Source organism: Gambusia affinis, linkage group LG08 (assembly GCF_019740435.1).
Source record: "Gambusia affinis linkage group LG08, SWU_Gaff_1.0, whole genome shotgun sequence".
NCBI lineage: Eukaryota > Metazoa > Chordata > Actinopteri > Cyprinodontiformes > Poeciliidae > Gambusia > Gambusia affinis.
Genome location: NC_057875.1, coordinates 7,756,380 through 7,900,558, shown reverse-complemented (window position 1 = coordinate 7,900,558; position 144,179 = coordinate 7,756,380). Strand labels below are relative to the sequence as shown.

The window sequence follows — 144,179 nt, the reverse complement described above, 5'->3', positions numbered from 1 at the left end:
TAAATGTATTTTCTTTTTGCAAACATAGAAAAATCCACATAAAGTTTTCTTCCCAAGTTTCAAAATCTTGTAGTTACTCAGAGGGTGTGAAGTGTTTGTTCACCTGCTGAGAACCTGGCAGCCAAACATAAGCCCCTGGTGACATCATGTCATTTGACTTCTTTTATACCAGCATACCCCTGATGTGAACCCTGACCTTGCGACACGGCTAATGCTAATTCTCCATCTAACGCATGCAGGAAAAAAGTTCTCATATTCTGTCTCACATCAAATCAGTGTCAAGACAGGGTTCTGTGTTTAGAAAACCACGTAACAGCACGGTTTATGGTACTGCTGTTGTAATGACTTGGCACACCAAAATCCGTTAATGCAGCTCTCAGACCAGAGGTGACAGGAGTTGGTCGTACATCAGGATTTGATTTAGTGTTTGCGGTTTTGTAGCAGTAATTTATTCTGATTCATTTTAGAGAAAATATGACTGTGCATCAGTGGCGCAGTTGGTAGAGCTGTTGCCTTGAAGGAAGCAGGTCCTGGGTTCGATTTCTGGCCTGGGGTCTTTCTGCATGGAGTTTGCATGTTCTCCCTGTGCATGCGTGGGTTCTCTGTGGGCACTCCGGCTTCCTCCCACAATCCAAAAACATGACTGGTAGGTAAATTGGCCTTTCTAAATTCTCCCTAGGTGTGTGTGTGTGTGTGAGTGTGTGCAGGGTTGTGTGTCCTGTCTGTGTCTGTGTTGTCCCGCGACAGACTGGCGACCTGTCCAGGATGTACCCCGCCTCTCGCCTGGAACGTTAGCTGGAGATAGGCACCCCTTCTGACCCCTCTAGGGGACAAGGGTGTACAGAAAACGGATGGATGGATGACTGTGCATGAATTCAGATTTTCTTTCTTGGGTGTGTTTTCACTCAAATTCAAAATCACACACTGACCTACTGTAGGTTTATTTCTGCAGAAAAATTTAATTGATCTTAATGAAAACACACAATGGATTGGACCATGGTTCAGCTTCTTCTTTGAGCTGGGCATGTATGTTTCCCCATGACCTGGTTTTCAACAAGCCTGCAGCCTGACGGTTCTCTTCTATTCCCTGCATAATCTGTGCATATAGCTCCCATATTTATATTTATATTTATATTTAGTCTTGTACACCGGTAAATAAATATTTATATTCTGTATAGCACTTCTGGATAGATGAAAACTACATTTCGTTGCTTGTACTTGTGACAGTGCAATGACAATAAAGTTGAATTCTATTCTATTCTTTTCTATAAATGTTAACTTAACCCTCTGATGTGTTAAAAACATTTTTATGTGAGTATTTATTGTCTCCCTGAAAACTACTTATAAATATGTTTTCCTAAATCTATCACATCATACATAACACATAAAAGACAAATGTTGCTTATTACATATATATTTACCTAATTAAAAAGGAAGCATGTGTTGGTTTTAGGGTATGACTGTATTATAACTTTGAGTGTCAATACTACAATTTGACTCATCACAGTATTAACACAAGTTGATAAAATTGCTTATATTTAAGATATGAGATACAATTTCTAATTAGAACCCTCATAACAATTTCTTCTATAACATTTATTTTCTGCTGTTCTGTGAAAGAAACCAGTGTTGAGCTGCTTTAACTTTGTATTAAAACAACCTTATTGCATATGTTTAGTTTTGCATTTTTTGTCACTTTAAAGCTGAACATGATTTTACTTTATTTCTATTTTAGTTTTCGTTTCTGTATTTGATTGGCTAGAACAGTGCCCTATAATTTCTTCCAATCCATCATCATCCCAGCATAAGTGTGTGTTTCTGTGTGTGTTTCTAAAACAGAGGCCCTTGTGTTTGGACAAAGCAAACACGCTATCATTACAGACATGATTATGGGGCACAGAAAGTTTAAAGTTTAAGAAAAATATTCAAAGGAATTTTTTTTTCCTCTGAATTTGCTTAAGTGCAGAGAGGACCCGGCCATGCTTAGTTTTGCTCCCACCTCTGACAGTCAAGTCTTGGAATGGATGTTTAATCATGCATTCTGACATTATGGTTGGCCACTGAAAAGCTTCCTTATGTCAGACAGGAATGCACTTTAACTACTACTGACAGTATTACAGTTCTTCATGCTAAGCTGGGGATTGTTTGCTGAGTAAACATTTTTCTCTGTTGCACAATTCACTTCATTTTGCCACTCTTCCAGCTGCTTTGAGCAAATTTTTAAACCTTTTTATTATGCCTCCACCACTGCATACATACAGACCCATTCTATAAAGTTGAATTTTACTAAAAAAGTCAATTTATTTCAGGAACTTTATCACAAAGTTTCTAACAAAGTGAGATGGGGTGATTACACAAAGATCCATGGATGTTTAAAAGTGTTTATTTCTGTTAACTCATGAAAACATGAGTTACCATTTTTCAATAATTTTTGAAAACATAACTGGGGACTTGATGAAAATTGTTTAATACCTGCTTCAAAGTTGTCATTTTCAAATGATGCTTTTTAAATTGACAAACTGGACTCATCTGGATGTATATTCTAACTTACTGAAAATGACTGTATTTGTTTCATAAGTCTAATGACACACTTCCTCCTATGAATGGAGTCCAGAACCATTACCACAGCATTGACTCAATGGTTAGAATCACTGGCACATATTAGGGTTTTTGTACAGTTTGTACAAATTGTCAAATTTACATTGAATTAAAAGATTTCCAATCCAATTTAAAAGTTAAAATAACGTTCTGGAAATAATCATCCAATTAGAGTCTGAGCGGTATTTCCTTGCTGAGACAGGGATCAGGTTTCAAGGACTTCAAACCAGCCAGACAGACAACTGTTAATGCTTGAGTTTGCGTGCTGCTTCTTAGAAAATCCTTCTTGTGTTTCTGCTTTATGCAGCGCTGTCATGCTATCACAAATTAGGTGAAGGACATTGCGATTCATGCATTCGTTGTAATTATTTTTGCTTGACTATGTTTTGTTGCACTATGGGATTACTTTGGAGCTTTGAGTAAAAAGATACACATGTATGAAAATAATGTATTTAATTTTGTAAAGGGTACAACATAAATAATATTTTGCTGATTAATGGTCAAGGGCAGCTTTATTTCATCATCCGATGGAAACACTACAAGCTGCACAGCACTTCTCTATATCTTTTTTTTTTTAAAAGGATGTTTGATCTTCTTTTTCTGTGTGAATTTTGTACGACAAAGAGGAGAGACATCCTGCCACTGACACGTTTACAGGATTCTAGGTCTGCAGAATGGGAGAGGTGTGGCCTGATGGCAGCCGTGCTTTTTGAGTAATTACAGGTTTCCTGGTGGATTTTACTAAAGTTTCAGTTCTCGAATCTCCACACAAGGCCACTCTCCCACTGTACTTTGGGCAGACAGGTGGGTTGGTTGGGGGTGGAGTGGAGTTTGAGAACCTTGACCAAATAAAAGTTGGGGAATGAAAAAAAAAATCCTTTCACCTCTTTTGAGTCTGTAACTCAACAAACACAGCTCTGTGTTCTGGGCACAGAAGTGTTTGGCTTCTCCTAGAAATATGTACACCAGTGTAGACATATTTTATTATCCAGTAGGGCTTCTGGTATTTTGGAAATGAGGTAGTCTCAATTACCAACAAAGGGCTAGTCTGTCATCAGGGCAGGCTAGGAGGCAACAGGGTTGAAGGGGAGACCCCTCTGCCTGTGATTTTGCTATGTGCGATTATGGAGCCAGTGGCATGAACTGTGAGCATATTTCAACCTGAATGGTGTAGGTAACAAGATGTTAAAATGAATGATTCTTTCTTTAGTTTTTTGTAGTTTGTTCTGGGTTGCAGAAAGCAAAGGAATGTGGTGCTATATTGTTCTAGCCCCTGCAACAGTAGAAACCCACACATCTCAAAATGGTCACATTTTTGGTGTGAACTATTTTTTTAAGCAGCTGTCTATTTTTTTATTTTATTTTGTTGTGTAGGATGGTTATCTATGATGATGATCTATATGGTTCAAATGAAAAGAAATTATGTGCATTTAATGAAGCATCAAGGTCCATTACATCTATGAAGTACATTATGTGTCCATTGCTCTTCTTGTGTTACTGTGCAATAACGTTTGTTTATAGGCACGTGGTGACAAAAGCAAGTGTATTTGTCCTAAATTATGTGTGCTGAGAAAATTTGTGAAGTAATTGCGCTGCAGTTTTGGAAATTTTCTTCCGTTTTTTCTGCTTCGATAGTCAGGTTGCGTACAGACATGTCCCTGCAAAGCTTCCGTGCCTGCATGGTCTCCTGCTCACAGCTGCACCTTGAAATAGATGCATTCAACATGTGTGCATTAAAGATGCACCCAAAGAGAAATACGATTGGTCCTGCAAATAAGCTGGTTAGATTCCACTGATTACAGAAAGATCAGGCTGTTCTCTTCATGTCTACCCACACTTTTAACCTAAAGCAGATGAATAAAACTTTGTATAATCCCTTAAGAATATTATCTCTTGGGAATTAAGATTCCAGCAGCAGCATAAAACAATTTGTTATGCAATTCTACTAGAAGAGATGGCATTTCTATGTTGTCTATAACGTTGTGTGTTTGAATCTAGCTACCTGCTGTGCTACACATTGATGAACTCAAACATAAATGACCTCTGACAACTGTGCTAATTTGTCTTTACTATAAAGAGCTTTGGGCAGTTTGACTGAAAAATCAAAATAATATTTATGACTATGGCTGCACTGTATTAGTAGTACTTTTGTAAATTCTTCATCAAGCGAGGACCTTTGTGCAGCAGCATGCTTAATTTACTAAGCTCATACCAAAAGTTTTTACATCAAATTGCAACCCTATAGTACCAGATATGCAGGTCAGCAATGCCAAAAAATATTTACACAAAGCCCCACATTTTTGTACATCTTTGAAATGTAAGGCAGATACAGTTTTCAAAAGTGTGACAGAAAAACCTGAGACAAAGTGAGGAGCACAAAATGGTTTCAGTTGGTTTTAGAGTTGGGTAAGAAAACCTCCAGGTTGCCTTTAAAAAGATGAGTTGTGGATATGTTGCTCTCGGAAGATGCATCTGGGTGGATTCAGGCACGACTGCAGAGATTATATCTCATGGCTTACTTAGAAATGCCTCAGGAGGTCTGAGGATTTGTTGTCAGGCTTTTCCTCCCATGACTTGATCGTAAATAGGACAAATGATAGGGGAGAAAATGGACATTAATGGCAAGAATTGCAGCTAATTATCAACAATATTTAATATTTAAGATGTCCTGCAATAAGATACAGAGGTGTCTGTCAAAAGAAATGGAATATTGATTTTTGAATGGGAGTATTTCAGATCTGATACCAGTAGTCCCTTGAGTAACCTGCGTATAAGAAAATAGTTGTTTGCAGCAACTAAAGGTTTTTTATTTTTTTATTTTTCTTTTAGATAAAATATTGAATTTTCCATCAAACTTTCCCAGTGGATAAGTTCACTGGTTGAACAACTGCTCCATAAAATAATCCAACGATATGAAAAATGTATCAGTTCACCACTCGATATAACTGTATTTAGTAGAATTTGTAATGGAGATTTCTATATTTCTGTTTCATATAAATACAGCTTCATGCAATCTTGACAGACATCAATGTTAACTGAGGTTAGACATTTGTAAAAGGAAAATAGTCAGAAAGGTTTAAAATAATAATATTTATGAAATATAATGATTGTGATTGTGTAAGTTTTTGGGGGCAGACGGCCTCCTGCTGTGATGACGCAGCAGGCACCAGAGATGTTTGGGTTCCAATCTGTCTTAGCAGCCGCCTGACGTCTCCTTGCTTCCTTATCTTAATGAGTGTTTAACCATTTCTGCTCTCTGTCAGCTCAAGGAAGGGACAGAAAGGGAGCAAAAAACAAAACAAAACAAAAAAAAAAACCAAGGGGGAGTCCAAATGAGAGCAGAGGAGACAGTAAAGGAGAGAGGCAGAAAGAGGGCCTCTGATAGAAAAATTCCTGACAGCTGATAAGGAGGAGAAGGAGATCCAGTTTGCTGCACAGATAGGGTAGGAATGTGTGGCCAGAAGATGATGACTGGGTCCATGACTTCACTGCCCCTATCTGTGCCTGCCAAGACACATCACCACTACTTGCCTGCATGCTATACAGTCTAATTTTTTCCTAAAAAAAATAAAAAAAAACAAGATTTGATGAAGACTGCGCCCTCACCGCCTCTCATGTTTTTACTCAGCAATATTATGAACCCATAATTATGACACTGCAATAAAGCTGAACAGTTTGTCCAAAATTCCTATTTTCACTGTTGTGTACTTAGTCTCTATAGTATTGTGGTTTAAAAAAGTGATCTAATTTCATCTTGATTGGCATGGGCCGCAGAGTTCAGGGTTAACTAAACTTTTCCTTGGAAACAGGGAATATTCTTTGAATTATTGGTCTTGCAACAATAGCAACAAAGTGTACATGAGAGGATATAAAATCCTGCTCAGACACCGTGGAGCTCAACCAGGCAGCCAGAGAGGGCGTTTTAGCCATGTAGCCGATCTCCCAGCGTTGTAATTTAAGGTAGGCAGAAGTGCATAGATGCACCCTAAAAAGGCCTCAGGAGACGCCGTCTCTTGGTGTGAGACAGAGAGAAGTAGTAGATTGTGTTAGTGGGAGCCAGAGATGCGTGTGGATCAGACTCTGGCTTGGCTGGCTCCAGAGGTAATCAAACAAGCCTGCATGGTTCTTTTGTCAGTCAGCTCAGTACAAAGAAGACAGGTAACTTCGCCATTCACAAGGAGCCTCCACTGATCATGCTTAGCCAGAAAAGCATTGGATGCTGTGCTATTTACTGGTCTTGGCAATCTGAACAAATCCATCTTATACTATATTCTCTTACTTGTAAATACAATGAAGAAGAAACCATCTCCACCCTCCAATCATTAAGCGTGACATTGGATCTAAACAATAGTCTGTCCTCCGTCACTGTCTGTTCTCTGCCTCAAAGTATTGGGCATGTTTCTTAATCTTTTGCAGTTTCTGGAAGCAGTTCATAGAATTTACGTGAACATTGGCTGCTTTTTCACTCCTTTTCAGTATAAAAATCATCCACCCGTGGATCTATGTTCAATTCAACTCAATTCAATTCAAGTTTATTTAATCAGAGGCAGCACAGTAAATAATGTTTAATGATAAAAACAAAGGCACAGCTGTTTTGTATGAAGGTTTTCTAAACGCAGGACAATTTGCAAACCTGGTTCTTAGTTGGATCTTTTTAATTGTTTTTAATTTCTCCACAACTTTACTCCTGACGTGTCTGATGTGTTCCTTGGTCTCCAAGATGCTGTTTGTGAACAAATGTTCCCTAACAAACCTCTCAGGCTTTCCCAGCATTTTTGTTTTTATACTGTGATTAAATTAGCTTGCATGGTCATGACATCCCTTTTTATTTGGGGTGTCAGAGTGGAGAGAGGCTGTCTGTCCCTGAAAATTCCAACAAAATATATTAAAGTGTGTGGTTGTAAAGTGAGGAAAATGTAACAAAAACATTCAAGGGGTATGAATACCTTAGTAAGCCAAAGTAAATCTAAAATCTTTTCTAAAGTCCTTGGAATTTTTCTCAACAACCTGCATATAACATTTTTATGTTCTTATAAATGGACCCTCCTTTTCTTTTTTTAATTTTGTCTATTTAGCACTTTTTTTTAAGCAGACAGTTTATAGCAAACTGTTATGGTTTGGTGCAAGGACTGGAGTGCAAATGACTGAAGAAATTGAAGGTGCAGGGAAAATATATATATAAAAAAGACCCTGAAGCACAAAAGAGATGAATAATGGTCTGTTCAATTTGTACTGGCAAGTTTGAATTTTTAAGTTCCAACTTAGAGAAATCAAAGGGATGAACACAAAATATGGAAAATAGACATTAAACTTTGGAAGTCCCCAAAACACCTTGAATTTTAAGAACCAATATATTTAAAATATGAAATATAGTCAAAATAAATCAGAGCAGCTCATATTCCTTTTGTTTGTAATTCATGGATGCACCACAGTAATAAAAGCAACAACTAAATTTAGTTGGATTTCTAAAATCCAATTAGTTCTGACCTCTGAGATAATACAGCATAATACAGCAAAAGTTTGACTACTTGGAGGCAAATATTAAATTTTTTCCATTATATGTACATTTTGAGTTGTTATTACTGAACATATTAAGTAGTTGAGGAAATTCTGCGGGTTCGAGACATATCTTGTGTTTTTGCGTCTGATTAAATAAAGAGTCCTGTGTTTTGACCTCATCTCCAAACTACTTGCAGCCTTACAGTCAGGAGGAAATAGCAGCACAAGGACACAGCAAACCCACACTTCACCTTTCAACTGAAAAGAAAAGTCAGGAAGAGGAGACATGTAGTGAAGCACGTCCTCCTGCGCATTACATTTTTCATACAACTCAACACTGCCGCGCGATAAAGTTCAGGCGGTTTTTTTTTATTTCCTGTCCGACACAAAACAAAGAAGAACAAAGAAATAATCCATGAGTCAAACCAGGGCTGCGTGTGCGTATGTGTGTGTTAATTTGATGGCGCTACCACAGTATTAGAGGTAGAAAGGATAGACACTCAGGTCATAAATATGTTTTTTTTCCATTCTCTCAAATCTTCTTTTCTAAAGCAGAACACGCCTGACAGCAATCTGCCAGCTCAGACGCCAGTCTCCACACTATCATCAGGGTGTGATGAGGCAGATAGCTCTCGGAGCGCTCACTTCTTCGCAGCGTGCAGTCGAGTGTGAAGGCATGGGTGGAGTTGTGGGTGTATGAGGGAGGACGTGGATGGGATGAAGTGGTATTCAAAGATGGCTAGACAGTTTGCAATCTGCTATGAGAAACAGACAAGAAACATCCAATTGGCTGGTGTGGGGAAGACACAATGGCACCAGCAGAGCGCCAGCAAAGCAAGTTCGCCTCAGGCATAGGTCAGAAATGTTATCACTCAGCCTCTGGTGACATGCAAAAGCCTATCTCCATCAAGTCATTGTTTTCTTTGTCCAGTGGTGAATAGTGAGCCCTGGCGCCCACTCGTTTGTAGTGGACAAACAGGTCTAGGTGGAGAATTAAGCTGGCGGCTTCTGTCAGATTTAGTCCACAGGAAAAGGCAAGCATGTGTAAAAAAAATTAAATAAAAATGCCTTAATGTTTGGATATTTGTTTTTCAGAACTGGTACGACCAGGTAAAAAAGCACTCATTCATGAATGTTTAATCATGTATTTATTTAAGTACATGCACTGCAAGTTTTAGAAATATTTTCAACAAAAAAGACAGCATATCTAGAAGTCATGGTAATTTGTTAATTTTTGAAAAGGCATGAGTAGTTATTTTATCAACTGGATCGGCTAACACTTCTCTGTCTTCATAAGTATGAATCCAGTTTAGTTTATCGTTGAGGCTGAAGCTAACTAAGTAGATCAAAGCCTCTACTAAAACAACTTCTATGGCAAAAACATCAGAGTGGTCTATGAAAAAGCTATTTTAGGAACCCATAAAGCCTTGTTAGATTTTCATTGGGTTGTTATTTTCAACAGAAGCTAATAATCATTTGCACTGGAAACAGTGGAATGAGGTGATGTGACCAAAGATCTTCCATGTGAAACATGTACTGACATGATGACATGTCATATAAAGATCACTGGTATTCAAATCAGACTCAAGTTGCAATCTTTAATTACTGAATCACTCTATAGATGTTGACTCATCTTTTTTTATATATTATTACGTGAATTTGCTTCCTTTTTGTACCTTTACCTACTTGTTTTCATGCTTCTCCGGTTTCTGGGTTTTCCTTGTCTCCTTTTGGTTTTATATTTTGAGTCTCTTGTAAGTTTGTGTTCAGTTTGCCAGTTTTTGCATGTTTTCTTCAGTTTACCCAATCATCCAGAGTAGATTCCTTCAGCTGAGATGTCATCAGTTTTCTCAAGTGCCTATGTTCATTCTAGTAATCATCCTCTTCAGAGTAGAAGCCTTATCATTTCAACCATGTTCTTGTCAGATCCTTCTCTTCTCTCCTGCTTCTGTGTCGGTTTTTTGATGTTGGCAGTGGCCCTGGTGCTCTTCTTGCTCACTTGTGTGATTCTGGAGTGCAACTTTCCAGATTTCTGTAATTTCTGCTTCCTTTTATGTTAGCAAACTTTTGTCTTATTTACTGGTTCATAAAGTAGTAACTGTATAAGCCACAGTGGTATGTTGCAAATTGTTGTTCATTTAAGACAGTACAAGTCTGCTCTGGTTGTAGCCCCTCTCTGGCTAGCCATTGTGTTTATCCCCCAGAATAAACTGCAGATAAGATATTAACTGCTAAAAGCTTTTTAATAGAACCCCACTTGAAACATTCTCTACTATCGCTCTAATTTCATAAATTATAAAACTGTATTTTTTTTTTTTTTACAGCATGAAGCTTCTTCCAAAGGGTCAAAGGTCTTTAGAATTGGATTTGCGAAGTGTCTAAGTTTATGTGTGGTAATAAAATGCTGCTAATTTCAAAGGTAATTATAACTTAGAAGACTGAAAGGATGCCAGGATACAACCATACTGAAGCCAGTCTGAACTGGCTCACAGGAGCCATGAAGAAAGAAAACTCAACTGTAATTTTTTTCATTGCAACAGTTTGTCAGAAGAGCAGCCATAAACCTCCTTGGATAAGAATAGATGGATGTGCATATGCATAAATAATTGTGTCTGTGTTGTATAATTTTACTTGAGCTTTCATATTAGACTGACCTGCTGTGAAACAAGCCTCATCTCAAATTTTAGACTAGTAGTTATCTTGACTAAGCCATTCCCCAGGAGTTAGGCATGCAGGTTATTGAAAAATTCCTCAGACATCATAACTTGACATCTGAATGTAACTACAGGAATCCCGGAGCCAGTCGGGAAGTGTAAGTTGATCTGGAGTCATACCAGCTGTCATGCTGGAGAGTCTGGAGCTGGAACCAACCAGGCAGCGAGCATCTTTCCAGGTTGATTTTTACTTCAGGGATTTCCCAGTAAGAAATTTGTCCTAACCACAGCTTGGAGACACCGTTGCATAAAACAAAGATAGGATGGAGACAGTTGTTTTTAGACCAGTGTAATGTATAACAAAGAGAATCACTGTGACTTCTCTTACCAAAGATTGCACTTTGACTCATTTCAATACATATAGAAATTTGATACAGACAGCACCGTCCACATTTTTGGCATCTCTGGTTAACAAAATACAGTACAAAAAATGTCACTTTCAAACTGGCTAAAATATTCAATCGTAAAAATCAGCATTATACACTTAATGGCTCTAAAAAGAATCTAAAATACATATAAAGGAAGTATTTTTCTCATTTATTCTTTCCTTTTTTTAGTTGATCAGAGTTTTAATTGAATTTTTACAGTAATTCATGACTTCCTCTTTCTCAATCAGGATATGACTCATATGACAGAGTTTTGTATCTATTCATTAAAACAGGATAGACAAGCGATAACTGATGTACTTTGTTATTTGCAGTAGATTAACATGTCTAGGAATGTTTGATTACTAATCTGCATTATTTTACCCTAAGGTGTAATTATGAAAATAACAACTTCTCTTAAATGGTCTTCAATGTTGGAAAAGCAAGAGTGCCCAATCTGAATCATTTTTGTGAGGGTTTTCAGCTGTTGATAAGTCACCTTTGACTTTCTTTTTCTCTGAGATTCACCACTAAGCAAAAAGGGACAGACAAGTGAACATCCCTTACTTTACAGGTTTGAATGTTGCATTTTTCTACTGTGTCAAACACACTGCCATGTTAATTTAGCTGCTATACTATAATGTGAGATTGTATGAAAGGATGCAGGTTTTTACAGAAGATAATCAGTTTTTAGTATATTTTTTACACATATTAAGTAAAAGGACAGCTTTCAGACAGAACCAACATCAGCCCCCCACCAACATTATTTTGGACCTGATCACCACAGGTTTAGGTAGTTTGTGGCCCAGTGTAAACAAACTTGGAAGATAATACATTTAGACTACCCACATTGACTATCCTTTCATGTACTGTATATCTAAAACTCTTTCAACCAAAAAGTTGGGAAGTACCTTCTGCATCAAAACTATGTAGCTAAAATCATTTTCCATCATTTCTGGGACTCATCAAAATTATTTACACTTACTTTGCCAGACAAGCTTGGGACAGCAGTTGAAGTTTGTTGCATGTTGACATCGCGAGATCTTGTCACAACCCTAGGTCGTACAGATATTATACTGTTGGGAGAACCCAGATAGCTACAGTTCCAACATCAGTTTAATGGCCAAGAAGTTTTTCCGAATGTTATAAAAAAAATACCATAAATAGACCTGAGAAAATGTCAAACCCATCTTCCCGGTATAAACATTGGTTCATATTTTTCCTAACTATTTTATTAGCAGTTGGTCGTAAAAGGTTTACTCTCGTTGGTGTCACAATATCCTTCAGGCTACATGTTATTCAAACATGTTCACTAAGTCCAGGGATCACAGTAACATCTTGTTCTTCATTCCTTTGGTGTGCCATAAAAGGTGCAGTGTATGTTTGTGTTGGTGTTGGCACGAGGCCCTGTCTGTATTTGTGAGTGTTTCTGCCTTCCGGAAAGCACATTTGATCATGATTGTGTAACTCTGCAGCACGGAGGCAAGGAAACCAAAAACAGATGTGGTCTCTTAAGTTAGGATGGAGGGTGTTTGGGAGGGTCGGGTGGTCTCCGAGCATGGGGGATGTGCATGGGCAAAGCATGACCCCCACCCCACATTATTGATTGCTGATCCTTTGGTATGTTTGAGCTAACAGCAGGGGTCTAAAGGATAAGATGACAAACCGAAATGAAAGGGGAAAGTTGGAGATGAGCAGAGGAGTTCATCCAGTTTGTGTGTCTAACTCACAATCTCCTCCAACTTTCCGTCAGTTAGCTGGAATTCATTAATTCTCTGAGGATTTTTAAGTTACTGTTCTGCTCCTGATAATCACACACACATAGGCTGGTTGTCTCAGTGGCACAATGGAAACAACAGTGTTCCAGACATGTTTTATCTTTGGCAAGTTACACTGTGAGGGAGGGAAAGTTTTCTTGTGAAAGAAGGAATGCAAAGTATTCCCCACAATGCCACACTGCTGCAATTACTGCAGCGCCTGGTGATGGGCCAAGACAATGAGACGACAGCTTGTGGTGTTGGGGGGAAGGAGGGGCATTTTAACTCCCATCTCTCTTCTCTATAATGCAGACGCGTTGTTAAACTATCTGTGCAGTAGTTTCGCTTCCAGACGCCTAAACCGAGGTCTGATTTGATTGTTTTTTTATGCTGTAAAAGATTATTGTTTAGACTTAGAAAGAAGTATTTTTCACTAAAGCTTTTGGGTGTCCACTTTTTCTGCTGTCATTTTGGTTTCCGTGTAATACTGACATAGTTTTTGGCATCCTCGGTAATTAACAGCGCAATCCTGTTCTGTATAAAAAACACAAACTAAAGAGGTGAGATTAGGCATGTTGGGGCAGAGCGTGGGATGTGGGAAAAGAGCTCGCTGTTGCCAGAGTGTCTGTCTCCCGGCGGCCTTGTCCGCTGCCGCCAAGGGCCGTCTGCCCTCCCGCCCGCTGTTATCAGCTGGCTCAGCAGTGGCAAAGAAACAGCCAAACAAGGCCCTGTTTATCTGCACAGATTGTGTTCACTGCACATCCCAGCCTTTGGTCTGCGGCACCGCTCAAATCTGTCTGGCTTCACAGAGAAAAGACCAGTGCGCCTCCTCTCAACAACAGTCTGTGCGGAGGAGACGGGTTCAGATCAATAGGTGGCAACGTCCCAAATCTGTCCAACACCACAGAGACAACAAAGAAAACTCCCCACCCCAGAATCCGCACTAACATTCCCTCATCCACTTTGTGTTGGATTTAATATATCAAGCGCTGACAAACTTAAACTAATACAAATTCAACTATTCATTGGGTCTGCACATATAAACTCACACTACGCTTGGCTATAAATGTGACGAACCACAACAAGGGTTTTCGAATGCCTGACCCATCACCTGATATAGTTAACATCATCAACAGAAAATACAGTTTGACAGTTATCAACTGGTGGGATAAGCAAACAAAGGTAGGATTTAATCTCTGCCTCTTTCACTGTAGTTGTAGACTAGTTATCACTTCTCAAGAAATGTTCTGTGCTTATACACATAGTTAGTATTTATGTTGACTATGAGTATGAACATGTTTTATTTTTACAGGAGTGAACACTAAGCCACATAAGAACTTCAACATCAGGGCTTTAATGACGGAAGTAATTGCATGTGATTTTTCTTCAGGTTGGTAAGGGATATCTGTTCAACTGTTAGTGGTGATGTTTGCATGTATTTGAATCTGTATGTGTAATTTTGTTAAACTTATGGAACAAATGTTTGTAATGAAAAACAACCAAACTGCAGTATGAAGTACACATCTTGTATACTTATAAACTGGATTCCAACTGTTTCCAGCCACTGGAAACAGTTGAATCATTAAAGAAACTACATTTCTATAACATTAATGTCAAATGTGAGTGAGTAAGTATAGACATTTACTTAAACAAATCTACATTTTTAGTATTTAATTTACAATTAAATAACTGCAATAATAGACTGTTGTGCTTGAAGGAAAACATTAAAAGCATTATGTGGGACAACATTTGTGCAATTTGGAATTGCTCTGAAATCCTCCTCCCTAATTCTTGTGATCTAATTAGGATATGCTGAGATATGCAGTATCTATAAGCTCTGTCCCCTCTCAGACACAGAAACATTCATGCACAAAGTCATGTTTCCCTTATCTTAAAGGCAGGGGAACCCTGGCTCCAGCATCTGCAGACAGTGGCCTCTTATGGGGCAATGTTTCCAGATAGAAAAGGAAGCCACCCACCCATGATGAAGAAATAAAATCTCTTTCAGACATCTTGACCCTGGGGACCTCCTGTTGAGATCATTTTAGATGAAGCTTTGATGAATGATATATGTATCAACTAAAGACCTGCATGGAGTTCTGTTTCAGCTTTTCAGCATATGAATTACACAATGGTCATCTTACTAAAAGTACTTCTTAAGGATCAACTAGGGATGGCACTTTTTTTTGGATTTTTTAAACAGTCCAATTTCAGAAATCAATGCAGATGATGCTCAGGTACATTTGTTGTGCTATGATAATACAATTTTACTTTATTCTTTCAGTGATGAATATTTCTGTCATGATGAGTGCTGAGATTCATGATGTTGACACAGAATTACACGGGGCCTTGATGGACATCAGGGGTCAGAGGTCAAATGGAAGTGAGGACAGCCTACCTCTCTGTAAGCTAAACTGTTCATTGGTGTTGACTTGAAACTGCCCAGACCCTTGAAGTGGTTCTCACTGGCCGTTTCAGCTGACCTATCCCGAGTACACACTACGGGAGGCATCAGCTAGATCCCTCGCAATAACCCAGCGCAGTGGGAGTGCTTGAACATGTATAGTCCCAGGACCCATAGTGGTAGAATGTGCTGCTTTATCAACACCACATGAAGAAGAACTTTTTTCTGTTGTTGTTTTTGCAGTCCAGCATCTTTGTTGTGGGAGATGTCACACCTCCATGATTAGCTGGAATTAAAAGCTGTGCCTGAGCCCAAGAGAAAAGTCAAGGATAACCCTAATTTTCTTTTTCTAATGATGATGATTGCAATACATAAACTTCAGAAACATTAGGAATAGCAGACAGAGATTTATGTCACCAACTCAAAGCTGTGCTATTTGGTCAGTTATTAAAATGTTTAGTAGTAAATGTTTCAGCACACACACCTAAATGTGTGTGTGCTGAAACACACACACATTAAGTCATTTAGTCAAATCTCAACCCAAATGTCCACATATTTCAATTTAATTTAAATGATAAACACAAAATAATGAAAAATCCTGAACTAGAAGAAAAAATAAATGAAAAATTAAATCTGTAGTGAACTCAGACACTCCCTTCTGAGCTGAAGTCACATCAGTGACCAATTCCTAATTATGAATTAGAAATAGGTAATATGGATTTCGAGTGTTATTTTAAGATTTTGTAACATTTTTTGCTATGTCTATAAAAGCAGAAATAATATATTTTATACAGTCAGGACCATATGAAGATGGAGCGTCTTTAAAATCCATTTTCTAAAATCTGTTACAGTAAGTTGTACAGGTGTCCTGCAAACTAGTTGAAAATAAATGAATTCAGTCATATTGTTAAATGTAAACACAAGTTTTAAGTTCTCCTCAAAACAACAATAAAGTTTATTATTGCTTTTTTTAATCCCAGTTATTAATTCTTATCAAGATCATTCTAAAATTTTAATTTCCTTCCATCTCACAATTTTGTTCAACTCTGTATTTATGTATCACATAAAATCTCCTTGAAATACACAGTTTTTATAGTTTGACGCAATGAGGAAAATATCAAAGAATTTAAAGTTATGATTTAAACTGAGATGATGTGTGCATTTCAGATATTTTCAATGGAATCAGTCTGGGTATAACAGGGCATCATAAAATGGCAGATGTCCCAGTAAAAGTACACATCTTGTATACTTATAAACTGGATTCCACACTTTCTGTTCTGTGATATTTCTTCAGCATCATGCTGAGCCGTGTTCCTTTCAACCTTGCCCCCTTATATCTCCGGCCTTTCTCACTTCCCAGAAGTTTAATATTGCCAGGGCATTTAATCATTTCTGTCTGGATGTGGCCTGAGTGACACAGCGGGTGTCTCTGGATCGGGGTAAAAAGAGAAAGAGGATGGCTTATTTTTACCACTGGTTTAGGAAAGACTGAGCTACGATCACTAGGAGAAAATATGGTTCTAATTAAAGATTTCTTCCTCCTCTTTCACTCAATGTCTGTGTTTCACCTCTAAATTCAACCAATTTATTTACTGCATTTTCATCACTCTAAAGTCGTCTTGTTTCACTTTCAATACCTGTGTGGAATATTTTGGGACTTAAAGACTATTTCAAAGAGCAATCTTCCCCTCTACTAGTTGGAGAAATACAGTTGAGAGATAAATAAAGATTTCTGCTCTCTGCTTTGAGCTATTCATGAAGGAACTTTTGAAACAGCATGTCATTCCAATAATAATATTGTTTTTAGGGGTTAGTTTCAAGATTAAAATGTGCTGGGAAATACTATTGTACGTTTGAAACCTTTGTAAAAGACTTCATGTAGAGGTCAAATTGTGTGGATCATCAAACATGACGACGTTTCCCTAAATGCATGTGCTCACATATCTCTTACAGCTGTCGCTATACAGTGAAAGTTACATTCAGAGAAAAAGATGGTAGATTAGACCTATTCCAGGTCCTGAAAAGAACTAGCAAAAAAGCTGTCCACCATGGAGGAGGATTGGAAAAGTGTGAAGGAAGGAAGAAGTCAGAGATCCCCTAGGAGAAATTGGAATAAGAGGAATAAAAAGACTGAATAGGAAGGATTGCTTGAGAGCACAAATGAACCAGAAGTTTGAGATTAAAAGCTAAAAGCAATGTGAAGAAAAGAATCAGAAGAAAGACGAGTGAAAGGAGACGGGGAAAGAGAGAGAGACAGAAGAGAAGAAGGAGTCTGCATCCATCCTGGCTGTGGCTGTCAGTGGCAGGGCCTCTCTCCCAGCACCAGGGGCTCTGGGGCTGTGGCCACATAATGAAGGCTTGTTTGAGTTCACATTCAAACATCACAGAGAGCGCCTAGAAAAACAGTGCCCCACGGGCTACTTTTATTAACCCAGCTAGCATTCCCAGCCTGAAAGTCTGTTCTCAAGCACCTTCATCACTTTTAATCCAAACTCCTCATACTATCCAGGCATAAATTATGGCTTTTGTTTCTTTATACGTGCAAATTTAATCAACAACGATACTGTTGTTCAAGAGAAAGTTTTTTTCTGTTTCACTTTTGATTGTTTCTGCCTTGTAGAAGCTCTGCTGCTTGTCTTTTCCCTCTCTGCCCCTCTGTCATAACATTCATAAGCTTTGCTGAAAGATGGCTGTGTGAGATTCACAAGGGAGGATATTTGACTCAGGATTTTCCGATAATAGGATCTGAAGCATGTTTGCAACAGATAGTGGTTTTGTGGTGATGGAAAGGAGTATGTGATCTTGCTACTGTTTGGAACAACAACAACTCCAATAAAACTTAATACATCATACATTCATCCATTTAAAAACAACACTTATGGACAGTCTCAAGTACACAGAATTACACCGTCACCTAAAAACAATGGCCATACTAACTGACCATGTGACATTCACAAATTGCATCTATTGACTGGTGGAAAACTAAACTTTACTGATGCACTGAGAAAGGCAGGAAACATGCACAAGAAGAGAAAGGGTGCAACAGAGTACACATAGGGTTTATTTAATATTTCTTTGTGTCTTTTAAGAAACACTTTGCAACAATTCTGAGAATGAAGCTATATCTTTCTGGGACAATTTCTGTATAATTTGGCATGTCAGCAATGAATAAATCTATTTTAAGAAATTGCGATGTCATTTTAACTTGTGTGTGACATGGAACAAATTACATAGGGAATTTGACCTTGCGAACGGAGGCTGATACCCCCTTTAAGAGTCAGGGAATAAAGAGGTTTGAATGCAAAACTTATGTTTCACAGCTTTTTATGTATTTAAATGAAGCTACTTAGATAAGTGTGGAAGAATCTTGTTCTGGTTTCAGACCTCTTAAAATGGATTGAGCCAACTCTGAACCTGTTGGTATTTTAATCACATCCCCAATGACAGAAAAAAATTAATCTGCCAAAAAATAAATAAGCCGTCCTGTCAGCAAGATCACCTGATCCAAAGCCAATAAATTATTTTTTGATAAAAAAAAGAGCTGAGATCTTTTTTCTAACATTTTCTAGTAAAATTGTTTCCCTTATAATAAATGTACATGCACATTATTTTGAGGATCATCTGCAAAGGTCATGTCTGACCAATCATTGTTGGCCACTTGGATCAAAAATACCTGGAATATTTTTTTATGTCTCAGTCCACTCCTGTTTATTACTGCTAAATGGAAAATATAGCAGCAAGATTTATAAAACTACTCAAAATATTAATTGATTGTAATTTTGACCTTTTTTTCTGTGATTATCATGTTATTTATTTGTTTGACAACAAACAAAAACTTTTGAAGCCATTCCACTTTCAGTGACAGTTTCTGGTTTACATTCAACGAGGAGCTGCAAAATTGCTTAAGACGGATGCTGCCAGCATTCCTGAAGATGTAAACTATCTAACCTGCTATCCTCTGAACAACATTAAGCTATTTTGGTAGGAAAAGCAGTGTTGTAGTTGTTCTGTGCAACAGGTTGTCTCAGGTAAACAGCTTTGTCATGCAGTAAAATTTGTTTAGAATTACTTAGTCTAGGGGTCTGCAAATCCAGGCCGCAAGAGCCACTGTCCTGCTACACACCTGAGTCAAATAATGAGGTACCTCAGTCATTTGATTCAGGTGTGTTGGATCTGTAACACATCCAAAAGTTATGGGACAGCAACCCTTGAGGCCTGGATTTGAAGATTTAATTTGAGTTTATGAGAGTACTGTTAAAGTCACTGCTTTGACATTCTGTGGCGTTTGCTTACATATAAGGCATTGTTTTATCCAAATGATTTAAAAAAATATATAATGAAGGAAATCAAGCATATAGCCATATCAAACATGACCTTCTCAACTTAATGCTGTCATGTTTTTTTTAATCAAAGTGCAGACAAGAATGTAGAAGTTACATGATGGTTTAATATAAATACCAGAGCACTTACATAACTACTCAGGACAACTGAGAACACGCGAACTCAAAGGGATAGAGCACGAATAGATGCAGAGGTAGATGCAAGACTTCAGTAGAGAACAACGACACAGGTAAGAATATATATACCCACAGGGATAAACAAGGTGGAAAAACATCTGGGACAAACTGTTGAGGAAGGAGGAAACACATAAAAATGTCTGAAGTAAATAACCTTCTATCCTAAATTATTACTCCTACAAAACTTCTCTTTGCAATCTTGACCACATGAAGCCCTTATCAGTATTTAACCTGAAATCTGTGTTCCAATCAATATACTGTTCTCTTTCTTTATTCACATCTTTAACTATATCCCTTTCATATTTTTGTTCCATTTTTTTATTTGATTCCATTGTCTTCTGTGGTAGAACGCTGCTCACAAGACATTGTGGTAATGTCAGAAAATATCTTTATGGTAAGAACTACACCCTCTTTAACCCTTTTGGTAATTATATTAATTTTAACCCGATATAGCAGGAGACAATGTGAAAGGAACTGATACGCTTTGTTCTTAATTAGTAACCTGGGAGTTAAGATGTAATTAAATTAAATTAGGAGAGCTGGTCAAAATCCAGTATGGGAAAAAACTCCCCTCATCCTTTTCCAGGCTTTTCATAGGGCCCCATCGGCCCTTTGGAGTCTCACAAATCCCCTTAAAACCCTTGGAGTCACTGATGGTGTATCAGGCCCCTGGATCTGCTGTGTGCAGGGCTCGGAGACTGGCTGTGGTTTGGATTCAGCCTGGGGGGGGGGGACAGCTACTGTGAGGGCGCCCAGAGAGCTGGGAGTCACTCAGCCACATAGGCCCTGTGTTTGTGTATGGAGCATTGCTCTCTTATCTCCCGCCTGTACTGACGCCACACTCTTCCTGTTTCAAATCTTTACTGCTGATTTTCTCTTCACTCTTGCCTCAGTCCCAGCCAGTTCTGTTGTTTTTCTGGCGCTCTTGTTCTTTTCAGGCCAGATTAGATAGAGTCTCAGTGGCGACAGAACCAGTGCTCCTTTTATTTTGGACAAGGGTGAGAAGCTCAATGCATCTGCTTGTTTAAGTCTAATAAAGCAAATATTCTTAGTACCCAAAATGTTTTTGATTAGTTAAGATGTTGAGATTTCACCATGAACTCACTGATCTTCCTGTAGCTCAGAGAAAAGACTTTAAAATACTTCATAAATCACTGACCTATTGTTGTATCAACCTTCCAAACTGCAAAGGTCTTCTGGTTCAAGTCCATTTTGCATCTCCAGAATCAGAACCAAAAGCATTCAGCATTCAACATTCAGTGTCTATGCACCACAAATCTGGAACAAACTTCCTGAAAACTACAATAGTCCTGAAACAACATAAATATATGGTACAGCCCCACCTGTTTACAGTTGCCTTTGAGTCATAATAACTGGAACATTGATTGATTTATGTGATGTATACTTATTTGATTATCTTGATGATGGCATTTATTTATTGTTTTACAATTGGTTACTGTATTATGCTTTCTTAGAGTGGACCAATCAGTCTTTTATTCAAGAGTTCTAAAAAAAGGCACATTATTGAGAAGGCATCTATTGGAAATCCAGTTAAAAGCTTGCCACAAGCCAGGTGGCAAGCAAACATGTCGAAGAATGTGCTCTGGTCCAATCTGGACAGATATATATGCAAAATGCTTTGTGGGGCAGAAAATTAATGTTGCACATAAACCAGAAGACACCATCACCACAATGAAACACAGTTGTCTCATCATGCTGTGGAGATGGTTTTATTCAGGACACGAAATCTGGAAAGAATTGATGGAAAGATGAATGAAGCTAAATACAGGGCAGTCATAAAATAAAACATGCTAAAAGATATCAAATACCTGAGACCTGAGTGAACATTCATGTTCCAGCAGAAAAAAAAATCAACCCTCAACACATCACTAGAACTAGCATGAAATTATTTAGATTAAAGCCTATTTACATTTTAGAAGTCAAAGTTTAGGTAAAATCTAACTGGGAAGGAGCATATGAAAGGTGATGTTAGTATACACTACTGAACTAGAGCTTCTTTGTAAAGAGAAAACAGCAAATATTTCAGTCTCTTGCTGTGCAAAGCTGCTATGCATATCCCAAAAACTTGCTTATGGGTATGAATACTTTTGCAAGACACTGCATAACAAAACAGATCAGTGTGTATGCCGTACAACTGTTGAAAACATGTTTATTGACTGTGGGAAGCGTACATCTTTCTTCTCCCGGTTCACTGAATCAAAAACAACTCTTAAAAACACATAAACACTGAAAAAGTTCCCGACAAGTCTTTTTCTTGGTATCTGCTAGCGTCACCACCAGTCTTCCTCTCCGCTGTCTGGCCAGCCGGCGGCCTGGGTGGCTGATTTTGATGGCGCCAAGCACTCTGAAACTCTGCCGTAATCAGGAACAGTGAGGGGCAGTCTCTATCACAGAGAGTTTCTTTCCTTTTCCTTTGTTTTCCACAGATTTCCTTCCTCGTTTTCTTAGATATTCTCTCCCCACTGATGTAAGTCCAAACAGAGGCCTATTTAGAAAGTAAACAGATGAATGAGGGGAGGTGCTGAGCCTGGCGTCCATAGAGTCGGGCTCAGAGCAGAGACGTCTCGCTCCACCCGCCCCGCACTGACACAGCCTGAAAATATACAGCATGACAAATGGAGTGGCTCTGGAGCAGCCCCCTAACCAATCTCTGGCAAGCAGGCCTGATGCCGGAGAGGCTAGCCGACAGGCTGCGTCTTATTCACTGTCACAAGAGACACATTGTTTATAGGACAGAGAGACACTGTAAGACAAACACTAATACCCCTTGAGTGGGTGACACACTGGGAAAACCCTCAGCTTGTGGCTCCAGTGTTGACTGGGAAAGCATGCATTGAAAGGTTTGCAGCAGCTCCTTATTATACTTTGCTCCCTTTTCTGCATAATTTTGATCAATCAACTGTGGCCAACATTCATTTTGGCAATGTGACGATCTTTTCAGATCCCCTGCTCTGGTTACATGGGTTCAGCTCTGCCTGTTTGGCTTCCACCGCATTTTTATGCATCTGATTACTGACTGAAGGCATATATTTTCACAATGGCAAATTTATTTTCATGCTTCTCTCAGAGGACATCCTCTAGGGGAAAATTCATCTTGGGAGAGCTCATAATAGCAGTTTTTCTTCCTGTTTGTCTCACTCTTGGCAAAAACATCAGCTTTCATGGTTGCCCTAGCAGTGTGATAATTGATTAAGTAGAAGATTAAAGAAAAAGAAACTTGACAGCTTAGAAGAAAATCACAGAGCAGTAGTTCAAATCCCCCCTTTTCCTAAAAATTCATTCATATATTATCCATTTACACAGATAACCTCCAACATTTTATCACAGTTTCCCAAAAAAATTTTGTTTCGTTTTAACAAGGTGGCTCACGATGTTCAGTATGATGCTTCTCGCAGTCTGTTTGAAGAGTTTGTATTTATTGTCACCAGAGTTTCTGATAGCATTTACTACAGTGGCAGATTGTACTAAATGCTAAATTGTACTATACTAGAATGTTTCAAATCTTATTTCAAAAACTGTTCACAGTCTAGATTGGTCTTTCTTATTTGGGGAAGAAAGATCTATCTATTTTAGCGATTACTGTACATCAAAACCTGACAATTTCTATTATTTTAGGTTCCCATCATTGTTTAGAAGTGTTAAAATGACTTCATTTTTGAACAAATAAAACATGTGATTTGTTCAATTTTGTGTAAGTAAATAAAAAAAGTAATAAATATTTATATTTTGTCCTTTAGCTGGACTGAAGATCTTTAAATTGACATTAGACTAGACCTCAGCAAACAAAGATTACATGTGAGGTTCCACAAGACTCCATTCTTAGGATACCATTTTTCAATAAATACATACATCCCTTGGCTCATATTATAGAAAAGTACAACATATCTGTCCAAATGTAGATTAGTGACATTCAGAATCACTCAGAATCTGAGCACGGTTTATAACAGCCCTCGGATACAAAATCTGTTAAAAAGGACCAGACATAAATCTCTAGCATACACTGGAATGAGCTTCCTTTGCTTTAATGTTGTTTTGATATTCCTGACTCATGCTTCCCTTTTCAGCAGCAAAAGGGATGCACTGGGTCTCTGTTCTTATAAGTACACATCTTAACATTTGTCTGAAAGACAGTGAATTGTTCAGGGCTTAAATACATTCTGGAATTGATTGGCAGTTATAAACAAGAGAGGCACGATATCAAATTACAATCATCATTGTTACACCATCGGCAATATCATAATCACAAATCAGACTGGTTGGGTGCAACATTTGGTAGGATACTGTATTTCAATTGCATTTTAAAACCCTCCATGTTTATCAGTGCTATATTTGACTGTATTTATTTTGCAGACATGATGCAGTCCTGCGATGAACTGGGTAGACACTTAATGTCAAAGCCAAACTGTTCACTCAATGTTGCTAAACAAGAAGTGAACAAGCAAAGTATTTAGTTTCTTTTTTCCTTTGCTTTGAAATTGACCCCAGAAAAACCTGAAATGTGCAGAAACCATTTGCTTCATCAGATCAAGACTGAAAACACAAATGGAAACATAATTTACATACAAATCAAATTCTGCTTTATCAGTTCTTTTCTGAACATGTCTTAGATCAGAATTTACTTAAATTTTTGCTATGCAATAATTGTATTATTCTTTTGACATACTTCTACTGTCCTTTATTTCTTATGTAAAATCTTTTTAAGTATACCGTGTGTAAACTGTGCTGTACAAATAAACTTACCCTGTCTTTCCTTCATGGGAACATAGTTTTTGAAGCTACTATATCTATATGTCGAGTCAAACTAAATCGCTCATTCTTTGAAAATTGTACGCTTTTCTGTTATTTCTTCTCAGGTTTTCCTTTCTGAAAAATAAATTCAGATGATAAAGTAATGGCATTGAAGTAAGCTTATACTATTTAATCTCCATGATTTCATTGCTGAGACTGTCAATTTGACAGTTTTTCCTACATCTGTTGCTCTGGTTTAATTCAGTTCAGGACCTTGCATCAAGTTGATGATCTCATTACAGTGAGTTAATGTGTCCACAAGGTGAGGTGTTTTAATCTAAAACACATTAGTCTGCTTTCCGTCATACAGACGATGATGCTTACATGCCCTTCTTTTGGACAAACTTTTAATATTTCCAATATTTTTATGTCGTAATCTTATTCAGCATGTGCAAATATAATTTAAAGAATCCCACAATCTGAGTGCATGCAAAGCCTCACACACCCCCAGGTTATTAACCATGGGCTAAGAGAAAGGAATGTCTTTGAGGAGGAGAATGGGGGAAACAGAAAGAATATGGGGGCTCTCTAGGGAAACAGTTGTTTGACCTCTAAAGATAGACCTGCAAACTGAAAGGACCATACTCTTTCCGGCCTTGCTCTCCACCAGGATTTCCTTCCCATGTCAAAGCACACATGAAGCGCCAGAGACATTGGGCATACTGGGCGACCTATTGTGAGCTTTGAACAAGTTCGCTCACTGAGGTCACACAAGGAGCCAGGGAGCGCCAGACTGGCAGGCGATCCAGGGTTTCCTCCAAGATAGGAGATCAAGTAAATCAGAGTTAGGAGTCGTTACCCTTTAAGAGTCCTAATGACCACTGCTCCCCCCTCCTTCCCCAATGGCACACAACTATGTCTGAGAAATGAAGCATTATGAAGACAGTGTTTGGGGTTATCATCCATTTTTCATCAATTGGCTCTTCTTTCATTAAACCTGATATCATCTTGGTGTCCCAGTATCACAGCTAACTTAATGCAACAGCATTTATGTTATTTAGCATTAGCATATGGGCTGGACATCCATTAGTCATGTCCTGTGCTCCTCTCCCACCCCCCCACATGAATACTATGTTACCTCATGAGAGCATTCATTTTTCACAATGTCCTGTGTGAGACTCAAACAAATTGATTTTAATTTATAGTTAATATCAGAGGAGCCTCGAAGATTAGATACACAGAGATTCATCCCACCAAACAACAGGAACGATAACATTGTATTGACAATTTACTGGTCAAGACAGATTTACTGCTGACGGTGCAATATAAATCTGTTGGACACAGACTGTGTTTCCTGCTATATTCATGTTGAAAGAATCCACACAAAGCTAATGACAGTTCACTAGTAACTTTAAAGTGCAACTTACAAGTACAAGCACTACATATTTCAATGGTTGTTGTGACAAATAAAGTATTATAAACAAAAGACAAACTTTGTGTGCTCAAGGCTAAGCTTTAATGATTACATGCTACAGTCTTTGCTTCTCCTCAGACTGTAGCCATAGAAAATGGACCTTCAGCTCTTCAGTCATACTGAATTGACAATAATCATTATCAGCTCTGTGGTAGGGACTGGCTCCATCTCTGTAGAGGCGGCTAAATGTCTAAACTGTCTAGGGTGTGACATGGCTCTGCTCAGTCAGAGAACTAAATGTTTTAGTTTGGCTTCACTCAGTGTCTGCCGCCTCTATCTGCCCACCATTAGCAGCATTGGCCCTGATGACATGTTCTTCCTGAACTGCTCTTTCTGAGCTCTCTTCTGCGGCTGTGGTCGCCCGTGGCCTGTCCGTATTGAGCCTTGTCTATTTTAGGAGGTCATTTAGAGCTGGACACTGTGTCTCCCCAAAGGAGTCTGTCTCCTGATACCGCTATCAACTGTTGGCTTTTTAACATGAGAGTCATGGCAATTTACAAGAGTGACGCCAAGCAAGAGAGTTATCAGGACCCCAACACCAGATTAGATGGTTGGTCTTCTAATGAGTATCCTTGAAAAGGGAAATGGAGGGGGGACTTATGAAGAACAATAATAACTCTACAATCTGCGGTGTTGACAGAACAGGAAATACTCCTCAAAGTGCTTCACATAAGAAAAATTTTTAGTCCTTTCTAAAGGACCAATATGACCAATATCATTTTGCTCAGACCAATACGATATCAGAGATATGCATAGGGTTTTAGGCATCCCTAGCTTCAGTGCTTTAGTAACTTTGAAGAGAAGTCTGTCTCATTTATGGGCAAAAAAAAAACTTTCTGGTTGGATCAAAAGTTATTTTTATTCAAAATCTACCAGGGTTTGCTACCTCTGTTTTAGTTCTTGAAATTATAATTTTGAGATTCCTGTTTCAGCACCACTCAAGTAACTGACAGCATTTTGGAACACATTCATTATGCAGTATTTCATTAAATTAACAGCAATCATCAAATGTTTAAAGTATGATGAGGAAGAAACAGCAACTCTGAGGAACTCCCTGGTTTTGACTCAGCTTTGCCAACTTCATTTCAGTTTTGTGACTTTGTGTTTTCCCCAGCCTACAGTCTGGGTAAAAATCATAAAATGAGTTTTTTCATGAGTGATGTCATATTTGGCATAATGTTTTACTGTACATTTTAGAAGGGAGAGAATTTACTAGCATTTGGGAAACATTAAAAATGTACAGCGGTTTAGACCAAGTGCCTTCACTGCCTGTAGTATTTCTTCGCCCCTGTCCTGCCTTCACAAAACCTTTTTATTCAGAGAGAATTGAAGTTTGTTCCACACTCGCTTTTGTCAAGCTTGAAAAAATAAATGAAATATAGAAGGAATGGAAGTAGATGAATGTCAGCTTTGAAGGGGAGTTGCATGCACTTTCAATGTCAATCTTCAGAAGGTGAATGATATCCGTCTGAAGTGTGAATATTCACTCTTTGCCAGTTTGTTTTGGCCTCAGTGCTTCTCTTCTGGAACAGTAGTTTCATTTTCACATTACGTGTATGAGCAGCCAAAAGCAGTCAAGACCAAATTTATGAATACATTTGGACCATTTAGACATTTCAAATGAACTGAGTGCAGATATACTGCCAGTTACTGTTTTGTTGAAGTCGCTACTTTATGTCTGCAGTCTGCTTCTATGAAGTAGAGAAATTAAAGAAAAATATTGAAAATATGTGACATCAGTTATATTTTAACACATTTCCATAAGTGTTCCGTTAAGTGTGGGCTTAATGAGGACAGCTTGTGACTTGGAAAGGCTTTTGTGGATCATTTGAACACCAAAGACAAGATCCTTTGATCCCACTTGGATATGGAAAATGGGAATTATAATGCATTTATTTAACAATGTTCATATTAAGGTGAAAGTTTGAAGTAAATAATAAGAGATCTAGTCAATGGGGCCAAGAAAAGGTAATACATTTGCACAGTTAGTTCTTTCCATGTGTTTTTAGGTGTGTTTTCATTTCAAAAATCTAAGAACAAAGTGGTGACTAAGATAGAAATCCATCCATCCATCCATTTTCTGAACACCCTTCGTCCCTAAAGGGCTCAGGACTGTTGCTGGTGTCTATCTCCAGCTGCGTCCCAGGCAAGAGGCGGGGTTCACCCTGGACAGGTCGCCAGTCTGTCGCAGTAAGATAGAAATACGATCAAAAGAAAGTATTTAAGCAAGCACAAAATTTCTAAAAACATACAAACATTAGTATATTTTTTTTTATACCAATGTAGTCACAGACTATTGATGGAACACTGGTCAGACCAATTTATCTTAAATTTTCTACATTTAGATCTGTTGAAACAGTTTTGTCTACGTTGGTTTGATTGGTGTGCTGCAACAAAGATTGCTTTTCATAATCCTGGATATCATTCTGCTCTAAAGAAATGACCAAGCATATGTAACATCCAAATGAGAATCCCAAATCTTTGATCCTTGTTAAACATATGGTCAGAATAACTGGAAACAGAAGCCTGTTAATGCATTGTTAGCAGCTAACAGTTTTAGAGCTACAGTGCTTACAAAGTAATCATATTTTGTTTGTCATTCTGTCACAAAATGTTGTCAGTTTAAAAGTAATGGAGTTATTTTCCACATTCTAATGCTATTGACCAGTGCCAAAAATTATTTATTAGTTTTCAACATAACAGGCAGCGCCTTAAGAGCTACTTCCTTTTACACTTCAAAATAAGAGTCTCAAAAAGAATCAGCGCCTCTAAATAGCAGATTCAACTTAATTCACTGGAGGAAGTCACATGCTAACAGGAGTTGGAGAACACAGACATCACACCTCAGTATGACAAGAAATATTATATGGTATGTTGTTATATTGTGAGATCTGGTGATGCTAGATTTTGTTATACTCTTACCAAGTAGTGATGATGAGGAAATTAGATGCACTTGAGTTAATTGCAGCATGGAAGAAGATCATCAACAGCAACAGGAGTGGTGAGAAAAAGGAAAACAAAAAAATTATACAAAGAAGAAATTAAAACCAAGTAATGAAATGTTTTAGAAACTGAATTCAATAATGAACAGATTAATGTTCTGATCTGATGATAGGTGTATGTGTGCGTGTGTGTTTGCATCACATAAATGTTCTGCTACTTTGTGGTGGAAACTTGTTATAAGTTTGCGTTTTTATTTTTTGAATTGTGGGTCAGTGGGACTGTTGAATCAGGCCTGTGTGAGTGCCCAGAAGGTCAGTGCAGAAAGAGGCCCTCATGAGCAGGCTTCAGTGCTGCTGAATGGGCCGATAATGGCCTCGATCAGAAGGAATGTGTTCATGGAGCCTTGCTACTGACAGCCAGCCCCTGAGGACAGGAATTACTCTGACTGATTTAAAAAGAAGATGACAAAAGCAGGGCCTCAGGCACAGTTTCTCTGGACTCCTTGTCTCCTCTGCATCTAAACGCATATGACTGTCTCCAATGACTGTGCTTCTTTTTATCTACCCAATCGCTTTTCTTCTGTAAGAAAAACAAATATGAGTAAAACCATTTTATATCTGTTTGACATCTTAAGTAGAAGTTACTTTTTAATAAGTAGAATGTTCTGTTTGTCTATTTCATAAAAGAAATTAGAACACATTGGCTCAAACTTATAAATACAAATTCAACAGAAAATAAAACATCTTAGCATTTCATATTATGAATTTCTGGGACGTATTATGAGTCATTTTAACAACACATCAATTTCTCATACTGAGAAAAGAGAGCCTCTGGTTCTCGTCAGCCAGTCATCTCAGGATCTTCTCTGTCACATCAAACCCTCTGCATCTTTCAATACATCTATGAATCTTCTCTGTGATTTTCCACTTCCTTAAAACTGGAAAATTGCCTGTGTGATACGTCCACTGTCACGCACTTCAAGTGACCAGGGCACATTCATATAGTTGTGTTCTCTGAATGATTTGTAGTTACTTACTTAATTTCCCTTTGGGATTAACAAAGTATTTTTTAAAATTAATTTTAATTTGAATTAGAAGCAGGACTTGTGATTTTTCTTATCCCTGGCCAGTCTGCTGCGTTCCTTGGTCTTTATGATGTGGCTTTTTTCTCTAATGTTTTCCAACAAACCACTGAGATCTTCAGAGCCACTGCCGTACAGACTGCTATATGAGAAGCTTTCCTCCCAAGGCCATCGGCTTCTGCAACAACTCTGAAGAATCTTTGATTCAGTGAGTTATAACATCTATTTTTCCATTGGAATAAGTGAAGCATTTTTGAATTGAACTGAATTGAATAGAGCAGCTAAATATATTTATAATGAAGCGGGACTCAAATTACTGTTCCTATTCAGATGACTTCTACACCTGCTTGACTTGGCTGCACAGATAAACTGGGCATCAATACATATGATAGACAATCTTTTCAGATTTATATTTGTAAAAATATTGAGAACATGGTGTTGGTGTTGATCAATAGCTTAAAAATTACCAATAAATATTCACTGAAGTTTGTGGTCATGGAGTAAGAAAGAAAGAGGAAAAGTTAAAGTTAAACTTTTTGAAGGAATTGCATGTTATCTTACTTTCATTCTGCCATATTTGTACTGTCCAGCCACTTTGTGAGCAATATCGGTAGCCCAAGCTTTGCCGGTTTGACCACTGCTGGAGATCCAGAGGTCTCCAGGGGTGGCTGGGCCTGGACCTTCACGGGGGAGACGGGAGGCCAGGAGACAGGCCTGTGTGAACAGCTGTGCCCTGTTTTAGATCGCTGTTCTCAGTTACCTCTTACTCTTTGAAGAAGTCTTTTCTTACACACTTTCACACATGCAGCTTGCATTAGTAAAGCAAGGTTTGGAAATGACTGCACAATGAAAGCTTAAAGTGCCTAAACTTTGATGTCTCAATTGCCCCCTCTGCCCTACCCCCACCAGAAAGCTCCTGCCTCCCTCTCCCCTCACCAAAAGTTTTGAATTCCATTTTTTTTAAAAACTGCTAATCTGCTGTGAATGAACCCAGTTGTGAATGCATCTGGAAGCTGAATGTTGAATTTAGAGCCAGTGCAAAAAGGGATTGCTCTTGATTTTATTCCTATGTATTTCATTGTATATGCATGTGGTTCTGCTGCAAAATATTTTAGTGAATCAGGCTATTTAGGTTACTAGTCATCTGAGTGGCATGTAATTAAAAAATTATATTTTTTCTGATAATTTTTGCCTGGACAATGCAGCATGAATTAATAAAATTTATAGTGACAGATATTAGTGTTAACTTTAAAGAAGATTAAGTACATAATTCAGTTTGAATCAAAAAGGGATATTGAAGTTTACCTTGTACTTAGATCTACTCCTTTATGAATTTCCCATTAATAAATTAATCTGCAATATGTAGAACATTTAAATCTTTTGTGAAATGCGTAACCCAATTTTTAAATACATCTTATTTGTTACAAATAATCATTTTATTTCTAAAAGATATTTAGATGCTATGGATATTGTCAGCCAGGAACTCAACAGCGGCATACCCATCAGTAATACACATGGGACTCTCAAACAGACGTGTGATACTTAAACAGACGACCTAATGAAGTTATTGATCCACAGCCATTACTGACAACAGCTCCAGCTGTCTGCCTTTGCACCAGTGTCTTTCTAATAATGAACGACCATAATGGGCCTTTGTGATCGTCAGCTGAAAGATGCATAAACAAACTGCATATTTAAACTGTTGAGTAAAATGGCCTTTGTCAGAATGTAGAAACTATTAAGAGTATATTTTATATACTCTTTCTCTATCTAAGAAAGAGAATTACCTTTTTTTCCATTACACAACCCACCTTTTTATTATGGGTTGTGACATTTATTTGAATCAATATTTTTCATCTTAGTCTTTAAAATATCAGAATTTATTTGTAAATCTAAATTTAAATTTTAAATCAGATTTCGTACTTGAGTAGCCTTTTTATAAAATACCTCTTTACTTTTTTGGATGGTTAATTTTTATTTTTACTTGAGTAGAAATATGTTGAAGTCAACTTTTTCTTGAGACACAGGTTTTGGCTACTCTGCTCACCTCTGGAGGCACTGATGGTAGCTATTCAACATGACCCTGACTGTTTTATTTAAAATTCTTAATTCTAAAAGTTTAAATAGTGAGATGAGACCACGTCAATAAATGTTGCAAAACAGTAGTATGAATGCAAACTCAATGACTTCACTGTAAAAAAAAAAGAAGCCATATGCAACTTATGTCGTACCAAATTCACAGCATCTAATACATGCGCATGCTGCTGATCATTTCTGACATTCGTTTCACCTGAATCAGCTCCAGCAGTAGAACAGATGGCAGCCTTTTTCCTTCAAGTTAATTGAAAATTGCATGATTTAAATGAAGCAATTCTCTGTAATAATCATTTCCTTTCCTTGTATGACATGTGACTGACTTACAAAGGAGAATGTATTTGCAACAGGTGCCTGTAACACAGTGCAGGCATTAGGGCATTTGTGTTCACCCTCAGTAACCTCCCTGTGCCCCAAAAGTCCTCTGCCTGCCAGGGAAACCCGATTCCAGTTCAGACACTGGCACCACTCTGCTACTGCAGCCGTTTCACTGATGCAAAGCCGAAAGCTGCAGAGATGTTCTTACAAAAGCTGCTTTTGTGTTATATAGGTTTGACGTGGTAGACTGTAGGGCCTATTTCAAAATTCATGTTTGAAAGTTTAATAAGAAGTCCTGTATTACTTCAGTGAACCAAATGTATAAAATAACAGTCAAGCTGGTTTTGGCATATGAAAGTGGTACATTTTGTGGAGAGTATGCAAAAATTTTGGTTTTAGCGTTTCCTTTACTTAGCATACTGAATTTATTCTGCTGGAGATGTCCACCTGTAGCATGAAAATACATTGAGGAGGGAACATATGTCCACGGCACCCAGGAGGAAGGACATGATGCAGAAATGTGGCGTTAACTTTTTGTTTGTTTGTTTGTTTGTTTTAGTATGTTGAGAATGGCTAAATTTAGATCATTTATGACTTTTATGTCAAGTTAATATGGCTTCAAATCTCCAATAAATTATTACACACAGGTCAACAAAAAACGGTTCAGTTAATACCAGCATGTACGATCCCATTCCGAAACTGGTTGAGATTATTTAATATATTTCCTCTTTATCTTAACTGCTTTGTGATTTTTCTTCACAGCTTGATGGAACATAGTAATTTCAAAAGATGTTTGAGTTCTCTAAAACATCTGAACTTTTCAGGAATGCAGTTCATTCATGAAATAGATGGAATGATATGGAAATGTAATGAAATTATACTTGTCATGTGAGTGGTAGCAAAAAACTGTAAAAATTATTTATTGACTGTGTGTGATATATTATATCTGATAATTGGATTTAAACCTGTGATAATAACTCCTCATTACATGGGCATATTTCTGGTGCAACCAGATCACTGAAAGGTAGGAAGAAGATGGATGGGTGATGATGAATGCTTTATAACTGGTCAAATCTGAGGCTGACAGGTAAGAAAGGAGTAAGGTTTTCTGCCTGTTGCTGTTGCTCCTCCAGTCTTCCTGGAGGGAAGCATGCAGAGGGCAGCCAAGCATGTTAGAGTTTTCTAGGAGAGTGGTGAGATGAGCATGACTTTGTCCAGGGAGACATGCTGAAGAAGAAGAGATCTGAAGGATCTGCAAGTTTGAAGACTGGCCGAAGAATGAAGAAGGAAACTCCTGGAAAAACATTAATGGATGGATGGATGGATAGATGGATGGATGGATGGGTTCAATGTTTCAAGATTTTTTATAGTAAAATTTATTGATTGTTTAGTAGGTGTTAACCTATTTTGTGCAAACTGTCACCTGAAGCACATACAGTATAAGAACTAAAATAGTTCATGAATCTATTTAAAGATAATTTTGGATATATTTTGAAAAGCTTGTGAGGGCCTAAACAGATTTTTTGTTGAGGCTAAGCACATGGAGCATTTCTTTTTTTAACTTCTGGTAATCAGTGGCTAAATGAAAACCCAACAGAAACAGCAGGTCCATGTTATTCATTATCTGCCTTGACCAGACAAGAAACTTGAGATAAGGTGGAGACACACATTGAGTTGTCAGTGAGCAAGAATTCACCTGCTGTGCATCCAGTCTGTGGGAAGACAGCTGCCTCTGAAAGTGGGAAAGCTCTCAAGCATCACTTCATTTTCCAAACAAAAATGTTTTAGATGCTTTAAATTAATTTAAAATATCACTTATTCATTGCAGTTGTCCCTCAGTATTGTGGTTGTCCTACTTTATTAGTTTGTTTATTTGTTAGTTTTTCCATTACTGATAACTGTTGAAACGATCCAATGACTAAAACATGTGTTGCACCTACTTCCATGCTTTTATAAGCCTCGCAGGAACTCAGGAAATTCCAGGGAAGAAACTATAATAGGATATTACATGTCCAATAAGTCCGGTCATTACATTGTCTTGCCACATTATATTTTACTGTCAAATGTTAGCTCTATTTTAGGAAGTGAAGGCAATCAGGAACAACTGCTACTAGTGGAGAATCATGCAAAATCACAAAGCGGTTGCAACCAATGCTGAGGTGCTTAGAGCACAATGGTCCCAAATAATAACTGCACAAAGTAAGGTCTGTTAAAACATGGTGGGTGAGTTTGGTGTGGAAAAATTTGTCTGGCACGCAGAATATGGAATAAGAGCAGAGACTGTTAGTCAGGCCTCATCCAACATCAGTGTCTAACCTCACAAATTGGGAAGGCTGATCAAAAATGTTCATAGACACAGTCCCAAACTTTGTAGAAAAAGCTGTAGAAGGGCTGTCGCTAATAAAACTGCGAAGGATGGACAAATATCAAATTAAGGTTGACATTGTGTGTCACTGTTATTTATATGTGTGAAGGCAGGTGAGTGAATACTTTTGGCAATGAAGCGCACAATAATGCCAGTCATACAGTTTGCTGCGAAGTTTTTAAATGAGTCTAAATGCTGAATGAATTGACTGTTAAAATTAAATAATCTTCTTAAATAGTCTTTCATTCAAAATGCGTGAGGTATTTAACAAATATATATGACAATCACATATTAAACAAATAAGTGAATAAATAAATAACAATTGGTTGTTGATATTCGCCCCAAAACACAGGGAAGAAAATCCAGTGAATGATATAAAAAAGTTCTTTAACTTTCTCTTTTTCCTCCTCATTTTATGACAGATAAAAAATTTAATGCGGCAGAAATATGAATGAGTTTCAGTAACTTTAACTTAAAAACGAGAGGTGAGTGTTTCGCCTTTAAGAGTTAAGAAACTTGAAACCTTGTTTGCGCAACAATCAGTGCAGCTCATAGCCGCCAAAGTGTCTAGACTAGCACATGATGGTAGTCAGCCAATGGCTCCACCGCTCTCCTCGGGGGCCCCGTGTGCGTGTGTGTGTGTGTGTGCGTGTGTGTTTGAGTGAGGAAGACGGGGGGAGAAAAAGAAAAAGAGCGAGAAACGGAGAAAGAAAAGGATCCAGGCTGCAGTTTGGTTTAGATCTGAGCAGAGACGCAGGAGAGCTGTTCAACCGCGGATCGAGCCTCTTCGCGTATAGTTTGAACTCTCGTGGATGTTTTCTTTCTAATTATTATTATTTTTGTTTTGTTGGGATTTAACGAAAAACATCTCAAGGATTGTGGACTTCTGGTGCATGGTTCCTGGGATTTTAATCGCACCGAAGTGGGCTACCTCACTCTGTACCGGTGTAGAAAGTCGATCCGAGGCTGTTAAAAGTGTTTCGGGCTGTGACTTTATACCGTCTCTGGTTGAAGGGTACAAGCTTGGATTATGTTGCTGATCGTGCTATGATGATTTATTCGTTCCTATCAAACACATAAACAGTCCATTCCTCAGCGATTTGCCGCAGTTTTTGGGTTATTTACTGTGAAATCCGCTGAATGCATGCATTTTAAACGGAATGCAGCAGTGCATTTGTTGCATGGTTTTCTTACTCTAGATGCAACAAAATAGCCGTCAGTCTAATGTTGCGGTTTTGCCACTTATGCTCTCCAGTTGGCTGTGCATGCGACTGCACGGCATTTCAGTGTCATTGATGTTTTGCAAAAACAGAAGTAGTATATCCGTTCAAGAATAAAGCCTCCCCTTCTAAATATTCAAGTTGTCGTATGTTCAGGACGAAACGCTCAGGTCTTGTGCGGCGACTCTGGAGAAGCCGTTTGATCCCAGATAAAGAAGGGGAGTATGGAAATGGCAGAAATAGTGAGGGCTGTAGGGACGATCTTTTTGGCAACAACCCAGAGAAAATTCCCAAAACGGAGTTCAGACCGATGACCCTCAGCGGGTCGTTTTTCGGGGACATAGGGAGCGTGTGCGCCGTGGAGAGCGGCGGCGGAGACGGCGGAGGTTTCGGCGGCTTGGGGGTCACGTCGGACCAAGATGCAGGCGCGGTGTGCGTCCCGGAGCAAGGGAGCCCCCGCTCCGTGCAGGACAGCGAGTGCAGGACGGTGACATGCTGCTTGTTTAAAGAGCGGGACCACACCGAGGCGGCTCAGGGCACCAGGGATCCGGGGTCGTGCCACTTCATGCTGAGGAGCCTCGGACCGGGAGACGGGGGCAGCTCTCCCGAGGCACAGGAGGCGATGCCACGCACTGTGTTGGAGCAGGAGCTGAAGACGGCAACGTACTCCTTGCTGAAACGACTAAAGGAAAAGGCGCTTGATACCTTGCTGGAGGCGGTGGAGTCCAGGGGAGGGGTGCCCAGCGACTGTGTTATGATTTCGAGGACAGAGTTAATCCTGGGTGGACATGTGGCATCCCCGCAGCTGCTTGTGTGCAAAGTGTACCGGTGGGCTGACCTGCAGCACACGGCCCAGCTCAAACCGCTCTGTGAGTGCAAGAGCTTTGGGGCCCAGGACAGTCCAAGCCTATGCTGCAACCCCTATCACTACAGCCGGCTCTGTGGGCCAGGTAAGGACACCTTTCCTCCAACCTGCTTGTCTGAAGCTGCTCTTTTCTTTCACTGGTCGTTGTTACCTCTTCTCAGTAAACACAAACTAACACCCAGGTGAACCAGAACCGAGCCAATGCATAACCTAAACAAGCGAATCTCTAAAGAAACAAATATTCTCACATAGTACACTCTAAAATGAGCTACGGGTCAGTTAGCTCTTTGTCAGGTCATAAACCTATATCACAGCTAAACATACCATTTTGTACCTTTGTACCTAAACACTTACAATTTCATGTCCATGTGCATCATTGCAAATTAGTTTATTTTTTTTACTGAACTAGAGGACTGATTCTCACTAAATTCCCAGCTATGGGATTATTTAATTGAGTTGTACATTAATCTCTAGAAACAACATTACATTCTATCACCATTTTTTTTGGCTCTAATCTTTTTTCATTTCTATAGATTCTTAGAAAATGTGACAAACAGCTTGTGAACATTCATTCTTAATACCGCTACAGTTTTAGTCACTTTTAGTCACTTGACTTTTTTGTATGAACTGGTAGTTGATATTGTTTTGTACTAATCACATGACATTCTAGAGAACTTTGCTTCTTATGTTAAAATTTCACCCCTTCCTGTCTAGTCCAATCCAGATTTATATTTGAAGCACTATTCAAAAGTACAAACGCTATTATTTACTTATGTTTACTTTGTTTCTGATCTTCCATTTGGGAATCAGAACTATACAATTTTATAAATTATTACGCTATGACCCTTAATTGAATCAAATTAATTATCAGTGACTTGGAGATGCCATTTACTGGAGTTACAAAAACACATTTTGTGACAACTGTTGTCAAATTAGGCATCCAGCATCTGCTTGGAGGGTCTGAATTGATGCATGGTCAGTGTGAAACATCGTGCTGTTGACATAAATATTTTGTACTAGACTGAGTACAAAATGACCAGTGCTGCAAGGTACAAAATGACAAAGGTCTGTAATGACCAGCACCCCTCAAAATGGGACATTTGTTGATCAGTAGGGCTCTAATGAGATCCCATGCCACAAGATCTCCTAAAAATGTTACATTGTATTCTGTCCTGTCCCACACTGTCCAGTTAGTTTCTCAGTATGAGTTTATCTGTTTAAGTTATTACATTGAGCCCTGGATATAAGGGCAAGTGTATTATGCTAGACACCCTCAATTTATGTTATTGACTTTTAATTTGAGCTAAGAAAGATCCTTAACTTTGCCAGCTGAGTTGACAAAGTCATCTAAAAATGACTTTTCTGTCTGGGATTAAGGAAGCTTTCATTACCTTCAAATTGTTAATAAGCTAGAATTTTGGGCACCTGGAAAAAAAAGCAAACAGTGGCAGATATACAGTCAAAACTTGAAACTCTGTAAAAATGCTACAACTGAGTCTAGTACCTCTAATCAAAGAGCTCTGTCAGTTTTCTTATGGAATCCAGATATGTTTTATAACTTAAAACCCTGAGTACTTAATAAAATCTTTGATTCTTAGTCTCTGGAAAACTTTGTTAAAGTCTTGTCCTGTTCTTATGGCAGCAATATTGTACTTTGTCTTGCCTTTTTTAGTTGAATTTATCATTACACAACTAAGTTCAGCAGTGCTTAAATAACACTATCAGAATTTCTAACTCAGTGTTATGCACTAGCAGAACAACTGCTGGGTGTTTTTTATGGTTTCTCTTAAACCTGGACCCTTCTTCCCAACTTCACCATGTTTTCAAAATGCTGACAGTGGTGGAAAATGTTTGATGTTAGGCAATTACAGGAAGTGATCTCCCAAATCAAATTCTGCTTGAGACCTCATTGAACTCTGAACTAGCTCTGAGGTGAACACTGACCAGCAAAGCATGTGTCAGCACAGTATGGTACGCTATTTTATGGTACAATGTATTCATGAGAGAATTACCGCCACCAGTTAACTCTCAGCGAGCAGGTAGAGTTAAACCCAAGCGTCTAATGTTGCATCATATCAGTGCATCGGAAACGCAACGTACTGCTATGCTTGCTTGTTGCAGGCAGTGATGTTTACACACAACACAGTCCATCCCACAATCAATGAACTGTGTTGTGTGATGCCAGTAGCTCCGGCGTAACCATTGTCCTGTGGTCCTACCACTGTTGAGGGCCCAGGAGTGGGGTGGTATTGGTTGGTTGTATGGGCCACTTTTATATCGGAAACAGACAAAACAGCATACTGAATCACACCAACCCATGTAATATTATTCAATGGAAAAAAGGCATAAGGGAAATTGAAATGTCACAACATAACTGTGAGGAGATTAGTCAATTTATTGCCTTCAGTATCTTCTCAGCTTTATCAAATTTTTCTATCAGCCATTTGTTTGGCCTACTTTGATACTCAGAGAAAAATGCAGAGATTCTTGTTTTTGATTAAATGGATTTTAATTACCAAAATTATCCACCCTTGCCACATGAGCAATTTAAAACTGTCTTTTAACAAGAAGTTGCAGTTTATAACTCTCATTTGAGACAATTTGGCTGTGCTAAAGAAAAATTTAGTATCTCTGACCTATTAGAGACTTAGATGCCAATATGTGATTATTCTCCATACCAGAGAACAATGCATCTATGGATTTTATTGAATATTTTGATCATTTTACTTTTGTGCTGTCATTAAAATACTTTTGATGAATAACTTAAAAATTGACAGTAACTCACTGCAACAGTGTTTAGACAGGATTTAATTGCTTTATATTATGAAAAGCAACAAATATCAATGGAGATGCACAAAATTAAAATACAAAAAACATCCAGTGAGTGGAAATGGATAGTTTCCCCTTAATTAGCTCTAAATAGTGATTGCATGCTGAAAAGTCAGAATGTTTCTTTTCTCTGAAACACACAGCAAAACTAAGGTCTCCTATCATTTTCATCTTGTAAACACATCAAGAAACAGCAAGTACTTTGATGCATTTCTTTAAGCTGTGTAAAATCTGTGTAAGTATAAAGATATGTTCTTTAATGTGTAACCTGTAATCCTTTATTTCCTATTGCACTTAAGCTTCTAACTCTATCAAATTACAAAGAGCACATTTTTTCCTGTTTCATGTTGTATTCTTTTGAAAAAATATCAGAGTTGTACTCTTCCGGGCAAACCTAGGAGAAAACTGCAAATCAGGGAAGTCAGTTTTATATTTATATTAATGTCAACTGTTAGATGTATTTATTATTAATTTGCGGTTGATGCAAAAATAAAAAATGTGCAAAATAGTATCCCATATTGCTATATTTCTCTTGGCAGAATAACACAAGTATAACAAGATGATAGTACTTTTTTTTCAGAGCCTGTAATTAGCTGAGTAACATATAAACCATTTATAGATTGCCAACTGAACTTTTAAACAGGACTACCTTCATATGAATAGGCACTTCTTTAAGCCTGCTGACCAACAGTGCACAGCAACAGGTGTAGGAGGAGCAGCATTGCATTATTGCGTGATTCATACAGTTGGTTAAAACACATTCCCTGGTTGCTCATTATCATGACTTTAAACTATAGGAATGGAATGATAGAACATTTTAGACAGTGTATCTTAATACCAGTAAAAATGTCCATGTATATAAGCCTGAATATGTCAGAGGCTTCAGTGTATCTGTTTTAAGATAAATTTCTGAAAGCCTGCCTCATGTGTGTTGGTGTTTAGCCTCACCCACAAATTTGGACCTGCTGCCCAACAGGTCACTTTCAGTTAGTGTGTGTGTGCGGGTGTGTGTGTGTGTGTGTGTGTGTTGTGAGCTCTCCACGGCAGATCCTCTCTGACCTATATTAAACAGATTAAGTTTTGGCAGGAGCAAGAGTGTGATTTGGAAAACCTTAAACGCTGGGCCACTCAACCCCAGTGACCTGATGACAAGGCCTGGTATCGTGTGTAGAGATGTGAGTGTCAGTATTTCTGTCTCCTCGCTGGCACATGGGGCGGATTTTCCATAACATCTACGTTTATTAGAGCCAGCTGGTTATGACAAGCACTTTTAATGTCACAAAGCCAACAATATCACAATCTGTATTGAAGCAAAGTTGAAAAACTGATGTAGCTTTTGTTTGCTTGCATATACTGTTTATTGTAATCAAGGTATGGTAACTTAAATGTCGGCTGATAAACTATAATTAAAACATTATTTTTGGGGAACATTTTACTCTTCTGGAAGTGTAGATTCGAAATCATGCCATGTGAGCTTCCTTCCCAGTAAAACATCCAAGATGAATTGGAAGCAGAGTGAGAGAGGCACGTACCCCATATTGGGACTAAAGCTCTTAGTAGACATAGCTCACATGCGCTCATGCATGGCCCAATAGAACTGGTATTTCTTTCACGCTATTCAAGAAGAGCTGCTTTGAATCCAGACTCTAATCGCTTCTTTTGACATTGTTTGTAAAAAGGGGGAAGATAGAAATAGAGTGGTACCAAATGTCGTTTAGTTAGAGGAGTAATTTTTGATTGAGTAATAGTTTAATCATAAGTGAAACTCTGAAACATGTCTAAAATAGTTTGAATTGCAGTCCTGGAACACACTAGTTCTTAAAGTGTTTAGATAACCTGTAGGTAGAGATATTATTTAACTCCAAGTGGACAGAAAGTTTTTCCCTTTTAATTCGCCAGGCATTATACTTTTGGAATGAGATCAGTTTCAAGTTGCACTTTAAAAGTCCTTTTTGTCCTGAGGAGGTCCCCTCATGCTATTTAGGTGAAGGAGTGGTGATAATATACAGTTTGCATACTGCTGGCGCCAGACTGACTAGCTGTGTATCTGAGTGACTGAGTTCAGATCCTGGCAATTACTGCCGCCACTCTTAAAGGACCCGCTGCTATTATGCTTTCCTCCTTCCCATTTTCCCTGTAGGCGAGGTCACAGCATGCTCACAAAGTTTTCTTTCCTTTGTGCTCTGCCTCTTGTGCAAGCTTCTCTCCATTTCTTTGCTTTTTATTAGATACAAGCGGGCTCTTTGGGCGGAGTGGCATTAAAAAGCAGAGTTTTGGTCATGTTTAATAAACTTCTAACTTCAGGTTATGGCCAGACAGTGGTCTGTATCAATTAAATAATACATGATTAAACAACAGCAACAAAAGTTTTCTGTTGAGTTTATTAGCATTTTAACTAGCTTGTGAAATAAAAGATTGGTTTTCATAATGTGCAGATGTAGCCTGCGCTGAATTTGATATGTTGTCTTGTATTAAAGCCCTTGTTGTGGCTTGAATTCAATTCTGCAACTGTGGCCTTTTTTTTCTTTGCTCCTTTGAAAGCTAAACAGAACTAATTTAATACTATTTGGTAATTACTTACATATAGCTAATTCTAGATATTTTATTTACCATTTTCATCAAAGCTTTTATTTTTCCAGAAACAATGTTATAGTACATGGTCTATTTTGTTCCCAGAAAAAGTTCTATCTTACTCTAAAAGTATATATAACAAAAAGATCACTCTTAGATTATTAACATCATGGTTTTGTGTTGCAGAGTCACCTCCTCCACCATATTCGAGGCTTTCCCCGAATGAAGAGCACAAGCCACTGGGTAAGAAACAAAATACTCGAATGAACATTTTAGCCATTGAATTTTTCAGAGCTTTCTGTAATACTTGAAGTAGTTATATTTGATTTTTCTCGTAATATAGTCAGATCATGTACAAACAGGCTCAGCTTTATTGGGCGACGCTGTGTGCACAAACAAGGAATTTAGCTTTTGTTCAAGCACTCACGCCATACAGACATTAATTATAAATATATAAAACTTGCAGGAAATAAAAGAAAGGGTAAAGGACAAGGTATGTATGTCCATGCGTCTGTGCAAAATCATAAATTAAAAATGTTAAGATTGCTCGGCATTCATTTCAAATTATCAAATCAAATTTTATTTGTATAGCACATTTCAGCAGCAAGGCATTTCAAAGTGCTTGACATCAAATAAAACACAAAAACACAATGCAACATAGAATCAACAATAAAAACACAACATCAAGCCAGATTCCGTCAATAAATTTGCAATTGATTACGTTTCAAATACAACTCTAAACAAGTGGGTTTTTAGTTGAGATTTAAAGGAAGTCAGTGTTTCAGCTGTTTTACAGTTTTCTGGAAGTTTGTTCCAGATTTTTGGTGCATAGATGCTAAATGCCGCTTCTCCTCGTTTGGTTCTGGTTCTGGGGGTGCAGAGCAGACCAAAACCAGAAGACCTGAGAGGTCTGGAAGGTTGATACAATAACGGCAAATCTTTAATGTATTGTGGTGCTAAACCATTCAGTGATTTATAAACTAGCACCAGTATTTTAAAATCTATTCTTTGAGATACAGGTAACCAGTGGAGGGACTTTAAGACTGGTGTTATGTGCTCTATCTTCCTGGTTTTAGTGAGAACGCTAGCATTTAGTATTTTTACATATTGGATATTATGTATTGATTTAATTATATTAGTTAAAGCAATATCATTTTAAAATTGGCTTTTAAAAAGTTAGCTTACACTACTCGTCAGACAACAACTGCGACTAGAAATAGAGGTGAAGGTGAACAAGCCCATTACACAGTCATTTAGTTTAGTGGGTAAGCTGCAAAGCAGATTGTTACCTAACAATCATAATATTCCAGTAGCAGTTGTACACTCTCTTATCTGACCTGTCACTCTGCCAAAATGTATTTTTGCTCAAGTATGCAAAATTCTGTTACACTAACCGTTTAAAAGTTAGTGAAGGCTTCTTCAAAACTAATTTGGCTGAGTGCTATTAGTCAGCTTAACAAGAAGTCTTTTTTTTCCAATTCTTCAAAGTAAGAGTCTTAAACATGGGCACAGAGTGCTATGCTTAAACAATCACCTTCTCATCATGAGCTCATAATAGCATAAAGAGCAACTAGTTAGTGTTTGCATCAAGACAGCCATCGCCATAAAGAAAAAGGTTGTGGTGTGTTCATATTGTTAGAGTCATTACACTGCTCTTGCTAACAGCATCAGTTGATGTAAATTTTTTGACTAGGAGTGGATCTGCATGGATTTTGAAGGGAATAAAAACTTGTTTCAGGGAGAATAAAATGACAATGGCAGGTACACAAATTAGACTTTTTTGTGTGATTGAAAGGAAGAAAAAGGAATCAGGGAAACCAGATCACTAGATCAAACTCAGTGTGGGTTTGAAAAAATTAAATACTGAAATAGTACCAGGATTTTTATGGAACATTGCACCTAAATTGGTACTTTTTAGACCACTGTTTCAACAGCATGTCCCTTGTAAGAGGGAATAACCAATAACCATACACCAAAGAACACAAACAGCCTAACTTGGGGACCCTGTTGTGGTGTTCTTTGTTGCTGCATGATCTGATAAACATATACAGCCATCATAAAAAAAAGATGTGACAAAGACACAGATATATCTTTACATCCGTAAAGTTATGTTTACTTTCCGTAAAGATAACGATTCCAGGAATATTACAAAATTAATTAAAATCAGGATTCTGTCCGGTTACATCTTATTGGAGAAAACCTCAGTCCTGGACTCAAATCACAGTGAGAGCCTTTGATGGGACTGTTTAGTAGGTCAAATATAGTTTATCTAATTCTTGACTTATCTTGTTATCCTAGGTTTTTTTTTTTATTAATCTTTGAGAAAAAGCTACAAAAAAATCAAGTCATCCAGATATGTAGGGATAGATTTAATGTGAGTGACTTTCATTTATTGCCCTGTCTTATTAATCATTTTGTTTGCAACTTTACATATTGTTTGATGGAAATGTGGAGCCTGATCACTTAGGAGAGCTGCAAATCTCATTCCAGTTCAAGTCACAAGCAGAATTTGAGAGAATATTAACACTAAATCCTGGCCAATGAATATACTAAGTTGTTGACGGTATGATGAAATCATGTGGAGCTTTTGGACAAACACCACATGCTGTGAAATTTGCACATGTTGAAATGATTTTTACAGAGTACTGACGAGCTGCTACCTCAGTACACTTTCTTGTTTCTATCTTGCAGATCTCTCAGACTCCACTTTGTCGTACACTGAAAGCGAGGCAGCCAGCTCACCAAACATCACCCCAGGCGAGTTTTCAGGTGGGTCTGTTTTTACAACTTTCATTGATCTCCAAACTGGGACTCCCAAAAAATGTTTTGTCCTTAAGGTCGTCATTAATGATTACATGGAGGCTGTCAACATAGAACAGCCAATACTGAAACTATGAATACTGAAGTAGCCTGTCAAACGACGACATCTTTTGAGAACTTTGAACATTGGAGAGAGGACATTTATTTATTCCAATTTTATGTGATAATAATCAAGGGAAAGGAAAAATTAATACACGGCTTTCAAACTTTTCTACAAATTCAAAAGTGTTTTATGCAACTGTATCCATCTCCCTGATCCCATACTTTGTAGAACATCACTGCAATAAAAGCTGCAAGTACTTCAGGGTATGTTTTTAGAAGCTTTAAACATATACAGATGGAAGTCTTTCCTAGTGTTCTTTACTTAATAGTTCTAGCGTCAGAATGGATGGAAAACTTCTATAAACATCCATTTTCAAGTCTTGCCATGAGTTCTCAATCAGTTTTAGGTCTGGAATTTGCCTGGGCCATTTCAACACATGAATAATGGTGTGATATAAACCACTATGTTATAGTCCTAGCAGTATGCTTACAGTTATTTACCTTCTGATACGTAAATCTTTACCTTTCATTCCACTTTTTTGCCGTCTCTAACAGGTTTTCCCTTCTGAATAGAAGTATATTTAGCACTATTCATCTCCACATCAACTTTAACATTAGTTTCTGTCCCTTGCTGAGGACAAGCATTCCCACTGCATGCTACTGTCACTGCCATGTTACAAAATGGGGATGTTGTTCTTAGGATGCGTTTTTTGTTTTTGTCTTTTCTGACCAGAGCAGCTTCATCCTTTCAAATTTAACTGTGTCGCCTGCATGACTCATGGCAAGCTGAAAATGTGACTTCTGATGTTTTTCTTTCTACAATAGCTTCTCACTAGCCTCTGTTTCAGAAATCTCACATTTATAGTGTACAACATCGAGAGATTCTCCCATCTGAACTGTGAATTTCTGCAGCTTCTTCAGAATGCTCCTCTAAGGAATGTTCTCCTTGCTTGGCCTGTTGACATGGTTTTGTAGGTTTGCCATACTCTTTTTATTTTTTATGTTACTAATTAAAAAGATATGCTTAAAGGATGGAATATTGTTTTTGAACATTAAACTAACAACTTCACTCCTCACTTGTTGACTGTGTTTCTAGGATTTTGTGATGCTGTTTGCCCTCTAATTGTCTCTAACTAACCTCTTAGATTATACTATGATTAAAGGTAGATTCTTAATCAGAGAACTGGCGAATTGTAAGGGCATCTGGTTGCACTGGATTATATTAAGAGGTACCAGAGTAAAGGTCAATGCGTGCAGTTACACACCACACTTTTTATGCATCACTCTCCTTCTCCTTCACAATTAAACTTGGTCTATCACACACCAGTCTGAGTAGGATAAATTGAAGCTTATGGTCGTAACATGGCAAAAAAAAGAGTAAAAAAGTAAAAGTATTTTTGCCATGTTAAATGCACTGTATGGTTTCAAATTTGTATTTGAAGTGTTTAATGGTAAGACAGAGTATATAAAAGTGAATGTAGGTTCTTATCATTTGATCGTTTTTATTATATTTTTATTATACTACCTAGTAGGTACTGGCAGTTGTGTTGTTTGACAGACTGTGTTGTTGGTGGTCAGTGTGCTGCTTATGCTTCATTTTCTGGTTAAATTGCAAATTCAATCCTAATTTATTTGTAAATCAGAGTTTTAGCTCAGTAATAAATTAATGTTTGAGGAACACTTTGATCACAGAGGTTGAGCTTTGGGTTTTAGTCTTCCTTCTTACCTGCAAAATAAAAGATTACTATTAAAGTTCAAGTTTCCTGAAGTTTTTATGTGCGTTGGAGAAGTTTAATTTTTGAGTTGTACTTTATCACATTAAGGGCCATTTAAAGAGAAAGGTTTCATTGTTAGCAGTGGAGGAGTTCAAAGGGGCGTGTGCGCTGGCTCCAGTGCTGGCCTTCCTTCTTCTGTTTTTCTTACAGAAATATTTGAGTGGGATCAAACCGTAATAAGATCCAAGATTGCGCTGAAACAGACACACACACTTAGTTTTCCATATGCATGTGGGCAGACCCACTTCCATGCATAGCTCTGTGTAACCTGACTGAGTGGGCTGAGAGGAGGGGGTTGGAAATGGAGTTCCCTCTGTGAATGTGACCACACCAAAGGAGAGGGTTGGAAATCCTCCTGTCCTCCTGATTTGAAATGAAACACTCCCTTCTCCTGGTACAGTAAGCATGCCTTTCATTCGCCCATTCATGAAAGGGTCACATCCAACATCCACAGGATCAAACGAACACTCAGTAAGAGCCCCGGGTCTGGAGCCAGCGAGGACCAGTGTTTTCTGTTAAAGGCTCTGCCGCGGTTCAGGGGCCCGGACTCTGAGACGTTGACATGGTTACCTTGCAGAGATGTATTAAGTCAGCAGAACACCCTCCTCCTTCGCAGCACGCACAGGCTGTCACCACCTCAGCATGGCCCGGCGACACTCCCTGAGTCAACAAATGAGGGGCTTGTCAGAGCGCGCACCACAATTCCTCAGAGGCTCTGGTGAGGGAGGATCAAGACATGCAGGGCTTTGGTTTCTTCCAGCTATATTGCTGTTTGCACAGGCCAGTTTAGATCACACTGCATCGGTATACTCACCTCTATGGGCTGAAGAAAGTGAATTGCCACTTTGATGTTGCACGTGATGTTCTTTTGTTTATAATATTAGCATTTGAATTAGATGTAAAGCCGTTTTTCAAAACGGCATCTACTGCATTTACTCAAAGTCATGGGATCAAAATGTGTCCACATAAGGCACAGACCATTTTTCTTGCAAAAATATTAATAATCCTTAAATCTTTTCCATTTTGCCAAACTATATCCCTTTAATGAATTAAATTTTTACACAAATTAAAGGCTTTTATTTTTCAAGTTAAAACCTTAAGAGTGTGTTCATTTGTTTTTAGGCTTCATAGTCAATTCCAAATGTTCCTGCAATTACAGCTGTAGTTACTTTGCTGTACAACTCACCCAGCTTTGCACATCTCTAGACTGGAATGTTTGCCCATTGATCCTTAAAAACTAGTTCAATTTCAGTCACCTTTAAGCCACAGTTTGTGGATGAATTAGTTTTCAAGTCTTTCTATAGATTTTGAAGAGAATTTAGGTCTGGACTTTGAGGAGAATACCAAAATAGCATGATTCATATTTCACATTTCATTGTGGGCATGAATTGTTCGGGGTTATATGTAATATTAGTTTTCCTGCATATATTAGATTTTTTAGGTAGGCCATCCCAACAAAACTGGATGAGTTGTGGTTGTTATGTGACGAAACGTTAAAAGGGATTAAGTGTTATGAATGACTTAGTGAAGGCACTGTTTCTTTGTTGCTCTTTTTTTTTTTTTTTACGGTATTCTGTATTGAACATCAAAGCTAACTACAGCATGTGGAGTGTTTGGGATCCACACTCCAACTGTCATGCAGAAACAAGTAAATCTCTTGAAACCTCAGTCTTGGGGCATTAGTAAGGTGAAGTGTTGTCAGATAATTAACTTCAGTTTGCAGCCCAGGGCTACAGAAATGTCTACAGAATGAGCATTCTTCTGCATCACACAATGGCAAAGAAACAGATCGGTTCTGGTTTGGTGTTCTAGATAAGCTTACTCTACCACTTTTCAGAGTATATTCAGTGGAATTTGAATAGCAATTCTCTCAACTCACTGCCATGTTGTGAAATGCCATAGTTATTAATTCCATGGTTCTCTGTGAGCATGTAACAGCCTTTTTATAATATTTCTTCCGCCACGATTTATAGGCATTTTGACTATTTCCAGTTCTCAAAAATGGATGTATTACTATATTAGCACCATCAGGCCGTCTGATTAGTGGATCATGTTCTCAGCTCTGTACCCTGGCTATAATACACCCCAGTGTATGAGAGAATGTGGTTTTCCTGGTCCTGCTCTCCTGCTCTGCCTGCACAAAGCTGGGGCTTCGTTTTGTTGGCATCAAAATTAAGCCTTTTGAAGCACGTCTCATTGCTTCCTGTATGACTGTCCGAGGGGAGGTTTACACACACACTGACGTTTTGTCCTGTCGCATTGTCTCTGACATCGGGAGCTCATTAGGTTTGTCACTACTCCTCACCAGCTGTTCCAGTGAAAATAGGAAGGCTAGGTACAATGTTTCTGTCTCTTGCAAAGGTGTTGATATACTTCAAACTTCTCTGCCTTTTGCATCAAATCGCATTCCTAACCTTCAGTTTATTTTATTAGCATTTCATCCAGTACATCGACAAAAAATTGATGTGAAGTGAAAGGAAAAAGTTTATATATATATATATATATATATATATGTATAAGCTATGAGTCTTTTTCCTTTCATATATATATGAAAGGAAATATATGTTTTAGAAATTTGAAAAGTGTATAGTGCATTTGTATTCACAAAAGGGTATATGCTTCACAAAACTTCTCTCCTGCTCGCAGATTCAAGATTTTTGGTGCATGTATATACCAGATGCACATAGAAACTGAAATTTGAGGCCATCCATCTTTGCCAAATAGCTCATACTTGCTTAGATAGGATGAATAACATTTTTGAACGTCAGCTTTCACTGATCCTTTATTTTTGTCTCGACTTTGACTGGGTCATTCTAACATGGCTATGCTTTGATGTTATTCACACTGTTGTAGTTCTAGCTGAATATTTGAGGTTATTTGGAGTGCATAGTAGTCCTGTCTACATATGCTCCTACATTGTGAATTTTTGTTGTATTCTTTGTATTATTGGATGATGTATTTTTCAGTTCTTTGCCAGATGTTTAAAATGTTTTATAATCCAACCTGATCACTACTTTATCCCTGTCCTGTCTGTCTGGTGTTACGACTACAACAACACGTTTATCATTTGGATTTAATCCCGCCTGCCCGATCAGAGTCCAGCTGGTGGTTGAAACGCTCCCCTGAATACTACTCACCACAAAATAACAAAAAAATTAGGAATGACTAAAGACTTTTTGCACAGCATTGTCTGTAGACATTGATCAAGTATTGACGCTGTGTTGTCAGCAAGCCTATTCCATCAACTTTGCAATGTACATTCACCAAAGAACATAGTCTACCTTCTGCCTTCCCTGTCCTTTGATCTACTGGAAGTTATAGCGGAGAAGCTGAAAGATTTAAAGTTTCTCGATGAGGATAATAAACTGTCGGAATTACCTTAGGCAAGAGCATAAGCAGATGGAAGAGAACCTATCACAAGAATCGTATATCAACATTATTCTAGTTGCAAAAGTGTCACTGACTCTCTGAGCATTCTTTCTGCAGAAGCCCCTCTGTCAAGTCCACTCAGGTATTGACTAATTCCTCCATGCAGAGCATTTCAGTTGTTGGCTAGATTAGACAGACCTCAGCTGAGTTATGGAGCAAATTGCACTTAAAATTTGTAGTGTGCGTCACACAGTGAGACTGAATAGGCATTTGCAGTCCTTTTGTTTATAAATCTGCAAGTCTATTTATCTTCCTCTGTGTCTTCATACGAATCCACATTCATACATTTTCACGCCAGAGCTAAACAAATTAAGCTATGCAATCAATACTAATCACACTTGCTTGTCTGTGTCAGGAAGAGACTATCACTCCCCATCAAATCATTCCCTCTGTCTGTGTCAGAGATGGGTGGAAATATGGCGAATAATTAGGCAGTCCAGTCAAGCCTTGTGATGCTTCTCTTGATTAATGCAGTTTAGACTTGGCCCATTCTTGCAGATCAGACTGTGAAAGCTGCTGAGGTGTGTCTGTGTTATTTGATTTATAATAGAATGAGTCTGAAAAATCTCCTTTCTGAACCCCTTCCTTGGACTACGGACCCCTGAGTGATATAGCACGAACCCGTCTTCCCCCTCAAACCTGGCACATGGCCTCAGGTTTCTACCGCAGCCCGAGCCTTCCCAGCGCCTGGCCGCCCACACTCCCTCAGGAGTCAGAATGCTGCAGGATACGGGATGTGGAAATAATGTGACTCGAGTGCTTCCACTCGGCCTCTTGAAATCAGGTTTTGCGGATTGTTTATTTGAGGGGAAGGAGGCCTCAGACAAACATCCTGTTTTAAAAAGCTGCCTGGGTTTTGTAGCAGTGTAAGGCGGTGAATTGCCTCTTTGACAGTGGGGGGAGAGTGAGGAATGTTAAAGAGAAGGCCAGTATCTCAGGGGACATCAAGGGGTTCTCCTCACCCGTTTGTCATGTCCAGTTTGCGGCGTCTGTTTTAAACTGTGGGTGGAGGGTTATAACTATACATCCTGAAGGGTCTTGAGCTGTGTTCGCTCTGTGGCGGTGCAGGGCTTGTACCCACAGTCCTCGTCTCAAGTATCCGTTCCTGTCCTGCGAGGCTAGCTTCCGTTTCCCCTTACGTAACGTGCACACACAGAAAAAAGAGCCATTGATAAAAGTGATAAGGCCATTTTTCATTTTCCCTTTCTCAGCATTGTTTTACTGTATTGTGTCAGATATCTGGCCTGTTTGTTTCTGGCTTTTGCTGGAACAGTGAGGATCCTCCATAGAGTTGCTCTGACCCACTGTTCTAGCATAATATGCTTTTTCAACTATTGTTGTCATGGATCATTAAAATAATGTTTGAAAAAATGTTCAGTTTTGCAGACTTCAATAAGTTATTAAAGGTAACTTATAAGACATAAGTCTCTGACAGGGGTGTAGGACGATAAAGAGGAATTTCATACCTATTGATTGTGTTTTTCTTCATGTGTGGCCTGTCATTCTGTAGAAATGTAACTTTAAAATAAACATTTTTATCATCATCTTTATCTGACTCAGACCTGGGGGAAGCGAGTTTAGTTGTCACTCTGTTTATAGTTTTTTAACACTAATTTGTTTTGAGAGGTGACTCGCAGTCAGAACTGCCAACACAGGTTCTCAATGTGGTGAGGTAACGTGACCTCTCCATGCAGAGTGAAAGCTGGGCTAATCTAAACCAGTCCTCAGAGCGAGCTTTGACTCCACTTGCATGTCAACAGAAGTATATTTCTGGGCTGTAAAGAAACAGCGTTTATCTGTTTCTGCTTGTGGAGATTTGTGGTGCCAGCGCTAGTGTGTGTTTAGCTTAACATCTCACAGGCTAACCGATAGAGAAATCATCACATATGACTGAAAATTGCAAATTTTCTGAGCTCAGTTAGGATTGTGTAGAGATTTTAGAACAGACTATTCGAAGCAAAAAGTGTGAATAGACAACATAAGGTGTGCTACCATTCTTCCACAGCAAATAAAGAAAGTCAGCTAATGTTGTGCTCTGAGAGGGCTCCTGCTGCCATCTTCACTCCCCTCACACCACAGAGCAGCACCCGCCTGCCTCCACCAAAAGGGCCATTCATTCAGCTCAGGGCACAGGGTTACAGCAACAAATAAAGAGCGTGCAGTGCCATTAAATATGTATGGAATGTCCAACTGTTAGTTTAGCATTTTCGTGTGCCTCCCCTCAAAGCGAGCAAGGGAACAATACTCCATTTGAGCAGGACTGTGCCAATGTGTTAGCCTTGCTATGTGAAGGTGGTTCCAGTAGTGGATGCAGTTTTTATTTTCTGACCATTTCACCCACAATTATAAATCCAGACACTGGCCTTGGTTGGCTATGATTTAGACCTGTGGCTTGATTGCAGGCAAAAATAGATTCAAGATTTTTTCCCTTCCTCCCCAGAGGAGCATTGACTGTTGTGCCTAAGTCTATGGCTGTCAGTATTTTTAAAACGAAGCATAGCCAGGGCATTCTTTGAGCCTGCTGAATGCTGTGTGTGGATTAACTGTTGAATCCAGTGTCATTCTACATCTCTTGCCAAGGCTCTTGCAGCTGGAGGATAGTGATAGTGGGTGACTGAAGGAACCCAGCATTGTGAAAGCATGGCAAAGTTTTGTAGATGTTAACTTCAAAATTAGGTGTAATTTTTTTATTATTTTTTTTAACGGTTTTTAAATTATAAAATTATAGCCACAATAAACCGGAACAATTTTATGTCATACAGTATGGTTAAAACCCTGTTAATGTGGTTCCAGATAAAATGCTTATTTTTCTGAAACTGGGGTTCCCAAAGTTAGGGTTGACAATGACCAAATATGAGCTCTTGGGATACTGTTCAGAAATTTAACCTAAATAATAAAAAATGATAATAGTAATATTAAAGATGACATTTATGCTGTGAATGTTAGCAGATATAACTAAATACCACCTACTAAAAGATAATAGCTTTAGATTAGTAGGCAATATGAGTTTATTTTACTACAGTTTCTTTTCTGTTTTAAATAATAGTAATAGCAAAATGTTAATTTTGTTACAAATACTGTGATACAGAGAAATATTGTGTTTTCTTCAGGTTATTGTTCTATCATACTCTTATACTAGCTTGTTTCTAATAGGAACTGTCTTCAGTTCAGTCTCTTGTCCTGAAATTTGGAAAAATGTGTCAGACATAATCTGGTCTTTTGGTGTGAGATACAGTTCCCTTCAAACTTGCTAGAAATACTTTTTAAACGATCAAGATGGCAAAACAATCTGTGTTCTGGAATTATGTTTTCACAAGCGGTTGTCATTACAGAATGAAAGCATGCATATTCTTTAGCTCACAATGATTGGGTTCCTCTGGGAAAACTATATCTACGTCTTCCATGTGTGCTTTGCTTATCTTTTATTTGTGTACATTTCTAAAGTCTTGCTGGCCTGACTTTATGCAGTCAGATTGTCGCGTTTCAGGGTACGGCTTAGATTAGAGTTCTCGTGAAAGCTCTCCCCCACTCTTGTCTGCGACTGCCAACACATAATTTACTTAATGAAATCCTGCCATTCCCTGTAAGTTCTGTATTTTTTTTCAGATGTTGACAGGGAAGGACTTTATGAATAATTGGAAATGTTCGCTCCTGCATTTTTAATGAATGTCTCTCTTGTTGTGAGCGCTCTGACTTGGGGGAAACAGTTGTCTTTGTTTGGGGAGCTAATGTTTGGATGCCCGTGGTGAAGTAGTGTGGGTTTCAGTCGAGCAAGTGTTGTGATTGAAACAGAAACTCTGGTGCCACATTATCCTGACAGAACACATTCTTCTCACAGACTTGATCCACTGGGCCAATCAATAGAAAGCCATTGTTTGAACAGTAGCTCTGTCCATCATAGCCACCTTCACTTCCCAGTTCAGTGGTAACAAAACACGTACCTTTCTCCTTAAATTAGTCAGACTAATATTATAAATTTCAATGTTATGGTCCATTTAGATCCAAACCTCTCAGGCTTATATAACAACATTGGTCAAAATCCTGATTTGGATCTGGACCCTAAACCCAATTCACACCTTATATTAAGAGAACACTTAGCTGAGGCTCAACAAATTACTGCATTGAAGAGATCTGATGGTAATGTAGCATTCTTCTATAAAACCCACTTAATAATAAAAACAATGTTTGTCAATGGCGTATCAAAGCAGCAGAAGAAAGTTTTTACACATGGTGAGCTGGAACCACGAAGAAAAGAAGGCAAATTAGCAACAAGTCATATTCAAGGAAGGAGGAAGCTTGATTATGTTAGCCAAAGTCTTGGCAAACATCTCCCTGTGCAAAAATCCTCAGTCACTGTAAACTAAAAAGTATTAATAATTCTTTTTTTTTTAATTCAGAAAATTAAAGAGTTGTCATTTCTATGTCCCATGACATATGCAACTTACCTAAGGCTGATTGTAATATTTTTACAGTAGGTTATTGAATATTATAACTGCTTCTGACTGTCTGCAGCCACTGCCAATTGTTGTTACCCTGTACAAGACCCTAAGTTGTTTTTTTAGCAATAGAGAAAAAAGTTTCTCAAGTCAAGACTCGTTTTTTAAAAAACCTTTAATCAGTGTACAATACATTAGTTCAGGAATAACTATTCAGCTTCTATTTAGATCAATATTCATGCTTATCTCAAACTAAGATAGTTATAATAGTTATAATGGCAAACAAAAGAAGTTCTTTATGTTCATTCACAAACAGAATAAAACTGTGGCACAATATTTTATATTTTAGATTAGAGATGATGTAAATGTAATACAATTTTTTAAACTGTAGTTCTGTAGTCATTTAATTTAATGCAGCATAAGAATCTGTGACTGACACAAACTCCAGTGTCACCAGGCTTTGTCGAGCCATATTTTCCCTCAGTGCTTGCACTGTAACAACACTGAGCTTGAAGACTATGCCATCAAGTAGCTTGTTTGTTTTAAGTGCTTCTGACACTCCCTGATTAAATGGCTCCCTGGGCAGTCAGCCATGTTGCTGTATTGACCATAATAAAAACTGTTATTTTTTGTAGGGCTCACAACATTTTTAGTGTCTTATTGCAATGTAAGCTTCGTTTATTTATCTTTGTTGTTTGTGGAGATAATGATTGGCACATATTTTTTATGACAGAAAAATTTATTAAGTTGATCAAGTTAACATTTTCTATAAAGTTAGAGTGCTCATTACACTTTTGTGTCAAAGACAACCTATCAGCTGCAAGCTATCAGCAAATTAAATTAAAGTAATTTGCTCATCACCAGTTGTTTTAAACATCTCACCTTATCAGAGGAAAGAATGCTTTGTCTTTGAGTTTCAGTCTGTTGTTGTATTGATGACTCAGTATGAGACTGACACATTTAAAACTTGATTACAAAAAGTTGTAAAAAATGAGAAACAAACCCTCCTTGGTGCCCACGAGACCTTAACCCGAGTAGGACATGAAGAGGTGCAGCAAGGGAGAGGTTCAGGAATGTGCTGGGTCTCCCCTATGCAAATCCTCCAGCCCACTTGGCTCAAACCTCCTTCACACACCAGCAAACAAACACGTTCACCCCTACACACAAAAACACACGCAGAAAGAAAGGTTGCACGAGGAGGTGAAAGAGCGCAGCCACCCAGCAGGCTGTTCCCTGACTGTTTTGCTTTTGATGCTCTGTCAGACTCCACGACTTGTAAGGCTGCCTGTAGATTTGACATATTCACAAACAACCCCCTGCAGTTTTCACAGAACTTTTACATGCCCTGGAAACGTCTCCCAAGCCTCTCTGGGATAACTTCACTTGTATATACAGGAGAGTTCCCTCTCAACCTCAGCGACTCCGCTATATTACCTTCCTTGGCTTCCTGTGCTTTTTACACCCTCTGTTGTTTATTGATTTAATTTATGGATTCTGTTAGTTATCTGCTATCTGGGGCACAGCACTTTTCCTCTCTCATGGGGTCATCCTCAAAACAGAAACAGAGGAAGTGGATGACAATGTAAAGCATTCCCATTGTGACCAGGAAGGTTTGGTGACTGGATTCTGTTTCTTGGGTTCCCACATTGTTTTCTCCCGGCATGTATCTCTGTTGCTGTATCTTTTGCTCTCCTTTCTCTCTCGGCAGAGAAAGACCTGACCTCAGGGAGAAAAATCCATAGACATGTAACAGCAGCTCTAGTTAGCATGACTGTCTGATAAAGCCGATTTTGATGGCAGTGATAGCCTAGACGCCAGCCTAAATGTGGCCTGCTCAGTAAAGCCTGTACTCGCCATCATCCACAAAATTAAAGCCATACCATACACTGCGGCAAGAGGCTTGGAGTCACTTGCTTTTATTTCACATTGTTGTTTATAGATTGAGGGTAAAAAAATTACACACAGGCATGCTTATTTTGTCAAAATAGAAAGATCAGAATGTTGAGACTGATTTCTTATCTGTAGGCTTGGTAAAGCTTGACCTGCTGATCTCATTGCTCTTTTAAAACTAGACTATGTGGTAAAAGAACATTACTGACAATCGCCTCTATGCTGTAAGCAGCCATCATTGTTAAGATATTAGTTATACATCCTTTTCACTTGAGTATAGCAAGTGTTGTAAGAGAATGTGTTTGTGAATTAATGATAAAACTTGTTAACTTGAGTGAATACATGGGTTGATTTATTGACTGATTGACTGAGAATGAAGATCGTTGTCTCTGAAATTTCAAAAGGCAGTCAACATATCCAAATCCAGTTGAATTTGAGAGCACAAGTAAGCAGATCACCTTAATTGTAGTCTGCTTCCCCTTCCAGTTTTTTATGAAAAGGACTTTTGGATCTTTGTCTCTTAACGACTGTTACAGCTGTAAAGAGTGTTGTTTGTAGGACAGCTGGTTAGCAAGAAGGTGTGGTGCTTTCACTGATTGGAAAAGGATTTTATTTCTGCAGTTTTTTGACCAGCCAATTGTTGTTCAGGTGAAACTATGACTGCTTACAGTCACAGCTGTTGGTTTCCTGACCTCCTCTCTGAGCCTCTAATCAGGTTGCTGGAACAAAACTGAAGTTATTATTTTTGGACCTAAAGAGGAACGATCTAGAGTCAGTGCACATCTTCAGTTATTACATCTAAAAACCAGTGATCAGGCCCGAAACCTGGGAGTAGTGATGGACTCTGACCTGAACATTCAGAGCCACATAAAGACAGTTACAAAGTCGGCCTTCTATCACCTGAAGAACATTTCCAGGATTAAAGGACTAATGTCTCAGCCAGATCTAGAGAAACTCATCCATGCGTTCATCTTCAGTCGCATTGATTATTGCAACAGCATCTTCACAGGTCTGTCCAACAAATCAATCAAATAGCTGCAGCTGATCCAGAACGCTGCTGCTCGCGTTCTCACTAAAACCAGGAAGATAGAACACATAACACCAGTTTTAAAGTCCCTCCACTGGCTACCTGTAGCTCAAAGAATAGACTTTAAAATACTGTTGCTAGTTTATAAATCACTGAATGGTTTAGCACCACAATACATTAAAGATCTACTGCTGTTGTATCGACCTTCTAGACCTCTCAGGTCTTCTGGTTCTGGTCTGCTCTGCATCCCCAGAACCAGAACCAAATGAGGAGAAGCAGCATTCGCATCTATGCACCACAAATCTGGAATAAACTTCCAGAAAACTGCAAAACAGCTGAAACACTGACTTCCTTTAAATCTCAACTAAAAACCCACTTGTTTAGAGTTGTATTTGAAACGTAATCAATTGCAAATTTATTGACGGAATCTGACTTAATGTTCTGTTTTGATTGTTGATTCTGTGTTGCATTGTGTTTTGGTGTTTGATTTGATGTAAAGCACTTTGAAATTCCTTGCTGCTGAAATGTGCTATACAAATAAAATTTGATTTGATTTGATTTGATTTGGAAGAGTCTTTTAGCTCAAGGAGGATCTAATCCCTGGCACAACATCAGACACTGATGCACTCCTCCCCTCAATGTAAAGAGCCTTGCATTCATTTTATGTTTTTCCCCCGTTTCACTCCTATTAAAAGTTTCTGAGGAATCAGTGCTTTTCTTATACCCACTCTTTTTACGGAGAGATAAAATCTAACAGAGGGTTGGGGGGTGGCCCCAGACCCTGATGGGAAAATGTTAGCACGGAGGGGAAGCTGTTGTTTGTCTGCCTGTCCCTGACACTCGGCCTCCCATTCATCTCACTCCAAGGCTCCCAATCCATGTTTACCCTAGGGCAGCTCTTCTCTGATTCTCCCTCTGTACTCACACATCTCCTCTTGCTTTTCATGCTTTCTTTAAAAGCATTACTGGATGATCATCAAGGATTGCCATTGAAACTCTCAGGCACTCATTTTTGTGTACTTAGCAGTAATTATCCAAACTCACCATTGAGTGCAAAGCAGCCGGGATGTTTTTTTTACGTGGTATTTCCAGTTGAAGAAGCTCCATTTATTTCCATTTGACAGGTTTGACAAGCAGGCTAGTAAATGACTTACCCAATTACATATACTGTGTAACTTCTTTGCAATGTCAGAGTATGTAGAAATGATATCAAAAAGTGTTGTTTGATGCATTTTAACCGTGGCACATTTTGAATGCCAATTAGATATTTTGATATCATTACAATATTTACCACCACAACTGTCCTCACATTATTTTGTTTTGTTCAAACAGCCCTATATAATGCTGTGAAATGGTTATGAAAGCTTCAAAACGCATTTATAATTTGCTTTAGACATTTTAGCAATTCTTTTAAGTGAGCTTCAACAAATGTTCTTCAAATTTTCTCAGGGTCTTTCAGCTTCTTGAAACAGATAATGCTCCAAACATATAGGTACAACACTGCTACCTGCTTAAACCATAATGTTTTTACTAATTAAAGAAAATTTTATGGACTAAACACTTTTTTTCCATCTATTTTGTCAATATAGACCTATAAGGCGTTAGTCTTCATAAACTCCAACTCCAATTGTTCAGATTGTTACCTCAGGCTGTACAAGGTAGGAAATGAAACATCCACGCCACAGTGGAGCCCAACAACCCTGAGACTGACACTAAGAGGAGAGGCTTTTGAGAATAAAATAACAATAATAACATGCGCTACAATTCTAATGGGTAAACTGAGCTGTTAAAAGGTGGCAGGGTTAAATGGATGCAGAGCGCCAGTAATTGCTCCCAGCCGTCATCGCTCCGCCCAGAGCAGACCCTCTTAAAAAGCAAGACGTGGAGTCTGAGAGAGTTGGGTGTCCATGTTGTGGTCAGGGAGAGGGAGGAGGACACGCCCTGACTTCGCCGCCTCGTGTCTGAACTTTGAGTTTTGCTCCCGGCTTCGCTTGGATCTGTGTCTGAGTCACTTTATGGTCCACCGCTACTAATCAGGGCTTCATACCCACTGAAATCTGTTTGTGAAAAATAGCTGAAAATGTGCAGTGTCCAAACATTGAAATTTAAAAGTGCAGGGGAAGATGTCTGTTTGTAAAAGCGATATGTTAGATTCAATATGATGAAATAAAAAGTCCTTGCATTCGGGAATGAGTGAAAACATTAAGTTTTGATTATTAAGATCCACAAAATAAAAAATAAAAAAACTTACATATATCAAAGATACATTGTTGCATGACTGATGTAAAACCATTTTAAAGAAGAAAAGCGTTGGCTGATGGAGTGCTAACATAAAATACATTTCCCCCTCTCGTTCTGCTTTCTGCTCCTCTCTTGCTTTCTTACTAATTCTGAAAACTAAATACAATTGTCAAAACTCTCTGAGACATTAGCCATTTACAGCTTTCACTTTATCTGTGCTACCTTGATGCGTGTTTGATTTGAGACAATAGAGGGCCATGAATGAGTCGGGGTTGAGTTCTTTGTGTGGCCGGGCCAGGCTGCAGTTAAAGCCGAGCTCAAGAGTGGAGGAGCTGGAGTGTGGAATTCACTAATGGCACATGCATGTTGGGGCCCCTGAAGAGAGGGGTCATTTCAGCCATCAGTGTGTGCGCAAACACACAGAGAGCCTGTCTACAGCTTCCCCCTACCACTCCGCTCCACCCGCTGCACGTCCACGCTCACTCCGTCACTCTCTTCCTCCCCCCAAACCGCTTCACAATAGAGCGCCTCAAACCAGCAGGCGTTTTTGTCTCTGCAAGTCTGGTCAACGTTTTTGCTAATCTTTGAATAAACTTTACTAGTGTGGGTCACTCAGCAGAAAGCTTTAGTTGGGTAGGAGGTGAGCGAGGCATTCTGGTGCTGTGTGGATCCACAATGCTCCACCTTAAAGGCGTTTGTTAATGGGGTGGGCGGTCATTAAGCCCTGAGAGCAGAAGGGCTGAAAGGAATGGGGCCACAGGCCCAGGCTTTAAATCCTCTGTGCCAATAGACTCTCTGAAGCAAAATAATGGCATCACTCTGTGTGTGAGTTAATGGGAGCTGATAGCATGAAGGCTGGGGGGTCAGCGGGTCACAGGCTTGTGCTAAGTTGTCAGGGAGCTGAATGCCGTCCCTGGGCCGCAGTAGGGGAAAGAGCCCGGTTAAGGGGGAGGGGGACCCCCTGCCTTGCCTACTCCCATCACCCTCCCACCCCACTCACACACACACTCCTGTGGAATGTGAGGAAGACAAGTGAAGAGGAGAAATGGGGTTCCTTTACTTTTTAGCAGAGGAGGGAGAAGGAACGGATGTGAGATCATGGAATTCTCTCTGAGTTTCATTCCTATTTCTTCCTTGTCCACTAGCCTCTCTCCCTCCGCTCATACCACAGATTTTATGAGCTATATAAATGTTGAGCAGCAACGAGCAGAGTGGACTGAAACGGTCTCTGGGAGCAGTCATCAGCGTGTGTGTGTGTCTATGGTAAAGATCGAAGTCTACCTTGGGAGCAGTAACTCACTGTGGAGTGCTGAGGGCTGTCACTGAAAAGAATTCACTGACTGCAGCCATGAAACTGAATTAAGAAGCTGATTTACTGGGCTGAGATGTTTAGGAGCGAGATGCCAGCTTTGTTCCACTGGAACAATGAAACACACTATGAAGTAAGCGTTGCCTTTAAATAAACTTTTCAAAAAGTTTTAACGTAGCTGGACTGTGCTAAACCCCTGTTTCATTCAAGTAAATATGATCTGCTTTAAAATTGCATGAGCAGAGAGCATTGAGCAGCTCTGCTAGGTGGTCAGTGATTAATTATTACAGTGCCCTCTTGAGACTGAGTGAGGAAGTGCATATTCTTAACTGAACTGACCTCACTACACCCTGAGGGTATGTATAGTAGCGTGTGAGTGTGATATGATATTTATGCCAGGGTTATATTTCAATAGGGTGCCTCCTTCAGTTGTTTTAATAGTGTGTCCATCTGCTGTGAACAATAAAAAAGAGATAGTTAACCTCTTAGATCTCAACCATTCCTTTCTAATAGCTCTGTTTACTTTTGTTTATGTTTTGTTTAATGACTGTTTCTCTGTCGCTTCCAGATGCCAGCATGTCGCCAGATGCCCCGAAGCAAAGCCACTGGTGTAACGTGGCATACTGGGAGCACCGCACGCGCGTGGGCCGCCTCTACACAGTATACGAGCAGTCCGTCAGTATCTTCTATGACCTACCTCAGGGAACAGGCTTTTGCCTGGGCCAACTCAACCTGGATCACCGCAGCAGCACCGTTCTACGCACGCGGGGTAAAATTGGCTACGGTATCCTCCTCAGCAAAGAGCCCGATGGCGTTTGGGCATACAATCGAAGCGAGCATCCCATATTTGTCAACTCGCCTACGCTAGACATGCCCAACAGCAGGACTCTGGTTGTGCGAAAAGTGATGCCAGGATACTCCATCAAAGTGTTTGACTATGAGCGCTCGTGCCTCCTGAGGCACTCCCAAGACTCAGACTTCCTGGATGGACCCTATGACCCCAACAGTGTGCGCATCAGCTTTGCTAAAGGCTGGGGCCCCTGTTACTCAAGACAGTTCATCACTTCCTGCCCTTGCTGGCTGGAGATTCTTCTCAACAACCATAGATAACACAAACGGACCCTACAAACTATCCCAAATATCATCTACCTAAATTTAATATAAAGTTTTATATATTATATGAAATATATATTATACATGTAAATACAAAGTCATTTTTACAATGTCATTATTTATGTATGTGCAATGTGTATATGGACAAGAGGAAAAACAGAAAATGCACTTTGGCAAGTTATATATACATATATATACATATATATATATGTATATATATATATATATATATATATATATATATATATATATATATATATATATATATATATATATATATATATATATATATATATATATATATAACTTGAGAATTTATACAGCAAAATTAGGATGAGCCTGGATTTGGTGTATAGTTTTCATATACTATTAATATCCAGACAAAAAGCTAACACCATTCACACATTGATAATAAAGTATTCGCATATTGATTCTGCTTTGTCTGCATTATTAGCTTGTTACAGCACATTCACTGCTTCTCAAGGTACCACTTTACAAACACTCATAAATCAATTATAAATATTTGGTAACCATCTTTTAATTAAGCTGTAAACTTTAAGAAACTTTTAGTTCAACTTTTAGAGTGAGAGCTTTAACAGGACTATTGTTTTGTTAAACAGTGATCCTTCTTCAGTGTTTGAAGTCTCATGTTACGGTCTTTTAACTGCCTATTAATGTTTTAGAAAGTGTTAAATCTTAATTATTAACTTCATTAATAATTATTTATTAGACCTTTAAAAGTGTAGTCTCATTTTCAGCATGATCATTCTTTACATTTGAATCAGCTTGCCAAAAAGTGAATATGCAGTACAATCTGAAAAGTATTTCCTATCCACTTTATAACTCTTATTAATGGTTTACAAAGTGTAAACATCTTAATTAATTACCCAAATAGTAACATGTGTATCAATTGTTTATTATCCCTTGTTGACAGCCATCTTCCTTAAAGTGGTATTCTCCTCTATGCATTCATTGTTTTTTGTTGTACAATTTCTTGCTAATTAGCAAATTTTAATCAGTGGTCAAAACCTGTCTTTAAGCTATCTTGGTGATTTACATAGTTCAATCAACTACATAGTTATTTTTATTAATTAAGTAGGGGTTGTCATATTTTAAGTGACATAATTCCCTGCAGTTTTATTGTTTTGTGTTTTACAGTACACCTTCATTATTTGAAAAGGCTCTTATAGCCGCTTTACAGTCTTTCATTTCTGGTTTATAAAGAGTTAATTTAATAACACATTTTAGAATGTGCTTTGAGGTGAAACTTTGCTCTTCTCTTAAATTGTATTGTTTCCTGGCATGTATTGTTATAGGAGTTTCCACTAATAAGACTATGGAACACTTTAGATGGTATGTAACTGTGAAATTTGCCTCAACGTCAAATGTGTAAGAACCTCAATGGTCATGGGAACTTTCCATCTTGTCCAAGAAAACAGAAAATTTCCACTGTGAAGAGTTACGTGATGTTTTTGTTTGCTGCAGCCATCGAAGAGTTAAAGAAAGGACTCTTGGGATGATGACATCTCCATTTCAGTAACATTTACAGCATTAAGTTTATAATTACATTTTAAGGATGAGCTAGCTCCACTGATCCAGATGTCCTTGAGGTCCTGAGGAACCCGAGTAATGACAACTGGGAAGAGCCGGAGCATTTGAGGACAATGATGTAGGAAATAATGGAATGACTCAGTCTCAGTAGTTAGCCCACGCTTCTGAAAGGTTCCCTTAATTCTTCAGTGTGTCTTTGATGATCGGTCATTTCTCACAAAGGAACTTGTTGTTACCTAGAAAGGGATATGGCAGCTCTCAAACCATCACAGCGGTATTGGAATGTCTGCAGAGAAACCAGGAAGTTTTACAAGCCTGCTGGAATCTTAAAAACCGGAGCCAAACTGGATGTGGTTTAGCTGACTTCCTTCATAATTGCTGGTGTTGGGTTGTCAGGTTGGCGGTGCTGGTGATGAGAGGAGGGGTGCAGAGCACTCTGCCAGCATTCAGCAATAGAGGCATTCAGTGACACTCTGATTCTAATGAGAGGCAGTTGCAAGAGTGTATTTGAATCTATGTGTGTTTTCGCAGATAGAGGAATATTTTTGAAGTTTCTTTAGAATAGAGTCCCTTTTATATGACAGCCCATCAAACTTTTTGTTGAAAACAGTTGTCTTTGATTTTGTGTGCTGCTCAATCCATGTCTCTGTCCCGCATCTCCTTCATAAAGGCTCCAACAGGCTCCGTTGGGCCTGCTGCCTGTCTGGAGCCAGGACTATGAAGAGTTCAAACAGCAGAGAGGAGTGGCTCCACTCCGCCTCTGTCTCTGCCTACACTCTCTTCCTTACAACCGGGGGCCATTATCCTGCTCCTTTGTGTCTCCGTTATGGGAAAAAGGGCCCACATCACTGCTGGAGAGGAACTGACATGCCATTATACTGGGTGGTGAGGAGTTAAGACACAGTGAGCCAATCTAACAAGCCACCGTAAGAGGTGGTCCAATTAGACAGGGCTGGGGAGAGGCCAATTGACAACACAACTTCCAGCCTGGCTGCGTCTCTTGTAAGGCGCCTTCCGTGCTCTGTTCCTGCGCTGCAATAGTTGTGGCAGGCAGACTGTAACTCTGGGCAAAATGGAGAGAAAGGGAAGAGCCATGTAAGCAACTCTGTGCACTTCATGAGCTCAGGAATGGTATTGATTACTGTTTTCTGGAAAAGAATGAGCTTCTATGAAGAAAACACAGCGCCATTTTGCTTCAGTGTTCACAAAAAATACCTGGGTTCATTTTGACTATATGAAGGCCATTAGTCAGATCCCTGTTCTAGCATGTGGCAGTACTTTGGCATCTGATTGCTATCAGATGCCAAAGTAACATAGGTAACATAGTAACATAGGTGCAACCAAAATCAACTCCATCCATCCCCTCCTGACACATAACAAATTTACATGAGTAATCAGAGATTGTGCTGCTATAGATGTTATTTTTTTACTTTGGAAATGAACTGTTTCTGGCAGCACAGAAAAATAAATCCTAGCCAAAGGGTGTCTTTCTTTTTCTGTTTGCAGATGATGTGGTTCTGTTGGCGCCATGAAGCCATAAGTTTCAATGTGTACTTTTGTTGTTATGAGCCCAGATAAGATTTAGCTCCTCGTAGCTTGAGGCAATGTTTATGCCAATCTCAGCCTCCAAAGTCAGAGTTGAAGTATTGTGATGCTTTGTTCATGAGTTCATGTTAGGAGAGAGTGGACAATTTATAGAGAGAGCAGGGCCTTCTGTGCCAAGACTCCAGTCTGAGGATATGAAGAAAGGACCGAGAACAGAACATTAAGAATTTCACTTAAGCAGAACCTTTCATAACAGATTTCAGAACAAGAAATCTGTTTCACAAAACCATATCTGCGTTTTGTAAAAGGACTGAGGCTTGAAACTCTTGCCAAGACTGGTGGTCAATGCTCCATATTACCTCTTTGCAATGCATATTTGATGTCACTACTTGCCATTAACACACACTAGATTGATAGCACAAACAGAACAGATTTCTTGACTTTTATAAAGAGAATTTGCTTTACAAGTAGCTACACCTGAAAATAGAACAAAATCAAACATCCAACTTTTACTTAAGAGATATCCAACCCACAGAGTTTGTGCAGCGACCCATATCGACCACTGATTTCTGTTCTGTGCCCCTTTTGATTCCAGGATGCTTGCTTGGTTTTTGAAGTCTCACACATTTGGGATGTTGCTCATTTTAAAGGTTGTAAGGAGTTTAGAATAAAGCTCTGAAATAAAATGCGGGAAGTAAGAGGCCAATCAATGTTTTGAATCACAAGCCTCTTTGAAGATGTACCATATGTCTTTTTAACCAGGGCTAGTTTGCTGTATAGATTTATACCTGATAGACTTATTTGGGTCTGGTGATTAATGCAGTCAAATTTCATGTGGGAGAATTTGACTGCATTATCCTGGTTCCTGGAAGCACACCTTCAGATGGTCCAGCCTTATAGCGACTATAAAGGAGAGAGCTATGTTGCAGCCACTTACACTTGAACGGCCAACTGTTTTTAAGGCACAACATTTTGAAACCCTGTTATTATGTCTAAGTTTCTTGCCAAAGCCTCGGTACATTCTTCTGGCTCTATATTCTTGTCTGTTAACTTCCTCTAGCCTCTCAATGACCAGGTTCACAATTTGCAGCAAAGGACATTACAGTCAAATCAACTTATTTACAATAGCAAACCTAACTTCAATTAGCAGGTCCACTTAGCCATGTAGATCTGGTCCTCTGTAAAAGCACTGTGAAGTAATAGCAACTGTAGAGGAGACGAGATTACACAGAGATGCCTGGAACGCTTCCTCCTCCTCTGTCTCTCATGAACAACGGCAGACCCCGGAAGTCCTCTCACCTCAGTTCAGGGTGTTAATTATGGCTCCTTGCAGCTGCCATGCTCACTGCTTACAGGGCATGCTAGCACATGCAAGCATGGAGGGGATCCACGCTCTCAGAGGGGGATTATGGGCTAATGTGGAGTGCAAGTTGGGGATACAGAGGCTTATTCTTTTAGGCACTTTTCCACTTCTGATGTGCTGAATTTAAGCCAGCAGATGATACCTGGTGTGACTGGTGAGTCAGTGCTTTGGTGTTGAACATGCTCCCAGGTGTGTGTTGTCTTTTTGCCAGCCATCAAACGTCATTTTTGGTACTTTGTTCCCAGTCTTATGCTATGTGTGGCTGCCAGAGTATTTTGCCTTTGCTTGCTGCATAAAAAACCTTTACTCTGCCTCTTTGCTCCGGGGCTCTAACCTGGACTAGGCCACTGAGTAAGCATTTGGGTGGCTTTTCAGAAGCCTAAAGCCGCCCCGTCCTGATGCTCCACTACGGATCCCACCCTCCCCTCTGTAATTACAGGGTGTACAGGGGCCTCTCTGACGTACGAAATGGATTTATTTTAGTGAGTTTCCATAGAGGTTAAAAGAATGCCACAGTGTGAGCACACACACACACAGTAACATACACCCTCTGGCTCAGTTGTTGCCACCTCCTACTCAAAGTAAAAGAGCTCTGGGGTTTTCAGGGTGGCAGATTTATTAAATAGTTTAAAACATGATTTAGCATGTTTACCTTAGTGACAGTTGAGTGTAACCTAAAAATGTTTACAGTATAGCCTGTTAGTTGTGGTAATGTACGTTAGAGTTTCACAATTTTTCCCCGTGTTTTGTGTAATTTTACTTGAGAAAATCCAAAATGTAAGCTTTATTGGACTTACTTCGACAGCGTAGCAATGGCTCAATAACCCAGTGTAGTTTAATGTCTGCTTTGTTTTGGTTTTGCCTGCCTATGGGTTTGTTAATTGTCTTTCTGCATAGTATGATGTCTTAATGCTGTGTCTCCTAGTCTATGTAATTTTACAGACTGAATCATCTCAATCTCATTAATATTTCCAAGGTTTCCACAACACTCCTTCATCAAACTTAGTTTGTCTAGTTAGAGGACTAACTGAATTTTTTTGTTGTGCCTCCTGAGTGGCTAAAAAATAGAGAAAGTCTAAGACTGTTGCGCCCCCTTTTTTCTGCAGAGCCTCCTAATATGTTCCATATTGTGAGTTTAAATGGGGTGGACTCAGGAAATGCAGTCACACTGCTTTACCTTCCAAGCTTCCAGCTTGAGGTTTGGCTTGCAGGGATGGTGGTTGCACAGACTGGGGCTGATTGGGTGGCGGGATCTGGCAAAAAAATTGGCTCTAGGGCCAGGCTAACTTTCTTTTCCAGTGGGTTTTCTTCTTCCTCCGTTCAGGAGCTAAGATGTTCATGTTAACGATCCTGTTTTGTGTTTCTTTGCTTGCAGAGGAGCCGAATCTCTTTTCAGGTTCAACAAAAAAACCTTGGTTGGCTCTTTTCAAAGCACCTCATAATCACAAGCACATTATATGATATGTTCTATGTTCAATTCAAATACCCAATGTGTAGAGATGGCACGTCATGAAAGCCAGCCACACTCTGTCTACCGTGACTTTCATTAAGCCGGTGTAGATCTCAACTCGCTGTAGCTGCTGAAGTCTGCTGGCCAGCGTGAGGCCAACTCGGAGAGTGTATATCTCTGAGAAGAGTAAAGATGAGTGAAGAGGCTCGAATTCCAGCCTACAGGTCAGGTTTCGCATTCCTGGGGCACACACCGCTGACTGTCTCCACACTGACATGCCTGCTGAGTGTATGAGTGCCAGCAAGGGGCCAGGAATGTGTGTACGCGCATGCGTGCGGGCGTGTGCATGTGTGTGTGAGACTGTTTTAGTTTATGTGTGTGCTTTCAAACTAATATGTGAACATGACCTGAACATCATTCAGAATACACACAGAGACTCATCAAAACATATGTAGTCAATAATCTTACAAAGGAAGATATCTGTAGTCTCACTAGTCGCAGTGAGCTTGGGAGAAAATGTAGAAAGCAGAGATCCTTCCAACCTCATTTGATGGTTCTGAAACACGGAGGAATCCAGAAGATGTAGCTATTAACTGCAAGCAGGCTTGGCTGGAACGATCGGAAGCTTTACAAAACAAATTTGGCTAATTTTTGTGATTGGTAAGTCCATTTTTTTGAGGAGACAACTGCAAGTCCAACTGCACACAGCTGCTGTTATCAGTTAACAATAGTGTTTATTTCATGGTTCTTATATAAGGGTGTGTAAACATACCATGGGAAAAAAGTCAATTGGATTTAAGGGATGCATTCTTTGAAGCAAATATAGACAGGCAAATTAAGGTAAACATTTGCTTGTTTACCTTAATTAAATGATATATATGTTATGACACAGTTTCAGGTTTTATTCTACTAAAGTATGATTGAACAAGGCAGCTGTTTTTGAAGAAAAAAGCTTCCATATTAACAATAAAGAAATTTTTACTTTTTAAAGAGTTCCTTTCCTTGTGCTTTCCATGACCTAATAACTGCACCTAAGTATCTGTGTGTACATGGTGCTGATGGGTGAGAGCTGGAGCAGGATTCTTTTAATGGTGCAAGGATGAGGTAGCTCCTTAAAAGAGGCTGGGAACCACTGCCCTAAAAGGCTTGCGGCAAACTTTAATTAAGACTTTTCATATGTTTCTTTCAACAATAGCTTTCTTTTTGCCCCTCCTCAATAAAAACTAAATTTGTGTTGTGAATAAAGTTGTCCTGGCGCTAAATTCTCCAACCTGAACTGTGGAACTCTGCAGCTTTTCCAGAGATACCATGAATCCCCAGTCTGCTTCTTTGATTAACGCTCTCCTTTTCTAGGTGGACCATGTCTTGGTAGGTTTGTGTTTTTGGCATAGTCTTTCAATTTTCAAATGATGGATTGAACTTCTCTGTGTGGTGTACATGAATTAGGTTTCATGTACACCATGTACACCATGGAACTTCTGTTTCATGGTGGTCCTGATGCTGTTTGCTCACTAATATTACCAAACAAACTTCTGAGGTCCACAGGTGATTTCTGAATGTAATTGGTCTCTTTTCTACATTTCTATGTCTAAAAACTTTCTTAAGGATATATATTTTTTTTATTCCACATCACAATCTTGTGTGACTTACTATTAGTAAATTGCATAAATTTCCAATGAAATACATTGAAGGTTATGGATGATGAGATGCTTTTGCATAGAAATGTAGATGGATTCAGTGGGTTGAAATTTCTGTCAGGCCAGATCTATCCAGTCAATATAGATGAGGCAGAAATTCGCTAGTAAGTGTTGTTGCATTTTTGGAAAATTTCCTCAGCCAGAGGACGGTGCTTTGCGAGGTCTCTTGAGAACTTAAACATGCCTTGGGGGCTTCCCAACCAACCGAGAGCAGCCAGTGCTAATACCATGTTTAATTCCTCGAGGGCTTGGCAACATGGTCTCCGTCTGAAATTCCTGGGCCTTTGTTTGTATCCCATTTCAGCCGCTCTCCAGCCCCGACTGCTTTGCTCGTCCTGTGCCATCCCATATGAGGCTGTTTAACATCTTAATCTGCTGCTGTCTTTCATCTGGCTCCTGTTAAAGCCTTAACAGAAAGATTGTGAACGCAAACCTCTGTCAGCACCTTGCTGTATGAGAAAAGAGGAGATGTGGAAAGATGGGGGAGAGCAGACCAGGAAGAGAAAGAAGGCGTGTGGAAAAAGCAGTGTCAGTTTTGGTGGAAATATTTAGACATCTGGGAAGTTGCTTTATAGTATATTATTTCTATTTCTTTCATAGAAAAAAAATACTTATTCAATATTATATTCATTGGCAATATTATGGGGTTGTAATGATGTTCTAAGTTGTTTCTAAATCAGACTTTATTTTGAACTTGTAGCAGCTGGGTTTATCAATATGTAGAAGTGTTGGTGATTTATTAATACTTAACATTCTTGGATAGGACACTAAAGTCAGATTCATACTCTCAAGTACTTTCAAGAACAAAGAAAATTGGTTCTTTTACTTGCAATTGCAAGGACAAAAAGTACTTTCTGACTGGCACAAATTTTACTTTACAGGAACTCAAGTGCAAAAATCTTGGGAAGTCCCTTATAGGCCCTTTCATCTTTGGGATTTCCAATATTATACCTGTCACACAACACATAAGACAAAAGTTATGTCCAGGTGAAATCAAGAACATGCTGCAAAAACTCTCAAACCAGGGCTGCAAATGCAGAATTTTGCAGCACTGGGTGAGATAACACATTTTTCTGTTTCTTCATACAAAATAGGGACTTTTTATCCTCCCAGTTATCTTAATAGCTCACTTTTCCTTGTAAAGAAAGTTCTTAAAATGTCAAAATAAAATTCTGTTTGAATTTCAATGAAAAACTACTTCTAAATGTGAATAATTGACCAAATCAAAAAACTCCAAAACAACTATGGCAATCTGTTTGAAATAGGCTCAGTATGAAATTGTATCATTCAATAGCCACTTTGAGTTTGCAGCAGAAAAATATACTACTTGACAAAGAAAGGGTTGAGTTATTTCACTTATCTGCAAAAACAGCGTGACGCATAAATTATGTGGGGAAAGACACAGTGACGGAACTGAAGCATATCTGCCTGCGGCTTTTGTACCCAGTAATACACTGCTTGGTCTGTTACCAATCAAATACCAGTTTGGTTCATTTCACTGTTCTGCAAGGTTAAGACTGATTTCCATCTTTCTTCCTACAGGTCACATTTAGGACCAGCCACTAAAAGAAAAAGGAGTTTATCCATGTAGGAATTTTAGTTTTTTTCCATCTGGTTTTTGATTCAAGTTCAGGAGGATCTAGTTTCGCCCATGAATGAGAAACAGCTTCTGTTCGTCAGATCGTCTCTCTCCCAGGATTCACGCTCCACAGTTGCCATGGTACAGCAAAGAGAAAAAAAGGCTCGGACGCAAGGAAGTTGGGAGTGGAAAAGAAGGTGGACAGAATAACGATCCACCCTTCTCTAACTCCACCCAAAGCTGTCAAAAATAATGCTTTACATGAAGATTAAATAAGTAAAACAAGCCAAATCATATGCTGTGCCAGGGATGTCACAGTCACTTTCTCATTGTTTTTTGTTTGTTTGATTAGCTATATATATATATATATATATATATATATATATATATATATATATATATATATATATATATAGGCAACATGTTAATTGGCAATGTTGATAGACAAAGGTATCAAAGAGCTTAATTTTTACGTTTCAAAGTAACAGTATAACCTTTCACTGAAATATTTAGGAAAAAATAAAACAAGCGAACTACGTAACATTTTTAGCACGAGGGAAATCCCCACATGAAGCAGTAATATGAAATTGCAAAAATTGTGTACCTTAATTTACTTTTCCACCAAGCAGTGAGGTGGCGGAGAAGAGCAGTGTAACATCTAAAGATGACTCTTGTAAGCAAATCAGCAGATCTGAGTGTGAGATGGTTCTGCTGCAATAAAAAATGTCTTTATCCATTTTTATACAGAGGTAAATTTATCTGCAGATGCTGGACTTTCAGTAGTTTAATTTCTCTACAAAATAATAAAAAAAAAACGTGGGAAAAGGATTTTAATTAATTTTCATGCCTAAAATGAAGCAAATATAAAAATATACAATTTGTCATATAAAAAATTGCTAAGATGATAATTAACATAGAAGCCACATGTTTTTTCCATATGAATAACTATTAATTATTTGTTGAAACAAATACATGTTGACAAAGATAACACTTTACTTTTAGATATAGCATATCTGTAAACATAAAAGAGGAAATAATCATCATGCAAATGATCCATGATCTGACTGTTGCAGACGATAAACTGAAACATTTTTTTGTCTTAAAAAATGATAAACGATATGTTTAGCCTTATAATTTGATCATTTAGTTATAGTTCAGTGGTTTTTGTGAGTCTCCTGTTGTAGAAATAAATATTTTACATTTATTATATGGAAATGAAGTAAAAATGTAGATATTCATGATGACAGACCAACAGTTTAATTTTAACAAAAGTGTTTTTATGGGAGAGCGAGGAAAAATTTGGGAATGTTTTTTTCTTTGTAAAGTTTCCTAAAACTGTAATTAGGCCAGTAAGTTAAAATAATAGTTACTTCTCATACATAACTTTAATAATAATTGCAGCTATTTATTGATACATAAAATTTCAATGCCATTTAAAAGAGCTAACTAGAGAATTTAAGTGTCTATGTATTAATGTGTGTTTCATTAGTGTTCCATTAATTAATGTGCTCCTTGGTAAACGTCTATGATGATTTGTGCCTAGTCTAACACATTTTCTATATTTTCTAAACTGCCTTGCATCCAGCGGTAGTTTTATAAGCCTTCCCTCTTCGGCGTCTGCTCTCCAGCCAGGTGCAATTATGTTGTTATCTGTGCTGCTCTTGGCAGTTTGTTGCATGATGTTATGGTTCTCAGAGATTCCTCCACAGATTTATGTGAACGCCCATCCCTTCGCCTGTGGCTGCAGGTTCGAGTGGCGGCAGCCAGTCAGAGCCGCCAGGCCTAATGATGTTCTTACAGCCATTAACATGGTGAGCAACTGCTAATAGGAATGAGCCCCTAGCAACAAGAGCTGGGTCAGCCTCGGTACAGAGGGACTTTATGCTTCCAACAAGCAGGGATTGTTGTGAGGAGGATGATGCTTAGCATGAAACAACAGTCAAATCAATTCACTGAGCCATCTTCTCTCTCCACGAAAAGCTTTGTAATTGCTGAAGTTTTTTCCCCCCTTTTTCTCCTTTTGCGTGCGCGAACAAAATGAAGCAATCTATGGGAATTAATATAAATGCTGTAATAACTGCCCTGAGGGCAGCTAAGAATTGTGATAATCGCAGGCGCCGTGGAAGCAAAGGGAAAAAAGAAAATCCTCATTACACTTGCTTATGCATTCTTTCTGAATGGTCGGCATGCTGCAGCATGTCGCTTGTGCTTTCAAAGTGTCCACATTCATCTGCGCCGCTGCCTGTCATTTCTGAATGGGCTTTGAATCAAAGGAACAGGATTCTGTTTGGCCTATATGTGTGAGAAAAGGATGCAGTGATTTTCTTTCTTTCTTTCTTTTTTAAATATAGCTTGGTAACATATGAGCAACAAAATTAATATAGCTCTAAAAGAATTAAGCATGCATGGATTAATTGAATTTTGTTAAATAACTAATAATTATCTTTTAAATATCCAAGATTTAAAGATTTCAGCTCCGGAGCTTCAGTGCCAAGCCTCCACCCTCTGCTGCAAGTTTAAACAGAGGGCAAGGTCAATTTGGTCTCCAGTGTTGGTTTATTTTTGCTGGCATGTGCACGTTTTGGGCACAAACAGGTATTTGCTAGTATTTGGCTGGCAGGGCCTCAGTGGGTGAGGTACAGTGTCAGGGGATTTCTTCTCTCTGGCAATGGCTCAGGTCCAGTCGGAGTGCCTCGTTTGGATCTACAGAGAGGCTCTATGTAAGTGTTGGTGCGATTGCTGTGCAGGAACACAAAAGCCAGGAGGTGGTTACAGCAGGACACGCTGCTGGAGGCTGGTCAGACTTACTGTACAACACGAGAAATCAAAGAGCTGTTTTATTTTGTTTTTGCTGGACAAATATTTGTGGGTCCATTATGAGGTTACACCTACAGACAGGGGATTATGGAGACAGTGGGAGTTTGTTTTCATCCTTTTCATCTTTCCCTCCCTACTCTGACTTTCCCCCAACACCAACTCCCCATCCCTCCAGCCCCAACTCCCTCCTTCAGCAGAGTTTTTAATATCAAAGTGCGCAGTCTGACAGGGGTACGTCTCAAACAAGGGGTCCTTTGTTGGGGCTCCCTCCAACCAGCCAGGAACGACAAGAACTTGTCAACCCTTATTCAGTTAGAAAGGAAGATTAAGAGAGGTGAAAAGGGCTGGGGCTGAACCGGCTCTTCTGCAGCGCACAAAAGGGATTATTTAGGTGTCTAGCAGTGCGTATGAAACTGAAGAACTTAATTGCAGCTTATTATGGTGCAGACATACTGTAGATATGGAATACACTTTTCATTTTTCAGATTCTCCTTATATTTATTATGATTACATATAGTAGGGACTCTGTGTCTGTCTGTGGGAGAGATCACAGCGATTGCCAAAAAACAGAAATGTAACAAAAATCTAGTAATCCCTGAGATGGTTCACAGGTTGCCTGCAGACAAAGTGTTGTGCAATTTGCACAGAGTGCTGTACTTAAATGTCTTTGTGTCTGTTTGTGTGAGCAAATATAATCATTTCCACAGGACTGATTCATATCCATGAATCTGATGTAATTTCTGTCTATGTTATCTCTTTGTTATCATGTATTTATAACCAAATGTAACAGGAAATTTGGCAGGGTTTTTAAACGTTGAATTTTAATCTATCATGATAATGTGCAATAATGGTTGTTTCCTAACAGAAATATCTACTTTGCTGTACCTTTTGCTTCTACAAATCCCATGATGTGAAGAATTTTACATTCTAATTCAAAATGTAACATTTTGTGTGCGTAAAACCTTAACATTTTCTCTCCCATGCACCTTAGAGTTATTTCCTTTTGGTTTTAGGAGCACTGAGATTTTTTTTTTTTCAGTTTCTCCATCACAGCCAAATAGAATGTAGCTGTTGAGTTCAGGAAAGATCAAATTGGCTGACTCATTACCTATTTCCACAGGGTGAATTTCTGTGCAAAACATTCCAACATTAATTATTGGTAAAACCTGCCACATAAGACACTCTGCTCAGAGTCTTTGCAAAGGTTTCTGACTGGCATTTGGTACTCAAACATCTCACCAACATACAAAAATCACTAACTTTAGTTGTGTAGACATTATCGTGCAAAAAAATTTATATTTTAAAGCAATCTTAAACCAACAAACACCTGTCAGTCATTTTTTCTCTCAATCCCTGTATAGGTTTTCTGTTTTAATGCTCCCAAGCACCTAGTAAATGTTATTGTAAGTCTGCAACAGCAAGAAGACACATTTGTACAAGTCAATAAGTTTTTCAATCTGCTGTTCTGTGCTGGTGAATTCCAGATCTTTTTCTCACGATGTGATTTGACTAGAACAGCATGCCTGCAAACTGATAAAAGTGCACATGATTTCATTTTTATTTACTGGTAAAAATTATCAAACAGGACATCAGAACGCCTCGTGCAGATCTGTGTCAGCTGCCCTAAAGTGGGTCCGCATGCGTTATGTGCTCTGATTGGCCTCTTTTCTCAGTCCCCACAGTCTCTCTGAAAGGGTACAGAGCTTATTAAGATGGTTTTGGTAAAAAAAAAAAAAAAAAAAGAAAGAAGAAAGAAAGAAAGAGGGAAAAAATTGACTCAGGCTTAAACAAGATGACTGGATGCTGAAATGAACAGCTCATCTTATGTTTCCAGTGAAAACCTAAAAGACTCTGGTAGAACAATAGTGAGTTGTAAAAATGGATATGTCAGATTTAATATGCAGAATCCAGTCAGTTTGTACCACCTGATTAACTACATAGGTTGATCCAAATGCCGTCAACATAGATTTTAGCTGTTCTGCAAAATAAGAAGATTAAAGAACAGCGTTCTAAATCTTTTTCTAACCTTCCTGCCATAAATGGTCATTCATTGTTACTACTGGGAGCATTGATGACCCCATGTGTGCAAATGACCAGTTGATAAAAACATTTTACAATTTTAAAACAAAACCAAAATAATTACTGCTTGTAGCATGTTTCAAAATTAGCTTCATTAACATTAATTAGTAATCACTGGGAGCAGTTCTAGAAAAACATGGATGCTTAACTTTGAGATTTTCAAAGGTTGCCAACATTTCAAACATGCTCTATGACAAAAAGCCTGAAATTTCAGAATGATACATCAGAGCATTCAGCATTCCTATTTTCTACTTTTAGTCTTGCTTCCTCTTGCTGTCCTGCTACATTTTACTTTCAAAAGGTTTAACACAATTCTTCTAACCCAACTTAAATTTTCTCCTGAAACAGTTACAGTTACTCCCAGATATTTCTTTTACATTAAAATGCATCTTCTTTGTTTATTTTTTAATAAAAGGCTGTTCTCAACACAATGTTGTAGTCAAAGTAAATAAAAAAGGCAGATGTTTTTTCTTGATTAACAGCTGCTACACCAAAACGTGTTGCTGTTACCACATGCTGAGATGTGTGACTTACAGTGATTGGAAAAAATGTTTTTAGAATCTGCATACAAGGATGGAGCAAATATAAGTCTTAACATTTTCTTACTTGTGCTAAAAGATTTTGCAGCATGCATTTAGACTGGTATTGTGAATTAAGAGTAATGAAGACATCTTTTAACCTTCTGAACGTTTGGAACTAACATAATATCATCTTCCAAAGAATGTGTTGCCACTTTGATCAAGCAAACTTGCCCTTAGCACTTGTGCTTTACTACAGCGCTTTCATTCTTCTGGCTCTAATCATGACTTTGACATGGCAGTCCACAAAGATCTTCAAGTTGATTTGAGTTTTCATGGTGTTTTTTTTTCCCATGGCTGTAGAAGCAACAAAGTCCAACCTTAGAGAGATCCCATGGTTTTTGACTACTCTCCATTGTATTGATGCATTTTTAAAGCTACTTTCGTTGACCTGGGGAATGTCAGCGCTGAAAATCCACTTCTAACAAATCAGCATAAGCCAGAAAATGTGTCAAATGTGCTATACATACTTTTTTTTTTTTTTCCATCTGACGAGATGAAGAATTTACACGAGTCATTTTCCGGGTGCTGGTATAAAGATTTACGTTTACAGTGTGCTGTAATGTACACACGGGGGAGAGGAGAACGGAGGACTCATGGCTGGTGGCCAGCTCAGGCCACAGATGTGCAGTGATTTTTGCACCTTGTTCTGAGCAGCTACTGGACGCACAGTCAGGGATCTGGACAACAAATGGGTCGTCTCTATTCAATTTTGGGATACTAATGAAAATAATAATTACAAAAAAACATAAAACTGTACACATAGAGATATGATAGAAAAATATATATCCAAAAATGTACAATTTGAAGCCTATTTTTAATTTTATTTTACTCATAAGATCAAATTAAAATAAAAAATTCAATCAGTTGGTTCCAGTAATAAGATCTTTTTCTTCCTTGTGAAATTGAGTCTTCTTTTTCAGTTAGAAGATTACAATTCCTAATCTTGAAGTCCAGTAATGTTATCACATTTTCTTCCAAACCTTTTTTAATATTGAATTTTAGTGGAGAAAGCATCAAAGAGTTGCATTTAGTCCAAACCTGCCAGCAGTTTATACCCATGTCATATAAAAACTCATTATGCAAATTGAAAGCAAATATTTAATATGTTGCATCTGTTGAAACGTAATCTTGCTATTTTCATGACTTGGTTTGAAGTTTGCGTTTATATAAGACTGCCAAGTGGAATCAGAATGATATTTTTATTCAGAAAAAGGAATAATTTCTGACTTAAATACAGAAGAAAACAATCATATATCATGTTGAGTTAAGTCTAATCTAAACTAAACCAATCTTTAGCTCTTTTTTGTAAATTAATATTCTTCTTGTGACAAAACATTTACCATGTTCAGTGTAGTAGGAATAATGCTTAGCACTGTCATAATTTGTATAGTTCATAGAGGCCTCTATGTGGAGTTTACTACGTGCTTATAAAAAGTAAATAATTAAAACTGAATTGATATAGTGTCATTCAAGACATGATTTCACAGAAGGCTGTAGAGAAAAACCAAAGACTTGTGACCATCATTTGAATAATCTATAAACATTGATGTCTGATTCACATTAGACAGATAAATGGTTAAGTTGTCACCAAAGAAATGCTTCTGATAGTGTAATTGTCAAAAACCACACCCACTCATTACAGATTGCATGCATTTTTATGGTTTTAATCAGTCACTTTCTGTTTCCATAATTTGAAAATTCTAACTTCTGAATTTAATAAAATCAACTAGAACTCCAACCCGAAGTTGAACTTTCCACTCAAAATCTGGGAATATTTCAAAAATCGATTCTTAGTTCCAATATGGCAACTCCTTATATTAACAGCTATAAGCTGTGGTGAAAACAACTCAACTTAAATTAATGTTACAGGTAGGCCTTGCAACTTTAAACTGAACAAATTAAAAGTGGTGTTTGCATGTTGAAAGTACAGCATAAAACAACATTTGCAAGTTTTGCTTTGAAGAATACATGAATCATTTTGGTAAACTTCTTTGACTATGCTATACACATCATTAGTGTATTTAGTCAAAGTAGCAGACTAAAATCCAGAGTGAATTAGATTAAAGATTTTGTCAGGGTTCAGAAGAAGTACTGTCTTCCTCAGGTAACATTTCCTAGTTTGTCTCAACAATTTTTCAGGTGGACTTTATAAATGTTTTCCTCTAACATGCATTTTTGAGCCATGTGTTTTATTGTAAGTTGTTTTTGATATATACAGCATTTTTATAACAACTTAAGGTAACCTTTTTTCTTGATTGAGTCTGGAAAACTAAATTAAGTGGGGTCTGGAAAATACTTAATGCACTCTGTTTAAAATGCTGTTATGCTGTTTTCCAGAATGTAAATTGGCTATGAAAAGGGTTCCATCACAATCTTCAATTCAAATTCCATAGCTTTCCAAACTAATATGGCCAGGCCAAACCAAATGTTCACTGTGTTCACTATTTATGGAGGATAATTCTGCAGGCATTAAAATGTTTCAAGAAAATCAATCAAGCAACTTTTTCACATCTTCTTTCTTCGCTCATTTTGTGTTTATTATGAGAAATGGCCCTGTCTAAACCTGCTTGTGTCACCTTTACACTGCAACCAGGCCTCTCAGTTTCAATTATCTTCCTGCACAGAGTGTTCGGTTTTCTTTTTTCCACATTATACCTCACAAATCTGTGCTCTGGGAAGGCTGTGTCCTCTTCCTGCCTTGTTTTTCCCTTTTTCCATGCAGTCATCGATATCACTGCCTGTTCCCACACAGACTTGAAAACACAAAGTTGAAGCGGCAGAAGTAATGTTTCTTGACCTTCCCCCTCATTTCTGTGTTTCTCGCTTTTTGGAAAACATGGACAAGGAGAAACGTTGGTATCTGATGGGGAAAATGTTACTTATTCCGTTCATCAGCTTTCAAGAAAAGCAATGTAGGGAGTTCTCTGAAAGGCTTGCTCTACGGACGCTGAGGATACTCGGCACAGGAGGAGTGGAAGCGTTCTGTCATGGTTGAAGCTGGAAGTCTGGACATGATTAGAGACAATTTGTTTCTGTCAGAGCACGAAGCCTCAGCCTTCCGTGTTGTGTGTGATAGATAGAATAGGAGAAAAGACGACAGACTTATCAATGAAATACTTTCACATGGTGGTCCTCTGCGATTACTTGTTTTGGAAAGTATTTCCGAGACCAGATCTTCTGAACATTTTCCATGTACATCTTGTATCCAAATTTTACCCTCTGGTTGTTTTTGTCTCCTCTCTCGCTCTCTCCATACAAAATAAACACTCTAGCCGATGACCTGGCTGATGCTTGTTCTTTGCCTAAAGAGTAGAGATAAAGACAGAGAGGAAAGCGGTGAGTGGTGCAGCATATCGCCTCCCCCCCCTCCTCTCCTCCTTTCTGTCCTCCCCAAGGGGATCGGATGTTCTCAGCCGTTATAAGCAAGCAAAGCTGGCGGCCGGCAGACCGTCTGGCTCCAGTGCAGCCCAGGCACACAGACAATGCCAGACCTTCTGTCATGAGGTTTGCTTTCACTGAGGTCAGCTAAACAAGCCTGTAGGCCCTAAACAGAGCCATGTGCACACTCACTGCTCCGTCCTCTGAACACACTCAGTTTAACTTACTTTTCCCCCCTCTACCTTGGACGACAGTGTCAGACCGCTGTTTGTGTCGTCTCCGTCTGTGTTTGCAGTGTCAACCTGTCCTGTTGTGTGTGACCTCCTTCTTGAGCGGCTGAGAGAAAGAACACTGGAACAGCTCAGCAAATTTTGCATTGGCCACTTTTATTACAGCATGTTAACAAGATAAATTGTCACAGACTAAAAAGGCCGTACAGAGGGTTGTAGCCCTTGAAGAAAATATTGTAGAGAAGAGATGTAAAATGCAAGGATAAAAATCCTCAATCCATGTTATTTTTTATTTTTTTTGCAATAAAAATACAAAGAGTGTTTTGTGTAGGCTAGTTGCCCCTTTTACTCATGTACTCCAACATAATAACAATAATGCTTATAATGATAATCAAGTGTAACCAGTTACCTTGTAGGTAGAGTCCAAAAGTGTGTAATTTAATCTCAGTATCAACACAGCTGCTTTGAGAAGATCTCAGAGGTTTGTTAGAGGGTTCTTGGTGAAGAAACTGAAACAAGGAACACAATTCAGAGAGAAAATTGTGGAAACGTTTAAAGTAAGATTAGTGTAGCTTCAGAGGAGCTGCAGAAATCCACTGCTCCATCTAAACTATATTTGAACTATAACTTATGCGCTCCTCAAATCTGTTATTTAGAGAAGAGTGAGAATATTGATGAATTGCTTCAAGAAAGTGAAACGTATACACCTCAGAGGTTTGGCACAAGGCACAGGACTCATGTGGAGGAAGGTAGTCTTTTAAGATGCCTTTATCCAAAACAATATTTGTGGGAAAAAGAAGAACACGGTGTTACCAGTGTGATGAAAGGAGTTGGCAACATCATACTGTGGGGATGTTTTTCTTCAGTGAAGAAATAATATGAAATAAGGCTGCAAAAGATTTAAAAGTTGGTCTGGAGATCTCCTTCCGGTAAAACAACAACCCAAACCAGAGCTGCGTTGGAGTGGTTCATTTCAAAGGATGTTCATGTGTGAGAAGCATACAGAATTCATGAGGCAAATTGAAAATTGATTGTCAGACATTTTCCATCCAAACTAACTAAACTTGAGTTATTTTTCAAAGAGGAATGGGCAATAATTTTAATGTCCAGATGTGCAAAGATTGTAGACATTTTTTTTTTTTTTAAAAGCATGTCTTTTTATATTAAAAAAATACATTAGATATATTTAAATGTAATGTAAAAAGACTTGCATCTGGCAAAGCTGACTATGTACACAGTTTTTAGACTTGAATTAGTAAAAATAAGATGTAAACCATCCTTAATCACAATTGCATCTCTATATGTCTAAAACTTAATCACAAAGACAAACATTTTTTTGCTGCAAAATTGTTGAGTTCATATTTAGGGAAAGTTTTTACTCAGACTGACAAATATTTATTTTCATAGCTGATCAAAAGCTATGAAAGTGGTTCACTTTAATGTAATATTATTACTTTAAATTAATTTAATGCTTCTTCCTAATCCTGCAAGGATTAAGTAAAAACCTAATCCTGAGAGGATATCCTGACATCAGGATTAAGTAAAAACATGAAATCCTGATAGGACTTTCCTACGGTAACAACTTCCCTACTGAATTAAACATTTTAAGAATTTATGTCCACCGTTTCTTCCCACTTCCATATCCTAGTGAACATAAAGAAGAATTGACACATCTCATAAAAAATTAAAGCTAATTCACCCCAACAGCCTCAATGTGAGTTTGATTTGCTAAGGAACTGAGTATTTCATGTCTCTCTTTAAAGTAAACTACCGTACAGAAAAATCCAAGAAACAATTTTTGTTTCTTTGCACAGCATGTAATTTGAAGGGATTTTGCATGCTTGATGAACTGGCGTTTCAGAAAGCAGAGTTTGTACGTCATGCTTTTTAAACAAAGCTGTGTAAGTTTTATTTTTCACAGAAAGAAAAGCACATTTGTTGCAACTGTGTTTTATGACAGGCACACGCTCTTTTGTGAAAGAACAAATGGAGGTGAGAGGAGGTTCTGTCTGCAGATTTGGAAGATTCACCAGTGTGCCTACACTTAAGAGAGTAACATTTTGTGAGTGAGTTATTCCAGCTGGGGCTTCTTTGTAGCCTGCTGTTTTAGATTTCACAGTCCATCTCTGGTCCTCACCCCCAGCAAGCATCTCAGGACAAAACGATGCCCCTACCACTGCTACCAGCTAGTACAAAGCAGAGATATTCTATTGAGTTATGTCAAAGAGCACCGAAATGTATTCATATTCTCCTGTTTCCCACAGGTTTAAAAGTCACAAGCAGAAATCAAACATTTTGGCAAAGTGCAAACACAACTCCACAACTGTACAGGTAAAGCAAGTGGGATAAAATGTGGTTCAATCCCAACACATCCAAGATAGTCTTGTTCACATCAGAAAGCAGGTAGCACCAACTCCCTGTTGACTGCATATGAATAAAAGCAATGGAAAACAGACTTAAGGTACGGTACATCTAACACATAAGTTACATTTTTGTGGAGTGTTGAGTCTCTCCTCTTTCTTATACCACCATGCAGACTACATAAAAAACTCCACTGGCCACAAAGGAAATTCACAGATCTCCTTTGTGGTCAAAAGGAGATCTATCTAAAAAATGATATTAGGAAGTTATCTTTCTAATTTAAGATTACTTTTATTAAGAGTCCTCTGTAAATTGTAAAGTGCACTGTTAGTTTTTAAGTTGTCATCAAGCACCATGGAAGTACAAAGGAGAAAGCAAGAACAGATACTTTGCCTTTAGTAGGGAGTAAATAACCAGACCACTATTACAAGTTCAACTTCTGTTTGTGAGCATAAAGTTTATCAGGTGATAAAAATGTTTTCTTTTCCTGAGATTTTCACTTTTTACTTCTTCTATTAGTGCAAAGTATCCAAGGATGTCTGCCAGTCGCATTAAGTTAATAACCTCTGTTTTAAGAAATCCTCCTGCATCTTTAGTCTTAATAATTAAGTGCAGTGGCATGATGTACAGTGTCTTCTGAAAAATGTTGTGATGTCTACATTATCACAGTGCAGTTCAAAGCTTGTGACTAAAACAAAACAAATGATGCGCAAAAAAGGGAGATATACATAACCACTGCATTAAATAATAAAAACAATATTGGTTGCTACACAGTTGTTTAGAGGAATGTACTCAATCAATGCCTCTGCACTTCAGAGTGGTACTTCAGGTCAGAACCAGACCCAAAAATAATTGTGTGTATCTGAATGTTGCCAGAATTGCAGTTTTTGTCAATAGCGATCATTTGGAAAGGTGGCGATTTCAGGCAGACAAGGATCACCAGAGAGTGCCTTTAAATCCCACAACTGGGTGCTGCTTTGTCAGATCTCCAAACTGCTGCTCCCAAACAACCTTTTCTCACTATATAGATTTTCACTTTATGAAGCTGAATTTAAGTTGGAGACTTACTGGTTTTGCTTGGGGAGGACATTGTCTTATTTATTGATGCGCAAGTTTGGTGTTCCAGCAAAACATTTTCACAATTCACTGGTGGTCTCAGTTGCCTTGTGCTGGCTTTTCTTCAGATATCTCTCAATTTTGGTCATGGAAAAGAAATGAACTACTTTTCTGAATATGAACATCTAAATATGAAGGTGTATGTCCTTTGATTGCAGATGCTTAAAATACATTCGTGAACATAACAGAATTTAGTGATTGTTGCCAGTTTTATTGAAACTAAATGACTGACTCAAATCAGTCCCTTCCTCCACTTTGGCCTGCTACAGCTCTGCTTTCAGTCCATCTTTCCCCTTTTCACCCAGCCCTGTTTTTTTTATCTCTAAATCAGCTGCCCTTGGATTACTGGGGCTTGTGGAGGTCTATCAGAAACACGTGTGGAGGTTTGGAGGCGGCCGATGGGAAGTCCTTAGTGGGCAGCTCACACTCGTTTCTCCCAAAGAGCTGGAGCCAGTGGGGGAGAAAAACTCTCAGTGAGTTCAAAGAGAGAAACTTATTGGCTTTTTACAGGATATTATTTTCCACTGAATGGATGTGAAGAAAAGAGAGAAAAATCTCACTCTTAAGCGGCTATGTCTGTAAAACACAGCAGCCAAGTGGAAAACTGGATCACTGAAACACTGCTTGACTTTCAGCTTGTAAATATTCTGCCTTGAGTCCTGGTCTGACTCATCCTGTATTTGTTTAGCTACAAATTATAAAACTGAGGACATGATTTGGAGGGATTCACAACTGTAATTTATCGCTCTTAAAAGCAGCAACTAGTATATACATTTTTAAGTGCAGCAAAAATTTGATATTTTGGGATGTCTGCTCATATTCCTACAGTTATTGCACAGAAATAAATGTGCTTGAAAGTGAGCTGTGTATGTTTGTAAACGAGCAAAAGTAGCTTTGAAAACCATTTAAGCATATGTTACACTACCACCTTGTGGACTCTACTTGTAATGCCCCTGCCTAAATCCGCCTCTCCCCCCCGCCCCCTTATTTTTTTCCAAGATGTGCAAGTTTGTAAAAAAAAAAAAAAAAGTGAGAAATGTCAAGTAATACATTTTTCAGTTTAAATTTGAGAGTTCCCATATAGTTTTCTGAAAATACGTACAAAGTTACCGAGAGTCTGGTAAAGTAACCAGTAAGTAAAGAGATAATCAGTAATTTCCAAGAAAGTTTCTTGAAAGTGCCTTCTTGGTTAAAGAGAATACCTGGTAAGTGGGAGTATAACCTCCAGGTTATGTGAAAGTAACTAGTAAGTGCCGAGAATATTTTCTTAAAGTATATGGTACTTTCTTAACCGTTTCTGGTTAGTTAGGAAAGTGCTTTGTATATTCCGAGGAAGCACCATGTAGGTTACAACAAAGTTTCATGGAAAGTACCTGATAAGGTCCCAAAAATACTAGCTAAACTAAAATACCCATCCTCTGTGTTATTTTTTTGTTCCTGGAGATGGTATTAGAATTTGCCACTGTAAAAATTTATATATAATAAGATATTTTCCAACAAGGATTGTGAGCTTTTTGTGTGCTTTAGATAGAGAACAGGAATCACTTTTAAATGAAAAATGTTCCATTGAGAATGACAGAGAACTTATTTTGTAAAACATGTTATGTCAATTCCTAGAACAACATTGTCTCTTTGAATTACGAACCTGTCAACAGGTTAAGTATGTGCATAGATCATCTGTACAGTATTTTATTATTTTTGGCATTTCATTTAGTGACATTGTCTACAGAAGGAAACAGTCACTCTTCTTAACTTCTCAGTTAAAAATCAACATCAACAGTGAACAAGCAAACTGGTTTCTTTTTTACCTGTAGTATAAAGCATCTTTCAGAAACATTGTGTCAAAACAGGTAAAAATAATCTTTCACTGTTAACTACTGAGCTGAGAGCAAGCACAAGAAGAGGCCAAAAGGAGAATGGAAAAATCCACGGCATTTAGGTAAAGCCATGTCATAAAGGCAGCACTAATGAGCCGGAGAGGGGGAGGGAGGAAATGGTTTACATATGGATTTGAAAGAACACAGACATCACAGCTATGTTTCATTCCTAATGAATCAAAGTGATCCTGGTGTTTGTTTCTCCTTCCTGCCTCTGCTACACCACTCCTATTTTGATACCCACTTTGGTTTTTGTTCAAAACCAACCTAAGCACTGTTAAACTTTTAGCTTGTCATGAAAGTAGAGTTTTTAAATTAGTTAACATGGCAATAAACATTTTAAGAGCATTCAGAAGGATTGTGTTACTGTATTTCTACTTTTTCTTTAGGGTTTCTTATGCTTTCTCTATTATTCTATTATTCCAGCTTTCCATGTGTAGATAATTTGATTTTAAAGTATTACTTTTACTTGATATATTTCCATTAAGAATCTAGTCTAAGGCACAGTAAGGCAGAAAGTACAAAACTGCTTGCATAAAAATAATAAGGGCACTTTACTGGAAAACACCAAAAACAGTGATGAGTCCAATAAGAGCTCCTTACTGCCTACAGCTCTCTGAAATAAGCAAGTTTTAATGTTCAAGAGTAATGCTTAATTATCCATACATGGCCATTTACAACTGAATTGCCAAAGGGCCCCAGCTTCACAACACTCCCATGTCTATTAGAAGATATTATTGCATCCAGTCAGAATTATTCACTGCATTACCCACGATTCATAGCATGTATTAACACAAGCAATTTCATGCATATGACTACAGTGGGTCTTAGCAGGGGGGGCTCTAATTGCTTTGAAACTAATTTCACAATCATTAGTTTTGGTGGTGATGTGACTGACAGTGTTTTTACTAAATTTTGGAAACCGGACTTGTTTCACATGTTGTGCACTGAAAATAACAAAGATAAATGACTGATTTACTACATGGGTAGCTCTTTGCTCAGGACATAATGTCCACTGACAATTTATATTTTCAAAGAAATTTATTTTGCACCTTAACAAAATGCTCAAAGAACATATGACAGCAATACTTTTATTTCTTGTGCAAGTTTTTGGACCAGTCCCTGGGAGCAAATGATAGGTCTTTTGTAAATACATTCTAACAGCTTAAGGTGCAGGCCAAACTGAAAGCCATTTAGCCTCAAGGTGAAGTTAATGATCCTTGGCCAAGTGCTGCATGCTTTCCATATGTAAGATGAGGAGATATTTTGCAAAGCCACTGAATCAACCTAATGCTGTTATGGGCCATTGTTCACAATAAACATGTAAATTGTGTTTAGGGAATAGCACACAAGTCAGTGGGTTAATGGCACTGATTCAAGAATAAATTATAATCACAGAGTGATGGCTGTTTGCTAAATAAGAAAAACAACTGAAAGCATGCAGATAAAGCATAAGGAGATAAAAATTAAATTAATTAAAATTTTAGAAATGTCATTAAATTAATGCTGATCCTATTTGATTTGAGTGCCCAAACAATATAGAGACAAAAAGTTTAAAAATATATATATTTATTTTTAGCTCATTATTTTTATTTAATGCACACAAAAGAAGAATTAGTAACAGAAAACTGTTACTAATTTAACATTAGCAAAATTCTGAATACATGTTCAGAACCAATAATTTTCCCTAAACCAACAAAACGTAGCTGAAGTGAAAGCCATTAGAACTGTTGTAGTGAAAGAATAAAGCCGCTAGGTGGCGGTATGTCATCATCTCAACGTTCATTTTACATTTTGTTTGGAACTGAAGAGAAATGTCCAGAAAGTTTTATGGAGAATGATAATGTTAATTTTTGAAGGTTGACGATAAGATTTTAATCAAAAGGAAAACTCTCGGCACACCCAGGAACATTTTTACATGTTACAACCTCTGACTTCAAAGTATTTTATCAGGTTTTTTAACAGACCAACAAAAAAAAAAGTGCATAATTGTGAAGTGGAATGAAAATCACACATGGTTTTCAAAATCAGAAATTGTAATCTACATTTATTTCAGCCTTCTTTAGTCTGATGCTCCTTAATCAAATAGAGTGGTATCTCCTTATTTGAGGAGGTAAGCAAAAGCTATTTTGAGTTCTCATGTGTGTTATTTAATCTCGGTCCAAATCTAGCTGGTCTGAGAAGGCCTCCTGGGTTTGCTGGAGAACATTAAAGAACAAACACCATTATGAAATTGAAAGAATAATTAAGCAAGTTGTGGACAGATTTACAGCTGGGTTATGCTATAAATCATGTCCCAACATTTGAAAATCTCATACAGCACTTTTCAATTCATAATCTGAAAATGGAAAAAGTACATCAAAAGTGGAAACTTATCAGAAAATGATTGTACATTTAGAGATCAACAGCTCAGATGAAAGAATCCATAGTTAGGAGTGCTATAAATTTGGAACAACATGCCTATACACACAAGTGGGTTTTATACAACAGTGGTATTTACTACAAGTAGCTGTTGTTGCAAGTAAGATATAAGAAAGTTTGTAGTTTGACAAAAATATAGGGGAAATGATAAACATAAAAAAAGAATGTCCTCTGGTGAGATGACAATTTTGGGCCCCCTCAAAATTATTTTTTTATGGCGGAAACTATACATCATCCTCACAGTGTAACATGGTGATGATTCTTTCTTCAGTAGACACAGAGAGACTGATGAAGTTGATTGGAGGATGAATGGAGCTAAATATAAGATAACTTGCCTCTCAGTGTTAGCTGACTGGGACTCCATACAAATGCATACCACATATTTCAGATTTTTATTTATTAATTTTTTCGAGTTGTGTATCCTTTGACGCTAACTCCACAATTATGCTCTTCTTTGTGTCTATCACCATAGGTTCCAGTGTAAAAGATTTAAGAAATTGTTTATGTCATAATGGGACAAATTGCAAAAAAAATAAAAAATAAAAAATCAAAGGACATCAATACATTAAAATTAGTCAAAAATAATCTACAGATCTGAAATCTATAGAATGACAATAACTGTAGGGATGCAGGCAAAAAGGTTCAAAATTACATCTTCCCATAGTTCTGAATCCAAAGGAAGAAAAATTGCTAGAAGTGGGGGACAGTGGATGGGTTGGGTCCGAATGGAGACAGGTTCTTATACTGCCCAAGATTTGGAGCTGCCACTGAGAGACTGATGGCTACAAGCTACAGATAACAGTTTGTAGCAAGAGGAGAGATTAAGGAAACACGGCGGAGATTGTAGGGGGAGCCGGACGCCACCCGATATGCACATGAGTTTGTGGTAAAAAGCCTCGCTTCTAACATGCTGCAATAAGCTGTTCTGTAATTATACATCTGTGAGCAGTAAATATGAACTTACTTAAATATTATGCTGTAAACTATCATTCATCTAGCAGATTCTAGTTTGAAGTAAAACTGTAATTTTAGCTGAATCATCTGTGCTGTAAATAGCTGAGACCTTTGATTTTTAAATCTTTATTATTATTTAAAATTCACATTTCTCTAAATAGTTGCACAAAATTTATTTTATACAAACTGCTAAAACTGACGCAAAAGAGTCCTAGAAGATCTGGCTCCTCCAAAGTGCTGTCCTTGTTTCCTACACTCCTCAGTGAGCCGTCCTTCCGTGTGCCATTGTTATCAATCAGATCATTTGCAGTTATTACTTATTCGGCTAGCCTCCATGCCTTTTGTCCAAAATCATTCCACTCTCTGTCTCTCAGACCTTCTCCCGCCCCACAGTGGCCCATCTGCCCCCTTGTCTGAAACATACAGCACCGCTCTCCGTTCCTTTCACACACAAAAGCTACCCACACCAGCTGTCCCATCTCTTATCCCATAGCAGTAAAAGGTGCTGGCATCAGTGTTTGCTGTTTTTCAGCATCACTAGATCATTGTTTTTAAGTTTAATTTTAGCTGAACAGAAAAAAAGTATGGATGGACATTTCTAATTTTTAGATATGGATAATTTGGTTTTTAGTTCATAGCAAACAACTGGCCTGTTGGTTGGGCACAAGATATGGAATATAAGTCTTTTCTTATAAACAAAGTAATAATTGGATTAAGAAAATGTGCATAATTCCGTTTATTTTATCACCCTAACTGGGTTTATTAGCATAGACTCAATTTAATATGGTGTGCCTATAAATACAAAAAGATACTTCCTGACTGTTCAGCAGGGAGTTGAGAACATATCCTTTAACATTACTTTTCCTTCGACATAGCCAAGAAGGCTCTAATATTTATTTAAGAAGGAAATAATCTGCCATGCCAAATATGCACTTAAAATAGATAGCAGTCATTGACAGTGGTTATAAATAGAGAAAAAGGAAGAGAGGTTGATCCTCTGAGGCAGCTTTTTAATGGCAATGGCATACTGCTGTTTACTAAAGTCTGTAGTCAAGAGGTCGCCTATCAATAATACCATAAAAATCTCAAATACCCCTGAATTTAGACATCTTCCACATCCAGTTTAGGAAAGAAGCATCTGAAAGGAAATTAAATCACTTTTATGAGAGGATCAAAGGGATCACTCTAAAGGATTTTCTATTTGTAGACACACTGGAAGCGAGGACTGGATCACTTTACATTGATGACAGATCTCTTTTTCCATTTCCTTGAGCTTGGTGTTAAATTATCCAAACATGTTTAACTTAGATGCCTTCATGTGTTAAAAATAATTACCATAAATTAATTGGAGAATGTAAGAGATGTTTTTTTTTTCAAATAGCGTTCTAACCTTAGCATTGCAATAGGATTCACATCCTTATTTGTTGCTTTCCCCATTTCCCCATTCACACCTCAACCTGTAGTGTTGATGGGTGTACACAAACACAGAGGCCAGCACTTTTTCCTCTGCTGCAAGTCTTTTAGGGTATTTTTACCAATTTTAGCCACGTAGAGTGCAAGTTTTTTGTATATTGTTTTCCAAATAATGTAAGATCAATCAGACTGAATGAAGAACATCAATGAAGATTTATTTTTAAATCTTGCCATATTATCTCAACTAGGTTTAGGACAGATTTAGGTCTGGGCTTTGACTGGGCCATTCTAACACATTTGATCCATTGTAGATCTGTCCAAATGTTTACTGCTGTAGACATGCTATTTGAGGCATGCCACTAATGCGTTTTCTTCCTCCATTTTTTCAACTATAGCAGAGCTTTGCTGTCTCTGCTATCCCCACAGAATGATGATGCCAATACCTTGTTTCATAGGGAGGATGGTGTTTGAGGGATGTCTTACCTGTAAATTTGTGCAGCTCCTCACAGGCTACAATGGGTCTCTGAGCTGCTCTTCTGATTAATGAGCTTATCTGGTTTGAGAGTTTCAGTTTGTTGGTAGGATTGAGGTAACACAGCTCAGGGTGTTTGTTTTATAAAACTTCTTCTAACTTCCTCCCTAACCTGTCTCTTGGTATCTGAGGCTTTCACAGAACAGTTGTATTTATACACAAATTAATACGAGATTCATAGTGAGACTTTTGACAGCCTTTTAAGTGAGATTCATGTAGGCTACTCTATTTAGGTGTCGTCTGAAAGTAATTGGCTATATAACAGATTTTATTTAGGGGCAGCATATTGATGTGGGGTGTGTAGTGGGAAGATCGAAGCTTGTAGTTTGCTCTTTGAACTCTTTAAAAAAAAAATCTGATTATGTGTATTTTCATTGCATTGCACACTAAGGCAACGTATGAGGATGCAGGTGGAGGGCAGACCAGCTGACTGGTGGGTAGGCGGAGGCAGGCAAACAATCGGGCTGGACTGGGGGCTGCTGCTGTTTTACTCCGACAGATAGGCAACCTGAACGGACTGGACCTTGACGCGAAGCGCTGTTACCGGGCTCCAGGGAGCAACCAGCCTCTGGGAGTTTAGTCCAACAAGCTACACCCAACCTAACCTTGATTACAGCAACAGCGAACTGTTCTTTGTACAGCCCTGGAGGTTATCAAATTAAATCAGAGCCCCGTAACCACTTGAATTAAGTGACATTTAATATGTCCATATTGCCGTTCACTCCTCCGATTGTGAAGAGGCTACTGGGCTGGAAGAAAGGAGAACAAAGCGGGCAGGAGGAGAAATGGTGCGAAAAGGCTGTCAAAAGTCTCGTAAAGAAGCTGAAGAGGACGGGACAGTTGGAGGAATTGGAAAAGGCCATCACAACACAGAATATCAACACAAAATGCTTAACCATACCCAGGTAAAATCACAGGGCACAAACTGGTCCAAGTGGCTCAAACTAGCAGCTATTACTGATGACAGCTAATGTTAGCCCACGGCTGTAGAGCTAGGCTGCTAGTTAGCGTGAGCTAGCATTAGCAGTTAATATTAAATCAAGTTTTACTTGATAGCGGTGCTTTAGATAGGATTTTATTTGTCCTATCAACTGCAAAATGTATATAATGTTTAAAATTACTTCCCAGGTTGTTGTTACTATCTTTAGTTAGCAAAATATAAATTATATTTACAGATAATTAGCCATCACAACAGCTCAGCTTCGTTCAACAAACATGTAAAATTAAAACAATTAATAGTAGCATGAAATGTTTAATTTATTATTATAATTTTACTTTTTTGGTCAGAAGACTTTGCTAGTACATGTTACACAGACTCTTATAAGAAATGACTTAATCCCACAATTTATAACAAATTTAGTGCATTTTCAAATATACTCCAATGGGACAGGAGCACCTCATGTTTCCCTAGTGATTCCCTAGCAATTGCTTAGACACCATTGCTTGTGTATAAGTAATTGAAGCTGGTGAAGAGTGTGTAAATATGTTATGTGGTTAGCTCCAGTTCATCAACTGTTATATAAACATGTCCACAGTTCACATATGCGATAAAACACGGGTAGAAATCTGGCAGTGCAGAGCTCTGACTAACAGAGGATGTTTAGACTGGAGTGTTTGCACTCTGGGAAAGTTGTATTAGAGGTTTAAGTTGGGATTCCCCATAAGGCAAACTGATCTTTCTTGTATAATAGCTTGTTAGACAGTTGTTTTTTTTAGTTGACTGAGTGATTAAAATGAGCCTTACAAAAGAATGTGGGTTTTTAGTTAGCTCTTGAAATGAAAGTGTTTCAAGCAATTACTTTTCAATTTTATGTTTGGTAACTTCCAGTACTGAATTCGTCATGTTTCTTTTTAAGTCCATTTGTATGTCCAATTGCAAACAAAGCTAGAGGCCCTCTTTGTTATTTTAGTTATCAGGAATAATATGGTGACCCACTTAACATAAAAAATGTGTTGTCTCCCTCCACCCCCCTTTGCTGCCAGTACAGCATGGATACTTTATAGAAGTGGTTCTCAGTCATAGTCCTTAGGACTCACTGACCTGCATGTGAGTTGTTCCCTGCTGACACACTTAAATGAATGTGTGGTTAACCGGCTTTTGCAGCATTTGATGACGTGTTGAGGAGCTAATGCAGTCATTTTAATAATCTGTGCTGGAGCACAGGTGCATCTAAACATGAAGGACACTTGGCCCTAAGGACCAGGATTGAGAATCTCTGCTATGGGATCTTAAAAAATATGAGATATTTGAAGGCCAATTCCATTGTGTAGCAATTCAGAAATAAACTCTGACACCTACAACAAAATAATGTTTTTTCACTGGCACGTTGTAGTAACACTGACATCCTTGCTACAGAGGGTTGGTAATTTGCTAATATTTTTGCCTCTCACCAGAACTACAAGAACACGTGACATGGCATTCTGGTTGTATGTTCCAGGTCTTTAGATGGACGTCTGCAGGTCTTGCACAGAAAAGGTCTTCCTCATGTGATCTACTGTCGGCTATGGCGCTGGCCGGACCTGCAGTCTCATCATGAGCTGAGGGCGGTAGATCACTGTGAATTTGCCTTTCATACCAAAAAGGAAGAAGTGTGTGTCAACCCTTACCACTACCAGAGGATAGAGACGCCAAGTGAGTGTAATGATTGCTATGCTGTACAGTTTTCTGAACTCACTTAGCAAACTGTGAATGGAATTAAAGTGATCTTTTGCACTTTTCCAGTTTTGCCGCCTGTTCTAGTCCCACGCCACACAGATATACCTGCTGAGTTTCCACCACTGGATGACTACAGCCCATCAATACCTGAAAATACCAATTTCCCTTCTGGCATTGAGCCTCAGAGCAACTATATTCCTGGTGAGAGACATTGTGCTTCAAATTTTAAACTGTGAAGCTCCTTTCACTTCTTGAACTTCTTTTTACTGCATATTTTAAAAGAGAAGTTATATTATAGGAGCCTGACTGTAAGCAAAAATATCTCCGGATGACTGCATTGTTTTTTTTTTAAATTTATTCTGTTGAAATGTGATCTGTGCCAACTTGTTTACTGGTGTATGACAAACTGTTATAGTTTCTGTCCATAGGCATAAGAAACAGATCGTCCTTTCAAAGTGTGATGTTTACAGGTTTTGGATGTTACATGTGTTGTATTTTGCAGAAACTCCCCCTCCAGGGTATCTGAGTGAGGATGGTGAGACAAATGATCACCAACTCAACCGCAACATGGACACAAGTGAGCCCCATAACTACATGCACTGCCAGAGCCTTCATTTTCTATAAACCTCCCATCACAATCATGATCCAACCCTGCCCTGTGTTTCAGGTTCACCCAGCCTTTCACCCAACCCTGTTTCACCCACGAACAATAACTCTGGTAAGAAATTTTTTTTGTGTGTGTTGAGAATTTTAACACCATTATGGATTTTAGAGCTTATTCTTCGTAAGTATTTTATGCATAACTCTAGTCTCTTTCTCATCATCATCATCATCATCAGCACCTTCAGGAGTTACCTCTAATCTTACATTTCTGTATTTTCTTTTTACTTTTCCATAATTCTCCTATTATTTTTTTTTTTTTTTCATTGCCTTCTGTTTTTTTTTGTTGCATTAAAGCACTATTACTGACAAGTCTTCCATATATAAAGACCACGCGATTGATTAATTACTAGTTTATATCACAATTATTGAAATTTACTGCCCAGAGCTTTTTGTAAAATGAATCAAACATGGTTACATTTTGCTTTGCTTTGGTTTTAGGATGGTCTTCATTATTTATAATAGGTAGATTTTTTTTAAATGAAAGAAAGACATTTAAACAAATGTCTTACTACCTTTATAATAGTCACTTGTTGCTATAATAACAACAACAACAACAACAAAAAAAAGATTAGGGTTATTAATGTTTGTGCAAGGCACGTAAAATACTTGTGCTCTGCAGATAGTGCATGACCACATTATGTTTTATTACAACAGTGTTCCCTGCTTAGAATAGAAAGGTTTTCATTTGCCTTTTATAACTTTTTCTTCTTTTTTTGATTGTGGACATTGCAACTCACCAACATGGTGAGCAGAATAATTTTATTTCTTAGTTATGCTTTTATTCGTACTGGTCCATAGTATACGATTATTATGTGTATTTTTTTTACCACTAATCCAGACCCACAGCCTGTGACGTATTGCGAATCAGCCTTCTGGTGTTCCATCTCTTACTATGAGCTGAACCAGCGTGTTGGGGAGACTTTCCATGCATCCCAGCCCTCCCTCACAGTAGATGGATTCACTGACCCCTCGAATTCTGAGCGCTTCTGTCTGGGCCTGCTGTCCAACGTCAACCGGAACTCAGCTGTAGAGCTCACTCGCAGACACATAGGTGCGTACTTTTTTTTTTAAGTCAGTCTTTGCTTTTCATATTTATGCTTTGAGAAATCTGCAGGTTTCTGGTTGTTTGCTTGGCTGCAATCATTTCTGTTCCTTTTCCAGGACGTGGCGTGAGGTTGTATTACATTGGGGGAGAAGTGTTTGCAGAGTGTCTTAGTGATAGTGCCATCTTTGTTCAAAGTCCTAACTGCAACCAGCGATATGGGTGGCATCCTGCCACAGTGTGCAAAATACCTCCAGGTCAGTGTGAAACTAATGCTTCAACAATGAAACTAATCCGAGGTGAAATTCAATGTCCTCCACACTTAGGAAAACTGTTTTTAAAGATTTGTAAATAACCTTTAAATAATTCCTTGTACTGAAGTAGCATAAACTTTGATTGGTGTTTTTATAAAAATTCTTTCTAAATGTCTTCATCTGTTGAGAAAGTTTTCCAAAATTGATAAACTTGCTGTATACATTACTTTTTAAGATAATCAATGTAAACGTGTAATTAGTATAATCTGAGCCGTAATGTTCTATCAAAACAACACTTATTTTATCTATACAGTGCTATGTTTAAATATATTTTTGCCAGGATGCAACCTGAAGATTTTTAACAACCAAGAATTTGCTGCCCTCCTGGCTCAGTCGGTCAATCAGGGCTTCGAGGCTGTTTACCAGCTCACCAGGATGTGCACCATTCGCATGAGCTTTGTCAAGGGTTGGGGAGCTGAGTATAGGTAAGTATGGTTGTTTACCCTTCATATTGTAGTTTCAACTGCCTAATACTTAATGTAATATTTTTTATAGATGCACAGAGATATTTGGTAATGATTTTAATGGTCTGAAATACAAAAACGTATTTAGGATGCAGTGAGTTTGACAGGGAAATACCAATTGGACAAGCTAATTGCAGAAATGAAGTTGTCTTCCTCTTTTCAGAGCACATACCCTAACATTCTTTATTCAAATATTTAGATGATTTGTAAATCAGTGATGCAGGAGAGACACTGTATCCAGTTCTTGGGTAGTTCTTTTTTGGTACTCTTTCTTTAACACGTATAATGTAAAAAATTATCATTACATGACAAGGAAAAAATTAAATGCAAAAACATTACAGGGGGTAAATTCAACTATTAACAGAGCCATTGGTACTTCAGGGTGTGGAGTCGCTGTTTTTTTGTGTTTGCTGTCCACTTTTCCCACAGCTTTGACTGGGACCCCATTGTTCCTCTTTTTTTCCATGAAGTAGATCTCTCCCAAAATTTCTGTCCAATTATCCAACTTTGGTGGTCCACCTTCGAGCCAATTACTTGTGAAAATCTTGAGGAGGTACTGATTCCCTTTTTGTAGAATGTCACTACGCTCAGAAACCAGTATGAAAGTTTTCGGAATTCCGTAGCCTGGTATGTTTTTTTTGTTTTGTTTTTTTTTTAAGTCAGAAGGATATTGTCCCAAAAAAAGTGTCCCACATAACTAATGTATACAAGAGTGAGGGAGGTTGTTGAATTTTTTCAATTAGATAAATGTTGTGTAGTTTTACTAGTGACAAAGAACGTTTTTAATGAGGATGACATCAGTCAGCCTTTTAAAATTGTTTATAGATTCCTTAAGGTCTGTCAGATAATGGTGAGGGTGCAGCTTTGACAGAGGGGAAGTAATGTATGCGGTGGTGTGGTGGACATATTTCCAAATCCTTCTGCAGTGGGGATTTCCACTTGACTGTAGATTTGTGCGTGTTGTGTTTCTGCCACCAAACACCACAGAGAAAAGCATCTCCAGTAAAGACTTGAATGACTTCAGGAATAACCTGCAAAGTTGCCTTTATGTTTGTGTTAATTCATTTAAAGCTACTGAGCAAGGTATGTATTTAAATGCAACACATTTAAATGACCATGACCTGTTTCTCAAGAACTTTTCATATTTAGCACAGTGATGCAGCATAGGCAAGCCCATTTTTAATAACAGTCTGTGCATCTCTATTCCACAGACGTCAGACAGTGACCAGCACCCCCTGCTGGATAGAGCTGCACCTTAACGGTCCTTTACAATGGCTGGACAAGGTCCTCACCCAGATGGGCTCTCCCAGCATCCACTGCTCCAGTGTCTCTTAGGAAAACTCATCCCAGATATGCAACTGAGTGCAAGTCACATAGGAAAAGTCAAGGTTTTGTCTGTGATGAAACAAAAGCATCCTTCATTTCCTGCAGGGGGACTTCACTTAGTCAGAATATCACAGAAAATTTTATTTTCAGTAAGTCAATCTAAGAACTATATAGATACACTACAGACAGAGTGATAGGTATCCAGTATTTATTTCTTTTGTTTCTGGTGAATATGAATAACGGCAAATGAAAACACAAGATTCAGTTTTCTGAAATATTAGTATTGCATAAAACCACAAAAAATTATTTTTAAAGCAGAAAAGTTGGCCATCTGAAAATAATTTCCATATGTCGTACATTATATGCACTTGGTACAAGCTGATTTTGGATTATATACTGCATCAATGTATGCTCATGGTTTTCCTGAGGGGTCAAGGTTGCCTGCATGGGTGTTTCTGATCAGTACTTTGTAGCTTCTCTATGGAGTTTAGATCTGGTAAGTTTGCCATCCTGTCAGGCATAGGAAAACTATTGCCAATAAAGCAATTATTGGCAGTATGGGCATGTGTGGAATTAGCATCTATATAAAGCTTGTTAGCAGAGGGAAGCATGAGCTTTTCTAAAACTTCCTGGTAGATGGCTTCACTGATGTTGGTCTTGTTAACACACAGAGAACCAGCACCAGTAAATGACATTTCACCTCTTTTGGCTAACCATCCTACCAGAGAAAGTTGTACTGGTGTCTACAATTAACAACTTTACCATGATTGTGTAGGTCTAACAATATTTTTGCTAAAAGAAAACATTTCTTATTCAAATATTCTTAGAAACTGAATTACGGGGGTGGTTCAGTTGTAATACTCAATTATTAAAATGAACAGGAATAAATGCCTCGCAAAGATCTCTCTTTAAAACAGTGTATGAATGAAATCACCGTACTTTGAGCAGGGCTTCAATAATATTCTAATTTTAGATGCACCTGTATCTGAAAGACCTCTCTCCTGTGCAAAAGAGACTGAAATCAATTTAAAATGCTTTATTTTGCTTCTTTCATTGTATGGATTTATTCTTTACAGACATTTAAAATGTGTGTTCCCCAAGTTTAGATTACGATACAGGTTTACCTTGGCCAATTGTTTTTTTTTCAGTGATTTAATCAAGATTAATTGTGTGTTCATTATTTATGAGACTCAATCTCACACACTTAACAGAGAGGGGAATTAAATGATACATGAAATAACTTGAAAAGTATTCAGTTGCGCATTCATGTAATCTGTCTTTTAAGTACACACTACTTCCCAAATAGGGATTTATTTATATAAATTATCTAATTTATAATTCAATTGGTATTTTGTCTACATTAAGGAAAAACAAAGCACTATTGTTTCTGTAAAAAAAAAAAGTATGAAGTATTTTCTTCTCTAAAAGAGATAATAGATGTTATTTTTGCATATTGTCTGGCATGGGAATCTATTTTTATCATTTCCTAAATATGACTGTAAATAAGGAATTAGAGCTCGTAATTTCATGTTGGCGAAAAGCTTGAAATAGTGAACCCGTTGGACCTTTGCTGTAGGGCTGACTGATAAGACTTTAAAAACCCCCAACTTGGGTTGCATAAAGTATGCTTCTGACCTGTGAGCTGGTTGTGCACATCTGGAACAGATTTCTGTAGCAAATCTTATTTATTTTTCAATAGAGGCACATTGCAGATCATATTTGTCTTCATAGGAGGTTAACTGAATTTAGACACCATATGATTGTGGGGTGAAAACAAGAAATACTACTTTGATTTCTTTCACCAACAGGTAATGTTTTGTGATTCACTGTCCTTGTGAGTAAATGATGTACTTCCAGTTTACTGTTCATCACTTTAACATTGTTATGATTGCTTGCCCAAAAACACTGTATACCACATATATAAGGCATGTGTTTTTGATCACTGTCTCTGATGCAATGTTCATCCTGCACTTACAGTACATAGAACTATGTTACCATGTGATTATGCCAACATGGTAGTTGCCTAAAAACTGTGTACTATAGTGCATTATGTCCTTTGTAGACTTCTGTGTTCCCTTTATTTTTGTAGTGGCTTTTCTAGCCTAAGTTTTACATACATGTAGCCTTTTTGCTTTCAGTCAAATGACTGAAACAAATTGTTCTAAATGTGAAATTTTATTAAAACGCAACAGACAAGTCTTCTCAGTGTTTTTTAAAATCTTTAAAAATCTTTACTTATAAATCCAAACTTATCTCCTGATAACATCTGCTACTCTTTAACATATTATGGAGGTTAAAGAGTAGACAAAGTCAACCCTCAATTGTGTTTAACTCTACAGGGTGCAGTAGTTTTTAATTTTGTTTTATGGCGCACTGGCTGAGAAGTGTTTTCAGCAAGTCTCTGGTATGTCCCTACTAGCTTAAATAACTCAACCCAAATGGGATGCAGATGGTCATTTTGCAGCAATTTCCCATCTTTTGGAGCCTTTAGCAGGTTTTCTTTAGGGATTATGTTTAGTTCTATCCATTTTTCTCTCAGCGCAGACAGGTTCCATGTCCCTGCTGGATGTATGGGAACCCCATGATGTTGCTGCCACTATGAAACTTGACTGGGATAGTGTTATCAGAATGATGTGTACTCTTAATTGTCCACCACAAATAGCATTTAGAATGTAGGCCAAAAAGTACAGATATGATCTCATCTAACCAGTGTACTTTCACCCGCATTGGTTGTGGTACACAGGAACTCTTGTCTCTCTTGCCAGTCTCTCATGAAAACCAGATTTGTGGATTGCATTAGTGTTTTCAGCAAGTCTGTGGTATGTCCCTACTAGCTTAAATAACTCAACTCAAATGGGATGCAGATGGTCATTTTGCAGCAATTTGGGATACCACATATACAATGTTATAAAGCATGTCTTTGATCACTGATGCCATTTTCATCCTGTACTTACAGTACATAGAACTATGTTACCATGTAATTTATAACACCAACATGGTATTCGCCTAAAAACTGCGACTTTTTCTTTTTAAATAGTTACTAATAAGATGACTTAACTGGCTGCGATAGTTAGAGACGTCAGAGAAAAGTGGATAAACTTCAAAAATATTTTTTTCAAGATTTTTACCTGCAAAAAAAAAAAAAAAAAAAAATTAAATTTTCAATTACATACTATTTTATGTTGGTCTGTCACATAAAAGATCATTAAATTAATTAGCTTGAGGTTGTGACAATGTGGAAAGGTTCACGGGATGCGATTACTTTTGCAAGACACCATATGTTGAACAGCAGAAATACCACCAATACTGCACTTTATTTCAACCACGCATTTTATTTTCTGAAGTTATTCAGTTTTTGCATATTTTATTTGGTTGAACCAAATTGCAATATGCACCCTTGAAAACTAGTGTTCACAAATACATTAAAGTCACAATGAAACTGAAAAAAAGGTTTTATGTTGATTTATGAGAACGTGCATTAAGTCTCTTACATGGATAAGGCACATATGTAACGAAAATACATGTTATTCCCTACAAACAAATTATGAATCAGATATTCCATGTTTTATTTTACCTCCATACCAACCACATATTGAGGACCACACAGGGCTAAAGCACATTAAAAAACTCAGGGGGAGAAGGTTAAAGACTGGGGCCACTCATGGCTAACCCTCTAAATAGTATTTCTCCATACATCATTTCATCCTAAAACGGTCATACAACTATTCTTACAGTGCCATCTGTAAGCAAATCCATCTTTCAAGTGTGACCAGGACATCCACATCGATTCCCATGTGGGTTCCAGGAAAAATGGTGCAGTCAAGAGGAATGAAGACAGTCACTGATATCTGATTCTAGCTGTCTTCACCTGAAGATAATCCATCTATTTCATCTTCTTCCCCACCAATGGCCATCCAAAAGGCTTTTGCCACCTAGAAAACAAAAGAGAAACAAATCAGTTTTCAGATGTGCTTTTCTGAACTGAGCCTCTATTCTTGTAAACCACAGGTGTCAAACTCCAGTCCTCAAGCGCCGGTGTCCTGCAGTTTTTAGATGTGCCACAGGTACAAAACACTGGGTTGAAATGGCTTAATTAGGTCCTTCTTGTGTAGATAAGTTCTCCAGAGCCTTGCTAATGACCTAATTATTCTATTCAAGTATGGTGCAGCAGAGGCACATCTAAAACTTGCAGGACACTGGCCCTTGAAGACTGGAGTTTGACACCCCTGTTGTAAACCGATCCAACAAAATTTTTCACTGGAGTACAATATGCAGTGCTTTGCAAAGTATTGATTCCACTTCTAATGGGGGGTTATGAATACATTTCCAAAACACTGAAGCTTTAACTGTTGTTCAAGCAAAAAAGAAATATAATGACTAACCTTTTCAGCATGAACTTTTCTTTGCTCATGTGGTAATGATGAAGCTTTATCTACATGGTGAAATTGAACAAATGCACTTAAGTATAAACATATTTAACTTCCACACTAAGCAACAATAGAGTAGAAAGAGGAGCTTTTATTTGAACTTGCTTTAAATATCCCAATTACCTTTCATCTCTTTTAATTTAGTAAAGAGCCGTTCAAAATTGTCTGCGTCTGCATCCCCAGCAGTAAGATTGGCGAGTTCCTGTATGTCTAAATCAGTCATTGCATCTGCAAGGATCAAAATCATGTACAGTTTATGTAATAACATGGAAAATAAATTCCTAAATTAGCCAAGTAAATGTTTAAAAGAATGTTACTTGCCTACAACTGATCCCTCTTGTGTATCTGAGTTTGCACTGTTGTCTGTGTGGTTGGCCTCCTCATTGGTGTGTGTGCCCTCTGCTGGCAAGCTGGAGGACTGTCCCAAACAAAAAACATTAGCGTCTTTAAAAACGGGTCCCTTTTAAAATTTACTATGGAAAACCTCTTTAAAATAAATATGAATATAATAAATACGACCTTTTATAAATCTACAATTTATATCAACAGAAATGTCATCTAACCGGTGGATCTTGGCTGTGGCGTGGGTTGTTATGCCTGGATGCAACCAAACTACTCATAAGGCCAAAGCCCTGATTGTGCCCTGTTAGACAAAGACGGAAAGAGTCATATACGCTACATACACAAACGATAATATCTATGGGATATGTTCTGTCAAACTAAACCAATTTGATATTAATTTACCATCCTTCATCTCCACACTGGACCACACATTAGCATTAAGTGCCTGAATAATTCTCTTTACTCCTGTGGACTCTGGAAAGTCATCTGAAATGTGCAAAAGTGAAGAGGAAAAGTGAATCAGATGAAGACTTGGTCATGGAAATTTACTTTTCTCTTTCATACAGAACTCACCATCCTCATCTGGTAGCTCCTGTGGATTGAGCTCCACAAGCTCAAATGCATGGGACAAACACCACTGTTGTGCTTCATGCCTAGTGACACCTAAAGCATGAATTAAATAAAAATTTGCAGGCTGAAGCAGTATCAAGTGTATGTGTGTAATTATTCATTGTGCATTCTAACTGACTACTTTAACTAACCGTTTTCACAGACTCTGTCGCACACAAGAATAAGCACCTCAGGGCTGAGATCTTCCACCACAGGAATCCAGGGATTTAGCTTTTCCAGCCCATCCTTCTGCAAACAACCAACATGCATCATAGAAACAGCAAACTGAAAAATTTGCAAATGAAAAGTACATATTGTTCTTAAGGTCACATACCACTTTGCTGTCAAAGTAAGCAATGAAAGCCTGCATGGACTGGGCAATCTCTGCAGACATTTTATATGTGCTTGGTACAACACACAACTGCACATCAGCCATATAATATTTGTTATTGATAGTCCAAGGATACCAAACAACAGTTTCCTCTCGCTTAGATGGCTGAGGCAAACTCTTTGAATTGAGTATTTCTGAGAAGAGAAAAAAATAATTTTCAAAAAATCACAAAAAGACAACATTAAGCTAAGGTGATTTCTTTTTTAACTCAAGCTCAAATATTAAGCGAAATATCAATAAAAAAATCAGACAAGGGCAACCTGAATAAATAAAAAATGCTAGTTTTAAGCAACAGTTTCATTTGTTAAGGGAAAAAAAGACATCCAAAGCCAACTGGTCCTATGTGAAAAGTTAACTTCTAAACCTACTAAATACCTGAGCCAACTCTGGTGTTAATAACTGTTATCTAGAGTTAATTGGTGATAAGTCTTTTAAGTGTTTGTGGAGCCCATTCTTCTTAGCAGGCTTGTTACAATTGGGTCACATTGGAGGGCTTTGGAGCATGAACAACATAATCAGGGTCATGAACCAAACAGCTTTTTCAGCTTGAGAGCGAATTTCATGGATCCATCCAGGTACTGAAGAAGCAATGCGACCCCAGTCCATCATAATAATAACACATAATAATAACACAATACTACTACTCGAAAAGTCATTACTTAGTTATTTATGGGCTCCAGCAAACCACAAAGAGAGCCATTATCCATACATGTAGAAGACATAGAACAGCTCTTCCTTTCTTTTAGGAATGACTGTCCTCCCAAAATTACTTGGAGTGCATCAAAGTCTCATCCAGGAGTTCACAAATGAATCCAGAAAAGCAACAAAAGTACTTTGTTGCCTTTGTCCCACATTTTTGTAACAAGTGCCGTTTTTTTTCTGCTAAAGAACCGTGTTGATATGGATGTTTTTCCTTGTGAATTTATAATTTGAAAAATACATATTGGTTTTAACCCAGGTTATCTTTCTTTGATACTGAGATTTGTTTTAAAATCAGATTATGGTGTTTTTAGACCCTAATCCCATCCGAACTTCTGTCTCACTCAAGACAAAGAAATTCTGTATTACTGACATGGCAACATCAAGAAACGGCTGTTTATGACAGCTCAGGTCAGGTGCTCTGCTCAGTTAGCATTGTTTAACATTAGCTATCCTGCTAAATCAGACTGGCTGTGCCCCGAAAACTTACGTTTTATCAGCTCTTCTTCTTTAAATTCACTGTCAGTGCTAGTGACAAGCACACATGGCAGAATCATCTCAGTGTTTTCTTCTGCCGATGACATTTCTCTAATATTTAAAGATCGCTTTTCAGGTGCTAGCTTAAGATGTAGCTAACTTCTATAACCTTTGAACTCCGTGTTCCGCCGTAGGTCACTTCCGGTTTCTTTAAAATAAGAATAACGTCAATAACTGTGCAGTTTCTTGGATTGATATTTAATAATAATGGTAATAATAATACTAATATTTATCTTAATGACAAATATTCTAAGATTAAATTTCTATGTTGAAAAGTAATGGGAAATCGTAGCCCTGTAAATTTTCTTGTAAGGCTAGACCGTTTAATTAAAGTATTCACTTATTTAATATTGTCCACGCACATTGGTAGCGTACCGTTTAGAAAATGACACAATTAGTTTGCAAGACCTACAGGATATTACCAAATCTGGTGTACGAGCAGACACCCGAGAGGCTTGTTCCGGAAAATGTTTAACCCTCTCTAAAAAAAATATTGTTGCCATGGTTACAAGTAATGTTTCAAGAGTTTTGATTGCTAACTAGCATACTGTCTCCGGTTAAAGTTATTAGACCACGAATAAATAATGGCTGACATACCCAAACACGAAGATACGTTTGAAGACGTTTTAGTTCAGGTAATATTTCAATTTTATTGGCTGTGTATTAAATACCATTATATAATTTAGTCTACACTGACTTGGCAGACTGAGGTATGTTTTTATTTGCAGGTTGAACATGATTTAAGCCAACTTAAGTACAATGTTGGCAAAATCAATGTGGACGAAAAGGGCGCAACTCTCGATATCAAAGTACTGGACAATGCCATTAGTAGGACCCAAAGTAGCATCAGGGTGAGAAAGTTTTATACTAAGGACAATGTTTACATTTTGTAGAAGTCAAATGAACTGATTACAAACAGAGAATGGCATTTACTTCTAACACACAGAGACACGCAGATGATTATTTGAAAAGTGTAAATAAGCAGCAGTTGGTTCTTCCAGCCATTGAAGACTTACCAAAACAGACCTTAAAGATTTATAAATGGTAAGTGAATTAAAGCTAAGCTTGTTATATAGGGGATATATTTTTAAGAATATTTTTATGGATGTTAAGTGTTTGCATGATTCTCTTATCCTGAAATAATGACTTTGTACAGGAAACCCTCTCTTGAAGGTCTCCCTGATGTGTATTCACAAAAAAAGACATTGGACGCACTATTCCATGAAACAAAGGTACATTCTTCCTCTAGTTTTCACTCATAATGTCTAAAAGCTAAGAAACTGTTCCTGTTAGCGCTGTTACCTGGCACCAAGAAGATCTTGGGTTCAAACCAAGGCCAATCCCTGGAGTAGAATTAGCATTTTCTCCCAGGGTTTATGTGGGGGCCTTTCCTGGCATACTTTCTTCCACAGTTTAAAAAACATGAATTTAAGACAAATGGCCATTGTAAATACTCCTATATGTGTCTTGGTGTGGGACATGGGCTGAAAACCTCTCCAAGGTGCACCCTAAGTCATACCCATGAACCTACAAGAATTTATCAGATGGTGAACATAGATGTATGGAAATAAACAGTTCAGACATTTAAGCATTTTTTGTTAAGGTTTTATTGTCACCATCTTTTTTATTTATTTATTTTTTTCAAAATTTAAATATATTAATATAGAAACAGAAACCATAAAAAATCATTAAGAAATTGCACCTATCTAATAACTGGTATCAATAGTAAAATAATAACTGCCTTGGAGAGAACAATATTTGTTATTTAGTTTTACCAACTAAAGTGACTGCAGACATAAAGAAACAAAATATAAAATAACCCAAACTATAAATTGAATGGTTGTAAATCTTAAGTACTTCTGCAAATACTATTGATTATACAAAAGATAAATGTCATGCAGTCTTAAAACCAAATAGGCAGCAAGGAAAGAAGACATACGTTTAATGACTAAAGTAAATTCTTGATTCTACCAAACCTTAAATGGAAACTGGTTTCTATGTTCTGGTTTTTATGCCTTATTGCTCTCTGCCCGTGGGGAGGGAGGTGACAGTCCATATGCAGGGTGGCTGGGACTCTTGATGATACAGGATCTCTGCTGCTGCTTCTGTACAGGTTTATCCTCAGCAGATGAAAAATTTTTACCTCTCACAACAGCTGCCCAGTCTTTTTGTCAGTGTCAGAGTTGTTCCTGTAATGTGTTTTGTAATAGAAATTAAGGACCCCTTTCACCACACATGAAAGGAATGCTGTCAGAACTGGTATGATGAGCCTATAGCACTGCTGGTCCACTTTTGATTAGAAACTTGGTTTATATGAGCACCTTGAAAAGTTGAGTGCTTCCAAATCTGGACAGTTTTTCCACATTTTGTCTGGACATCAGAAGCAGAGTTTTTACTTTCCATTCATAATCCTAAGAGCATCTACTAAGTCATTTTACATTGATACAAATATTAATTATTGCAGTGGCCTTTAGGTTTTATCCACTTCTGTTTGTCCCAAGAATCACAGTTCTTATATTACGCACATGCAAATATCACAGAGCAACTGCTTAAGACTCCAGCAGAGGAAAATTAGATCTGTGTGCAGCAGGGCTCAGGATGAATCCCTTGGGTATCTGCTTGAGTTATAGATAATGAAGGAGGTTGAGATGCTACAGATTATAACATTTATCGTCTTTTTGAAGGAAAAAAAATGCTTCATTGGCAAAGTTATTATCCATAACCTAACCCTTTTAGTCCAATAACATAGCATTTTTAACAAAGACAAGAAAAGTGGCCTTTTATTGGATTCCCAGATGGGAGAAATGTGAGAGGATAATGGAAAAATATATGAACACTGGAGGTATGCTAAAGATGACTCACTGTGTTTTATGAGAGCCATAATAAATTGTTTTATAAACATAACTATAATTATCATGTCTATTTGGGCCTTTCATTCTTATTCTAGAGAATGTTTGATACCCAAATTTGTTCTTCCAAAAATCATTAATCACACTTTGCTAGACAAAATGATTTGCATTGATTTTGATTTCACTAGTCAGATAGAGAACAAAATAGGCCAATCTTTCCATGACGGGCTTTGTTTGGCAGTCCAACTAAAATAAAATCAGTTTTTTTATATTTACAAATTTCCAACCTAAAAATGCAGAAAAAAATCATGTGCACATTTTATATAATTCACATCCACACTTTATAGTGGAGTAAAGAGTAATGGTACAAGCCTGAATTTAGATTCCTCAAGTCGCTCGTTCAGGCAAACTGTGACATAAAGGTCACTTGACTTAGTGATGACATCTAGCCCTTATCATAGCAAACAAATGAATCTTTACAAAGGTCGACATTAGTTTTTGATTTTTTTTTTTATACACTTTCTTTGCCAATATGATTTTGTTAATCTGTACCTGACATGACAAATAGAGGCCAAAACTGTCACACTGCTCCAAGAGAGATGGAGGTGCTGGCTAGCGAAAGCAGAAAACAGCAGATTGTAGCACATCAGCATTCTACTAAAGAAACAGGCACCTGATTGCTGCGCTATGGGCTGCTGGTTTACAGCTGTCTCCAGACAGAATCGACTACCTGTTCCTGCATGCCAATAAGACAGCCATAGCCTCCGCAACTGCTAACCACTGGCTCTCTGCCTGCTACTACCTCCTGCGACTGAGCCCACTTCTTTTCTGTACCATGTCTGTGCCAGGGGATTGGCTTTTTGCATTTTTGCAATTTTCCAAAAGGTGGCACCTTTTTCCCCAGCCCCATCTGAAACAGATGTGTGCCTGTGAGGGGAGAGTGTTCCAGCACCTGGCTCCTACTCATGGTCTGTCATAGTGCTCAGTGGTCTGAGAAGAACAAAAAGATAGCATGAGGACATTGGGAAAATAGTCTTAAAAAACAGCCACTTTGAGTTTTTAGAAGAAGTAAAGTCTTCCAATTATGTCTAGCGATCTACCTGGTTACTTTAAATCAGACAGATTCTTTACACTTAATCCTTGCATATTAGCAAATGTTAGAATATTGAGATAGATATTTTGTATGAGAATAGTGCTGCTGACCCTGCTCTTTTCTTTCATGCCCCAATGCCTTACCCTAACTATATTTAACCTAGTTATGGCCTGTAATCCCACTGTATAAAAGCGTCTTCAAAAGCGAGTGATGATGGGTCTTGGACGTTTAAAGTGAAGTTTACAAACACTTCAAAATAAAAGCTTCTGTGTTTAAAAGGTTGCAATAATCAAAATAAAACTTTCATGTTCTCTTAAAAAAAATCTCTCCAATGTTTATGCATTAACTTATTTGAAAACCAGTGAATAATGAACAATATTAATTAAAGAAACATTCTGTCTAGGTGAAACCTGAGGCTGTAGAGAGTCTTGCAGTTACTAAAGCAAAAGGAAAACGCGTTCAATATCTTCCTGAAGATGAACTGCAACCAGGTTAAATGTCATCTCACCACCACCTCATATCTGTCATTTTCCTGGCAACGCTTCTTCTTCCTCGACCTTTTTAGTTCTTTCTTTCTCTTTGCAAACTATCTGCTAAAATTAGTGTCCAACTACATTTTCAGTGCATGATTTCAAGCACAATGTTTTAAGTAGTTATTTTGTTGCTTTTCAATTATGTCTGCAGTGATTAAACCAAGCTTGCTTCGCATGTCGATTCAGCACAACATTATGACTCTTCAGCCCAGGCCAGAATTACACTGGTCAAAAAAAGGTTAGAAAGTAGCTTATTATGAAAATGGTGAAGGTCTGTCTGTCTGTCTGTCTATCTGTCTTGTCTGTAAATAATATAAGCATAACCAACACACCATCAGTACTCTACCTATTTTTTTCAATTTATATACAGTTTTTCTTTTGCTCTAGTTTCTCAAATCAATATTAACAAACAATTGAAATAATTAGTACAAACTGCAAAACCTGGTTGATAACCTGCAAAAGCATGTGACTAGCACAAAATGGATACTTCATTCTTCAAAGCGAGTATTCATGTCAATTTAAGTGTCAGTGTGCAAAAGCAATGTGCAAAACAAGTTTAAGAAATGCCCTTTATGTAAAGCTGTGCACATCTGTAGACAATGTAATCAGTGAAAGCTGAGATTCACCTGAAAGAACTTTCAGGAATGACTGATAAAGAAATATATAAATTTTGCTCAATGACTCAAGCAATGATATGAGAAATTTTTGTCAGAAAGGGAATAATTCATATATATAGTTTAAATAAACAGATTATAAGTCTATAGCAGAGCAGACAATGGTATGGAAGCAGTAGATAGATGTCCAAAAAGATGTGCAGTTTGTGCAGTAGCAGAAAGCTGTTCCTTTCTGCTACTAGGATTAGCAGAAAGGAACAGCTATGAGAATTTTAATTCTGAGAAATGCATCACAGCAGTTAAAAAAGGACTGTAAATACGATGCCTACACCATCGATTCATAGTATTGACTGGAAACTAACATTCAGTCAATTAACTTTAAAAACAACCTGTCTTTGTTTTTTTGTGTGTGTTTGGATATGACAGAATTAGATTTCAAGCCAGAAAAGAAGTCAAAATGTCAGATGGATTCACAAACCAGGCCTCGCAGAAAAGTTGGTGAATCCAAACATCTCTTCACTAGTTTACCAAGTTTACCAAGTCAGATCACAGTTTCTGACAGAATGGACCAAATGGAAATACAAGCCACCACCAGTTTTGTCACTGAAGAGACCGAGGTTTGAACTCTTTCAATTTTAAATTATTTTAGATCAAAACATTGCAACGAATTGTGTAATAAAAAGGAGAATCATATGAAACTAAAGTACATCAGGTATTTATTAATATTCTGGTGATGCTTCTACAGTGCCTTGAAGAAGTATTCATACACAATTGACTTTTTCACATTTTATAAAAGTGCAACCACAAACAATGTATTTTATGAGGCTTTTATGCGAGACCACCCCACAAAGTAGTGAAAGAAAAAGTTAGGATTTAATATTGTTTTTACACATTAAGAGCACTTAGTCAATAAGGCATACAACCATTATAGGTCAGTTTTGCTCATAGAGACAGAATTTTACCTATTCTTCTTATACAATAGCTCAAAACTACTTGATCTGTCACGTAAAAATCTAACAAAATGCACTAAAATTTGTAATTCTAATGTGATAAAAACTGAGAAGGTGAACAGATTTTTGAATACATATGAAGACACTGTACTTTGTATCTTTTTGCTCTGCAGGACCAGTCTGAAGATGCTCAAACAAGCACTTTTACAATCGTAAACGGGAAAATTGATCCGATGGCGAAAGATTTCATTTGCTTCAAGGGGAGATTTAGTTGGTGCTGGAGCAGTGTGGTGGAGGTTCTGGAGGACCTGACTAAACTGCTCCGAGAGTTTGCAGTGCCTTTAGCTAAAGTTGATGGAGACAACTTCATACAGTTATGCCCTAGTTCTGATTATGGTTACAGTAAGACTCTGTCAAAGGCCACTCTCTTCTCACTGCTTCAAAATAAGGGGGATGTGTTAGAACTGGTTTCACGCCCAGGTCAACGCTACAGAGGAGAAGGAGGCAGAGATGCCGCTGCCACCCGTATACAGGCCTGCTGGAGGCGCTACTTCAACAGGACTTCTTACCTGTGCTACCACCACCGCAAGAATGCAGCGGAAGTTATCTCGATGTCATGGCTGTTGCACTATCAAAGGTGCCAAGTGAAGAAAGACCTTCAGGCCAAGCGTTTCAGACAGCTGGAAAATTATCGCAACAGAGCAGAGGTGATGTACCATCAATACTTAAATTTTACTAACTTATATTTTAACATCTTATTGTAATTGTGTTTTGAATTTATATATATATATATATATATCTTTTCATCGTCTCAGTATTTTTCTTTTTTCTAGTTTCTGATGTTGAGGTAAAATATATATCTAAAATTAGAGAACAGAAAAGGCTAGTGTAGGGATACACTTGAGACATCAAGCTAATAGTTGAGTAATTATTTATTTATTATTACTGTTTATTAATAACATCTATTAATAGTAACAGTTGTACTCTTAAAAAGACAAAAGTACATTTAATTTATTAAATCTACATATAAAATGTTTATTTTTTAAACTTTTGGTTTCAATTGTTGTTTTCAGCTAGAGGTGGCTAATGAAAACTAATTTTCATTTTGACCCACATCAACATCATTACTGTTCTCAAAGTGCCAGAGACTTGGTCCTGAGGCCTTCAGTTTGACACGTGCATTAACAGATTCTAAATAAAGACAGTAAATTCATGGGTTTGACTGTTTCTACTTGAGTAAAAACTAATTTTGCACTTAAGAAAATTGACTTAAATTAGAATTAGATCCTACTTTAAAAGTCACCAAATAAAACATTTTAAATTCATCTTTACTTTGATAAATTTCTAAGAGTCCTTTTAAAATGACTTTCTTTGATTCTTTTTCTCTTTTTGTTGTATTTAAATGTGCTCCTTTTGCGTGTAGATGTCACGTCTGTGCTGTCATCTGGCCTGAACATCTTTTAAAGCTCTGACATAATATTAATTAGTGCCTACAAGTTCATTTAGTTTGAACATTGTTGTGTGTGTATACATCCACTTAAAACATGTTCTCACTCTTTAAACATTCATACCCTGTTAATTAAGCCTGCTAATCTTCCCCTGGCAGTAGCATCATGTACCTTGCTGATTGAATTAATTGTGAGAGGATGTTTCCGAAAGTAAACGGTTAATTTAATTATGATGGTATTTTATGCTTGGTTTGCCTCTGTGAGCCAAGAGAGATTGGTTTGGTGTGTTTTATCCATGCGGCGATGAGATGATTTGTGTGTGTGTGTGTGTGTGTGTACGTGCTCAGCCAGCCTCCTCCATGATCACTTCTTTTCTCTGTCCCCAGCATCTGGCAGAAAACTGGAAACACATCCGGTCGTCCAAGAGGACCATTATCCACATCCCTTCATTAGGTGGCATTTGTCGCCCGCTGCACACACTTCAACACGCACACATTTGATCTAGAGGCAGTCATCCCCGGTCTCGCCGTTCTGCTGTCCCCAGCCCGTGGCCCCGGTTCAGACACTCTGTCTCGTTCAAATGACTCTCTGCAGGAAAGCACTCACTAGATGATGACAGTCCCAGTGCCAAGGAACCGAACAATTTAGTCTCAATCGCCATTTAATTTGCAGATTAAGCAAATGACAAACCATTATGTTGAACGTGTACAAGTGGCGCAAAGGTCTTATTTTACTGTCGTGCACAAAAACACTGCATGCATGTGACAAAAAAAGATGAAAAAGACTGCTGTGCATTCACAATAAACAAAGAGTACAAGCCATGATCTGTTCATGATCTAATTTCTTCACAGCACAAATTTAGACTGTAATCAGGCATGTGCATTGTAAATCATTGAGCGATTGTCTAAAATTATTAAGCCTAATTACAAGCAGATGGAATGCTTTATTTGCACTTGGGGTGGCTACAGAGAGTGCTGTGCGAGCAAGGATAATTAGAAAGTTGAACCCCATTGTTGTTAATTAGCATGAATCCAATCATTTAATTACCTTGATTCAGTTGAGGATTCCCTCTAACACAGGCTAAGATCCTGGCGGTGTCATTGGATGTAGTTTAGTGGTGGCTGGACATGGTGTAGAAGGACTCCCAGCACACGACAGGCTCTGCACCTGCTAGTTATTACGCTGAATTAATCATAGGATTGCTGTGCAGCCTGATTAGACTTTAATTCCCTTATCCCCAAGTCTAGTGACATTCACATCCCTTCCAAAGCTAGCTGTACAGATCTGGAATTTCTTACAGTGTCAAAATGAATTTAATAATTGTCTGACCTTATTCTGACAGGGTTCTCCCAGAGCTGGAGACAGAACACCAGGAAATATGACATCCTCCAGAACATCCAAATCACCAGGCTGTGTGATATTAGAGGTAGGGATGTTTATTGAGAGCTTATTCACGTTGTTTAAATATTTAATTTCTAAAACCCCTTTTTCTGATTCCAGATGAAAATGTGGAGGTGATCTACATATGCCCAGTGCATCTGGGGGAAGACATCTTGCGGTATTACGACAATTTCCTGAGTAGGAATGGGGCTGATAGCAGCACCAGCCAGGACTTGCTCTGTAACAAACGGTTTCTTATCCTAACACCGGAGGCTGTGGATCATTTCCCTGTAAGGTTGATCATACTCACCTGTGTGTTTATACATGAGCTTTTGACTAATATGACAATGCACTTGGAAAGGTCTAGCAAAGGTTGCTGCAGCAGTATTAGACTGAATTCCTTTGGAAAATTATTAAAACTCTTGAACTTTTACATTTTTGTCACTTGGAACTCTAAACTTTAGTACAATTTATGTAAATAACCAACATAAACTAGAGCATGAAAAAAAAAGAGAAGAAATATACATTTGAAAAGTCTTGCATGCATTTTTATTCAACCCGTCCCAAAAAATCCAGAGTAACGAACTGATTTCAAAACTGTATTTATCTGTTAATAGACTTTGAATTTTAGTATAAATTTAGATGTTCTATGAAGTCCTCCAGACATTTATAAGAGAACATTAGTGGAAAAACAACATCATGAAGCTCAAGAAACATAACAGTGAGGTCAGGGAGAACACTGGAGAAAACCAAAGCAGAGTTAGCATTTAAAAAAAATATCCCAAACCTTTAACGTCTCACAGAACTCTGTTCAAGCCGTCATCTGAAATTGGAAAGCATATGGTACAACTGCAGACTTATCAAGACATAGCCATCTATCTAAACTGACAAGTCAGATAAGGAGAGTAGTAATCAGAGAGGCAGCCAAGATACCCATTGTTGCTCTGGAGGAGCTGCATAGATACACACCATAGCCAAGATAATCCACAATCATTAGTTGTGGATTCCTCAATTTACCTTTTTGGAAGAAGGGAAATACTATTAACAAAATATAAAAAAAAACAACAAAAACTGTTTATGCTTTAGTTTCCAGAAGGACAATGACTCTGAAGTATGGAATAGTTTTGATCAAAGCACATTCATACCTCAAATGCTAGACATAAATCAGAGGGGAGACTTGAAAATGGATGCTTGCAGGCACTCTCCTTTCAAGCTGCCAAATATCCAATTATGCCCTGCTTTGTGTCTGGTTTGTCACACAAAATCCCAGTAAAAAGCAGATAGGTTTTCGGCTGTAGCATAACCAGATAGAAAAAAGTTCAAGGTGTGTATCCTGCATGCCACTGTACTCCACCACGGAGTGCTACAGTCATTTGCAGTTTGTGTAGTGCCCTCTAGGGGGTACTAGAGATGGCTGTTACAATGCAGCTGTCCTGAGAGAGCAGCTGTTTAATGTTTTTCAGTGCATTTGAAATTAAACTTCTGTTTTATCTTTTGTAAACACAGTAAAGTCGATTATGTTGAGCTTAATTAAAACATTTGTAATAGTCTATAGATGGTTTTCACGAAATAATTAAACTTCTGCTGCCTTTCTTGGACTGTTTCTCAACTAAAAACTCCAAAAAATGATTCTGTGACTCTAAAGTGTTTCAGCATTAAACTGTTCTTTCCAAAATGTTTTAGACCGAACACGCAACATGACGTAGCCTTTCTCATTTCTTTTTATTGATTTTCCCACTGTTTTGTTGCTAAACTGTGCCAGACGTGTTGCTGAGATGAATCACTCCTACCCATGGCTGGCAGCGCATTCTGCTAGTGACAGAAGGGATAATTCCACGTGGATCAAATAAATACAGATGTGAAGTAATTAGTTGTATTCCCAAGGAGCTCGTTGGTAGCACACATTAAAGAAGTGAAGGATAGGCGAGGTTTTCCGCAGGCTGGTTTTATCAATCCAACCTGCTGAAATACATGAGAGGTCAAAACCCTGCTGGCTATTTCAATAATAGACCTATTGAATTTACACAATGATAAATCAGGCTGAGAAACAACCCTTGGAAGATACCTTGATAACAATTGACTGTAGCCTTCATCTCTCATTTCCTTTGCTTTAGACCCGCAACATGTGTCTGTCTACACTGCTGAAGTACAGTCCGTCCACCCTGAAGCAAATCAAACGCCAAATACAGGGGAAGTGGGCCTATATAGTGGGTGGAGTTGGCCATGAGGATGACCTGGATGTGGCTGATGAGCTGGATGTGCCAATCTTGGGTCCAGAACCGGCTGTTTCACAACTCCACGGCACCAAGTCTGGAGGAAGAAGGATATTTTCTGAAGCAGGACTGGAAGTACCCCCTGGTCAAGGAGATGTGTACGCACTTAACCAGGTATGCCATCAAAAGCATAATTATAAGCTCCTATGTGTCCACTATCACAGACAAATAATCCAAAAAATTGTTTCTTTTGGTTTAGCTTTATGAAACACTGGCCGAACTTATTACTCAAAATATTCACATTCAGCGCTGGCTCTTTAAGATCAACGTGCAGCGAAGAGGCCGTGATACAGCATTCTGTGATGTTTGCCACCTTAGGTGCTACAGCTGGGCCCTGCAGCGCTACCAGTATTTTGGGCCTGATTTATATCACTCAAAATGGGTTCAGGTAAAAATAGGACACACTTGGTTATGTCTGTATCTCCTTGCTATAAAATATCAGAGCACTTTTAAAAGCATGGAAATGCAAAGGCCATGTTTATGACCTTTGCATTTCTTCACACGAAAGGGAAAGTGTTATGTTTATAAATAGAATGACTTCAAATCATAATTCAGTTCATTTTACTTATATTACTACAATTCACAACAAACATTATCTCAAAGCACTCAGATACTCAGAACTATACAATCAGATCAAACCTGTACAATTTTGTTGTTGTTCGATCATAGTTACGTTATAAATCCATTGAAGCCCATGATCAAAAATATGGAATCACAAAATTTCCTAAAGATTTACAGTGAGTGTATTGACATATTATAATGGAATAAAATTTATAGCCTGCTTAAAACTACTTTTAAATATATGTCTTTAAACCTTATAATCCTTGTGCGTAGCAGATGCTTGATTTATTTATCCAAAAGCAACATTCTACAGCCGTTGAATAGGTTTGAGCCATTTATATTACTAAAGTATTTCGTTTCAAAATATGAATTCTGATATAATCATGGGCATATTTAAAACAAATAAAATGTACTTAATCAGTGCTAAACCATTTATTTGCTTCAGATACAATCTGTACAGTTTCTGAGCCCCTGGCTCTTATTTCTCATATGCTTACAAAGTAGCCTTTGATTTTCTGTCATGTGTTAATTACCGTATTTTGCCATTTAACCGGGAGCTTTGTGCAAACTAATTACAGGGTAATGATTGTGAGCTTGGAGCACAACGATTTAACTTTTTATTCCATTTGAAAGAACAGCAGTCATCTCGAGTTTCTTATGGCTCACTCTGTTTCATTCCCATCAGCTTGTTCGTTGATTCACAGGGTAGGCATGGTGCAGGGCTGTAATTGTTGTGGCTTTGGTGCTGTTAATTATGGCAGAGAGGAGCTGAGCCACAGCCAAGGTCCATAATGGCGACTGAGACTGCATGGGGAAAGTAAATGGGGTTTCTTTCACCAGCTGGGGTCCCATGGAGACAGAAGAGTGCCGAGGCCCCCAGTGTAGGCCAGCAGCCTCGGGGCTTCTGGACCATATGGACACAACACTTTAACTGGCCTTTATTCTACACCTTGGTCTTTTAATCAAAGCAAAGCCTACTTCCTGTGCCTCTTATTGTATGATTTTTATAGTAATTGTTTTGTTTGTTTTCTCTTAAAATGAATTGAAATGGACTGGAATGGCTACCTTTTACATAAAGACTGCTGAACGCAATAGTTTGACTCTTAATGTTGAAAGATTAGTAAACAAAGTTGCTCATCAGATTGAAACAAATGTTAAAAATAATGGAGAATTGTGTCTCATAGAGGAGAAAAAGGAGATCTATTTTTTTTTAGTATATTTTGGGAAGATTCTGCAGAAAATACTACAGAAAACTAAATGAAAAAGAAAAATAGACAATCTTTGCTAAATACTTACAAACATTTCAAGTATTTGGTTCAAAGTTGTGGTAGTTTTATTATTTACCACAATAGATCAGTCCATGAATGAAGAATTGTATGTATCCATAATTTTTCTATCTTCCAATAAGTTGATTTAACAGTAAATTGCAACTAATTAAATTGTAAGAAAATCATAATGATGTTCTCTTTTAATAATTCTAACAATATACATGAATAAAAAAATAAATAAATGGGGAATTGGAGAAGTAATTGGCCTCAGTATGTGTCCACATTTTTTTTTATTAACAGCTGTGCTGAAAAGCTCTTTATGAAAAAACATGATTCATAAAAAAAATTATGTATACCATGTGTTCCTTAAGAATATTACCAACAATTAGATCCCTTCTGGCTGAGCGAAACAAAGCCTTGAAGGGTACAAAAAGGAGGAGGAGCCATTACATCCACATCAATGAGCGCTTACATGGAGGTCTGAGGAAAAGCATGTGTGTTTCTCTAAATATTGTGAGGCCCGCAGCAGCTTCCAGCACAATGTTTGAGCCCAAAGAAAGCCCCCCAGGCCTCTTTTAGCATTTACACAGAGAGAGGTTAAAGACATGTAGATCTTCAACCATGCAATGCCTGAAGGGGGCCATACACACACACTTAAGCGCTCACACAGCTTGCATATGGATCATTAGGCACAAGAGGGTAAAAATTACACCTAATAGCTTCAACAGATGGAGTATTTTTTCCATCATGCTGTGTACAAACAGATCTTGAGAAAAATCTTATTTAGGTTAAGTTTGTCAACGAAATGGGTCATTTGACAATCACTACCACTAGAGAGGTAGAGGAACGTTTCATACAGTTGTTGTCTGTCTAAATATTGTGCAGCCTCTTGTACCACAGAGAAGCTCGGATGTCTACTGATTTGTCTGAGCAGAGTTAATCTGAATTTGAGATTTGAAGAAAATTTCTGTCACTTGTTTTTCTTTCATTTTATAAATAATTCTTGTTCATAAAAATTCAACATTATAGGTAAAGCTGAAACTGCCTGGACATTAAATTTGTTATGCTTTGTTGTGACTTTACATTAATGTTTTAATGGGACTAATGAGTTAGATATTCATTGACAATGTGTAACATTTCAGGAGCTATTCTCATGGAAGAATTGTTGTCCATACCCTGCTTCCACTAAAAACATAGACATAAAATAGCAATCAAAGGGGAGAACATCTTTTATTTCTGACCAGATTGCTCTGCTTTATGAGGATGCCAAGCCATTGCTGAATCCTATCACAGGGCAGTGTGCGTACTTTAAGTCCAAATAATTTATTGCGAAATACCCGTCTTTCTTTTTCTTTCTGTCCTGCTGTTTCTGTGAACTGCACAGGCAAAGTCCCAGGGTGAGCTTGCTCTTCCGTTGAGAATGACAACCGTTCCCTTACACTTTTTGCCGCGCCATTGTGTGCTTTATGGTTTGTATAGGGAGAATCACTGTGTAGCATTTGACCTCGCCTCTTACAGTACTTGAATATGATGATGGCTGTTACATGACTGGAATTTCAACGGCATAATCTCTGGTCCTGTCTCCAGTGGAGCCAGAAGCCATATACTCAAAAAAAGTAATGCTCTGGAGAGCAGGAGGGAAGAACAAATATGTTATCAGCATTCACAAATTATCTTTCACTCAATTTTCACATATTCTTTTTTTCTATTAAAAAATGTAATTCCCTTACAGTAGTACACATACAGTGCATTGAATTGTTTTGTGTTTTTTCACATTACATCTACAAACTTCAATGTATTTTATTGGTGATTTATGTTACTGACCAACACCACACAAGAAAATAATACAAGATTGTGAAAGGTTGTTGTAAAGAAAAATCTCAAAAATATAGCCCACTTTTGTATTTAAACCAGTTTACTCTGATACCACTAAATAAAATCCAATGCAACTTTAAAAAGACAAAAAAAATGCAGACAGATAAGATGTACAACTGTAGAGCAGAGTTGACTTATATAACTATATCTCAAAATTGTTCAGTCTTGTGCTCAGTCCTTCAATCCATCGCCCAAAAGTGAAAATAAAATAACACAGCTGTAAATCTTCCAAGCTGTCCACCAGCTGGACCGACTGGATTGGTTAGGGGATCATTAACCAGAGATGCAACCAACCAGCTTCTCTGATTAATGGTAAGTGGAGAAAATGCAGAGAGTCACATGTAATGGTGAAAGACTTTATGGACACGATAACTAGTAGTCGCTTACTCCTCAGATCTGACCTTTTAGGGAAGAAAGACAAGCTGAAAGAGTCCCATTTAAAGTTTGTGTCAAAATGACCTAATTTAAATCCAGATGCAAATCCAACTGAGATTTGTCACAAAACTTCAAAACTGATGGTTTCTACCTGATCTGTCTGAACCTAAGCTGGTGTGTAAAAAAGCATGGGCAAAAAGTCAGTTTTTAGATCTGGAAAGCTTTTAGAGACACACCTGAAACAACATACAGTTGTTACTGAAGTGAAAGGTGGTTCTACAACATATTTATGCAGGTAGTTTAAATATAAATAGATGCAACAACTTTTGGATTTTAATTTGTGGAATCTATCATAAAATCTTGATTAAGATTTAAATCAAGATTTTGATTAATCTTGATTAATTACGCATTTACAAAACATTTAAACATTGTTTACAAAGAGGCCTTCAAAAACAGTCCATTAAACTGACTTTAACTGTAATCTGCCAGTTGTTGTTTAACATTATGAACATCAAACAACGGCAGTGAAAGCTTTAGACAACATCTTCTCATCCATTTAACTGCACTGTGTTTGTTTTTTTTGGGAGACAACAGTGTATTTCAGTTGCTAAACTGTGTAAAGGACACCTAAAGCAAAAGGTGAAAATTAACAGCATAATTAAGTGGTGAAATCATAATGGCATTTCGTATTTACCGAAACAAGAGTGATATCGATCCCAGTCAGGCCCTGATTGATCCCCAGATAGATGGGGTTAGCTTAAGTATTCATCAGCCGCCCAGTGGAGAGAGTTGTTATTGAGGGCAGGTGGTTCGAGGCTGCGAGTTAAAGCTATTAGACTCCTGAGGCCTTCTGATAATAGGCTGTCACTCACAGATAGACACTCCTGCAGTATCCATCAGACACTCACACAGAAATTGAAGCTGCCTATGAAGTCTAAAGAATAACTTGCAATCACCGGAGTCATCTGGATAACAGGATGTAGCAGTTTTGTAGCCAACAGCCATAAGGCCTGACTGTCACAGTCTGTTGAAGTTTGAGTTCAGTTTGTTTATTTTGATTATTTTGTTGGCTCTCGTGTTTAATTTATTTTTGTGGTCTTGATTTCTTGGTCTTGTTACTTTTACCTCAGTGCTTTAATTTGCTGACCTTAAACACCTGTTTTCCATAAGCACATTCACTCACCTGTGTTGCATCTAGTAATCAATTTCTCAGGATATATACTTCTTGGTTTTTGTCACACAATGTAGCATTCTATTATTACCTTCGTGTCCACTCAGCTCATTAATCATGACCCTTTTCACCCTGATCCTGGCTCCACATTTGGGTCTTCACATCATGACTCTGAGCTAGGAGCAAAATTAAGCAACTTACTTTTTTTAGAACTTCGAGTTGAATCAATGGAAAACTATGCACAAGTTCATTTCCAAGTATTTTTTATTTGGTGTGTGATGTTTATGCTTCTACATTCATTCTACAGGAATTTGTGATGCAGAAATATTTAGAAGAGATCCCAGAATGGCTGATCTATTATACCCAACTGGCTAAATGTTCCCGTTTTCAAAGTTGGTCCGAGTTCATGAAGTTCTTCCTCAGACAAGGTCAGACACCTATTGTCAAGCACTTTATCATATTCACCCGCAACTTATGAAATCTATTCATTTCAATGAACTTTTCTGTTTCCCGGGTGCCTTTATAAATGTAAAAACTATCATTTTCATATTTCTTTTAGTAATTATCAGAGGTCAGATTTTTCAAGTGACCTTTTGTGAAGTTATCAGTAATAAAAATGTCAAAATTTCCCTTATACTTTTGGAATTATGTCTTTGTGCATGTAGCCATTTTTCAGCATTCACTCTGTTCAGGTGGAGTAGTGGAGGCATACCCCCCTTCAGAGAATGTCACCCATATGACTGTAGATATGCTCCTGGAGCCCAGCGGTGAGGTGACCCTTCTGTCCTGGGGAGACCAACTGCATGGCTATTGTCATCTAGACATTGTGGGAGCCATTATTCCTAAGACTTCTGTTCACCTAGAGATCCTGCACTCTATCTGCATGCATGTGGCTCACGTTTGCCAGCAGAAATGTATTATGGGTTATGTATCTGTTGGCCTGGCAACCTTTGTTGACCACAGCACCATGAAGCAGAAGGTGAGACTCACAAAGGTAAAGAGGAGGACTCAGGGTGTCATGATACATATGATCTGGTTTGTTGCGACCCATATTGGGTGGAAAGGATCAATTTTTATCCACACAACCAGATAGGTGCCTCCAACATATACTGCTCCCTAGGGATCCAGATAACAAGACGAGGTAAACTGTGGGCACAGGGACGAAATGTGTCACAAGGCCCTCTAATAAACTGTCAGGTCTTATTGTGTCAATACACTGATTCCACCGTTTAAAGCTTGCCCTTTAACCTTACGATGTAGAGAAATTTAGAAGCTTTCCAACAGTAGGGGTCATTCTGAAGTGATTTAGGACGTTCACTGGGATAACCTGTCAAGTGTTTAACCCCTAGATGGTCACCTGCAGTGTTCTCCTGAAATAAATCACATTATTATACCAATAGACTGCTGAAGCCTCTTCTCATTTGTCAGGATTAAGTTTTGTTGAAATCTTCTTGATTCATGATATTTGAAATGGACTTCTTTATGATGGTTTAACCTCTGCTCCCAACATGTGGCAGCATTGACTATTATTGATCTGGTCCTGCAAAATAAAATGCTTTGCTTTTCCTGTGCAGAAAAGCAAAGCATTTTCTGCACATTTCTAAAACAGCAGAATGGAGAGGGGAATCACAGAAACTATTTTAAACATGCTAAAAATGTGGAAAGAAAAAAATAGGAAATTCTCATGCCTTTAGCAGCTCATCTGATAGAAATAAACCAGTTGTCATCTGCTTGGCTAGTATCGATTGTTTTAAGTATACATTCACATATATTGATCCATATACGTATGTAAACTGAATAGGATTAGCTTTGGCCATGGTTGCCACTAGAGGGTAGTGTGTTCTGGGTTAGAATATAACTGGTAGAAGAAAGTTATTTATTTTTTTACTGTATAATACAATTTTATTTTATTTTTTTTTACATTTACTCAAGATTTGTTATTTGATTAAAAATATTTTTGTGTTATTGCAGTCAATCATTTTTATTTATTATTCCTATTAGAAAAAAGAAATGTCTGAACTTGATTCAGATGTAACATAAGCTGCCCCTTTCCTTTTTGAAGATGGCCAAAAATCACCTTTTTATCTCTAATTTTGATTCAATTGTAAAGGATTTGGAGACAGCATAAATAACAATAAAACACCACATGCTTCCGTGGATGCAGGAACTTTAATGGCAAATTCTTGCCCGTCTCTTGACACAGACAGACAAAGCTCAGACTAAGGGGAGCCACATGGGCAAACCTGTCTGGATTTAAACATCAATTTAGATTCAAACCTGTTGCTAAAAGCTGCCTACTTTATTTGATGGGAAGAAGTGGGTCACATATGTTTGCCCTTGCAGTCTCAGCACACATTGTGGAGCAGCGGGGCCACAGCTGCAGCATCGGGGTTTTTAATGAAAATGCAAGGCAATAGAAAACAGGTACAATCCAGGCTTACATTTCCCGCGGCTTTGTTAAGAGCGACAATAGGACGCGGGAGTATGAGTTTTAGGGAGTTGAGTGAATGGCTTGCTGTCGTGTGTCCATCATGCAGGCCCATGTAACAGTCTGATTCAAACATGCATCAAACCAAGTTGTAACTTCTTTGCCTTCTACACTAAGGGAACTGGATAAACATTGGCAGTTTTTTATACTGCCATGGGAGCAAGTGTTGTTTTTATGTAAAATTAGAGTAAAATTTGAAATGTAAGTGAAGATCTCACATTTTTAATTCATACAAAACTATAAAAGTTAATATAAAAAACCTTTGTGCTTAAATTTACATCAGGATTTACATAGGATTCTGTCATTTTGTTTAGTATATTTACAAAAGATAATAGATATATTTATTTGTTTGTTTTTTATCTTTTATATCTGCAACTTCTTTCTTATTGTTTATCATTCTTTTGAGAAAATCAACCAAATTATTTTAATCACAAACATTACCAGCAATAATTTTGTTTGCAGGAAAACCTTTTGAATAATTTATAAATAAAAATACCACACTAAATCTAGCTACATTTCTCAAATTAAAAAAGTTTTTATTATTTGTCATTGAGAGCAATATGTGTATTACTTTTTAGTTCATCTTTTATAAGAATGTAATCATACCATATTGATGAACTGTTAACTTTTGTTACTGGTAAATCATTTATGAAATACAATTTGACTGTTTTATTTTTTTCTACAATAATTTAAGAATAAGAAAATAGAAACTTTCACATATGTTTGCATTCTGGTAGAGAGAAAGTCAGTCTACTGTAAGCTCAAACTTCCTACAATTTGCATCCAGTGGCAGGAGCGCTTGCTTTGACAAATAGGAACAGCTAAAGGAGGCAGCCGGCTGCCACTTAGTTATTAACAACTCCTTCACTGATGATTTATTTGCCACTTTTGAAGAAAGGGCATAGCTATTAGGTTATTATCTGCAAAATTAGTCCCGTTTAAGTAGAAGGCTACGTCCATACCTGACCCCTTAATATACTTATAATGATGCCATTTACCATACATATCTGAACTTTGGTTCTCATCAGACCTGAGCCAGGCAAAGCGCCCAGGGCAGACTCAATCCACATATGAAGAAAAATCTCTGCGTTTGTGTCATCATATCACTGCATTACCTAAACATGTACCTAAACACACAAAGCTATATCACTGGTCTTTCTCTCAGTGTGAATAAGAATCATTTATTGAAATACTCTCTGCTTTCTCCTTCCTTCACATGTAGTTCATAATATCTTTTTGACAGATATGGGGAATTGATCTGGAAATTGGATTCAGTGACCAGCTTGCCATGACCCAGATGCTACTAATGGCAACTGGAGGAACGCTGAACTGGCACACAGGCTGTTTCGAAGTGCCAATGCCAGACAGAGAGAAATGTTCTGAACAGGAGGCCGCAGCAAAAGTATGACAATTTTAATTACTAAAATGTATATTTTGCATATTTTTAAAAATTAATTTTCCTAAGTAATAAAAAAAGCCCTTGTTTTTAATTAGTCTGAGTCTTAAGCAAGCATTTGCAAGAGATCAATGTGTGTGTGTGTTTTGTAAAATCTTTGCTTTTAGAAAGCACACCTAAAAACTGTAACTACACACTGAAGTCAGTGAGTGTTTAGGTGCCGAATTCATTATCATTTTGATAGATGAGCCTAAATAATCAACACATTAATAATTCATACCATTTTCATTATGCATGCTTGAACACTTCATCAACCTGGTGCCAGGACTTAAACAATGGAGTTCTTTTATTAGCAGTATGCCTCAGTTTACGCTTGTTAATCTGCGACTTGTATTATTTTATCAAACATTCATTTAGCTGGTGGCCTGGTGCTTCACTGCAGCAGTTGAGCCACTGCTGTTGTTAATGGCTTCAATAGTGGCCATCATTAGGGACCTGCATATTACAAACACAATTAAGTCCCTGTTGGACACTTTTATTGTTGGGTAAGGGCCCTGCCTTTCACAAGTGCAAACACACAGCCTTCACAGCAAGTTATGGGCTATATCTCCTGAGCTCCTCAAGGCTCAGGCCTGCTCTCTTTGTCTCCCAAAGGTGGCTGAGAACAGGCAACATTTTATCCTCCTAAGACCTGACATTTTTAAATAATCCACCTCTATAGTGGTACTTATGATTAGAATTCTTCTATTATAGTAATATGTTTTGTGTTTATGGAACCCAGTTGTGCTTCTGTTTTCATGAAACTTCATGGTCTTTGCTTGAAGTGTTACACTGTATAACAGCTAGGCTATTACATTCAATCTAACTGTTGCACCCTATAGTTAATTAAGAACGGAACAAAAGTTTATTTTATGTGCTGTTTACTCATCAGGTTTATCGATCATAAACAGAAACTTAGCGGTGACCCAAGGGATTCAAAACCTTTAACGTTTTGATAATACACAAACCAAAACCTTTTATACATAATCCCTTAATATAATAAACACAGAATAATAGAATTGTTTATAAGTCAAGGCTTAGAGCTAGCCTTCATTAAAACTCACTGCATTTTCCTGCTAATGTTTGTCCCTCTATTGACAAATCCTTAGTAAGAAACAAAGCTATTTAGTTGTGTGTAAATTATGTTATCACCAAATTCAATGTTAATATAACATACAACACCATATATGATATGACAAACAAAGTAGACCAAAATATTTCACCTGTGTTGTCTTTTTCTTTCACAGCATCTGGTGGACAGTCGCTATGCAGTCGTTGGGATCCATTTGTTTCATTCTAACCTTTCCATGTTGTACCACAGTATGTTCTTCAAGATGTGCAAATATAATTACATCGAGTTTAACAAGAAGGTAACAATATTTTTTTTCCCTTCTTTTAAGAAATTATTTGCAAGTTACAGTGAAACATTTTGATAATATATTAGCATCTTTCCCCTGCATTATCTGTTAGCTTCAAAGACATTTTTAACTGAACAACTATAGTTGTTCAGCTACATCACAGGACAAATGCATAAGTAAGTAAACATGTACGTTAGACCTGGTTTGGTGGGCAGTTGAGTTTGAGATTAGGCTAATGCTACTGTCATAGTTGGAAAACAAACAAATTTATTTTAATCACTATTCAAAAATCAGATTTATCAGTTGCGAACACAACAAAATCAGCTAGAAAGCAACCCTGAAGATGAATTTCTAACCTGGAAAGGTTTCTCACTGAGCCGCATGTAAAGCATAATGAATGCTGAAGTAAAAAAAATATATTTGGTTTTTTTTTCTACTGCTGATGTTTCGATCTTATTCAAAAAGCGACACCAAAATAAGATTTCAACCTTTTTAAGTGAACCTTTAGCTACAAGGTTTGTATGCAACATATTATAAGAAATATTAAATATTTTAATTATATGTTCCTAATGGTGCTTACCTTGCTCATAGATCACTCTACTTAATAGGTCCTGTAATATTTTGAGAATAAACTGAAGGAAAAAAAAACATTGTTGTGTCTTGGATCTACTTTTAATATTAAATTTGTGAAATTCCACTTCAGGAAAATGAAGGCACTGTTTTTGCTCTCTATGACAGCTCTGAACGATCCACCATTGGGATGATGTGAGTATTTTTTATTGTATCAGTTTTGTATATTATGTCAAGAATGAAACAAATGTGAGCTCTTTAAAACTGAGTGGTGGAAAACCTTGAAAAACCATAGAGAAACATGTTGGCAAATGCTTGAAATTTATTAAGAAAAGGTGCCACATTCCTTGATTGGCAATAAGGAATTCCTCCTTATATCTCATTTTAAAGAGAATAATTCAGTGTTTTGAAGCAAGGTTCTGTTACATTCTTGCAGTAGATTACCCTCTTGGCATCTTCAGTTTGAATGAAACAATGCTTAGATTTTCAGCCAAGTGCTCATCAGATTGTTTGTAACATAGAATTGCCCAAAACTGGCATATCCAGCCAGAGTAATTATCTATTCAAAACACAAAGCTGTTTAAAATATATTTCAGTCAAAACGTCTTGACTGAAGACCACTTTAAAAAGATTCAAGTATTCCTTCAGCACCATATATTTTCAGATTACGTTAAAGAGAAGTGTTCATTAAAAGGCAACAGTTGTTTCTCTGACCTTTTTCGATCACTCAGTGAATCTTGGTATTTTATTTGCAGCTGTTCTCTTTATAGAAGCAAGTACAGGTTCAGAACTTATAATTTCACTTCATTAGAACGGCAAAGCACTGAAGAATATTAGAAGGGCAATTAGTTTGCCAAGCCCCAACTTAAAAACAATTCTTTACAGGATTAAGATGCCACCTCTGGTTTTGTAAATATCTGAAACTCCACAGGTTGTTAAGCAGAGGGTTATTCAACATATTTATCACAGAAATCTGTTAGCTTGCACAGCGCTGGAACAGTTAAATCAAGCTGTGCTCATCCCCCTATAGACCAAAGATGCTATCTGCTGAAAGTTTCATTTACCCACAACCATCAAATGAACAAGGTGATTGTTTCTTAGCAGGCAACAAGGGGATCATTAGTAAACTCGTTTGTTTGGAATGTTGTTATTAGAGCGGTCTCGGAGGATCTCCAGGGAGCTCTGGTGACCTTTGCTCAGAATTTGTCAGTCATTCATCAGGAAATATTGTCCTCTAAAAAAGAAGAAGAAACCAATTTCAAGGTACTGTGTTAACGACTTAACGATTTCCCCTCATCCATGTCATAAAACCTTCATAATCTTTTATAGCTTGTCAGTTGGAATGTGTGTGTTTAATAAAGTGCAAATAATTAATATTCATAAAGTTTGTAATTAGAACAACACTGCAGATACATTTTGTCAGTAAGAAAATGCTTCTCAAAAACATATGTCTTGTACTTTACATTTTCTTTTACTTTGTTTCTATGTAGGTGGTGATCACAAACATAGAGGACATGCTGGAGATGATTATTCAGAACAAAAACCAACTGATGGATTAACTTACTGCTTAGACACGAGCTTCACCCTGGAGATATGTACAGGCTGATAAAATGTAGATTTCTAAATAAACATCTTAATATTCTGTCATGAATCTGTTAAATGTTAGAGTTTTCTGTCAGCTACCTTCAATCAATCAATCAATCAATCAAACTTTATTTGTATAGCACATTTCAGCAGCAAGGCATTTCAAAAAAAATGTTCTATTAACTATTATATTTATTATATTTTTTACATATTAAAAAAACAATTTAACAGAGGCAGGTAGACTTTTGAAAGCTGCTGTACAACACTTTTACTGAAGCTTCAGGTTACAACGTGAATCTGTTCTTAGAGTAGATACACCTGATGATGATAATGAATAGCGAGCGTAGCTTGATAGACAAATGATATTTAGTAATGTTTTCTCTGCACCGTTTAAGAAAGAACAGATTACTTTGGTTATTGAGCTAAAAACTGATTGGTGCGGTCTGTATTGTTATCCTCAAAGGACAATTTCTGTAAGAAGACAATTAAAAATAAGTTGCAAAACTGTTGTGGACCGTGAAGACATGTTTTTTTGTTTTTTTTACCTTTTTATTACTGAGTATGTACGAGACATTCTAACTTACTGCTATTTTACTGACTTCCTTATTATTTCTTGTTTTAAATGGTAATTGTTTTTGGAGCGTATAAAATGCAAATAAATGTGTCAGAGAGTTTGTGACATAATGATGTTTTTATTCAAGTTTCTTTTTATTGAAAAGCTGGAACTGAAAGTTAAAAACAACTTACTTCTAAGTTGCACAACTTCCTTTCTGTACCTGTATTACCATGGGCAGAGAGTTTGCTGATCTATAAATAAACCTATGTTGCAAAACTGATAACTACCAGCTCAACTGAAATTTATAGCTGTCCACATGGACAAGAGGGCAACTGGTCAAGAAAAGCACATATGACAAGACCTACATTAGGACAGATTAAGGTGAGACTTTTAATCCAAAGAACATATTACCATCTTTTAAGCATGTGAGCATCAAGCTCACCTCAGATGGTTGGATGTTGAACACAATTTTGTGTTCCAAAAGGATGATAATCCCGAACATAAATCCAAACTGTTTTTAAAAATGTGAATAGCAGATAAATATTATACGTCAATATTAAAAAATAGCGGAGTAGTCTCAATCTCAATTGTGTTGAAAATCTATGGATCAGATTATGGGTTTTCTGTATGTAAGCCCATACAGAAAACTCCAGAAATATTTACACGTTCGTGTACGTTCATGACGCTCCGAATGAGAACTATATTTACCGCGCCCTGTTTCCGACCGGACAAATTTGAACGAAGTACCAGGTTAGATTTAAAGTCACAGCTCGGATGAAGAGGCGGAATGTGACCTAATCACTGATCTTAGGTGATGCAAATAATGCTGGTTCACCCTGCGTTTTCCAGCATGGGACTCTTTGTAGCAGGATGTTTTTAAACCGTAATGTTTTGGAACCTTGATCACCGTAGTTGAGCTTGTTAGCAAAGTTCAGCTAAGCTACAGGAGTCAGGATCTGCCATGGTGAGCAAGCAGTCTCAAACGTCCTGTTTCCTAATGTTTGCTCTGAGCAATGTTACACCTGTCACCAGCATGTCAGACTGTATTACTGAGAATCTGGGCATCTTCAGTCCGTTTTTATGCTAAATCTAAAGTACTCTTAGACAATATAGCTTGTTTTGTTTTATATTCATTATGTATTCTTTAAGTAATAGTTTGTGATTTGTGAAAGCGTTAATTTATAACAAGGCCGCCGGTTTTAAAGCTTTTTTTGACTTAACATCTTCGAATAAACTCATGAAAATGTGGAAAATAAACTAAGCAGATAAAAACAGTCTATGATTTAGGAAATCTGTGTAGTCTTTTCAAAGATTTAAACTCACCATTTCGAATTTTTATTAATTAAATGTCCAACAAATCAGACAGTATGTTTTGTAAGCTTTGCAATTGAAAAAAAGTAATGCTGTACAAGTTTGAATTGTCTAGGTGTTGTAGTTTTCAACACTTGCTCATGCCAAAGGTGCGAGGTGGTCGACCTATTTTAAATTTGCCCAAATTTTGTAAAGTATTCTCAAAATACAGTGTGTTTTGTATTATAAATAATTAGTTCAGGGTACTCCAGTTGCAGGTTTTTTTCTTTTCCACCTGGAGCTTTTTCAAGGTAGCCCAGAGTCCATAATAATAGTGAACTATCCCTTTAGAGATTAATGTTGAGTAAAAATCTGCAGATTGGATGCTAACCGTAGTTTTATAAAAAGCTAAGATGACTCCTTGTTCTTATTACAGAAGTCATGAAGGAGTTTTTGCGGAAGATACACAGCATCTTTTTGCAGATCGCTCTGTTTCCGAACAGATTTGGTAAAACAGGTCCACAGCCAGCAGCTTCAGAGGTTTTGACCTGCCACCTTCAGCAGCGCAGACTCCCACCCTGGACTTCATTCTGCGTGCGCTACAGCGCCATCCACAACGACCAGTTTGGTCTGTCCAACTTCAACTGGAGAGTTCAGGGATCCAATTACCACATATTGCGAACCGGCTGCTTCCCTTTTGTGAAATATCATTGCACCAAAGCACCTCCACAGAACCTGGACTTTGAAGACAGGTTTTTTACTATGCTGAAAGTTATTAATCTAGGTCAGTATTTTCAGAGTTGGCTACATACAACTCTTTTCTTTATATAAAAGTCTTAAGGTATATTTGATTTACTTATTCTAAAAAAGGAAAAGTGCCTGAAGAGTCCTTATTTCATGATCTAAAATAGTAAAAATCTAACATGTTACAAACACCTAAACACCTTGCATCAATTACATAGCTTGTCTTCTCTGTTATTGCCACAAGTTCAGTTTATTTTTCCAAACCTATTGCTAGTTTTCATTTATAAAGTACTAGGCAATTACAGATAAATTCCAAACAAAAGAAAATATGGGTATAGAATTTTGAAATGAAAACCTGCACGAACTCTGTTGTAAAGATTTGTATGCAAGATGAAAACTTCAGACTGAAAATAATAGACATGTATTGTTGCAGGTATCCCTTGTTTAGCCTATGGCATTGGCTGCTGGATGGTGATAGGAGCTGCAGAAACAGTGCAGACGAGTGTTGGACCTGTCACCGTCTATTTTGCCTACAAAGAAGAAGAAGGTGCACAGTACTAAAAGTGGAGACTGCTTTACTGTTTGAAAAACACTAATGTCTACCAGACTGCTGGATTTACTCCTCCTTGTAATGTTCCGCTGTACCTGGAAGTGACATCACTCTGTCTGGCACTGGTGGTCTTGTCTGACTGCACATGTTGTTTTATGGAGAAGTATTGAATATTTAATAATAAACTGAAGGAGTAATAAATTCAATTACACATCATACATATATGCAGCAGTTTAAGTGGAAATTTATTGGCAAAATAAAATATTAATATAGTAGCTCAAAGTATATAAAGTAACTGAAATGACTATTAATTGTTTGTCTGTGCCCTTTCTTAATTTTTTTCTTACTAAGCTAGCAGGTGAAAAAAATTACTAGATATGTAAATCTATGCACCAAAAGCTGTAGTTGCAGTGAAAAAGGGTTCCACAAAGTAGAACTGGACACATATGCACACTACACCTTTTATTTGTAAAAGAAAAAAAAATTACATTTCTTCTACTTCACAATTCTTCATTAGTTTGTGTTTTATTACATAAAATGCCCTCCAAACTGTGAAAAAAATAAGGAGTACTTCAGCACTTCTGTGTAAAACTCACTAAAAGTCAATTGAAGTAATGTTTATTTATTGCCAAAGTATGCTAACTGCATAAGTAACAAAGTATACATAGATGTGGTTTTCTGATGTGTATAGAAAAAAATAATATTTCTATATGTCGGCTCCCTAAAATATGTAAATAGATACAGAAAATGGTTCAGTTACTGCCTAATCATATAGCCATTGTCTATATGATGATGTGTTGGGTTTTGCTTGGGGATATAAAAATAGAATCCCTAAAAGCCCAGAACATTTATTTAAAGTTGAATTAGTGGTCATCCCGCACACAACAGATAGTCAATAGTGTTAGAGAAAAATCAGTGACAGGACAGCTCTGATAAAATAGGTTTTAATTACCAAAATGTGTCCTTTGTCGGGAGCCGTGTACATCCCTTCCTTTGGGCCTTCACTGGCCTTTGATTTCTGGTAATGTGCTTTGCTGACAGCGCAGGCTTAACCGCGCTTCAGACTCCTGCGCCCTCTGAGAGGCAGGCTGACAAACTGCCGTATTGATTTCTCCCCGCAGCGTCTCCTGTTCCTAGCGTTTATCAGCGACCTCAATTTTCAGGCCTTGGCCTCTTCATTTTTAACGCAATGAAAATGAACGAATAATTTCTTGTTGTACATGGAAATCAATGCACCTTTTGACCTCTTTGTGCACACGAAGGCTACGACGACAAGCCATTTGTCCTGTTCTCGAGTGACCTGTTTTATGAAAGTTGCTCATCATGCATATTTAAAAAAAAATAATAATTTAACCAAACCGGAACCATTGCCGTCTCCATAACAAGCAAGTAGTGACATTAGAAAACATGTTGTTTAACAAGGAGACAAAATGTATATACACTGAAAGAAAGAAAAAAAAATCTAAAAATCTTCAATGTTTTTAAGGTGGTGATGTAACCTTGGTTGTACACAAATGTTTTGAATCCCATGCAATATGCATTCACAAAATCTTCTTCAACAGCACAATGACACCAGACTATCACTTTAATCAAATGAATTGCCCTGAACAAGGAACATTTAGACACACTTATAGAAATCTGATCCTTGGTATCAGGCTGCACTTAAATCCTCCTCCTTTCATTGGCAGCCTTTCATCAGGACTGAAAGTGTGCATGGGGAATGCTCAGGCAACCATGTCTTAATTACTCATTGACCCTTTGACCCAAAGTGCTGCATTGATACCACGTCGCAGCCCGGCACGACTGCGCGGGGTTGCAGCCGTCTTGCAGCTTTTGTGTGCAGCCTTTACAGGATGACGTGAAATCCAAACTGCGGAGCATGTGAGTGCCTTGTATTTGTTTTCAGGGCTTCACCTTTGAGTCACTCTAAACTGTGGGGGAGGTCTCCCCTTCAGGTGGGACAGAAGCTTAGCATTACATATTAAACTTTAGTCACCACCACCATGGGTATTGGTTATCTGAACTTCAAATGGTCTTCTGTAACTTAACAAAACATGGCTTGCACTTAAGGTGAGATTGATGCTTTTTAATAGTCTGGTCCCATATTGAAGTGTCTAAATTACCCAACAGGCATCTAAAGTGGTAATGAGCAAACAATTAATGCCAGTTTGGCACATTTAATTGTGAGCTGGTGCTGGTAATAAGTTTTGTCAAGGTGAAATCTTTAAATACTTGTACTATTTAGAGTTTAGGTAAGTAAAGCAGAACAAGTGCTCAGACTGGGGAGTGTTAATGTAAATTGTTAATGTCGAGCAGTGAAATTGCTAATCAACTTTCAGAGAGTTGTAATTATTTTCTAATTAGCTACACCATTCTTCAGTTTCTTTGGTCTTAGAAAAAAAACAACTAACTTTAATCTCCTTGAAATTGTTGATGGAGCCACTCTGCAAATGAATTATTTAGCATGCCAGCGTTTTCCCTGTCATACAGATATATGGCTTGGCAGAAACAATTATTGTGCGAACAACCCCTGCAGCTAATGCTGGAGAGGTTATCATTATATGAGCCTGTGGAATCGGCCACCAGCGTCGTTTCCGTGCTTACTCTGCGAGCAGCGGGGACACCTGAGCCATCACTTAGATCACTTTAAGGAAGGCACTGGAATTACATGTCGATGTTGATGTCTCAGCCAACAGTGTCACAATATTTACTGTGAAAAGATGTAATTTTTTTTTTCATACTGTGACAACTGAAACACAAAAGACTCATTAGTTTTTGTCAAGAGAGGTCTCTGGATGTATAAATCTCATCCTATAGGAGTTCATATTTTCTGGCCTGTTGCCGTTCATATTTTAAAGACTTTTTTTTCTGCCGATGATGGTGTGTGGTGTGTTCTTTAACCCCAGTGATGACAAAGGTTGCAGTAATTATCTGTAACCTGCTTTATATAATGAGTTCAGGTTGAGGAAAGAAAAATATTTTTACATTGCATTTAGGGAGTGAAAATATTTGTGAGTTGAGGTTGTTTTGGTCCAGAAGCGGGTCCAGCTGCAACCTCTAACAAATTAGCTAACTAAGCAGTAACTTTTAAACTAATCACGCTGTCAAAGTTCCAGTTGTAGTTTAATGTTTCACTGTTTTTACATATACTGTTGATTCAGTGGCCCTGAGCATGTGCACTTATTTCCATACCCATCTTGCATTTTTTCAGTTCAAGTTTATTATTTTCTTTTTTGGGTTCTTTCTTGTTGATGTTGCTGTATCACATTAAACTTCATTCATACTTAATGTTTACTGTGTTGACATTAAGGGAGAAATGGATTTTAATAGTTTTTTTCCCCACTTTCTTTCAGGAGAGTGAAATGTGCTATCCATTTTTATTATATATTATGCAGTATTTAAAGTTTCAGCTCATTAAAAAACAGACGCCCTCGACACCCCCGAAGGCTGTCTTTTACCCCCCACCAGCATCCAGTCAGGCTCCCCTAGCCACAGGCTGTGCTTGATCTGTTTTTTTTTCTTTTCAGTGAAAATTTAAATATTCTGAAATATTTATTTATTTGTTTATGTATTTTATCTCAACCAAAGAATGGCATAATGTCTTTGTGGCTTATATACAAGTGACATAGCAGATAAGAAAAACAGAAAGCCAGTTTTCTTTTTATACTGTAATTTGGGAGACTGGCACTATTTTTTTATTGTTTATCTGTCCATATGCTTTTATTATATACTACTCATTTCCAATAAAGCTGGTCAGAATTCGAGTAAATGCAAAATGTTGTGATTTGCACAATATTTAATCTCTACATTTAGATGAAAACGGTACAAAAACAGGCAAATTAAATACTGAAACCACTGTGCACTTTGTTTTTTGTTTGTTTTATTGTTACATTCAAAATGCATCTGATATTTTAAGCAAGAAATTGGTCTTGAGTTCAAGCTTACTAGTGTAGTCACTGTATTTACTGCTGTTACATAGTTGTGACATTGCCTTGTCGAAACAAGTTTCCATAGCAGGATGGCTCATTGACCAAACTTTTTCTTGTAAGGATTACATTAAATGGATCCTGATAAAGAAAAGCAAAACCTTCCCAGTTAAGATTGCTCTTGGTGAAACTCTCAACAAACAATAGCAAAGTTTTTCCTGTGACTATACTATAACATTTTATTGGCTTGTTTAACTAAGCAAAACCTTCCTGTAAAGATTGGTTGAGTGAGGCACTTTTGATGGGAAAAAAAGGAAAATCTTTCCTGTAAAGTTAGCACCCAAAACCTAAGAGTTTAGATATTTAAGGAAAACCATTAGATTTACAGATGTGGCTGTAAGGAAAAAAGGCAGTCACAGACAATGTTCTTTTTTTTCTTCATTTTGCTTAATTCCCTTAATTTATTGCACAGGATTTTGGAAGTGATGTTTTAGATTACTTTTGTATTTCTCAGTCACTTTATTTTTTGTTTTGTACAGCACTTTTACTTTACTTTAAGCAACGTTGACATCCATGTGTAAAGAAATGCGGCACGTACCTTCATTTTGCATTTAACAGCCCACCTTTTGTGCTGTTCGATCGGTCTGTTTCTCACTTGCACGGTAAGCAGCAGCCCACGCAGCAAATCAGCTCCAGATTGGGGATTTACATTAAATACACTGATACTGATGCTGCATGCAAACCTAGAAATGGAATAAATCAATTTTGCTCTGAGAAATGTCTCACATGCTTTTTTTTTTTTTTTTTGGCGTGATCTCCAATCTTTCTGCAAATGAGCTGCGCTGCCTTGTAATGGTTTCTGCTCCTCGTGGGAGGCCGGCATCTCAGAAAAGCTGCTGATTGAGGAAGAAATGTAATACAGGTGTAAAGCAGACTTGATAGGGGTCTTACACGAGGGTTATGCATTTTCACAGTGATATACATACTGTTACATATTTATCAAAGAATGTGGAATTTGCCAGCTTGACTCTTTCTGGCCCTCGGAGATTTGCAGGCTTCCTGCTAGAGTGGTGCTAATTCTGTTTGAGATGGTGGCTATTATGTTGAATTAATAGGAATTAAGGGCTTAAATTGGTTAAGTAAGCACTTCATTAATCGTGAGTGGATTGCTGCATGTGAGAGGTTTATGGGATCTGTAGACCACTAGTGCGAGTAGAGCTCTGTGTTAAGAAAGTAGGCTGATGCATGGTGTTATGGCCAAAAAAAAATCGCACTCTATAAATGAATTGAGCAAATGATTTTTGCTGCTTCAGGAAAAAGGGGATTGTTTTCTATCACTTTTATTTTGTTGAAGTTACTGTATATATCGAAGAGGAATTGCCAAAAATATTACAACTGATTTAGGTGCTACAGTGTCCTAAAGTATTTAACACTGCTGTGATGGACATTAGCAATTTTGTTGCATTATCAGTCCAAGACCAATCCTAATCTTATTTTACCTTACACTCCCCTTACTTCCTTATTATAAGGTGAGTGTAAGGGGAGTATAACAACATAACAAACATAACATAAGTTGTTATGTTTCTTCATAACATAATTGCCAGATTATGTTGTTTTATTTCCCTTCAGTGGCAAGTCATTTCTTGTGCATTTTGGGTAATTTTTGGTGCCATATGTCATTACTGTAACTTTACTCTTGACGTACAATAAAATCAAGTGCCTGCCAAAATTCAAGCAGGTTGAATGTTGTGTTTTGATTATCTTTTGATTTCCCACTGAACCGGGTTGTTATAGTGCTGTGATGCAGTTTAAGATCTTTATATTTCACTTTGGATGTGCAATAATGGTATTCTTTGCTATTTGGAAGACTTTATTTTACCTTTACCTTCACTCTGGATGAGCTAATTGAGGTGTGTGTGTTTTATTATCAGGTCTTGCTAATGAGGATGAGGGTGCTGGAGAAATAGTATGTCCCCTTAGGCTGAAGAATAGGTTGACTTAGCCAACCTTCTGTACTTATTGTCCAACAAAGAGGGAATTCACTTAATGCAGTGCTTCAGAAAAGTGGATAATTGTTGCTAAGATCAATAAAGAAACGGAGCAGAAAATGAACGGTGTGTGCAGCATAGTTGTGCTGTAGATGTTTTTCAGAAATCGAATGAATTACGTTTCCTACTTTTGTGAATTTGTATTATTATTCTTTACAAGCAAGTCATCAGATCAGAAAACAAATAGTGTTCTGGTGTGCTATGCATGTAGAAGTGGTTAAAGTTGCACGTGTTTACAAAGCATTTTGTGTTGTGATATAGGGGGGTATATTTTGGTGGGATGAGCCACTTTGTTCCCAGGAAGCCCAGTGACATCGCTGGAGGGCAGAGAAGGATGGGAACCAGAGAGGGGTGACAGTGATAAATAGCCCTTTTAATAACAGCTGCCCCACTTGGCCAGCTAGCCCCAGTCAGTGTCCTCTGTGTATTTATGCCTATGTTTATTTATGCATCCATAGCATGCAGGAAATCACCACCGCAGGGGTACAATCATTCTTATTTTTTTGTTGTGGTGGGGGATAGAATTGGTTTAACTTTGGGTAGAGGTAAGCTTAAACTGAGCTGATGTTCATTTAACCCCAAGGCGGATGTGTTGGTATGTCTGTGGTGACGCAAAAGTACAGTTCTGTAAACAGATTTTCTCAGTGTTTACTTTGTCTTCATCATTTTAGAAGTATTTTGATCAAAAATACACTGTTCAAGTTCAGGTTCAGCATAGTTATATAGCATAAACAACTGCAACATTTACCAATATGCTGTACAGAATATACAAAGACAGCAAAGCACCGCCAAAGCATCAAACTATCATGGATATGTTTGATTGTTGATATGATGTTCTTTTTCTGAAATGTCTGAGCTTCATACCGGAACTAACATGACATACATCTTTAAAAAAAGTTTGCTTTATCAGTCTAGAGAACATCTAAAAAGTGGGCTGATTAAGATACTTTCTGGCAATTATGAGGCTCTTTAGTTCCTTTTGCTCAGCCATAGTTTTAACTTTTAGACTCATAAACTCTGAAGTTAGTCAAGGCAGGTGAGACCTGCAAGGTTTTGGATGTTGCTCTGGATTATTTTGTGACCTCCTGGAATAGTTCTCTTGTGGTAGTTTTGTTTGGCCAACATGTCATACAGGGGAGGATTCCCCACTGTTCTATGCTTTTTGGTTTTGTAGTTAATGTCTTTCCCCCAAAACAATTTTAAACTCTTTCCACACTGATCGATATTTAAGACTTTGTTTTTCTTCTGCTATTGAATTTCTTTAGATTGAGGTATGATGTGTTTCTTTTTGAGATATAGCATTTTACTCTTAATGTTTTCTTCATTCTGAAGGTCAAAAACTAATCAGGCCTGGAAGTGACTAATGGACTTGTACTAAACATTACAAAAAAGTGGTTGATGATTGTTCAACACATAGTGTAACTACTTTTTCACTCTGGGACAGGTTGATTTGGATAGCTTTTTTACCTTTTAGTAAATTATGTCATAGTTTGATTATATTAGCTATACATATGTTGTCTTTTTTTGATAATAAAATTTAATGATCTGAAACACTGTGTGACAAAAAAGCAACAACTAAAGATATTTGTGAGGGGAAATATAATTTTTTTTACAACACTGTACATTCATATTGCAGAGAGAGGAGTGGTTAATCCACAAATCCGACCAAAAATCATTCAAATAAAACGTGCGCTTCAAACGTGAAACCTACGGAGCACACAGTGATGTAGCAAAACATAAAATTGCAGTCTGTTGACTTCCAAAGAACATTTACACTGAACAATTTTCAAGTAGTTGGAAGAATCTAGATTTTTTTTTTTTTTTTTTTTTTTTGCATTTTTAGACTCCGCTAATGCTTTCCGTAACCTTCAATCTGAATGGCTTTTCATTTCTTGGCTCATTGTTGCTGTATGACTGGAGTCAAGAACCTTTTGTCTGTTGAAATATGACCTCAGGCCCGTGTCTGTGCGTAGGGAGAGGGGAGGCTGTACATCAGAGGTGTCAAAGCTTCTTCCCCGAGGGCTCTGTTCTCGCTGTTCTTACTCAAACCAGTTTCCTCCGTTTAATTGGTTCAATTAGTTAAGTATCCATATACATTATCGGGTATGCATTTTTCATGACTCCTCTTAACGCTCTGTTTAAACAGAACAACTTCCGGCTATGATTTGCCATTTGGATGAATGTCAAGGAGACTAAATGATGGTGCTAATTGAGTAATTAAAAGCAGATGTTGTAGCAAAAGCCAACAGCATACACTTCAAACACTTTGCCCTCCAGAAACCCTACACTGTTTTTGACACCCCAGTTATATATGGTTATCCCAGAGGTACCTCTGTAATAGTTACAGTTTCACCCTTGTGATTATTCAGTTGAAGTCTTTGCTATTGAACCAAAATGGTGTTTTTATGCTATTTTGACCACATCAAATGATCTGGAAAAGAAAAGCACATCATGCTGCCTAATGGCCAGACTCAGCGATGCACATATTCACCACAAGCTCTAGAAAGGCAAAGCACAATATCTCCACACTCAACCCATCACTCTTACCCCCCACTGTCCTCTGGTGGTGGGACACTACTGGCCTGTGCAAGACTCTTCAGAGAGAGAGCGAAGATGTGACGTTGAAGGTAATTAACATTGGAAATGTGCCAGTAATGGGAACCAGTGTCCCATCAAATCGCAAAGGATCGCAGTGTATTTTATGCTTTTGACAGCTGTGGTGATTGGAGCATCGCTGGAAGGCTTTACAAAGTGCAGATCAATGAGTAACAATATTCCTATTAAAGAAAAATTACTTGGACATTGTACTGAGATAGCTAGTGGCTCTTTACAAAACAGAAGAAATGCCTCGTTGAGGAAAGGTTTTAATCATGGATGAAATTAAAATGTTCATCTTTTTTCTCTTAAATGAACAAACTTCACATATTTGTAAAAAATGGGTAGGGTTTTTTATTTTATTTTTTCAAGTTTGTTCAAAACCCAGCTCTACAACGTTTTTTGTACTGTTCCATATTACTATCAAAGTCCAAAGTTTCACTAGGTAGTAATATATATAGATATACTTTAAATCATTTATTTGATATAAATTTAGTTCCATTGTAGTCCTTATAATTTGGGGACTTGCTGAGATTTTTTAGTTTGTATTTATTGTCTCTTTGGCTTTAGTACATTTCTTTTCCTCAGTCCTTCAAATCAGCATCCTTTCTTTTAACAACCCATTTTACAATTGTACACCACCCACCCCCATATTTAGCCTTGTTTAGCTAAATTTTTCTTCATTGTTTTATGTTTTAATTACCTTCTGTTTTCATATTAAAACACTTTACTTGAAGCACTTTGTGTTGCCCTTGTGTCGTATGAAAAGTGTTTCCTAAGTGACTAATTAATACAAAAGCTTTTAGAATTGATCAAACTGGCTAACCATGCCAGACCTTCAATATGTTTGTTAAAACTAAATTTAGACCAGACTACGGCCTAAAAAGCCCAGTTTTCAACATATTTTTCTGGACTAGAGAAGGACAAAGACAAACTGATCTGAAATTGTCATGAAAAGATAGATGCGTGTAAGCATTTTTGCCTATCCGTAGAAACTTCTAAAACAGCTTTTTAAAAATGTTGCCCTATATGCAAACAGATTTTGGATTGACCTCGACAATACCTGGATCTAAATTAAACTAACATGCTGTGGTTAACATAATGTGGTGGATTTAGGACCATTTTACAGAGATTAGCCAGCCAAAATTCCTTCACAGCAACATGAAACACTCCCACTTATCTAAAACACTTGTTAGCAGTTGTTACCACAAAGCAGTGTAATTAAATACGATGCAGTGCATCATCACACGAATTATGTAATATGATGCAGTGCAATACAACACAATACTGTACAATTACTTTATTGCCTCTTTAGTGAAATTTGTCTTGGAAGTAGGAGCCCTTAGAAACTTAACTTTTTTAATTAAATTTATTTTTGTAAGACTTTTTAATTTCATTCAGTTTGCTTGTTCTGCCTATAAGGTAAATAACATGATAGGTAAAATGTTTATTTTATTTTTTTTTTGTCTTTTTGTTTTTATGCAAAATCCAGCCTAAGATGTTTAAAGGGAATGGAGAGAGTTTGTGACAAATTTTGTTTTAACAAATCTCCAGGCCACTGGCGCAGCTAATGAACTTAGTAATTACTCATCACTGGTTGGAGGAGTTTAGCCCGGGTGAGATGAAAAGCAGTGGCTGCTAGGAGCCACAGGAACGGCACAACAGGCAACAATCAACACAGTGTCTGTGCAACAATCAATCATGACTGTCAGGCCCTAAACCGTCAGAGTAATTCGGCGCTGTTTTCCAGAAATGAGTGCACCCTGTAAAATGTAGCTAAGATCACATTCTCAAACACCTTGCAGCACCATATGTTTAAACCAATGAGGTCTGTGTTGTATGATTTATCACACTAGTCTCAGAAAAATTTTTATTTGGAGCTAAGAAAGTGGTTTATGGCTTCTAGTCTGAAGTCACTCTCTGCTCCAGTGTACTGCATGGATAAATGTTACATTCTTTTACAGCTGTGTGGCTCAGTGTTAAAGCTTTGCAGTTTTTATTGTTTGGTTTGTGGTTTATTGTGTGTTCGGGCACAGTTCTACTCGTCTATGTAACTATCTGTTAAATATAAAATATAATCTGCTGAACCACACTGATATTTAAATACGAGTCAGAGACAGGGTTTGAGTAACACTGGACTGCCCACAGATGCTCCTTTCTGCAGAGCTCTAAATCACGCTTCTTAATTCCCAGAGCCACATCTCAATCATACTCCTTGCTAATTTGAGAGTCACCCTCATTTCGTTTTAAACGATTCATTTTTGGCAAATTTGTAAATGGCCTCGATGTGTTCTACAATTTAGTCAATTACTGTTTCAGCCGGCAGCACTCCGGGGACCGGGAACACACATCGCCCGGAGGTACCATCTCAATAATTGTTTCAGAAAAGTTGGGAATGGATTGCTAACGCTCTGTTCCACTTATTGAAATGTCATTTGAAGCCAAAGCCCTTTTACTTTTACCCTCGCTCTTTCTCAGTACTCTTTCAACCACCACCAATCACTGAAAGCAAAATTGTTTAGAATAGAAAATTAAATAGTACTGTTATTTATCATTGATGATTGTTTACTATTAAATTGGTTTAAAATAATTTTGTCTCTTTAAATACAACAGTGACCTGTACCTTCCCTTTCAACTGTCAATTTAAACTGTACATTAAAATTGTAATTAATTATTAATTAGCTGGATAAAATTAAGAGATTATGATCATCAAAATTAGGTCTTGATGAGCACTAATTAAAAGGATAATCTTTCTTTATGGAACTGAATAGTGTGACCTAAAGACCCCAATTAATAAAGTTATTATACCAATCCTGCATTTAGATTTAATTCAAACACAGAAACTGAACGCAATGTGTTTTGGTTTGTTTTGCCACAACGTCCCCGACCCATCATCCAAACCAATCATAACAATAACTGGAAACAAGATCATGTGCAAAGAAATTTGTCTGGACCCATCTTGTTGTTCCAAACTCAAACAAACAGCAATTAGGTAAAGGTAATTTTATTTATATAGGACATTTTCAGCAACAAAGCAATAGAAAATGCTTTACATAAATTAAACGGAAACACAAACAAAATAACAAACCAAAAGTAAGAGCAAAAGAAGAAAAAGCTAATAATGTTGATCCAAAGTAAATAAATTATCTAGCAACTCCTATTCAGGGTTGCTAGATAAGTATAAGTAAGTATCCTCTGGTCTAATTCCTTTTCTGATTTGGAAGAAAAAGTAGTTGCTAAGGTAGTTTTTCTGGGTTCCAAGTTCTAATCCCTGTTCTGGTCGCTAAATAAGTGTAAGTAAGTAAGTACCCTTTTAGGTGTTATTCAATAAACTTTATAGAATAGAAATATCCCTTATTGTCCCAAAGTTTACAAAAGATGGGTGGCTGCTAAATTAAGCTGGATTACGACTTCATTTAGAAATGTAAATATTCATTAATATATGTTAATAGAGAAGAATCGGTATGAGTTAAAGCATGAGTTATTTCTTTTTACCTACCCCCAATAGTGAATAGTTTGCTTTTTGCTCAGTTTCTTAAGTTTCTCCTGTTTGTCACCTGCCTTGTTATAGTCACTCAATAAAGTGTTCCAAGAAAACTTTATTGAGTGAGTGGTTGACTCCCCACCGATAAAGAAGATGCAATAGTCTACCCTAAGTAAACAGTACAATTAGACACTGGCTCCTTTGTCATTATTCATACACATTTTGTCACACTGTCCCAGTTTTACCTTGAAAAATTCCCAGACCATTGCATCTTAGTTTACTTTAATTGATAATTATGTATT

At 37.7% G+C, this 144,179-nt stretch overlaps 5 protein-coding genes across 13 annotated transcripts; 4 read left to right on the top strand and 1 right to left on the bottom strand.

Moving 5' to 3' along the window:
- Positions 1–35,571: 35,571 nt before the first annotated feature.
- On the top strand, positions 35,572–62,876 carry smad6b (SMAD family member 6b). 2 transcript variants are annotated; one of them, XM_044124462.1, is made up of 4 exons: positions 35,572–37,048; positions 42,550–42,606; positions 45,055–45,120; positions 61,901–62,655. In XM_044124462.1, exons 1-4 carry the CDS (start codon positions 36,247–36,249, stop codon positions 62,440–62,442), a joined length of 1,467 nt encoding a protein of 488 aa, XP_043980397.1. In that variant the 5' UTR covers positions 35,572–36,246; the 3' UTR covers positions 62,443–62,655. The 2 variants fall into 2 exon arrangements, with proteins under 2 accessions (XP_043980397.1, XP_043980398.1); XM_044124463.1 differs by having other exon boundaries at positions 35,574–37,048; positions 45,055–45,132; positions 61,901–62,876.
- A 28,912-nt stretch (positions 62,877–91,788) lies between these two features.
- Positions 91,789–100,052, top strand: smad3b (SMAD family member 3b). Its single transcript, XM_044123971.1, has 9 exons — positions 91,789–92,294; positions 93,828–94,021; positions 94,112–94,246; positions 94,548–94,622; positions 94,713–94,763; positions 95,547–95,759; positions 95,870–96,007; positions 96,345–96,489; positions 97,740–100,052. The coding sequence occupies exons 1-9, from the start codon at positions 92,092–92,094 to the stop codon at positions 97,861–97,863; spliced, it is 1,278 nt and encodes a 425-aa protein (XP_043979906.1). The 5' UTR covers positions 91,789–92,091; the 3' UTR covers positions 97,864–100,052.
- Positions 100,053–101,166: 1,114 nt separating this feature from the next.
- On the bottom strand, positions 101,167–105,268 carry aagab (alpha and gamma adaptin binding protein). The gene is made up of 10 exons (XM_044123972.1): positions 104,813–105,268; positions 103,567–103,757; positions 103,385–103,481; positions 103,197–103,286; positions 103,026–103,109; positions 102,845–102,924; positions 102,603–102,699; positions 102,405–102,509; positions 102,237–102,286; positions 101,167–101,786 (listed from the first exon to the last, which is right to left on the bottom strand). Exons 1-10 carry the CDS (start codon positions 104,904–104,906, stop codon positions 101,709–101,711), a joined length of 966 nt encoding a protein of 321 aa, XP_043979907.1. The 5' UTR covers positions 104,907–105,268; the 3' UTR covers positions 101,167–101,708.
- Positions 105,269–105,287: 19 nt separating this feature from the next.
- Positions 105,288–128,742, top strand: iqch (IQ motif containing H). 7 transcript variants are annotated; one of them, XR_006371278.1, is made up of 20 exons: positions 105,288–105,494; positions 105,588–105,710; positions 105,806–105,903; positions 106,016–106,091; positions 109,205–109,292; positions 109,486–109,572; positions 110,375–110,565; positions 111,072–111,605; positions 112,733–112,799; positions 113,689–113,772; positions 113,847–114,016; positions 115,841–116,113; positions 116,199–116,387; positions 121,557–121,677; positions 121,942–122,228; positions 124,981–125,139; positions 126,420–126,542; positions 126,643–126,706; positions 127,269–127,295; positions 128,255–128,293. XR_006371278.1 is itself a non-coding variant. In XM_044123965.1 (20 exons), the coding sequence occupies exons 1-20, from the start codon at positions 105,444–105,446 to the stop codon at positions 128,657–128,659; spliced, it is 2,907 nt and encodes a 968-aa protein (XP_043979900.1). In that variant the 5' UTR covers positions 105,288–105,443; the 3' UTR covers positions 128,660–128,742. The 7 variants fall into 7 exon arrangements, 6 of the variants coding, with proteins under 6 accessions (XP_043979900.1, XP_043979899.1, XP_043979902.1 ...); XM_044123965.1 differs by lacking the exon at positions 126,643–126,706 and adding an exon at positions 128,591–128,742 and having other exon boundaries at positions 121,996–122,228; positions 127,234–127,295; positions 128,255–128,363; XM_044123964.1 differs by lacking the exon at positions 126,643–126,706 and adding an exon at positions 128,591–128,742 and having other exon boundaries at positions 127,234–127,295; positions 128,255–128,363.
- A 1,219-nt stretch (positions 128,743–129,961) lies between these two features.
- lg08h15orf61 (linkage group 08 C15orf61 homolog) lies at positions 129,962–132,119 on the top strand. 2 transcript variants are annotated; one of them, XM_044125050.1, is made up of 3 exons: positions 129,962–130,204; positions 130,967–131,314; positions 131,708–132,119. In XM_044125050.1, the coding sequence occupies exons 2-3, from the start codon at positions 130,972–130,974 to the stop codon at positions 131,833–131,835; spliced, it is 471 nt and encodes a 156-aa protein (XP_043980985.1). In that variant the 5' UTR covers positions 129,962–130,204; positions 130,967–130,971; the 3' UTR covers positions 131,836–132,119. The 2 variants fall into 2 exon arrangements, with proteins under 2 accessions (XP_043980985.1, XP_043980987.1); XM_044125052.1 differs by having other exon boundaries at positions 129,977–130,051.
- The last annotated feature ends 12,060 nt before the right edge of the window (positions 132,120–144,179 follow it).

Bases quoted from the DNA above. Each gene is read 5' to 3' on its own strand.
- smad3b (XM_044123971.1), top strand. From the start codon at position 92,092: ATGTCCATATTGCCGTTCACTCCTCCGATTGTGAAGAGGCTACTGGGC. The intron at 94,022-94,111 runs GTGAGTGTAATG...GCACTTTTCCAG, and splicing joins CCAGAGGATAGAGACGCCAA to TTTTGCCGCCTGTTCTAGTC. The intron at 96,008-96,344 runs GTCAGTGTGAAA...TATTTTTGCCAG, and splicing joins AGTGTGCAAAATACCTCCAG to GATGCAACCTGAAGATTTTT.
- smad6b (XM_044124463.1), top strand. From the start codon at position 36,247: ATGTTCAGGACGAAACGCTCAGGTCTTGTGCGGCGACTCTGGAGAAGC. The intron at 42,607-45,054 runs GTAAGAAACAAA...TCTATCTTGCAG, and splicing joins TGAAGAGCACAAGCCACTGG to ATCTCTCAGACTCCACTTTG. The intron at 45,133-61,900 runs GTGGGTCTGTTT...TGTCGCTTCCAG, and splicing joins CACCCCAGGCGAGTTTTCAG to ATGCCAGCATGTCGCCAGAT.
- lg08h15orf61 (XM_044125050.1), top strand. From the start codon at position 130,972: ATGAAGGAGTTTTTGCGGAAGATACACAGCATCTTTTTGCAGATCGCT. The intron at 131,315-131,707 runs GTCAGTATTTTC...GTATTGTTGCAG, and splicing joins GCTGAAAGTTATTAATCTAG to GTATCCCTTGTTTAGCCTAT.
- aagab (XM_044123972.1), bottom strand. From the start codon at position 104,906: ATGTCATCGGCAGAAGAAAACACTGAGATGATTCTGCCATGTGTGCTT. The intron at 103,482-103,566 runs GTATGTGACCTT...GGTTGTTTGCAG, and splicing joins CTTACTTTGACAGCAAAGTG to AAGGATGGGCTGGAAAAGCT. The intron at 101,787-102,236 runs GTTAGTCATTAT...TTTGTTTTCTAG, and splicing joins GAAAAGTTCATGCTGAAAAG to GTGGCAAAAGCCTTTTGGAT.
- iqch (XM_044123964.1), top strand. From the start codon at position 105,444: ATGGCTGACATACCCAAACACGAAGATACGTTTGAAGACGTTTTAGTT. The intron at 125,140-126,419 runs GTATGACAATTT...TTTCTTTCACAG, and splicing joins AACAGGAGGCCGCAGCAAAA to CATCTGGTGGACAGTCGCTA. The intron at 126,543-127,233 runs GTAACAATATTT...ATTCCACTTCAG, and splicing joins ACATCGAGTTTAACAAGAAG to GAAAATGAAGGCACTGTTTT.